Source organism: Hyla sarda, chromosome 1, assembly GCF_029499605.1.
Source record: "Hyla sarda isolate aHylSar1 chromosome 1, aHylSar1.hap1, whole genome shotgun sequence".
Lineage (NCBI taxonomy): Eukaryota > Metazoa > Chordata > Amphibia > Anura > Hylidae > Hyla > Hyla sarda.
Window position 1 is genome coordinate 305,006,249 of NC_079189.1, and position 144,179 is coordinate 305,150,427.

Here is a 144,179-nt window from a genome sequence, read left to right on the forward strand (position 1 = left end):
GAAATATTCTTCTGATGATTAGTCATTGTCACCGGACACTTCCCAGATATCCAGCCCCATTATCTGCCTTTATTAGATCATGCCTTCTTATCCTTGGAGCAGGCTATTATGAACCTCTTATCCCGCATAACTAGAGAAAGGCCTGAGCCTATTAAAATGTTGTGGGAAGAAATTGTATCAAAGCAGAACAATATTCTTACTAGATTCTTTACCTATATTTAGCATAATCAATCATAATTTTTTAAACCTCTTTATACAAACTAAGCTAAATCAATGTATGATAAAGTTCTGCAGCTTTATAATATACTCTTCATTTCTCAGCCATTTAAGCCCAGATTGCTGAATGGAATAGTTCTAGTTTACATATAAAAGATAAAAACTGTCCAGACCGAATACATTTCAACATAGTTCACTACAATTGTATTCTTTCTGAGGAAATCTATGAGCTAAACAACCAGGACTGCAGATAGATTTAACTTGCACAGAATATCTCAACTGGACACATTGGGGGACATGTATCAAAGATTTTACCCCTGTTTTGTGTGTAAATTTTGCGCAAGCCCCTTTTTTTGCGCAATTTTTTTGCGCACGATTTGGTAGAGCATGTCCTCCAGATGTGGCTGAATCAGGGTACCTTGGAGTGACATCTATAGTACACATGGATTTATTAACTGCGTTCTTTTCCTTTGCACCAAAAATTTTGCCGCAAGAGCTGTTTTTTTGCGCAAATATAAGCCATCTTGGACTTAACATAGCAAGATGCTCTAAATCATCGATTCTATTTTCCAAAGAGTGGATTGAGGAGATGACTATATTTACCTGCAATTTATGAAGCTCATTGCACTTGATTGATAAATTTAGCGCTTCTGCACATAATTTAGAATTTGGGAAAAGGCGTAAACTGCTTCTACCATACACAAATAATGATACATGTCCCCCATTTTGTACAAACACTAAACTGGGAAATGGATTTGCGCTATACTTTTTTAAAATTTAATTATTTTTTCATGTATGAAAATTAAGATCTTTGGTGCACTCGGGGCATTCCCAGCACCTTGGAGAACTGTTACTCTTTCCTGGGGGGTTCTGGATGCATATATATATATTTTCCCCTGTTCTTCACTGTGCTGCACATAGCCACTACATGCTGTGATGCATGCACGCTCAGATCTCCAGCATGGCCTGGACTATTGTGTGGGATCGTACAGCACTTAGCTGCTTTGTGCAGAAGTGGGAGAGACTAAATACTATAGGGATACTTCAGAGGAAAAAATAAGTTTTTCCCCTTTTAAGGGGTGTGCATCAGGGATCAGCCAGAAAGGAGTACCAGTGCACCAAGGGGCTGGAAATGCTCAGAGTGTACCAAAGATCCTAATTTACATTATCTTGGCAACAGTGCCATGTAGGAAAATAAAGTACAGCCAATGTGATCAGCATCAAGCAATACCAGCAGGTTAGTGTGGGTGATGCTGTTGTCCCTTTTCAGTGAAAATACTTAAAGCGTAGCTATGATCTCACTCAAAAAAAAATTCTATATATTACTCACTAGGTCAGGCAGATGCTTTGCATGTCATTTTTTAGTGTGTTCGGCTTCTGTATTTGTATACGGTATGAAGAGACAAAAAAAAAGAAAAAATGGTGCTCATCTAGGGAAGCCTGTACAGCTAGGGTATACACATGGAAAGATGGAGGTAGGCTGCTTGCCAAATGATGTTGCGCTGAGAACGCAACACCTGGACTAGCATGTATGGGTATCTTGTGGAAGTCAGCGGCCTTGTGCTTCCCCCGGTTCTAGAAAGGTGCAAGCCAGAACATTCTGGACCTCAACTTAGTGAGCAAGTTTCAATGGAAAAAAGGAACATCTGTAGAAGCGCTTCTCCTATAGCCAAAGACTTTTTGGCTTATGAATTGGAGAAGTGCTCCTACTGATGGTCCTTATTTTCAGTTGTGACTTGCTCACTAATTTGAGGTCTAGCTTCCATATTTGGCTCACAAATCCCACTGTTCTGCTGCCCACTCATTCTGTCAGCCACATCTCAGGAAGGGGTGTGTCCGAGATAAGTACTGAACCTGCCCACACCCACTATGTATTCAGTTCTGCCCTGAGTCTGCTTTGCTGTGTCTCTTTATCCAATCAATACAGGCTGCTCTGTAACTTCCTCCTTTCTGTTTTCAGACAGGAATCTGATAGACAGGACAGGAGTGAGCACAGAGGTGCGCTAGTCCCGCCTTCACTTTCTGGACTTTGTCCCAGCCTGTGCTTTAGCTGGGACAAAGATAATGCTGGATAGGACCATGTTCTGGATGGAAAATGCCCCCTTTTCTATGAAAAGGAAATAAATATGTATTTATTATATAGTATATTAAAAAGATTGTTTCACTAAGATCAACACTGATAAATGTAAGGTAATGCACATGGGGAAGAAAAATCCAAGCTTGGATTATGTATTAAATGGGAGAACACTTGGGACGACTGACGTGGAAAAGGACTTGGGAGGCAAATAAAATCCTGGGGTGCATCAATAGGGGCATAGATGCCCAAGACAAGGAAATAATTCTACCACTGTACAAATCACTAGTCAGACCACACATAGAATACTGTGTACAGTACTGGGCACCAGTGTACAAGAAATATATAATGGAGCTGGAGAGGGTTCAAAGACGGGCAACCAGGGTAATACGGGGAATGGGAGGACTACAGTACCCAGATGATCAGAATTGGGGTTATTTAGTTTAGAAAAAAGAAGGCTTAGGGGAGACCTAATAACTATGTATAAATATATCAGGGGACCGTACAGAGATTTCTCCCATGATCTATTTATACCCAGGACTGTATCTATAACAAGGGGGCATCCTCTATGTTTAGAGGAAAGAAGGTTTTCACACCAGCACAGACGGGTGTTCTTTACTGTAAGAGCAGTGAGACTGTGGAATTCTCTGCCTGAGGGGGTGGTCATGGGGAACTCTGTAAAAGAATTCAAAAGGGGTCTGGATGCATTTTCGGAGAATAATAACATCGCTGGTTATGTATACTAGATTTATAGGGACAGAACGTTGATCCAGAGATTTATTCTGACTGCCATATTTGGAGTCGGGAAGGATTTTTGCCTTCCTCTGGATCAATTCAGTAGGCACTTATTAGGGTTAAAAGTTTAACTTGGACTCTGGTCTTCAATTTTATGAACTATGTTACTATGTATGACATAAAAAAAAATTTTGATTCTGACAGTGCCCATTTAAAAAAATATTAGCACGTTGCATACCTTTTTCATTATATACTGGTTTAGCTTTACTAATTTTACCCTTAAGGCTTGGTTCACACTGCAAAATGTCTGCCAGAGATCCTGCAGGCTGCACTACAACCACACAGACTGCATTGCTGTCCCCATAGATGGCAATTCATTTCTAAGCGGATCCTGAGTGGATTTTGGTGGATCCGCTCAGAAATTCATTGCCGTCTATGAGGGCAACAAAGCAGTCCGTGTGGTCCTAGTAATGGGTGTTCCATTGCTCAATTGATCAATAATCTCTATGCGAGTATGCATCATATAATAGAATGGAGAGGTATGAATTTGGTTCAGGAGCTCCAAATAATCTACCGCCAACAAAAACCATATATATATTTTTATCTCTAGACTATTTTTTAGTACTAACTCTGGCTAAGATCATAGATTCAGCACAAATATAATAAGTGAAGTACTGTGGCATCCAACAATAATGCTAATGAAGCCACCCTGCAAGGTTAGGGGAGTCCCTGTAATTTTAAACAACAAGCTCAGGTGGCGCAGAATACATCAATCTTGCTGATGTCACATCAGCAAGGAGCTTTTCCATGCCTAAGGTTTTGGCAACCGTGAGAAAGTGGCAGCGTATATATATATTTTTCTTTTGATATGTGAAATGAACCCAGGAAGGATCGAAAGGAGGCAGCCCATGTGAGGTGAGAGTCTCAAATAAGATTTATTTTAGCTTCCATTGTCAACCCTGCCTCAGATGACACTAACTCCAACTATAAACATAAGGGGACAATGTTGAATTCTACAAATGGTTCTACTTTTCACAAGCTTTCTCGCCCAAACACTACGGAATTGCCAACCAGAATTCCGCTTCTGAATTTCAGTCAGAAATTCTGCTGCCTGAAGGTAAAATGCAGGTGAATGGGTTTTTCCGTTAACCCATTCACATTGCAGAATTTTCTGGGCAGAATTTCAGTCACAAAATTCCAATCTTAAATTTCTGCCATAACATTAAACTTGCTGAATATTCTGGCAGAATCCATGCTGCAGACATTGCCATGAAATCAAGTAGGTGCTGGCCACACTCAATCTCTGGCCGGAGTGTGATCCACATGTATAGAAATAGACATAACATTTTTTTAATTGATACAAAATTGTATAATACATATATAAGAAGGAACACAGACATCAACAAAAAGGTGACATCACCGGATCTGCATGTTAACATATAAAAAATAACGTCACAGTGGTAGGTTAAAATATAGCTGCTGCGGAGAATTTTGCATAAAAATAGAGCTCAGTAGCAGCACAGTAAAAAAAAAACACTGGGGCAAATGGAATATTAATGTCCACTTTAAGTATAAGCTCAGGGCAGAGCAAGGTTTAAAGTGCCATGTAACAAAAAATAATAATCAAGAAACCTTTGGTCAATCACAGTATACAGACCAAAGAGACCTCACAGGAACAGTAGTAGTGCAGAGCCTTGGAGTGGTGCTATCCAGGTCTCTGCACAACTACTGTACCTGTGATGTCTCTTTGGTCTGTATACTGTGATTGACCAAAGGTTTCTTGATTATTATTTTTTGTTACATGGCACTTTAAACCTTGCACTGCCCTGAGCTTCTACTTAGTGAACAACAAAAATAGAGAAACTGAAACATAGCCGCACATCCACCATTTGTAATTTGATCTACTTGCTTCTCAGCATAAATTCAAAAACTAAAAGGTTGTTGGTATACATTTTACAAGTACAAGCCCACTCTCTACATCAAGGCCACCTAGTCAGAGTAGGTCCCTTACCCAACACTGGTGTAGTGCCAGGTGGTGACCACTGCCTCCGAGACACCATGCCCACAGGGGAACGACCCAGTGGCCAGGCAGCCCCACTGCTGCCCAACCAAGCCCCTTTTTATGTTTTTTTTAAAATGTTTTAATATGTTTTGTTCATGTCAGTGTTTCTCCTTTTATATGTGTGTTTTTATCTCAATAATTGTGTGTATTTTACAATTATGTATCAATAAAGAATTGTCTTATGTCTATTTCTATACAAGTGACTCTCTGGTTCTTTATTCTTTGTTGTATACAACGGTAATTAGTCAAAGTGCTTGTGAAAGAAAAATAAATATGACAATTAACAAAATTGTCTTGCTGGATTTTTTTTTTTTTATAATTCATATGACAGGTCTGTACAGTCTGAGGTAGTCTTATTTTTTTTGGAGTTACCCACTGAATTTTGTCATTGTGGAAGTTAAAGGCATGTTATCTGCCTGTCTGGAAGAGGCGCAATTCTGTTTGGTTCCTGAGATGTCAGCCCGGCTGTTATTAGGGTCTGAGGCAGGAAAGGACTGGCAATAGCCTTCTGACCATCTAGCCAATGGGATTTAACAGCCAGTGCTGTCATCTGCAGGCAACAGCCGGCAGCCACCATTTACGTAGTGGGCTTTTGACTTGCTCCATACCCTGACCCAATATTTGGCATGTATGTACATCAAATGTCACTACAAAAATACATGAGATTAGATTGTGAATGACAAAAATACATGAGATTAGATTTTGAATGACTGACAGCATGTTTTATTGATTGCGGTTTTCCTATGGTGACATTAAAAAGCATTTACATGCAGGACTGTTATGCAGTTTTAACTGGAAAAGTAAGGGCAGGGCTACATGGTGATTTTTTGCCACAACAGGGCTTGCACGATTAGAGATTGCTGTAACTCATTGGCCGACATTTATCATTGTCTTTAGACAGTTTTTTATGTCTACAAAAGGCGCAAAAAGGCGCAAGCAGGGTTTATTTTCGCCTTTTTGTTTACACATTTCTGCTGATTTTGAGTTGCGATCCACTGATTTTGGCAATACACATTATATAGAAGGGATTTATGAACTGCGCCTTTTGTAAAAAGGCACAAAAAAGGCGCAAAGCCACTGAAAAGTGTCTAAAACTACACCATCCCAGACCTGGCATAGCTTTTTGGTGTATGTAAAGAGAGAAATTTTAGAAAATGTGACCTGCACAAAATGTATCAAATGCTCGGTGAACATTTAATAAATTTGATGCTCCTACACATTACCAGCACACACAAAAAAAGGTGTAGAAAAATGCTTCACTTACACCTAAAATCATAAATGTGGGCCATTGTACTTTGTGTAGGGGTTAAGGTCTTTGAATAGGGGTGTACAGCCATGCCCTGACAGTAGCGGGAAATACATATTGCATAGATAGCCTGGGACTGTTGGGTCGAAGCCACTTCTGCGTCACAACACTTCATTTGCTTTGCCACAATGTAGGCAATTTAGGTCCTGTGGCCCCAGTTGTGGCTAAATCATTGTGTAGCCCTAACCTTAGAGTTTAAAAAAAAAAAAAAAAAAAATATTATACATATACAAATATAAATAATAAAATATATATAAACAGGTGAAAGGAATAGGGTGGAAGATATAAAAAAAAAAAAAAAAAAACACAATCTATACTAACAATTCAGCAGCTCCCCATCACCTCCGCAGTTTGTCCCCATATATGAAATATGGAATGGTTTAGGTCACTTACTGACCTAGTCTTTCAAGTGCACTGGCGGACACCAGTGATTGCCTGCAATGTACCTTGCTCTGTGTATGGGGACTCCAAAGTATAGGTTTGGTTTATTTGTATTTTTTTTTACTATTATCTTCCATTCCATTTCTTGCATCTGTGTAAATTTTAAAAAGACCTCTTTAACCCCTAAAGGACCAGGCCAATTTTCACTGTGGTACCAGAGCGTTTTTTGCACATCTGACCACTTTCACTTTAAGCATGAATAACTCTGGGATGCTTTTACCTTTCATTCTGATTCTGAGATTGTTTTTTCATGACATATTCTACTTTATATTAGTGGTAACATTTTGTCAATACTTTTGTCAATTGCATCATTTCTTGGTTAAAAATTCCAAAATGTTATGAAAAAATTGAAAATGTTGCATTTTTCTAACTTTGAAGTTCTCTGCTTGTAAGGCAAATAGACATTCCAAATAAATAATATATATTGATTCACATTTACAATATGTTTAATTTATGTTGGAATCATAAAGTTGACATGTTTTTACTTTCGGAAGTCAGAGGGCTTCAAAGTTCACAGCAATTTTCCAATTTTTCACAAAATTTTCAAAATGAATTTTTCATGGGGCCAGTTCAGGTTTGAAGTGGATTTGAACGGCTTTCTCATTAGAAATACCCCACAAATGACCATTATAAAAACTGCACCCCCCAAAGTATTCAAAATGACATTCAGTAAGTGTGTTAACCCTTTAGATGTTTCACAGGAATAGCAGCAAAGTGAAGTAGAAAATTCAAAATCTTCATTTTTTTACACTCGCATGTTCTTGTAGACCCAGTTTTTGAATTTCTACAAGGGGTAAAAGGAGAAAAATCCTCTCTAAATTTGTAACCCAATTTCTCTCGAGTAAGGAAATACCTCATATGTGTAGGTCAAGTGTACGGCAGGCACAGTAGAGGGCTCAGAAAGGAAGGAGCGACAATGGGATTTTGGAGAGTGAGTTTTTCTGAAATTGTTTTTTGGGGGGGGGGGGGGGGGGGGGCATGTCACATTTAGGAAGCCCCAATGGTGCCAGAACAGCAGAAAAAAAAACACCACATGGCATACCATTTTGGAAACTACACCCCTCAAGGCACGTAACAAGGGGTCCAGTGAGCCTTAACACCCCACAGGTGTTTGACGACTTTTCGTTAAATTTGGATGTGTAAATGAAGAAAAAAAATGTCACTAAAGTGCAGTTTTTTCCCCCAAATTTACCATTTTTATAAAGGGTAATGGGAGAAAATGCCCTCCAAAATTTGTAACCTCATCTCTTCTGAGTATGGGAATACCCCATGTTACGACGTAAAATGCTCTGCCGGCGAACTACAATGCTCAGAAGAAAAGGAGTCACATTTGGCTTTTGGAAAGCAAATTTTACTGAAAGTTTCTGGGGGGCAGGTCGCATTTAGGAAGCCCCTATGGTGCCAGAACAGCAAAAAAAAAAACACATGGCATACTATTTTGAAAACTACACGCCTCAAGGAACGTAACAAGGGGTACAGTGAGCCTTAACACCTCACAGGTATTTCACGACTTTTTGTTAAAGTTGGATGTGTAAATGAAAAAAAAAAATTCACTAAAATGCATTTTTTCCCCAAAATTTTACATGGGATAATAGAAAATTACCCCCAAAATTTGGAACCCCATTTCTTCTGAGTATGGAAATATCCCATGTGTGGATGTCAAGTGCTCTGCTGGCGAACTACAATGCTGAGAAGAGGAGGAGTGCCATTGAAAAATTTGCTGCAGGAAACTTACTGTAAACTCACCCGTGTGAATGTACCCTGTATGTGTACATTCACATGGGGGGGGGGGGGGCAGGCAAACATCCAGCTGTTTCAAAACTACAACTCTCAGAATGGGTAAGTGGACTTCAGCGCCGGCCATCTGTCGGTTTCCCCCCTATTGTGGGTGGGCAGAACGGGGAAACCGAAAGTTAATCCCCCCGTCCCCGATCTCCTATTGGTCATCGCTTCTAGACAACCAATAGCAGGGATAGGAGGGGCGGCACCCCTGCCACCTCCTATCCCTTCAGGGGGATCGTGGGTGTCTTGGACAACCCCGATCCCCCTTATTTTCCGGGTCACCATAGACCCAGAATCTGCGCAAATCGCCGGTGTGAATTCACTGGCGATTTGCGTTGATCGCCGACATGGGGATATGGTTTGGGGGTGATGATTGGGGGCATTTGCGCGGGGTGACTGCTGATCGATATCAGCTGTCACGCCGGTTCGGTCCATGCCCGGTGCGGCAGGGACTGAAATTCCCACGTACGTCCTTATTCCTTAACTACCAGGGAGCTTAGACGTACGCGTACGTCCTTGTTCCTTAAGGGGTTAATTGAACATGTCTGAAGATGATTACTTAAAGCAGATCTCAGCCAGCAAAATCCTGAGAAAAATTGTCTACTTGCACCATTCCATTAATGTAAAGAACATAAAGACATTCTATTTTGATACATTATATAACTCGGTGTGAACTATTTTTTTTATTTTTATTAATTTACACAAAGTAAAAATGTTGCAGATGGGTCAAGAGGACCCAGTTTATTACAATAGCATGTTCAAAACCCAATAAAATCTGTCCTGGATAAAATAAAATTTAAAAAAAGCACTCAAAAAAAAAAATAAAAACAAACCCTATGTAAAAGAAAAACAGATTATAAAGCTTCTCGTTCAGTCCATCTTTCATTACAGTGGGTAACTGATGTGCCTGGTTCCAAGCAGGATAACTACATACAGGCCCACTCATCTTTTAGTATTGCTCTTGTCTCCACATGCTATAATTATTGTTGTCATGGCTTATAAAGTCCTCTTTTCCTTAAGGTTACTTTTGGCTATTTCACTGCAAATGCGCTGAAGATCACAAATGAGGTAGCCACTGAAAGGACTACATTTGGCAAGAGTCTTAGGATCCCCCAGTGATCTTTTTTTCACATTCATCTAAGAGGCTCCTAGGTACTGATGAAAGTACAGACCAAACAGGCTACTGACAATTTGGCACACTGAGACCCACCATGCCAAAAAGCCAAACAAGCCACGGAAGAAAATGGAAGAGAAGATATTTCGAAAAGCACCCAGTGCTCCTATTATCTGCTCAACAGCAATCTGAACATCCTCCGAGTCTTCCTCTTCTTCAGATGTAATGGGTGGTGCAGTAGAGGTCTCTACTACAGGGGTAAAACCAACAGTCTCTGGGTACAGACCCCAAGAATGATCACCTGGAAATAAACACATTATGCACATAAAATAAAGGTAAGAACACATTGCCTTATTCATCAGAACATGGAAATTTTACTGTGCATGAAGTAGGAACATCGGGAAAGATTTCTGAAAACCTGTCAAGGGGGAAAAAGTTGCTGAGTTGCCCATAGCAACCAATCAGATGGCTTCTTTCATTTTTGAAAAGGCCTCTGAAAAATGAAAGAAATGATCTGATTGGTTGCTATGGGCAACGCAGCAAATTTTCCATAAATTTCCCCCATCATTCATAACATTTTCTTGATATAAATAACTAATCATTGCTTTTATCAAACCTCATGAGCCATTCTGGTAAACCTGGTGGTTTTAAGAATTTCAAGTTTAAGCCTACACTTAATAGACAGTATAAGTTCGTTAATCTGCCCCATTATGTCAATGAAGGTGGTTTGAGGTTATGTATCAGAAGAAAATAAAGCTCCAACTGCTATAGTGCTATATCAGGCAAGTTTCTATATACTTAGTGGTTTTCCCTCTAAGTTGGTAAGAGAAGAAGTGTCCCCCATAGCCATCTCAAGTGTATGATGATATTTATGGTCAATACACATTACATAAGAAGTACACTGCACCGCACCATAGAAACGAGGGGAGTTTTATCAAAACCTGTGTAGAGGAAGAGTGGTGCAGTTGCACATAACAACCAGATTACTTTTTTTTTTTTTTTTTTTTTTTTTAAAAGCCAATGAAGAGTAAGTTTCGGCCATGTATTTCATTTTATGCATGCATTTTCGCAAAGAAAATGGTGGACACATTTTTAGTGATTCAGACTGAAGACTAAAGTGTGCAAGTCAAATACACTGCCATATTTTACACTGTGAACATAACCTAACACTGCACTATTATGCAGCACTAATTGGCTCTACTAGCCAATTAGATTGGTTCTACTAGCCCCATTGGGATATGCCAATTGGCTGGTAACAGTCAGGAATTTCCATGTTAAAAACCACATGCTAAGTGACTCCCTACAAACTGTATTGCAGAGTAAGGCAATGGGGGGGTATTTATCAAAGGATATATGTGTTTTTTTTCACGTAACTTTGGTGCAATACTTTGGCGCAGTTTTTTTTTGCGCCAAAGTTTTTGCGCATCTTCTCCACTGTCATTTTTACAACTTTCTCAAAATCACACGGTCCTGTGTGTGATTTTAACTTTAGTCAGTAATTCATCATTTGCGCCAATCGATCTTTGCGCCTTTAGGGTACGTTCCCACACGGCGTATTTTGCTGCGTATTTGCTGCGTATTTGGTGCTGCGTATTTTCCTACCCATTGACTTCAACAGAGAAAATAAAATACACAGCAGCAAATACGCCGTGTGGGAATGTACCCTTAGGGGTTTTGGCGCAAATCACCGGCAAGAAATTTTGCACATGGAAAACACACATAGCAATGTCAGAAAATGTAAAGGCGTCAAAATACATTAAAAAAAAAAATGTTTTGGGTGAAAGCAGCGACGCCTCCAGGGCTGCTCAATACAATCCTGCGACATAGTTGATCCAGCATTGGACACGGCCACATAGGTTCAGGAAAGGTAAGCAATAAAGCAGTGTCTCCAACCTGCGGACCTCCAGATGTTGCAAAACTACCACTCCCAGCATGCCCGGACAGCCAACGGCTGTCCAGGCATGCTGGGAATTGTAGTTTTGCAACATCTGGAGGTCCACAGGTTGAAGACCACTGCACTAAAGTAACCAAAAAAAATAATACTCAAGTTTAAAATAAAATCCATTTCACATGGTGGCTATAAACCCCACAAAAGAAAAGAACTCATGTCGCTTGCTGATATACTGCTGGAGGGACTCCGAAATGGCTGCTCTACAGGGTAAAATACGCGTCCTCTGTGATGGTAAGTTCTGTGTAAAAGGCGATGTGAACAGATTTCAACATTTGCGCCAAAATTACTAACAACTTGCACCAAATGATAAATTTGGTGCATGTCCACAAAAACCAAAGTGAAAAAAAAGGATAAAAAGAAACGGTCAACAGGCAAAATTGATAAATACCCCCATTGTCTTTGGCATTGTTTGTTGAACACGGTTTTCAGTTACAATGGCCCAGGAAGTTCATAGTAAAATAAAAAAAAATTATGCAACCTCAGAGGCCATTTTATATTAATGACTTCAAATTTTACCTACCCATAGTTTTCATTAAGAGAACACAGTGCAGGGTAAACGTAATTGGCGCCAAGTACTGCAGAGCCACCACAGTAAGGTAACAAAAGATTCGTGAAATCTGCACGAGAAAAATTGTTTTGTAAATAGTCACAAGTCATTAAAAACATTTTTCTATTTGAATTTGAAAAAAAAAAAACTTTCTAAATGCAAATTAGGCATAAAATAAATCATGTTAAAAAGAACAGTGGAAGGACAACCGAAAAGTAAATATATTCTTTAAAACAAAATTGTGGACTGTTAGTCCTATAGACTTTACCCCCTGACTACATTGTGATTCTGAAAATCATATCAAACAGATTTTGGAGCCATCTTTTTATACCATGAGAGAAGTGCTTTTACGAGGTCATTGCTTATGTATTATATATATTCTCTCTTTGTGTGTTAATTGATTGAGAAGTGACTGCAGTGCCTACTGTTAGGTCTGACCTCTGTTTTGTTATGTCCTTTGTGCTGAGGGTGGTTTGGGGGATTATGGGTTCATGGGTTTCTCTTATTTGTATAAAAATTTGTGAAAACGTTAATAAACACTACCTGAATAATGATTCTTAATCCCTTATGGACCAGAGCATTTTTTTGCACAACTAACCACTGTCACTTTAAGCATTAATAACTCTGGGATACTTTTCCTAATCATTCTGATTCCGAGAGTTTTTTCGTGACATATTCTACTTCATGTACGAGGTAAATTTTCGTCGATACTTGCATCACTTCTTGGTGAAAAATGTCAAAATTTCATGAAAAATGTTAAACTTTTGCATTTTTCTCACTTTGAAGCTCTCTGTTTGTAAGGAAAATGGATATTCCAAATAAATTATATATTGATTCACATATACAATATGCCTGCTTTATGTTTGCATCAGGAGGTTGAAATGTTTTTACTTTTGGAAGACATCAGAGGGCTTCAAAGTTCAGCAGCAATTTTCCAATTTTTCACAAAATTTTCAAAATCTGAATTTTTCAGGGACCAGTTCAGATTTGAAGTGGATTTGAGGGGCCTTCAAGTTTGTTAACCCTTTAGGTGTTTCACAGGAATAGCAGCAAAGTGAAGGAGAAAATTCAAAATCTCAATTTTTTACACTCGCATGATCTTGTAGACCCAGTTTTTGAATTTTTACAAGGGGGTAAAAGGAGAAAAAGCCCCCTAAAATTTGTAACCCAACTTCTCTTGAGTAAGGAAATACCTCAAATGTGAACGTAAAGTGCTCTGTGGGTGCACTACAAGGCTCAGAAGGGAAGGAGCGACAATGGGATTTTGGAGAGTAAATTTTGCTGAAATGGTTTTTAGGGGGCATGTCACATTTAGGAAGCCCCTATGGTTCCATAACAGCAAAAAAAAAAAAAAAAAAAAAAAAAACACATGGCATACTATTTTGAAACTACACACCTCAAGGAATGTAACAAGGGGTCCAGTGAGCATTAACACCCCACAGGTGTTTGATAAATGTTCATTAAAGTGATTGATTTTTTACACTAAAATGCTGGAGTTACCCCAAATTTTTCATTTTCACAAGTGGTAACGAGAAAATTTCCCCCACAATTTGTAAATGCATTTCTTTGCAGTGAGGACATACCTCATACTTGGATGTAAACTGCTCTGCGGTCTCAGAAGAGCAGGAGCACCATTCAGCTTTTGGAGAATTTTGCTGGAATCGGTCAGGGGCCTTGAACGTTTAGAGTTACCATGGTGCCAGTACAGTGCCATTATTTTGGAAACTACACCCCTCAAGGAACATAACAAGGGGTACAGTGAGTATTTACACCTCACAGGCGTTTTGAACAGTGGGCCATAAAATGACAAAATAGTTGTTTTTTTTTCACAAAAATGCCCCAAATTTTTCATTTGCACAAAAGGTAATACTAGAAAATACCTCCCAAATTTTGTAACCCCATTGCTTCTGAGTATGGATATACCCCATATGTGGATATAAAATGCTGTGCAAGTGCACTACATGGCTCAAGAGTCATAGAGCATTGTTTGCATTTGAGGCATATGGCATATCAGTAGCTGACGGTTACATACATTCAGCGGAAAATAAAGAGAAACACCCACATGTGACCCTGCATGTAACTTTTTTGTACCATACCAGTGTTTTCCGCATGGTGTTATATGGCTTGAGGATTTGATCAGAAAGATCAACTCCCACATATACCGATTGTAGTCCAGAATACAATCAGGCTTGAGGACCGGTGTTGTGGTACCTCGCACAGGGACAGGTGAGCTGCCGTTACCATGAATTGTGGACAGCATAAGGACATCCCTCTTATCCTTATACCTGACCAGCAACAGGTTTTCATGGGTAAGGGCACAGGACTTTGGGCATAGGTGTCTAGAGAAAATTTAGAGGGAGGCCTCTCTGGTTCTTCTGCGCAGTCTCACAAGCGGACATGGATCTGGCGGCAAGGGATGTGAACAGAGGGATGCTGGTATAAAAGTTATCCACGTACACATGGTAACCCTTATCCAGCAATGGGTGCACAAGGTCCCAAACGAGTTTCCCGCTAACACCCAGAGTGGGGGACATTCTGAGGGTTCAATACGGGAATCCTGTCCCTCATTTACTCTAAACTTGTAAGTGTACCTGGAGGTACTCTCACAAAGTTTATAGAGTTTCACGCCATACCGCGTCCGCTTGAAGGGAATATACTGGCGGAAGAGGAGTCTCCCCTTAAAACTGATGAGACTCATCTACAAAGAGCTCCCTTAGGGGTGCATAGGCCTCAAAATTTGGCCCCAAAGTGATCGACGAGTGTCCTCATTTTGTAAAGCCGGTCATAGGCAGGATTACTTTCGGCACTGCAGGCATTTCCGTATGGCCTCGAACCGTCCCTGTGTCATAGCCATACTGTAAAGCGGGGTCTGGTAGAGGACATCCCCATTCCAGTACTGCTTGACACTTTTTTTCTTGACTAGTCCCACATGCAGCACGAGGCCCCAAAATGTCCTCATTTCGGCTGCACTGACGGCGTACCATCCATTGGGCCTAGCCAAAAGTGAATGATGATACACCTCCTCTACATACACTACCAGAACAATCTGTTATCGTATAGTCACCCTGGCACTATACATATATATACTATCCCGGCTACCCACACCTATGCTAGTGGTTCACGTTACTCGCTAGATTCCAGCTGCCATATACTCACCCCCTTATATCCCTGTCACGTGTTATATAGGACCACGTAGTGCGTCAGCATCTTATCCATACTATCTTTAATAATAATTTGTGCAAACTTCTGTGACACCCATATAACTTGTTTAATATATTTTACCCCCTGTATCTTTATACAACACCTTCTACCTGATCCTGGGTTCCCTTTTCAGACTGCTATAATATTATATATTTATTTATTGTGACCTGTTGCCACTAATACCCATTTGAACTATCTGTCGCTCCACTTCCCCTGTGTGATAGTTGCACACTGTATGTTATCACTATACTGCCTATACATTCTTATTAATAACATACAACACAGTCATTGCTACTTGTATTATGTATACAAATCATCCTTATTGTACCCGGGCCTCTACGCCTATACATTCGAATATGCGCATCGCTAGCTTTCAAAAACAGCTTGCACTGACAAACCAGCACAGAGTTTGTTGTCAGCTGATTGGCTGAATGCCGATCACGTGGTCACCAAACATAGCAACGTGTCCTGGGCAACCAGCCCATCGTGGCACGCGCATACAGTGCTGTGTGCTCCACACATGGAGTGTTTGTTTACACTGTCCTTCCGACCCACTGAGGTTCTACAGCAGTTAAGAATTACACCTGTATATAAGGATTCTACACTGTTTTCCTACAAATTTAAAATATGTTTATGTATATGCATAACAGGTATAATGTAATTTTTATAGTTTTTTTTATACTGTGCCTGATTTTTACTTTTTACTGTACAGCCCTCCCTTTGTTTTTGGCGCACTATAAACTATATAAACCTGTTACTGTTGTTACTACTTCACCCTGATCTGAGGAAGGGAGGGATCCTCCTGAAACGCGTAATCCTGTCCATTTTTTTCTCTAATAAAATGTCCTGCTGAGGACTTTTCTCACTACCTCTGGCATTTGCCTCATCCTTCCGACAAGAGTCAGCAGCACCGACTTCAAGGGTTTTTTCCTACCTTGCTTCCACTAAGGCGTTGTCACAGGTTGCCTGCTGAACGATTTCAGCAGGCATCCCAGTCCGGTCCCCAAGTGGAAGGTACGCCCTGGGTCCTTAAAGCGTACCCGTCAGAGCCAACAAAAAACATATATTTTTTTTAAATATATCACTCAGTACCTAATCCATGTACATCTAATTTTTATGTGTCTAGCACCTTTATTTATTTTTTATTACACTTTTAATTTAGCTCGCTAGTCTGAATTCATCTCAAAGGGAGGGGGCGTGGCCTCACTGTGCAGGTCTCCGCCCCCTCCCTCAGTATACTGTCTGCTCACATCTCCCCTAGCATTAGCAAAACTACAACTCCCAGCTTGTCCTCACTGACAGTAACGGGACACAAGCTGACAGTGGGAGGATTTTTCCTCCAGTGTGAGCCCTGCACTCACAGCTGTCAATCAAGGAGATGTGTCCATGACATAGGTGATGACGCATGGACACAGCAGGACTAGTATGTGTCCAAGCAGGCAGGAGGACAGTTGTTTGACTGGCTTTTTCAGTATGAAATACTGAAAATTTTCTAATGAAAGCAATTGCAAAACCTATTGGTTATATATGCTTTACAACATATAAGTTTCTGTATCTTACAGTGCCCATTTAAGTTTCAGGGAGCCAGTGCATACCTTTACATCCTGTGTCCTAGACAGGTTAAAGGCCATGCAACCATTTTTTTTTATATGTTTTAGAAATTAGGCCAGACTGTTGTACAAACAGCTTATTCATAAAGGACTCCCAATATATATTGTGACAGCATACTGAGGTGTTCGCTTAGGTTTCCTTACAGCACTTTAAAAGAACCAACCCGCTGTTTTTAGTAAATCCTTGTATCTCCCCTGAAATCATTCTGGAACATCTTTTCTTATAGCTTTGTGTTGTATGTTTCATCTGGTATTCTTTATAGAAATAGGTGGCTAAATAGACAAGTGGGTGTAACAATTGGGGGGAGGGGGTTGTCCCTACAATGTCTGACACTGTCAGTATTGATTGGATACTATCAGACACACCCGCATCTTGTTAAACCCAGCTGGCCATTTAGAAGTACATTTCTAGAATTAGAACATGAATGACACACAACAGATGAAAAGATGTTCTAGAAATGTTATTTCAAGGGGAATATAAGAATTTACTATAACAGACAGCAGAAGCCACATGTCCTCTTTATTAATTATTTACTTTTTACTTGTCTTCTGTTGGTTACTTACTCTACGCTGAATCTCCAACATGGAAATCCGCCCGGCCTCTCTTTTCATTTGCTCAACCCAACTATGGGCTAACCCAAGGTACGCTTGTAAATGGAAGCGAGTCAAGGAGAGGCGGAGGAGGCACAAAATTACAATGACCCACAGGCGGAACGTGTTGTATGCAGAATCTGACATACTGAAAAGATAAAGATATTGTTTAGTTCTAACAAATCAGACATGTAACACTTTAGAACCAAAGTAAAAATTGAATATATGCGGGATTTGCTTTGGACTTGATAAAGGGAGGCATCCCGAAAGCTTGTCTCTACAAAATTCTGTTAGTCCAATAAAAAAAGTATTACAAGATACTGCAACATTTTTTGATTTGCAAAAAAAGAGAAAGATTTGCCCATACCATTGTATGAACAATAGCGTATATCTTAATAGCTGTTCTTATTCCATTTTGTTTACTTACAGCTGTACAGTCTCTTTACCCACTGGTGCATTTAAAAGAAAGTCCCTGGTGATTGGTCGGATCCACATTACCACCACAATGACCGGAGACAGAAAGCTGGCATGAAGTAGAAGCCTGCATAGAAGAGGTCATATCAGAAATCTCAATAGCCACAAGTTACTTACTTTATAACTTCATATCTTCACCATCCCTTGGGTCACAAACGTCCCCCGGGGATGGTGAGGATAATGATTTTAGCATATATAACGCATTGCCAAGCGTTATATATACTAAAATATGCTGATTGGTTCCCTTTAAACATTAAAACCTAAAGCTTAAATTGAGTTTGACTGCCTAATGCCACCAAAGCAGCTCCGAACTATAGAAACACTGACTCCACAAGGCCTATAAAAAGGTATCCTGTAATATCTGGCACTAAGTCTTTAGCAGACAATTTTAAGTTATGTAAGCTGTGAGGTGGAGCCTCCATTTGTTCTTCCAGCACATCCTAAAAATGGTCAATCAGATTGAGATCTGTGGAATATGGAGAAAAAGTCAACACCTTAAACTTTGTCATGTTCCTCAAACAATTCCTGAACAATTTTTGCCGGTCCTTTAAATCCGCTGACAGGGGCCAGCACCATTAGGGAATACAGTTTCCATGCAAGGGTCTACTTTGTCTCTAACAATGTTTAGGTAGGTGGTATGTGTCAGGGTAACAACCTCATCCCAGGATCCAAGGTTTCCCAGCAGAAAAATGCCCCTAAGCATCAAATTACCTCTGCTGGATTAGCTTCTTCCCATAGGACATCCTGGCCCCTAGGTAAGTGATGCAAACAGCCAGTTATCCACATGTTTCCTCAGACACCAGGCCACCTTCTTCCATTGCTCAATCTTCTAATTCTAATACTTGTATGTCCATTGTAGGCACATTTAATGGTGGAACAGGGGGCAGCATGTGCACTCTGACTGGTTTGCACGTACAGAGTAAGCTGTAATGCACAGTGTGTTCTATTACAGCTAGCGTTTGTTGTTTCCGCAATTTGTGCCATGGTAGCTTTCTGTAGGATTGGACCTAATGGACTAGTGTTCACTACCCAACTTCATAAATGAGCCTTGAGCACCCATGACTCTTTTGTTGGTTCACTGGTCATTCTTCCTAGAACCACGTTTGGTAGGTACTAACCACAGCATACTGGGAACACTCCAAAAGTTTTGGTGATTCTCTTTCTGTCATTCAGACACCACAATTTGGCCCCATTGGTCACTCAGATCTTTACATTTACAAATTTTTATATAAAGAACTGACTGTTCACTTTCTGCCTCATATATAACATCCTTTGACAGATACCACTGTAGCTAGAAAATCTGTCATTTTAATGTTTAAGAGGACCTGTGGCTAACTCAAAAAAGTTGATTATCACTTTGTAGCTTTTGCTCCGTAAATTAAACAGTGTTTTCATATTTGTCTAGCTGCCCCCATTCTCCTGACTATCACTGGCGGCCTCGGAAAACTGGCTGTTTCTTATCTTCCACTGCCCGCTTGTCAGTGACTTCACAACCTGGTATATGATGTTTGTGTGGGCAGCTTCTTTTTCTCTGCTAAGCCATCCATGCTCCCCGGATGAGGCTGCTATTCTTAAAGTGTGATCTTCTGAGGTGAGTCTCATAAGGTTACAATGAAAAGGCCTCTCCAATACTGTCAGTTCTCAAAAAAGGTAAGTAGAGAAACAAAACCATTTTCTAGCTAGTTACAGGTCACCTCCATGTTGGCTACCTCCATGTTGGTTCTTGCACCCCACCCACCTCTATCAGGTGTATATAAGGTGATTTGGATGTTCCAGATCTTGCAATGCCTGCTGATCTGTTCACACAGAGGCATATTCATAGTGTAGGGTCCATCCCAATGAGATCACCTTACCGTGGTGGGACGGTTCAAGCTATTTGGCCGCCAAATTGCAAGCTAAGTATCTCACTATTTCATTACTGCACCATAGCTGAATAGCTTCTCATGTTGTATCTATATACTCATGTTTTATCTATATCTTTGTGCTAGCAGCGTGCTGCTGTATTCTCCTGATGCTGTATATTTAGCCCAGCAGCCTGCACCTGTAAGCCAGGTCCGTATGATAGTTTGGAATCAATAGTGCTGGCCAACTTATTCTTTGTTTGTAGTTACAGGTCATGGTTAAGGCTGATTGGTATAGGTCCACCCTTGCATTAAGCTCACAGCCTCAGCTAATAGAAGGCAGTACCCCTTCATATCCTTAATACGGCACATGAAAAAGCTGTCCTAATGGGAAAAAAATACAACTTCAGAACGGTTTGACAATATACTTACTGGAGCATTGGTCTATCTGCTGCCATCTTAAGAGAATCCAGATGAGTCTGAGCCAAACGCAGGCCAGGAAAAGTCAGACAAGCACCAAGGAATGAGCATAGGGCAACTAATGCAATTTTGATACCCAATTTAATAAAAGGAACTCTGAAAAACAAACACACACCGTCTTATACACAAATTTTATTCTACAAAAGGGTGTTACTACAGCTTGGCATTTCCTATTTATTTACAGAAATAGATTATGCTGCTGTTCACTTACGTTTCATTATTGAAGGAAATGCCCACTTATTGAGGTAAGCGGGCATTTCTTGCACAAACAAAACATTACAGGAACCAGGAAGAAGCGGACCACACTGGGGACTGGGTGTTGTCAAATTACAGTGCCAGGGCGTCAAGGTAAGTGAGCATGCCTTTTTTTATTTTTACTGTATGCAAAGGCATTGAAAAAAAAAAAAAAAAAAAACCTTCCTGCCTTAAAAACACAGAGCAGTAAAAAAAAAAAAGTTAAACTTTCAAAACAAGAGACTTACGGTAACTGCCAGCCTTGCTGTTTTAGTAAGATTTCCAGATTGTGACAGATGCTATTAATTCCTGAAAAAAACAAAGAACAGACATTAAAAAAAAGGAATGGTGGACACAAATGTACTATGTATAGAACTACTCCAGTATTTGGTGCCAGAGCTTAACCATACAATATGGGAGCAGGGGGATTATTGTAACCTGCAGATTACCTGGTTCCAAACCAAATTCCAGATACTCTTCTCTTACAATCATCACTATCATTGCAATGAGAAGAAAGAAGAATGCAAAGGTCAAGCAGACTGAGCGCTCTCCTCCTTCCTCTGATCGGAAGTAGTGCTGCATCATGGTAAACAGGACTTTACTAGAGGTAAGGTTGGTTAAGGAAAGAAATCTCATAAGCAAATCACATTACATAAAGAACAAGGGCCCCCTGGGCTCTTCCAGCTTGGCTGCATCGGCAGAGATGCCAAAAACTGGTGAACAGGCCGATTTATGCAGTTTGCATAACTGCCACTGATTTTAAGAGTGCATCTCCAAGATTACATACATCAAGTATCTCAGGTAGCTAGGATGTTTACTAAACTCCTATTAAAGTCAATGACCGTTCTGCAAGCAAATAATTGCTTGCTCGGCTATTTTCAGCATCCCAGTCTCCACAACCAGACCAGAGGTCCATTAGGCTGCTTTATACTTACAGAATTTATAATCCATCCAGGCTTCAGGCTGACAATCAGGGAGGCGGAGCCCAAGGTCCACTCTGCTCCGGGCCCCATCGCCTCTTTTTGCCTACGTCACGCAGTTGATTGACAGGCAGGGCTCGCGGGCAGCAGAGCAACACAGGGCTACTGCAAGCAGGTGAGCCCTGCCTGACAACCATCTGCACGACGTAGGCATAAAGAGGCGATGTGGCCCGGAGCAGATTGGACCTTGAGCTCCGCCTCCCTGATTGTCAGCCTGACTCCTGAATGGATTATAAAGATTCTGTAAGTATAAAGCAGCCTAATGGACCTCTAAAGGTATGTGTCTAGAATATGCTTGTGAAGCCCTAGTGCACGGTTTCTGCAGCTTCACAAGCATATTCTTGGTGACAGTTGCGCTTTAAGACAGGTGCTGGTCCCTTAAATGGGAATACCTTTTTAAAAGCCAAGACCCTATTTCATGCACATTTCAAACCCTCAAAGGATACATAGAGAAGATGACAGTCATCAGACACCATACGACCCCAATGTTAATTTCATTCTGAGCATCCACAAGACAGTAGTATCCTTCAGTGAACAGGTAGATGATGGTAGAGTATAATGAGAAGTCTATAAACCACTGGTACTCCAGGAAATATCGAAGCACTACATATGGGGGAAATAAAAAAGCGCACAGAATTAGATGTCATTGTAAACATACTAGAATTATTATTAAATATCTGGAAGTGTTCTACTATCAGCAGTTAAGTCCAGTATGTAAGATGCTAGTTTCTGTGGCTAAGATTTCATTCTATCTTGAGTGACACCTTTATACTTTTTGCATAAATTCCCAACAAAGACAACTGTTTGAATGGGGTACTAAGAAATGGACTCGCCTTAGGGCTGAATTTAGACATCTAATCTGAATGTAAGGACAGCTCCACCAGAAAAGTAACACAGTACCCCATCTAACATGACACAGACAATCCTGGAAACATACAGATAAATGTCCACAGGGCAATAATAGATACAAAACTGCTTATACTGTCTCAGATATCTGGCAATGATATCTTTCAATGTATTGCATTCAATCTTTAAGAACCTAAGTGTCAGACAAGTGCTTGAGGGACCTCTCCAGCTCCTTTTTATTTAGAAAATAAATTGTTGGATGGTCACCGCCTTCTAACACAATTGGGTTTTTCACCAGTGTCAGTGATTCATCAGATTCAAATGATGCCAAGTATAAATAAAGCTAATTTGTTAGAATATACTCTTCGGGACCACAGAATATTTCTTCTACACCATGTTGCCAGAACCAATAGTTTTGTGGCTTTTGGGTGTTCCAAACCATTATCTCCAGGTACTGTCTCCTACCCAACTTCAGAAAAGCATTTCTCTGTGCCCTATCCTGATCTGAAGTGTAGGCTGACATTTGTATAGATTATCAATTTCACTAAAGCAAATCTTCCTTTGGAGAAGACCAATTGATGGAGTACAGAAAGGATCTCTTTAGCCTTTCGATAAACTGGCATACAAGAAAATCTCTTAATTTTAGAGGAATTGAGGACAATGTGAAACACTGTCAGCCAAAGAGACTGCAATTGTGTTTAAAACATAACATACTAATTCTGGAACACATATTGCATACTAACATACAGAGATCTCTAGGACAAATGGGTTAAAGCACTCAGTTAAGCGCTTCTCTCCCTGTCTCACTCCTAGTTCACAAGATGGGTTCCTAGAGCTGGGCGGTATGACCAAAAATGTGTATCACGGTATTTTTGTAACTTATGGCGGTTCCACAGTATTTCTCACCTATGTAACTGACCTTCCCCCGTTACTCCGGTAACAGCCTCACCTGCTTCTTGGGGACGGGAACGTCTGAGAGCCATCAGCCTATCACCGGCCGCAGTGATGTTCCGCCTTTGCCGGTGATAGGTTGAGCGCACTGTCATGTAAGAAGCCAGCTTCTTACATAACAGTGCGCTCAACCTATCACCGGCCGAGGCGGAACATCACTGCGGCCGGTGATAGGCTGATGGCTCTCCAACGTTCCTGTCCCCAGGAAGCAGGTAAGGCCAGTACCGAAGGTGAGATGACGTTTATTTTGTTTATCTTTTGCAGCCCGGGCATAGGGATACAGCGTACAGTACAGAGTTCTAGCGCCGGCAGCTTGCAACAAACAGGAGGACGAGGAGGGCAGCGCTTGCGGCTGAAATGTGATTAGTTCCACGATGGGGACCGCGCAGCACTGGGTTGATAATTCATTCATTCCCGAGGGGGAGGGGCCCATCCGGTATTGCGGTATGGGAAAAATTCATATCGTACAGCACAAAAATTCCGGTATTCGGTATGAACCGGTAGAATAAATTCACAAAGAAAGATACGGAAAAAACGGAGCTCACACCTGTAATATCCTGCTGCCATGGCTTTATTCAAAGTTCATGTGGAACATCGGTATGACCTCTCCCCCACAGACACGAGCAAGAGGTACGAGGCAGGAGCGTTCACCTGGATGACAGACGCTGTTTCATGCTGACTGGCATTTCCTCAGGTCCCGTCACTGGGACCTGAGGAAACGACAATCGGCGTGAAACAGCGTCTGTCGTCCAGGTGAACGCTCCTGCCTCGTACCTCTTGCTCGTGTCTGTGGGGAAGATGTCATGCCGATGTTCCACATGAACTTTGAATAAAGCCGTGGCAGCAGGATATTACAGGTGTGTGCTCAGTTTTTCCGTATCTTTCTTTGTGAATTTATTAAATACAAGTTTGTTTCCACAAAATGGCTAGTCAGAAGAAGTATATCAGAAGTACTCTGGCTGATGTGACAGGGCTTTCTGACCCTACACAACCAGATGTGTCTACTGGGTATTAACTGTGTGGAACAATATCCTGTGAGACTTTTTTATGACCATAAATAAATTCACTCAAAGACAATTTTGTTTACATACAGGGGTTGCCAATCCAAATTTAACTGTGGAGCTCATGACGCCCCTTTAAGCTTCACATTATACATACCATAAATATATTTCAACTCTACTGCAAACCTTACATTGCATGCTAAAAGGTAACATCTATTGTGTATTGTACTATGGATATATCATGACTGCTTACTACATCTCATATACAGCATCAGTGTACTGATTTCTTAAACATGTAGAAAAAAAAAATTTACTATAGTTTTATTTTAGCTACATCCATTAAAATGGGTTAATATAACATGTTACCGAGAGAATCAACAGCAGTGATTTGCGTCGCCTCTAAATGCAGGTCAATGTCTTTTGGGACTGTAAGGGGTTTTTCATCTGTAATCCCATTCATTCTTCTAGAAAATTAAAGGTTAGTTTAGGAAATGTTTGTTATAAGTCTTTTTTTTAAATGCCATGGAGCTTGCTGGATTTATTGAAGTAGTATTCTTTTAATAATACAATACATATGATTTATAAACTCTGATCTGGCAATTGTACTAAGGGTGCGTTCACACGGCCGTCTGTCCCCGTTTAGGTTCCATTGTTGCAGCTTGTAAACGGATTACAAAACAGTTGTAAAATAATCCCATGTCAATAGTATATATTTTTTTTTAATAACCCTTTCACATCCGTTTGCACCCGTCTGCGCTCATTTTCGTTTTTTTTTTCAAGGGAGAAGACTGTGCATGCAGTTTTTTTTCTCCCGTCACAAAAACGGAAGAAAAAACGTATACAGTAAATTTAACATTGAAGTCTATGGGAAATGGATGAGCCTTTAATGTCATCCGTTTGCATCCTTTTTTTCAGAAAAATCTCAGAACAAAAAAAAAATCGTTTGGGGAGTTTATTAACTGAACAATAACGGATCCAAACGGATACAAACAAATAACATCCGCTTGCATCCGTTATTGTCCATTTTTTATTTATGACGAGAGTCTAGATGGCCGTGTGAATGCAGCCTAAACTCACAGCTACACAATCCCACATGTGTACCATTTACCTGGATACTGACTGCCACTATTTGGGTACTGTGGGCCCAATGAATTTGCCAGCTATACTTGGGTACGGTGTCAGATCCCCCATAAAATTTTGTGTCCTGTGCATATCTGGACACAGCTAATGAAAAATTGTGCACTTTGTCTGGCTTTGAATGACAAACAGAGATCCAGAGAATTTCTGCACATACTGTTTCTCTGCCTAGCTCAATATCCAGGAGTGGACTGACAGCATAGTAAACTGTGGATTTTTTTTTTCAGTTTCCTTCCTACATTTTTGTACACTGGAGTACCCTATATGTTCATGTTCTCAGAAGACAGATCACTAAGTTTTAAGTTACCTAGCTATAAAGGCTTAACTGGGCACTGTCAGATACAGAAACTTTCTTGATATGTTGTACATCTTGGCAAAACATAAACCTTTCTAATATACTTCATAAAAAAATTGTATTTCCTTTTTATAGAAATCATGGCTTATAAAATCATAGCTTTGTCCAAGCTGAAGCACAGGCATGGACAAAGTCCAGTAAGTGAGGGCGGGCTAGCACTCCCCTGTGCTCTCTCCTGTCCAATAGCACTCCCCTGTGTTCTCTCCTGTCCGATAGCACTCCCCTGTGCTCTCTCCTGTCCCATAGCACTCCCCTGTGCTCTCTCCTGTCCCATAGCACTCCCCTGTGCTCTCTCCTGTCCCATAGCACTCCCCTGTGCTCTCTCCTGTCCCATAGCACTCCCCTGTGCTCTCTCCTGTCCCATAGCACTCCCCTGTGCTCTCTCCTGTCCCATAGCACTCCCCTGTGCTCTCTCCTGTCCCATAGCACTCCCCTGTGCTCTCTCCTGTCCCATAGCACTCCCCTGTGCTCTCTCCTGTCCCATAGCACTCCCCTGTGCTCTCTCCTGTCCCATAGCACTCCACTGTGCTCTCTCCTGTCCCATAGCACTCCCCTGTGCTCTCTCCTGTCCCATAGCACTCCCCTGTGCTCTCTCCTGTCCCATAGCACTCCCCTGTGCTCTCTCCTGTCCCATAGCACTCCACTGTGCTCTCTCCTGTCCCATAGCACTCCCCTGTGCTCTCTCCTGTCCTATAGCACTCCCCTGTGCTCTCTCCTGTCCTATCAGACAGTGCTAGCCCACCCTCATTTACTGGACTTTGTCCATGCTTGTGCTTCACCTAGGACAGAGCCATGATTTCTATAAAAAGGAAATACAATTTTCTTATGAAGTATATTAGGTTAATGTTTTGCCAAGATGTACAACATAACATTTTTTTGTATCCGACAGTGCCCATTTAAAGAGTCACTCCAATGATGCCGCCCCACTGTTTGGCTTGGAGAGATGCTTCTCACGTCAGGCAGCTGGGTGATTATTGACTGAAAAGGCCAATACCACTTTGTGTAATAGGCCCAGCAATCAGACAAAAAAAAGCAAATCCTTCTTCATTGGCCACTCATCTGCCAATGAATTAGGGAAATGTGCTGCCACCAATGAAAAGGGCCTCCCAAATGATCCAGCATGGGTTTATGCAGCCTTGCTCACAATAGAATAGAGTCATATATAAGTGCCGATCAACCTAATTAGTGATCCCATCAGCTATCAGACTGTCCGTGTTATAATAACCTTAATAACATCTCATTCTGTACTACCTATGCTTTATTAATATTTCCAAGTCTAACATACAAAAAGAATGTAAATACTAATATTACCATTGATGAACTTAAAATGCTTAGTAGAGTCAAATATAAAAAGAACAAATGCCTCGTAGACATCATTTCCTGGTCTTACCGCTCTTTCTTGGCTTTAGGTTTTGGCTTTCCAGAGAGTGCTCTTAATTCATCTTCTGTAGGATGTTTGAAGCGGAACAAGCTAGAGAAAAAAGAAAGACACATGAGGGTTAATACTGACAGTGGTTATGTAAGATACTGAAATGTTATGGTCTGTAAAAGCATTGCAGAGACTCAAACTATTCACATAGTCAAGCAGTCTTCTTCTAATGAAGTCAACAGGATGCAATGATAAGATGTCTAAGGGGAGGAGTACCCCTTTAAGGGAAGCTATATATATATATATACCCCTTGCAAGAATAATACCAGTTTTTTTTCTCATGTATGATAGGTCTGTGGGTGAGGTTTTGCTCAAAACATATGCCATGCATTTAAACCTGGATTATCCTGTGATTTAGGTACCCATTATAAGGAATGCACACATGGAATAGACATAGACAAGGATTTCACTCAGAATTTGGTCTAGACCCTAAATGTTGAGCTCAACACGTGGAAACGTTCAGAAGCCCCATAGAGAAGGAATGAAAGTACTGGCCATGAATGCCGCTCTAACTGTTCTGGGAACAATTGTCTTCCATTCTTTGGTTCAGTGTTGGTCCCAGTTGTCGGACCTCCCCCCATCATCTAGTTATCTATCTTATGGATAGATGAGAAGTCCTTTAAGTAAGCTTACCTTCCATTGCATAGAAGCCATCGTGCGAGAGAATAGTGAGGGGACACCTTCTGCATAATACTGGCCAGTAGTAGGGTGACTACCATCTGTACCCCCATGACTGCCTGTAAAGAATAAGAACAAGTGGAGTTGTTACTAGTGAAGTCACTATACATTACAAACACAGAAAACCTCACTAGCATCACAAGACTTTACCTTCATATTTGGACTGAACTATACATATCTTTGTAAGATAGAGGTTGCTCCTTACGAAACAAATGGCACGTCACACCTGTTTTCCCTACATCTTACTAAGGCAGTCTTCTTTACCCAGCTGCCACTGTCCCTCACCTTAGAAGCCATTTCAGAAAGGGAGAAAATAGCCATTTACTATAGACTGACCATACATCCAGTTAGGCCTTGTGCGCACTGAATAATTTCAGGCAGAATGATGGTTATTTTAAAGGCAGAGTCCATCTCAAAATCAGCATGGAGACGGAAATATCTGCCACAGATCAGAGTTTTGCAGGAAGAACTGACATGCCAATTCCTGAGGTGGAATCCACAAGTAAGATCCCATAAAGTCAATGGGATTTTGTATTTCTGCTTCAAATTCCGAGCACCAATAAGCACCAATTTCACTTCATTTTAGGACCGAAATTTTAGTGGGGAAGTTTTCCTTAGTGTGCACAAGGCCTTAGCAGCGGCTTGCACAAAATGGCTTATTGTGGAGTGAAGGCTTCATTTTATGTAATGACATGTAGATGCATCCATATCCACCAGAACATTTAACAAGTCATATTGGCTCTTGTCAAAGGGTGCGATATACTGTATTAGAGTACTTTCACTTGGGCGGGTTTACAACAAGTTTTCCGCTGTGAGTTTGATTTTCTGCAGCGGCAATTAAACTCTGTTGCCATCTATAGTAATGACTAGGGATGTCCCGATACTGGACATTTGCACGAGTACCGGCAGGTATGATGGAGGTTTCCTGTGTACGCTACCTGAACTATGCAGCGCACTGATCAGCTGAGCGTGCGTCATAGCTGCGACCCGCATTAACCCTTTAGATGTCAAAAGTCCTGCGATTAACGGCCCGATACATCAGGGATGCTAATTGGGATAACCGCAGTGAAATTGCGGTTTCCTGATTAGCTCAGAGTACTGCCGGAGGTCCCTTACCATGCTTTGTGCTGTCCAATTGCCGCTCCTATACCAGCAGTAAAGGAGCGCCGGTAACACTGATCAATGTTATGCTATGGCATAGCATTGATCAGTGTATGCAATCTAAGGATTGCATTTAATAGTCCCCTACCAGGGACTGAAAAAAGTGTAAAATAATAATACTCATACAGGCAAGAGAGTGCCCATCTAATGGAAAATGGGATTTTGTAAACCCTATTCAGAAGAGTCAAGTGAAGGCAGCCTAACACTGCATATCTGACATATAGAGGCAAAATGAATAAGAAAGAAACATCTAGAAGCAGAGGGGGAGATTTATCAAAACCAGTGTAGGGGAAGAATGGTGGAGTTGCCCAGAGCAACCAATAAGATCACTTCTTTCATTTTCAAAGAGGCCTGTGAAAAATGAAAGCAGCGATCTGATTGGTTGCTCTGGGCAACTCCACCACTCTTCCCCTACACTGGTTTTGATAAATCTCCCCCTCTGTCTATACTGCCTCTGGATACACTCACTGATCTCCAATCTGTAGCTGTCCAGCTGATGCTAAACTACAAATCCCAGCACGCCCTGACAGCTGGAGAGACACAGGTCAGGGATCAGTGCAGTAGACTAGTGTTTCCCAATCAGGGTGTCTCCAGCGGTTGCAAAACTACAAATCCCAGCACGCCCTGACAGCTGGAGAGACACAGGTCAGGGATCAGTGCAGTAGACTAGTGTTTCCCAATCAGGGTGTCTCCAGCGGTTGCAAAACTACAAATCCCAGCACGCCCTGACAGCTGGAGAGACACAGGTCAGGGATCAGTGCAGTAGACTAGTGTTTCCCAATCAGGGTGTCTCCAGCGGTTGCAAAACTACAAATCCCAGCACGCCCTGACAGCTGGAGAGACACAGGTCAGGGATCAGTGCAGTAGACAAGTGTTTCCCAATCAGGGTGTCTCCAGCGGTTGCAAAACTACAAATCCCAGCACGCCCTGACAGCTGGAGAGACACAGGTCAGGGATCAGTGCAGTAGATCAGTGTTTCTCAATCAGGGTGCCTCCAGCTGTTGAAAAACTACAACTCCCAGCAGGATAGGGCATGCTGAGAGTTGTAGTTTTGCAACAGATGATGGGCACCCGTGTTGGGAAACACTGCATGAGAAAAACAGAAATAGTAGAAAGGGGAGTAGTTGCTTATGGCAACCAGATCGTAGTAGAGTATATTAGGGAATTAAACCAGTGATCTGATTGGTTGGATTGAAGTTAGCAGCACATGAAGAGTTAAGAATGTGTTCACCATCCTTTGCTAGACTTGCGCTGCCTCCATAAGAAGTTATAGAACTACTAATACTGCCATCCATAACTCTATCCATAACTGCGTCATGAAGTAAACCCCACCCGCCCTCCAGAGCCCGCTCACCATGCTGAAATGCCTGCTCCAAGTGTGCCCCAAGAGTAATTCACATCTCCCTAGCCATGTGATGACAGAACAGCTGCAGGAAGGGCATTGCACTGTCCCTTTAAGGAAGTTATAAACGGCTGTAGCTTCTAAACCAATCAAAACACCAAGGCGCTTTGACGGACAGCGGAAAAACCAATAGGCTGCATTAACTCGTGCCGATGGGCGGGAACTCTGTTATTTATATGCTATCAATGTATCCGGGTACTAGAGGGTCATGAGTGGTGCATGCTGGGAGTTGTAGGAAAGGGGCCGGTAACGTTCTGTAACAAGGTTTCGGTACAATGAGCTTCTTATGGGAGTTCACGATAAGTGAGAGGTAGAGGTTGGGAGAAAACATCGCGAGAGAATACACATCTGGTTCCATCTAGAAACCTGTGTGTGTTTCATGAGGCACAGGAGGTACCATGAGAGAAATATTTTCTGTTGTACATTTCTCTCAAACCTTTTTTTAGACAGGAAAGGTATGTCACCTTAGGAAACAAATTATAAGTGGTGTCAAAAATTGTGCTCGAAAAAATAAACGCAATAAATACTCTTTGGCTTTGTTCACACAGCAGGATTTCCTCACTGAATTTCCTCTACTTCTCCATGCACAAACCAAGTAATCTGAGGCAAATTCAAGCAGAATTTCCATGTAAAAAGTCTGCCTGGAGTCAAAGCCCCATTGATGTCAATAGAATGTCCTGACAAGGAGTATTTCCCACTTTAGGGTAAGGCCACATGGCTGCTCTCGGCCTAGCTAAGGGAGCAGGGGGATCGGCCGCAATGTCTGTGAATTTGTGAATAAACTATGCGTGCGTGACTGGCATGTCCCTGTGTGTCTGCTCGTAGTGGTGGAGTGCTGCTATGAGCAGACAATGCAGGACACATGAGCACAGCAGGAGGCTCACCGTCATCAGCACATCCGCAGCATCAAATATGCTACAGATGCGCTACATATGACCCTACCCTCAAGAATTGACATGTCATTTCTGCTTCAGATTACTTGTGTGCCTGGCAGGAGGCTTCCCCAAAAATGCCGACAGTGCTGAAGCGCTTCACTGGTACTGGTGAAACAGAACTGCAGACTGCAGTATTAAAATCCAATAGGTATTTATTAGCTATGATAAAGGTAACAGAAAACAAAAAACGGGGGGGATAGCAATCTTGTACGGGCTACGCGTTTCAAAAGGTATCCCTTTCTTCCTCAGGGCTTCTGAAGACCTGAGGAAGAAAGGGATACCTTTCGAAACGCGTAGTCCATACAAGATTGCTATCCCCCCCCCCCTGTTTTTTGTTTTCTGTTAATTTTATCATAGAGAAGTAGAGGAAAGTCAGTGAGGAAACATAGTCTTAAAGGGGTATTCCCTCCGGCCCCAAGATATCTTATCCTCTATCCAAAGGATAGGGGATGAGATATCTGATCGCTGGGGTCCTGCCACTGGGGACCCCTGCAATCTAGCATGCAGCACCCACTTGTAAGCACTGCAGGAAGCGCTGGAGGTTCTCAGTGTTATGCCTACAGACCAGGGGGAAGGAGTATCGTGACGTCACAACTCCGCCCCCATGTGACATCACGCCCCGCCCCCTCAATGCAAGTGTTTTGGATAGAGGATAAGATGTATTGGGGCCAGAGTACCCCTTTAAGGATGCATTATGGCTATGTTCACACTATGGAAAATAGTTCTCAATGGGATTCTGCTACATCATGCTTAATTAGGGTATAGTCCACATGGACATTCTGCTGCAGCAGAGTCCCATTGATTTCACTGGGATTCTGCTTCACTGTGCACACAGTGGAATTTTCGCGGCAGATATTTTTGCTGTGGAAATCCTGATTCCGATGTCTGCAGAATCAATAGACATGTCTATTCCTTCTGCGGATTCCGCTCGTAAATGCGGCGCGCGTAATTTAAATATCCCCACCCCCTGCATCTCCCTTCTCATTGCAGGGCACGGCAGCTGAGTCCTCCTCTCTGAATGGCACTTGTATAGCTAAACAGAGAGGAGGAGACTGAGAGGCTGCCATCCCTGCCCTGTACTCTGCCTGTATGCGCCCTCCCGAGAGGGAGCGCAGCATACAGGAAGATGGGCGGAAACCGGCCCTGGCAGGCCTCAGATGATGTCACGCCTGCTGGGCCATGCCCACTTCCTGCCCTCACACACAGCTTAACACTGAGCTACCGAAGATGCTATTAAAAAGGTATTTAAATGTGGTTTGACATAAAAATAAATACAGGGATAGAGATAGTGTCAGGGACATATGGGGAGGGGGATTAGGGAAAGTTTAGTTCATAATAGCTACTCTTTAACCCCTTAAGGACCGGGGGTTTTTCCGTTTTTCCATTTTCGTTTTTTGCTCCTTGCCTTTAAAAAATCATAACTCTTTAAATTTTTCACCTAAAAATCCATATGATGGCTTATTTTTTGCGCCACCAATTCTACTTTGTAATGACGTCAGTCATTTTGCCCAAAAATCTACGGTGAAACGGAAAAAAAAATCATTGTGCGCCAAAATTGTAATTTTGGGGGCTTCCGTTTCTACGTAGTAAATTTTTCGGTAAAAATGACACCTTATCTTTATTCTGTTGGTCCATACGATTAAAATGATACCCTACTTATATAGGTTTGATTTTGTCGGACTTCTGGAAAAAATCATAACTACACGCAGGAAAATGAATACGTTTAAAATTGTCATCTTCTGACAATTGTCATCTTCCGTGTATGGGGCGGTATGAGGGCTAATTTTTTGCGCTGTGATCTGAAGTTTTTAACGGTACCATTTTTGCATTGATAGGACTTATTGATCGCTTTTTATTCATTTTTAAATGATATAAAAAGTGACCAAAAATGCACTATTTTGGACTTTGGAATTTTTTTGCGCGCACGCCATTGACCGAGCGCTTTAATTAATGATATATTTTTATAATTTGGACATTTCCGCACGCGGTGATACCATATATGTTTATTTTTATTTACACTGTGGTTTTTTTTAATGGGAAAATGGGGGTGATTCAAACTTTTAATAGGGGAGGGGTTAAATGATCTTTATTCACTTTTTTTTTCACTTTTTTTTTGCAGTGTTATAGGTCCCATAGGGACCTATAACACTGCACACACTGATCTTCATCATTGATCACTGGTTTCTCATAAGAAACCAGTGATTGATTATTCTGCCGCTTGACTGCTCATGCCTGGATCTCAGGCACTGAGCAGTCATTCGACGATCGGACAGCGAGGAGGCATTTTGCCATTTAATTTTGCATTCTAAATTAAAACATTGGAGTACGATAATGGTGATACCGAATTTTTATAGGTTGTTTTACTACACTGCCATAATAAAAACATAAAAAAATATATATGATTTAGTGTTGCTTAGCGGCTTCATTTTGAAACATGTATGACTTTTTGATTGTTTTCTTTTCTGTTTTTTGGGAGGTGGATTTACAAATTACCACAATCATAGGCCTTTGTATTTTTTTTTACAGTGTTCAATTTGCAGAATAAGTAATAAAATTATTTTATTGTGTGGGTCATTAGAGATGTAGCGATAACTTATCTGTGTATTTTTTTTTTTTTATGTTTTATGTATAAAAAGGGGTATAAAGGGAAAATATATGTATGTATGTATATATATATATATATATATATATATATATATATATATATATATCTTTTTAGGGATTATTTTATACCATATCTCTGGTATTATACACTGCACTACTTCTATAGTTCACTAGTTCACAGGCAATGTAACCTGCCATGCTGCATAGCAGGGCCGGGTACACAGACATCTATGACAAACCTGGGGGCCTTCCCAATACTGGAGGTAAGCTGCACTCTTCACATGCAGCAGTTATGATCTGACCGTGGCATGTGAAGGGTTAAGCTATTTGGAACAGATATTTCTCAGCTATATGCAGTTACAGCGGGAGCCCAGCTATCATACTGATCGCCAAGCAAAAACGATCCCTGCATGATCCCAGAGATGCACTGCCTTATTCTAGCACCACTGTGCTAGGTAAACGCCTTTAATGACCGCCATAAAAAGATGTATTGGTTGTCATTAACAGGTTAATGGAAGTTGTATAAACAGTGTTGCACCACAATCTACACTATTAACTTCCATTAAAGTAAATTGGAGTTATGTAAAATGCAAAAACATTTCCTTAAGACTCTTTCTGGCTTTCCAACCAACTCTGGCTGCAGCAAGCAGACTGTAGGGGACAGTGGCCCCCAATCTCAGGGTAGGTTTGGGACCCGCATATATCAGACATTTATTACACATACTGTAAATATGACATGTATGTCCCAGATGGGAATACACCTTTGAGGCTGGGTTCAGACAGAGATTTCAAGGGAGGCTGACACCGACTGAATCAGGCAGCACTAGGACCACAATCTATTCCATGCGGATTCCGCCTAAAGAATGAGCAAGATCAGTTTATCTGTGGCAGAATCTCAGCAGTGGAAGTAGTGTGCACTGCACAGAGTATCATTGACAACAATGGGCCTCTGCTGCACTGGAATTTCCAAGAAGAATTTAGTTGAAAAATTCTGTAGTGTGAACCTAGCCTAAGAGGTCATAAATAAATAAAATCCCATTCTCACACATAACCTGTGCCCCTCACTACAAGGTCCTTCAGTGCGATTACATCTAAAGCCATGTTCACATTCTGTGACAAAGTAGAGTTATAGGCCCAGATTTATCAATCTTTGTAAGAGAAAAACTGATTTTCCTAAAACAACCAATTACAGCTCAGCTTTCATATCTTAACGAGTTCTGGTAAAGTGAAAGCTGAGCCGTGACTGGTTGTTATGGGAAATTTCGCAGCATGCTATTCAGGAATGAGCTGCACAGTCTTGTAAAGCATGCAGCAGTATTTTGTAATGTCAGTATGAGTCATAGCATTTAAAGGGGTACTCTGGTGGAAAACATTTTTTAAATCAACTGGTGCCAGAAAGTTAAATAGATTTGTAAATGACTTCTATTAAAAAATCTTTATCCTTCCAGTACTTTTTAGCAGCTGTACGCAACAGAGGAAATTATTTTCTTTTTTAAATTCTTTTTTGTCTTGTCCACTGTGCTCTCTGCTGACACTTGATGCCCGTATCAGGAACTGTCCAGAGCAGGAGAAAATACCCATAGCAAATCTATGCTGCTCTGGACAGTTCTTGACACAGACTTTTAATAGAAGTCATTTACAAATCTGTTTAACTTTCTGGCACCAGTTGATTTAAAAAAAAAAAAAATTTCCACCGGAGTACCCCTTTAAGATGGGTTAACCATATTATTTGATCAGTGTTTCTAGCAAAAACCAGGAGTGGGGCCATAACATCAAAAAGGGTGAAAATCTTTTCATTTAACTTTTTTGTGTCAGTTCTACTAAAAAAATAATAATAAATAAATACTGACCAAAATGTTATGTGTGAACCAAGTTGACCCACAATTACGAGTTAACGCCTATCCTTAGATAACTATCTGATTACAAGGTTCTGGCCACTGAGGCCCCCCACAATCTTAAAGGAGAAGTATCACGCTAAAAAACGTATCCCCTATCCAAAAGATATGTTTTAGACGAAGCATCTGACTGCTGGGACCCCCGTGATCTCCTGTACGAGGCCCCGGCTCTCTCTGGAAACAGCGTGTCATGACCCCGGCACAAAACCCCCTCCATATATAGAGAGCCGAACGTCTCTCCCATAGAGATACTTGGAGGGGGCATGTCGGCCACTGCTTTGTGGGGGTTAGCACACTCCGCTCATGAGGAGAGCTGGGGCCCCGTACAGGAGATCTAAAACGTATCCCCTATCCTACGGATAGGGGATACGTTTTTTTTAGCGTGACATATCTCCTTTGAGAATGCGGATCCGTCAGTATGGAATGACCATTCATTCTCTATGGCTATCTTATCCATACTCAGCTATCTGAGGGGTCCCAGCAGTGAGACCCCTGCAATTAGATAAAATGGAAGTAGAGTAGGAAGCAGAATAGTTGGTTTCAGCCAGTTTCGTAGCAAGCCTTTCAGAGTAGCTAATAAAGTGACATGTATCCCCTTAGAAGCTATCAGGTTACCCCCAGAGTCACTACATGACAAATCAATATAATGGAAGAGGCAAGCTAAAGGTGGTTTTGGTATTTTAGAATTCTAAGACCTCATCTCAGGATCCCACTACTGACGGACGTGTCCAAAGGGCATAAAAGAGATCAGTCTTAGGTAGGGGGCATTTAGGACAATGTTGTAAATCAGAAGTTCATAAAATTTACCCAATATTTCCAACTGTTGGAAATTGTGTACTACTACAGTACTGTTTCCTACAGTGAACGCTATTTGGTGATATTGAAACAAATGTGAAGTCTGTAAGACAAACTTTGACTGTAATTGTTCCCAGGACAGTAGTTTTCCTTCTTTCATTTCGATTATAGCCCTAACTGTGCCAATCTGCTTATCTTTCTACTCTTTAAACAGTATGCTTTGTTGACATTGTAAGAAAGTAGAAGAGTGCAAGAAGGGCATATATTTAGAGAGGCAATATGCCATCTTATAAAGCTGTCCTACTGCCTTCAAAGCGGCTACAGTATCCCTCGACAACACACTACTTTTGGCCTCCAGGGGGAGGGCACTAAATTTGGAGTGGATCAAGTACATCCCACAGGGCTGCTAGATGAATCTCTAAAATTGTAGTGGAGAAATAAGATGTACCCAAACACTAATTCCAATCATGACGGAAAATTGTCACCAATTTGTATACACGAATATTAGGCAATTGAACACCACCTTCTAAATAAGAGAGACATAGTTTTTCATATGCCATCCGAGGATGTTTGCCCTGCCATAAAAGTTTCACAAAAGCTGATTGCAAATGGTGAATGTTACATGTTGGATAAGAAGTGGGATTGTCTGTAATGGAAAGAGAAGCTTAGAAAAGCTCATAATTTTAATATGGTGAACTTTCCTTATAAATGATAATGGCAATTTGTAGAAAACCAAAATATCCTCTGCAAAGCAGGTGATTTTGATTAGTATACCCCCAACATTAATCCCAGCATAAAGTGGAGAGGTTATAAAGTATCTTGCTAGGGATTCCAGTGCTCAGTTAAAAACTAGAGGTGAGAGTGGGCACCGTTGTCTGGTACCCTTCTGAAGGTATATGGGGACAAGAAGCGTGGAGTGTATATTTTCGCTTTAGGGTCGGAGTAAATGGCATTCACTTGTGCGGAAGAAACCGGTATTTCCTGCTTTGTCTAATACCAGACTCAACTAGTCCTAGTTGCCAGGAGAACTGGGACTATTCGGCCATAGGTACTTTTCTTCACCTAGTCTTATACCACCCAGTATCTTAAAGGGGTACTCCATTCCCTTGCTTTCGGAGCTCCGCTCCCCAGGGTCCGGAAGTTATTGTTCCGAATGATGTGTGTGCGGGCTTCCGTGTTCAGGGCCGCCCCTCGTGATGTTACACCCACCCGCACATGTACCGTACTGATGTTTAAATAAGGTCTTCTGCTATCAAGACCCCCGGGTGAGTGCATCCTTTCTCTTCTACCTGTCTGGTGTACACTCTATAAAATTTTGGTGTCCCAGTACAGGATGTTGTCCTGTGGGCTAAAGTTTGCCTCAGGCATCCCTGCTGCCACTGTGCTGGGCCCACTACTCCAGTGTGTTCCTGTGTTATTTTGTGATAAGGGAATGTGTTTTAAGGGAATGCTGCAGAGTAACCTAGGTGACCCTAATGCCCCAATGGGAGCCCCCCAACATTGTCCCTATATAGTGTAGAGGGGGGGATCAGTGTAGAGTAGTTATAGTATGGGCGTGGTCTCAGAGTACAGTGTTGACAAGTGTGTGAAGAAGTTAGAGGAGGCCTAAGGAGAAGAAGACTCAAATCTGCAGCTACGCCAATCTCAGGAAAACCCCATCGCTCAAGTGAAAGTCAAAGCCTGGCAGTAAGCACAAAGCTCCAGGGGAAAAGTAGTCTTTGGTCAGTCAGTCATTACAAAGTCTCTAAATTCAGTGTGGGCTGTCATTTATCTCAAATTTGCAGTCTCAGCAACTACAAGTCACTGTAAGGCTTCCCGGAATCATTCTGCACTTCCTTCTGCACAAATCTGTACTGTGAGGATTTTAACAACAATTCCTGCCTCAGTAAAGATAGTTATCTGTAACCTTGCATCAGTGTCATCATTGTCCCCGTGCTTGGCCCAGAAGAGCAATCTCAACCTCTGACCGTGTAGGTTAACGGTACCCTGGCATCACAAACCATACATTTTACCCACATTCCACCTGTGGCACCACAAAAGAAGACAAGAAATCTGATTGGTTGCTATGGGCAACTGGTCAACTTTTTCTCTGCACAGGTTTTGATAAATCTCCCTCAGTGTGTCTGATAAACATTTCCCTTTATCCATCTGTAATATATCTCGAAAATATAAAGATTGGTAGTATTCAAAAGATATCTTATTAACCCTAGCCAGTTCTGGATGCTTTTGTTATTCAATACGTTTTTAATATGCGTCCGATGTCATTGTCCCCTAGCCAAGTTAGCTTACATTTTACCAGCTTACATTTTACCAATTGTCAGTGAATTTTGTCTGATCCAGAACTTACTTAAATTTGTGCTTACACAACTTCCACAACTTTGGATTGTCAATCGTAAATTGACGTAGAAGCAAGATAAGTAGTTTAACAGGTTCTAAATTTCTAAGTGAATTTATCAAAATCAGCCAAGGCCTTGTGTTTCCTAGCTGTAAAGTAAGCAATAATGTTACCCCTAAAAAAACAAATTTGCTGTATCCCAAAATAGGAAAAGATCCTCCCTATGTGTGGCATTTGAAGAGGCAAAGTCATGGCAAAGGGTTTTTTGGATTTTTTGTCAAAAATTCTGGTGCACAACACATGTGACAAAATCTACTCAGAAAAGTCTTAAAGGGGTACTCCAGCAAAAAAATCTTATCCCCTATCCAAAGGAAAGGGGATAAGATGTCTGCTCGTGGGGGTCCCGTGGCTGAGGACCCCCGCAATCTCTGGGCCGGCAGCACCAGTGTTCGGAGCACCAGTGTTCGGAAGCATGGAGCTTCCCTGTTCGTGACCTCACGCCACTCCCCCTCCATTCATGGTTATGAGAGGGGGCGTGATGGCCAGTACGTAGCCAACACAACTCCTCCCATAGACATGAATGGAGAGGGCGTGGTGGCTGTAGTTGGCAGTCATCCGGCACGGAGCGGAGTTCGCTCTGTGCATAGATGACCGGGGTGCCGCGCTGGAGATCGCAGGGGTCCCCAGCGGTTGGATCCCCACGATCAGACATCTTATCCCCTATCCTTTGGAAAGGAGATAAGACATTTTTCGCCAGAGTACCTGTTTAATAAATGAGGCCCACTATGTCCGATCACTTAGGAAAATGGTCTTCTAAATGAAGATTAATAGACACATGATCAGACACTAGAATATCATCAATAAAAAGCAATTGGCGGGATAGAAGGAAGCAACTGGCGGGATAGAAGGAAGTTGTCAATTCTCAGGCATTTTGACAGTAGGAATAGTGCGTGTAGTAGTGTCTTGGGGATGCTCATGTCTCTATAAATCTATGAGACCTGAGACCCGCAAAAAAAACAAAAAAAAACAAAGAGCCCTCAGGAGTGGGTAAGGGAGGGACCTGAGTGTGTTTACGATCCTCCCTTATCAAGCATAAAGTATTAAGATCCTCAAAAGGTATCATATTGGATGTGGACTGGTGCATGAGTGTGTGTCCTAGTTGGTAAAGGTAAGCAGCTTGACCTTCTTTTGGGCCATAGATATTAACTTGGTTCAATTTCCCTGCTGGGGTCTCTCTTAACTTGGTTCAATTTCACTGCCGGGGTTTCTCTAAGAATCCTGATGATTCTGCCATCACTATCCATTACACTATCCAAAATGGTGTGCGGTACATTTTTATTACTAAGAATAAGAAACCTGCCCTTCTGAAAACTGCCGAAGAACCAAGTACTTTGTCTACCCATAATTTCTGCATGTGGAAAAAGTCTGGTTCTGTGAGGAGAATTTATTGAAGTAAGGCAACAGCCACCTTTAATTAATGGACATGACTAAGAACATGCATTCTTTTATTGGGGTAATGTTGCCCCTTAACATTCTATTAACATGGACTAATAAAGTGATGTAAAAAGGTGTGGGTATTGAGTGTGTACATCTTAGCAGAAGGGCGGTTGTTGGTCATATTTATATTAATAACAAAAAAGTTATATGTGAATATTATTTTATGACTATTATACAGAACCGTAGAAAGGAGAAGACTGTAGCACTCCAATAAGATGAAAAGTGAATGTGGCTTTATTCCAATTCAAACATCAAGGCAACGTTTCAGCTGCACGCAGGCAGCCTTTATCAAGCAGTTACATAGTGCACATGGTGCGGTATATATATGGTGGAAGGACATGACGTCACGATTACATCACATCATTAGCATATCAAAACAAACATTCAATATACGGTATATTACATCATAACCGTTATATATCAGGCAGTGGTAAACCACAAGTGCATATTCAAGTGTACAGTGGTAATATACGTAAAGAAAAGTGAAAAAACTCACAAGATCAACCTACAGAGGCGGAATCACTGGGCGGGTCCTGCGTGATGTGACAAGAGAACATCGGGCACTCCGTCACGTGGCGGTGTGGCGCACGATGTTCAATACAGCAAGGAAGTGCTTGGACCGCAACCGGAAGATGAGGTTGGAACGCAACCGGAAATGGTGCGATCGCACCAAATCACATGAGTGAGGGAGAACAGAGGAAACTCCAGTGCGGACATGGGGGGACGCCGCGCACGCGCGGTGGATAGATGTCACACGCGCATGCGCAGAGAACCCGCTGTCTGTCAGAGAGCTAAGAAGGGCAAAGAAGACATGTCTGGCCATTATTGTTGAGGGCAACTCAAAAGGCAAAATAAAAGAATGGCAGAGCAGCAGGGGCATATATGAGGGTGCACATTAAGATAGTTATACTGTGTAAGGGAGAAAAAAATCTTGTATATATCGCCTAGCACAGGCAGCAATAAGTGAACGGGGCCACACAAGCAGAACCATGCATACTGGACACTACACTCTGGACCCTCTCTAGGGAGTTGGGAGACCTACCGAAATGATCCCCAACATGCAGATGGAGGAAAGGGACTACCCCTATGTAGATAGGGGAGTCCTGCCCACCAAAACCTAGTCACTGAGGGTGGTCTTTATTTGATGCCCACGCCAGAAGTGTCCATCAAGTACTCGCACACGTCTCTGGCCCACCTGTAATGGAGGTGTAATGAGGCCACCCTCAGTGACTAGGTTTTGGTGGGCAGGACTCCCCTATCTACATAGGGGTAGTCCCTTTCCTCCATCTGCATGTTGGGGATCCTTTCGGTAGGTCTCCCAACTCCCTAGAGAGGGTCCAGAGTGTAGTGTCCAGTATGCATGGTTCTGCTTGTGTGGCCCCGTTCACTTATTGCTGCCTGTGCTAGGCGATATATACAAGATTTTTTTCGCCCTTGCACAGTATAACTATCTTAATGTGCACCCTCATATATGCCCCTGCTGCTCTGCCATTCTTTTATTTTGCCTTTTGAGTTGCCCTCAACAATAATGGCCAGACATGTCTTCTTTGCCCTTCTTAGCTCTCTGACAGACAGCGGGTTCTCTGCGCATGCGCGTGTGACATCTATCCACCGCGCGTGCGCGGCGTCCCCCCATGTCCGCACTGGAGTTTCCTCTGTTCTCCCTCACTCATGTGATTTGGTGCGATCGCACCATTTCCGGTTGCGTTCCAACCTCATCTTCCGGTTGCGGTCCAAGCACTTCCTTGCTGTATTGAACATCGTGCGCCACACCGCCACGTGACGGAGTGCCCGATGTTCTCTTGTCACATCACGCAGGACCCGCCCAGTGATTCCGCCTCTGTAGGTTGATCTTGTGAGTTTTTTCACTTTTCTTTACGTATATTACCACTGTACACTTGAATATGCACTTGTGGTTTACCACTGCCTGATATATAACGGTTATGATGTAATATACCGTATATTGAATGTTTGTTTTGATATGCTAATGATGTGATGTAATCGTGACGTCATGTCCTTCCACCATATATATACCGCACCATGTGCACTATGTAACTGCTTGATAAAGGCTGCCTGCGTGCAGCTGAAACGTTGCCTTGATGTTTGAATTGGAATAAAGCCACATTCACTTTTCATCTTATTGGAGTGCTACAGTCTTCTCCTTTCTACATTGTGAAGTGTCTCCCGTGACCTGGGATTCCGGCCGTGTGCACCCACCTTCGACCTATATCTCACAGAGTGCTGCTCCTTATCCCTTGTTTTATTATACAGAACCTCTATAAGGTGGAATCAAAGGATGTGGGTTACAGGTAAGGTAGAATGGGTAGGGCAACAGACAAACAGTGAAGGTGAAGGGTAGAAAACGAGATAGAGGAACTGTCAGACTGATGGTAGATAGCAGTCAGAGACAATCAAAGGAGAACTGTCAGACTATAGGTAAAACATAGCACTTAAACTGCAGGCATGGTGAAACCTACGTATAGAACCTCAAAGATACATCAACCGTTGATCTGAAGAGGGTGAAATCAATTCAGTAGGAAGTAGATAAACAGCAGGAAATCTTAAAGGGGTTATCCAGGAAAAAACTTTTTTTATATATATCAACTGGCTCCAGAAAGTTAAACAGATTTGTAAATTACTTCTATTAAAAAATCTTAATCCTTTCAGTACTTATGAGCTGCTGAAGTTGAGCTGTTTTTTTCTGTCTAAGTGCTCTCTGATGACACGTGTCTCGGGAACCGTCCAGTTTAGAAGCAAATCCCCATAGCAAACCTCTTCTACTCTGCTCTCTGCTGACATCTCTGCTTGTCTCGGGAACTGCACACTGTTGCCAGACAGAAAACAACAACTCAGCTTCAGCAGTTGATAATTATTGAAAGGATTAAGATTTTTTAGTAGAAGTAATTTACAAATCTGTTTAACTTTCTGGAGCCAGTTGATATATAAAAAATTGTTTTTTCATGGAATACCCCTTTAAACTTGGCTCTAGTTCAAGTGTCCATAGCATCTTGTGAGCTGCTAGGGCTGTTTATTCTACGTCGCTTGTTGGAGTCAGTGGGTGATGATGAAGACGCCTCTCCTTGAAGAAGAGACTCCAGAAACTTTTGGGCAGAAGTGGGCTTATGATAGATATCAGCAGAGGACTTCATGGAACTGAAGAGCAAATTCGATCTTTAATTGCACCAATTGATAGAAGAGAGATGAAAAGGCTTTCCGTGTTTTAGCTACATCAGACGAGTAATTGCTAAACAAGAGGATTTTATGGCACCTCAGAATGACATCTGTGTGAGTTTTCTTAAAAACAGGGAGAATGTTGGTTTTGTCCATGTAATTCAGGAAGTTAACTATAACCTGCCGAGGTCATAGGCAGAGGTGGGTATCCTCTACAGTTGAAGGATCAGGAGGTGGTGGCCCTAAGCAATGTGCCCTTCCCACCATGCATACACTTGTAATCCCCAGGACTTGGGCAGTTTTGTGATGCAGATTTGGACCAGCCATTTTAGCTAGCTGCATAGTATGAGTAGCCAGTTTTTATTTTCAGTTCATTACAATTCATGTTATTCTATGATCACATGATTCTAGGATTTCCATTGAAGAATTTGAAGAAACAAAACACCACAAATAAATATATACTCACACATTTACAGGTGCGTTTTTTTAAGTATTTTTTTTTATACTTATAGAGGCCTATTGGAGAAAAAAAACAATGGTTATCATGCTGCAAATGAATAAAAAACACCACTTAAAAATCGCTAGAAAAAAAAAATATAAAAACCATAGTAGGTATAGTGTTTTACAGTTTCCTTGTTGTCTTCCTGCTAGCATCTGGGCACTGAAAAAAAAAAAAAAAACATCATTCGTCCTTAGAAAAACGCCATGTGTTCAGAAGAACGCCATTTGTCCTAGTAAGAACGCAGTCAGGTTGTGGTTTTCACCCCAACTGTATTCAATAGGGAAATCCATGGACCATCATAACTGCATGTAAAAACTGTAATGGGTTTACAGATGCATTAAATGTAGAAAAATTACATGAGCACATTTCTAACAATTCTTAAAATTGTTGCATAAGTCTTTGTAATTTTGGTCGAGATTAATGGTTGGGAACTGATTGCTGGGCCATATTTATTTTCCTAAGTAGTTGTACCCCCCTCTAATGCTTGTGTCTCACACTACCGAAATGCTGCACATTTTCTGCAGTTAAGTGGATGAAATTTTTCAAAAAAATCTCAGCCACACAATATAATAAAATCCCCCATACTGCCCCCATATATAGTTGTAGGCCCGCATATACAGTTGGAGGCCCACATATACAGTTGGAGGCCCACATATACAGTTGGAGCCCCCCATAATGCCCCATATATAACTGTTGGCCCCCATATATAGTTGTATGCCCCTATAATGCCCAATATGGTTGTATATGAGGGCAGTATAGGGGCCTACAATCCTATATAAGGATGCAGTATGGGAGCATATAACTGTTGTAGCCCCCCATATATACTTAATTGTTCCCCCTGTGCTCTCATATAGCTGTAGACCCCTTCTCCTGTATATGTCCCATGTATAGTTATAGGTGTCTACATATATAGTTGTATGAGTATAGGGGCATACAACTATATATGGGGGCAGTAAGGGGGCCTACACTGTTGTAGGCCTCCAAACTGCCCCAAATATAGTTATTGGTCCTCTCTGTGCTTCCATATCCCAATACGCCATTTTTGTCGGAACATGATGAATTAGCACTGCAACACACACAGTATTTTTACAGCAGTAGCTAATTGTGGGGCCATATCACCAGCTGCCCAGCCAACCAGTCGTACTGCTGCTTCTGTGCGCAACCACGCAATGGAGGCGCAGTGGAGTTGTGAAGCTGACACCAACTATATTTATTTGCTGTCCTGGTGCTGGGTGCCTTTTCCTGCCTACTGTGTCCATGCCAGGGTTCAGGTTTGTTCTCTACAGTCCTGAAATCCCTTGGCATCCTGTTCCACTCCTCAGGATGTGATGACAGGGGGTCACAAGTTACAGGCAGCCACTGCTTACTGACTTAAAGTGTCCATGGCATCAGCTGCGACTTTAAGACCATGCAGTACGGGCCGTGGCTACTTTAAGAAAAGTACTGGAGCTGGATCCCTTACAGATCCATCTCTACCTCTTAAGAAGGCAGACACCTGGTTAAAGGGGTTGCCTAAAGCAGATAACCCTTTTTACCCTTCTTGAACCTTCAAAAAGGCTCAATGTTAGGGGAGAGTAAAGTTGTTAAGCTCAATGTCCTCAGGCGCATCCAAGATGGCATTGATCAGGGCAGAGTGTCCTTGTTTCATGGACTCTTCATTATGACATAAACGACTGTCCATACTGTTGGTATGGTTACTACAGTTGCCTATTACTGTTGCATTCCTCATTCGTAATAAAGATGTTACATGTACAGGCCTTTGTATTTGTGTGGTGTCCCAGTACCGCATTTCATACGGTACTTATCTATTTATGGGTCCCCATAGCCAGAGTCCCTAGGACGTAGGGATCCCTGTAATCTAGTCTACCCCTGGTTCTATGTTAACGTATAATTAGTTAGCGTATAATTAGTAATTTATGCTTAGATAATATAAATAGTATAGTATAAATGTAAATAAATGGTTTATTACTTGTTTCCATGGTGTCGCAGGGCCTTCGGGTCATGTGATGCGTTCCAAGCCTCACTCTGGAATGCGTTCCAGGCCTCACTTTGGTATCTCTAGCCTCGTTTTGGTTTTATAATGTATATAGATCCTGTGACGTAAGCAATCCCATCACACCATGTAAGGTGAATGGCAGATGTTTGGACCAATCAGATTTGCCACGCCCCCTGCCCATATAAGGGAGCGGCGGCCATGTTTATCTCTCTTACCTCGTGGGCTGTCAAGCAAGCAAGATCTGTACAGCAGTAATCGCAGTGAGTTAGGCCCGAGCCTTGCGGCAACGGCTGAACAATTATAATTATAGAGTGTATCACCTCCCAAACACTCTGCAGCATCTCCGGACCTAATACCTCCCCTAAATCCGGACGGATCTGCAAATCTCTTCCTAAATTACGAGACTTATTGTCTAGCTCAATGGTCCGCAACTACTGCCAGTCGCTAAGTAACCAAAGGACTGTTTGTACGAGACTGTTACTGTGCCGTGAATATTGCAAGCACTTCAGTAAACGATATTCAAGTTCAAATCTCCTTGTGGACCTTCAGTTATTTTATGCACCTATCGTTACTGGGAAGGGCAGCGATAGGCCGGAACACTGATTCAGCATACCAGCCCTCAGCCTGGCGTCACGAACTCTTCTAGGGTTAACATTAACCCCTTATATACCTATACCATACCACCACTACCATACACCCCCCAAGGGCTACCACATTTGCAATATGCATCTTTGGGGTCCAAAAATTGCCCAAAAATGTTATAAGGTATTGCATTGTGAGAAGTTTTCTAATATATATTTGTTTAAGTGGTATTCCTATCATATACAAGATATATGACAACTACACAAGCAATATATCATTTTACTTCAAAGAAGTTCATAGGAGACTTCCGGTTCCGGTGCAGGGGATGCAGGACGTGTAAGGGAAGCGCTCCCGTCCATCAGGCCTCGATCTGCATTGTACCGGCACATACCGGCAACTCAGAGGGCTCCGAAGCTCACTCCTCGCCTGCAGATTACACAGCGCATGGACCACGACCTCCAACGCGGTCCTCCGCCATCAGCCGAAAGACCCGCTCCCTATACAGCAAAAGCACGGCGCTCCCAAAATGGCTGCCGAGCCATCTTCCCCGTCACCTGCAGACTCACCTCAGCCTGACTGCGCAGAGAGGGACCTGGGCGCAGCAACAGATATCCAGACTCCGCTCTCCTCCTCCTGCACAAATGTCTCCTCCGGCCCACAGCGCTCCACGGACTTGCAGGTCAGTGACTACCACAACTATACTACAGACATTGATTATCAGCACCTGGCCGCTGAGATGTCTATACGCATGGCGGCCAGCATGAAACTTATAGTTGAGGAGGCTTTAAAAAGTGCACTCCAGCACCTTCAACTGGAGATCTCTGATCACACAGTCAGGATAGGTGAAGCGGAACAGAGAATTTCCTCTATAGAAGACAATGAAACCCGCACTTCCAATAAATTGCGTGCAGCTGAAGTGGAACTTGCTAGACTATCTGATAAAGTGGAGGACTTGGAAAATCGGTCCCGCCGTAACAACATGCGAATTGTGGAGGTTAAAGAATCCATATTGCCACAGGATCTACAACGTTTCTGTGAACGCGACCTGCCAAAGGCACTAGGCATGTCTCACCCCTGTAGGGTGGAACGTGCACACCGCATAGGTCCCGCTCCAATGTCCGTACAAAGGGACTCTGACCCGCTGGCACACCGCCCCGCCAAGTAATTCTCCGATTTTTAGACTTCAATGATAAGGTGGATCTGCTGAGAGCATATCGCAGACTATCCCAACCACTTGTTATACAAGGCATGCGCCTCCTCCTGTTTGAGGATTTTTCGGTGGAAGTGGCGAAAAAAAGGAGGGCATTCAGTACCATTTGTACGTCCCTGCATAAGCGCAACAGACGGTTCCAGCTACAGTACCCGGCCATACTGAGAATATTCCACGCGGACGGGACATCCTCGGTGTATAACACTCCAGAAGCGGCTGTGGCTGCGTTGAACCTATCACGCTCCCCCTCCAGGGGTCATACTTCCCTGCCCAGGAGATCTGGCAGCCGTTCCTGTTCACCTAGAGAATATAGACACCCCAGGTCAAGGGTTGGGGTATCACCTGGCCCACCGGGTCCGACGGACCGTAGAAAAAGACCCCGCTCACCTCGAAGACGTCGCAAGAGCGGTCGCCAGTCTTCACCAGACTGAGGACCTGGACATCCTGGATGTCACATTTTCCACAGATCCCTCCAGAACGCTGACTTGCGATTCATACTCTGCACTCACTCTACAATTGGGACTCCATGGCATTGTGATGCGCCAACTGTCCTCATCATCCTGATAAAAGGAGTGCTACAGTTGCTGACCCTTTTTTTTTCTCTCCTTCTTTCTCACTGCTTTCTTTAGTCCCCTCCCCCTTTTGCCATCCCTCTTACCTTCTCACCTTTTCCTCCCTCCCCCTACTTGCTTATGCCCCGCCGGGTTTTATTCTTTGTTGGTGACTGTTGAAATAAATTTCTTCTTGCCATAGGGAGAGGCCGAGGCACGGGGGTGAGGTGCTGTATTACTATGGGGTTGCATGTCAACTCGTCTGAGTTTTACACTGATCCTGTCTCACCTGAAAAAAGGAAGTCACTTAACCCAATTTATATTGCTTCCTGTGAGAGAGGGACATGTCTAGGGTACTTTGTAATTGCCTTATGTTGTTATACGAGGTTACGGGTTCTGTTTATTGAACACTTATTTTTGTTTTATTTCTATGTTCTAAGTTTAATGATGCCTGCTACATGGAGTGCCAGACCCACTGCTCCTGCTCCTGTGACACACACCATCCCTACCCCCCTATTCAAGACTACCAGCTCTATGACCTCTTCGAGTCAGGTACAATGTTAAGAATTTTATCCTGGAACATCAAGGGGCTGCGCGCACTGCAGAAGCGTGGACTTTTGTTACGTTATATAAAAAAACTGCGCCCTGATATAGTCCTGTTACAAGAGACCCATTTGTCTCAATCTGACTTTTTTAGGATGCAGCAGCAGTGGGTCGGTCATGTTTATGGGTCCTCTGCTGTTGATGGTAAAGCGGGGGTTCTGACATTGTTCCACAGATCATTTACACACACGGTACTTTCCCATACTGCAGACATGGATGGCAGATTGGCCCACCTTTTATTTGAACATAATGGGGAAGCCTATAGTCTATATAATATCTATGCTCCTAATGGGGAAAATAAGTCCTTTTTTGATGCCCTTCATGACCGGGTTCTAGCTGATGATAACGGACGGAAAATCCTGGGGGGAGACCTTAACACTTTATTAGATCCCTTGCTGGATAGGAAAAGTCGAATCCCATCCCAGTCTAACCCCCGCTCTCGTGATCGCATACTCCCGACATTTATGCAAACCTTAGCATTGGTGGATGCCGGGTGTCTTACTAACCCAGACGCAAAAGATTTTACTCACTTCTCTCACGCCCACCAATCTTGGTCTAGAATTGATTACATATTGACAGACCGACGACTCAGTGAACGTATAGAATCTGTGACCATAGGTGATCTCGCCATCTCTGACCATGCTCCAGTAATTCTCACCCTATATCCCACATATCCAAAAGGTACGGCCATCTTGTGGCGCTTCCCGTCCTTCCTGACTAAGGAGGAATCATTTGTTGAACTATTGAGGGTGTGGTGGTTAGAATTCACAAGTAACAACAGTGCACACCGTCCAGACACTACGCTTTATTGGGAATCGGGCAAGGCGGTATTACGAGGAAAATTGATTGCGCACTTATCAGCCCTGAAACGCAAAGCCCACATGCAATTTCAAAAGGCTAGTGACCGTTTACGATCGGTTTATGCAAGTTTTCTGCAATCCCCTAGCAATGCTAACAGAGAGGAATGGCATCAATCCCGTACTAGCTATGAATTATGGCTGGACAGAAAAGAAAGATTTCACCGCTCTCACCTTGAAGCCGACTTATTCCGCTATGGCAACAAAGCGGGTCGTCTCTAGTGTTGAGCGGCATAGGCCATATTCGAATTCGCGAATATTCGCGAATATATGGACGAATATTCGTCATATATTCGCGAATATTCGCATATTCGTTATATTCCCGTTTTATTTTCGCATATGCGAAAATTCGCGTATGCGAAAACTATCATATGTGCATATTAGCATATTCAAAATTAACATATGCGAAAATTAGCATATGCGAATTTTCGCACGCCAGTCTCACACAGTAGTATTAGAGCCTTCTTTACACCACACAAGCTGGAAGCAGAGAGGGGTGATCACTGTGATGTGTACTGTGAAAAAAAAAAAAAGAATATTCGTAATTACGAATATATAGCGCTATATTCGCGAAATTCGCGAATTCGCGAATATTTTCGATATTCGCAAATAATAGTCGAATTGCGAATATTCGTGAGCAACACTAGTCGTCTCATGGCTAGACTGGCGAAAGGTCACATTATCCCGTCCCATAGTACCACACTTAAAGACACCGCTGGCACACTACACCATAATCCCCACCAAATTAATAAACTCTTTGCAAGCTTTTATAAAAAAAACCTCTATGAAGACACCTCCTCTGATCCTTCATTGGGACGCTCCTTTCTCCAGAGCCTGGATTTACCTTGCCTGACGGAGGACCAGAGGGAATCCCTTAATGCCCCTATAACGGAGGAAGAAATCCAGTATACAGTAAAACGCTTACATAATGGAAAGGCTCCAGGTCCAGATGGCTACACAGGGGAATTTTTTAAAGCTCTATTACCCCAATTATCGCCAGTCCTCAAAGATTTATTTAACGGATACATGGATACGGGTCAGATCCCTAAAGAGGCAGCTATTGCACATATCAAGGTTCTGCCTAAACCTGGAAAAGACTTATCGGATCCGGAATCTTATCGGCCTATTTCTTTAATAAACCAAGATATTAAAGTTCTATCTAAGATCTTGGCGGATCGCTTGTCCAGGTTTATGCCGACATTAGTGGGAACTCACCAGGTAGGGTTCATTAGGAACCGCTCCGCTACCATGAATCTGAGGACAGTACTGGCGGTTCTGGATCGAGTCCGGCACCAGCCTCAGCCAGGGGAACAACCCGCTTTGCTTTCCTTAGATGCGGAAAAAGCTTTTGACCATGTGAGATGGGACTTGCTGTGGAGGGTGCTGGACAGGTTTGGAATAAGAGGAAGGTTTAAAGACTTTTTACTGGGAACCTACCGTTCACCAATGGCTAGGGTATATACCACGAGTATTCTTTCTGACCCTTTTCCCCTATATAGGGGCACTCGTCAAGGATGCCCTCTATCACCACTGCTTTTTGATCTAGCATTGGAACCACTGGCCAGACATTTACTTGATTCGGAGGTCTTTTCTGGAATAAAGGTTGGATCATCACAGTTTAAACTAACAATGTTTGCGGATGACGTCCTTCTGTTCCTTGATAAACCTTCCGATTCCCTCCCTAGGATTTTATCTTTCTTACAACATTTTGGCACTATGTCTGGTTATACTATTAATGTGGACAACTCTGAATTACTCCCCTTGGGTACTGCTCCACCTAGATGGTCTGCCCGAGAGTTAGATCTGGGGATACGGGTAGCATCCACATCAATAACATATTTGGGTATAAAAGTAGGTAAGACTATTGACACCCTATATCGCCTTAATTACCCCCCCTGATCTCAAAAATACTGACGGAACTTGGCAGGAAATGGGCAGGTATTCCACTCACTTTTATGGGGAGATGTCATCTCATTAAGATGGTGAGTTTTGCACGTCTTTTATACCCCCTAAAAACCCTTCCCTTACTGCTCCGCCACACTGATGTTCGTGTTCTCCAATAGGCCTTTACTAGGTTTATATGGTGTGGGAAGAGGCCAAGAATAGCCTTGCAGAAACTGACACTGTCTAAAAGAGAGGGTGGTCTTAATTTCCCCAATATCAGGGGATTTAACTTGGCATGCCTTTTTCGCTTTGTGGTTGATTGGCTGCACTGCTCCTCCTTCCATGTGAACTTTGGGTTGGAACGTGATTTAGCAGCTCCGTGGAACTTGGCTGCGTTGTTACATACTAGCTACTCCAAATTGCCTCCACTAATTAAACACTCTACTTTATTAAAGGATACCATTGTGACATGGAAGGAGGTCCGCAAATTACACCATCTGCCTTTCTTGGTCTCCAAACATCTCCCCCTCAATGGCCTACCGGAGCTACCAACAGGGATTTCCCGTCAAACGCTGTCGATTTGGGCAGATCATGGCATTCACATGGTTAGAAATCTTATAGATGTTGAGGGGCGTAGATGGCTTTCTCCGAGATCTTTGCTTGAAACTTATCACCTACCATCGTCTCATCTTCTCCCACTCAATCAAATATTCTCCTTCTTCAGGCATCGCTTAGGTGATCTGTCTAAAGAAGCGGATGACCACCCCCTAGATGATCTGTTAGGTTCCGGCCAGCGCAAATTGTCTATTTCAGAAATATACCCAACTCTTAGGCAAACTCTACTAAAATTTGACCCTTCCTCTCTGTTTGCTTCCTGGGCTAAATGGATACCGGAGGATGATATCTCGGATTGTATATTACAGGGATGGCAGAAGGTACTTACCCATGTAATCAACGAATGTTGGAGGGAAACTTACTTCAAATTTGCACACAGGGCCCTCTATGGATTTAACATATTGCCTTCCGCTGATTTCCCTGATAGAATAACGGCCTGCCCTAAATGTGCGACCCCCCCTAACTGATATGTGACATGGTGTCTGGACGTGTGCTTTCTCTCAGACTTATTGGAAAATGGTCCAAACCTATCTCAAGAATATTTGCCACATTTCACTGCCCCTGCGACCTAGGGTTTTTCTTTTCATCAACTGCGTCCGCCTGAACCAACCCGGGTAGGACTCCCCAAGGTACCCCCGCTAATTCACGTCATCTTATTGGTAGCGCTCCGTTGTATATTTGCCTCCTGGCTATCATCCTCAACACCCACACTTTCTGTTTTGATCCAACAACTAAAGCTCTTTTGCAAAGTGGACAAACTGGACACTGAATGCCTGTCACGATTCGGCTGGCTGGAGGTGGATCCTCTGTGCCAGAGAGGGATTGGCGTGGACCGTGTTGGTGGACCGGTTCTAAGTTGCTACTGGTATTCACCAGAGCCCGCCGCAAAGCGGGATGGTCTTGCAGCGGCGGTAGCAACCAGGTCGTATCCACCAGCAATGGCTCAACCTCTCTGACTGCTGAAGATAAGCGCGGTACAAGGGAGTAGACGAGAGCAAGGTCGGACGTAGCAGAAGGTCAGGGCAGGCAGCAAGGATCGTAGTCAGGGGCAACGGCAGGAGGTCTGGAACACAGGCTAGGAACACACAAGGAAACGCTTTCACTGGCACAATGGCAACAAGATCCGGCGAGGGAGTGCAGGGGAAGTGAGGTATAAGTAGGGAGTGCACAGGGGAACATACTGATTAAGCCTGCTGCGCCAATCAGTGGCGCAGTGGCCCTTTAAATTGCAGAGACCCGGCGCGCGCGCGCCCTAAGGAGCGGGGCCGCGCGCGCCGGGACAAGACAGACGGAGAACGGGTCAGGTACGGGAGCCGGGATGCGCATCGCGAGCGGGCGCCTCCCGCATCGCGAATCGCATCCCGGCTGGGAGTGATATTGCAGCGCACCCGGTCAGCAGGTCTGACCGGGGCGCTGCGAATGAGAGGATGCTGCGAGCGCTCCGGGGAGGAGCGGGGACCCGGAGCGCTCGGCGTAACAGTACCCCCCCCCCCCTTGGGTCTCCCCCTCTTCTTGGAGCCCGAGAACCTGAGGATAAGACTTTTGTCTAGGATGTTGTCCTCAGGTTCCCAGGATCTCTCCTCTGGGCCACAGTTTTCCCAATCCACCAAAAAAAATCTTTTCCCTCTGACAGTCTTGGAGGCCAGAATCTCCTTCACAGAGAAGACGTCAGATGAACTGGAAACAGGAGTGGGAGAAACAACTTTGGGAGAGAAGCGGTTAATGATGAGTGGTTTAAGGAGAGAGACATGGAAGGCATTGGGAATATGAAGAGAAGGAGGAAGAAGGAGTTTGTAAGAGACAGGGTTAATCTGGCACAAGACTTTGAAAGGGCCAAGATAGCGTGGTCCCAGTTTGTAACTGGGGACACGAAAGCGGACATATTTAGCGGAGAGCCATACCTTGTCTCCAGGAGCAAAAATGGGGGGAGTTCTTCTTTTCTTATCAGCAAATCTTTTCATCCGGGATGAAGCCTGTAAAAGAGAATTTTGTGTCTCTTTCCATATGGTGGAAAGATCACGAGTCACTTCATCCACAGCGGGCAAACCAGAGGGCAAGGGAGTAGGGAGGGGAGGAAGATGGTGACGGCCGTACACCACGAAAAATGGGGATTTAGCAGAAGATTCGGAGACTCTGAAGTTGTATGAGAATTCAGCCCATGGTAGAAGATCTGCCCAGTCATCCTGGCGGGAGGAAACAAAATGCCGTAAATAGTCACCCAGGACCTGATTAATTCTTTCTACTTGCCCATTGGATTGGGGATGGTAAGAAGAAGAGAAGTTTAATTTGATCTTGAGCTGTTTACAGAGGGCCCTCCAGAATTTAGACACGAATTGGACGCCTCTATCCGAGACGATATGCGTGGGCAAACCGTGAAGGCGAAAAATGTGTACAAAAAATAGCTTTGCCAACTGAGGCGCTGAAGGAAGACCAGGAAGAGGAATAAAATGTGCCATCTTGGAAAATCGATCAACGACCACCCAAACAACTGTGTTGCCACGGGATGAGGGCAAGTCCGTAATAAAGTCCATACCAATCTGTGACCAAGGCTGTTCAGGAACAGGCAGAGGATGAAGGAGACCAGCAGGCTTCTGGCGAGGAGTCTTATCCCGGGCACAGACAGTACAGGCCCGCACGAAATCAACAACACCAGTCTCCAGAGTCAGCCACCAATAAAATCGAGAGATGAGTTGCAAGGATTTTTTGATGCCCGCATGGACTGCGAGGTGGGAGGAGTGTCCCCATTTGAGAATCCCGAGACGCTGGCGTGGAGAAACGAAGGTCTTCCCTGGAGGAGTTTGCCTGATGGAGGCTGGAGAAGTGGAGATCAGACAGTCCGGAGGAATGATGTGTTGCGGAGAGACCTCTACTTCCGAGGCATCAGAAGAACGAGAGAGGGCATCGGCCCTAATGTTCTTGTCAGCAGGGCGAAAATGGATTTCAAAGTTAAAACGGGCAAAGAACAACGACCACCTAGCCTGGCGAGGGTTCAGTCGTTGGGCAGACTGGAGATAGGAGAGATTCTTGTGATCAGTGTATATGATAATGGGAAATTTTGATCCCTCCAGCAGGTGCCTCCATTCCTCAAGCGCCAATTTAATGGCCAGTAGTTCTCGATCACCAATGGAGTAGTTTCTCTCCGCCGGAGAGAAGGTCCTAGAAAAAAACCCACAAGTAACAGCATGCCCGGAAGAATTTTTTTGTAGAAGGACAGCTCCAGCTCCCACAGAGGAGGCATCTACCTCCAATAGAAAGGGTTTAGATGGGTCAGTGCTGGAGAGCACGAGAGCAGAAGAAAAGGCAGACTTGAGATGTTTAAATGCGTCTTCCGCTTGGGGAGACCAGGACTTAGGATTGGCATTTTTCTTGGTTAAAGCCACGATAGGGGCCACAATAGTGGAGAAGTGTGGAATGAATTGTCTGCAATAATTGGCGAACCCCAAAAAACGTTGGATAGCACGGAGTCTGGAGGGGCGTGGCCAATCTAAGACGGCAGAAAGTTTATCTGGGTCCATTTGTAGTCCCTGGCCAGAGACCAAGTATCCTAGGAAAGGAAGAGATTGACATTCAAAGAGACATTTCTCCATTTTGGCATAAAGTTGATTGTCCCGAAGTCTCTGAAGAACCATGTGGACATGCTGGCGGTGTTCTTCTAAGTTGGCAGAAAAAATCAGAATATCGTCCAGATAAACCACAACACAGGAATATAGGAGATCACGAAAAATTTCATTAACAAAGTCTTGGAAGACGGCAGGGGCGTTGCACAGGCCAAAGGGCATGACCAGATACTCAAAGTGTCCATCTCTGGTGTTAAATGCAGTCTTCCATTCGTCCCCCTCCCTGATGCGGATGAGATTATAAGCACCTCTTAAGTCCAGTTTGGTAAAGATGTGGGCGCCTTGTAGGCGATCAAAGAGTTCCGAGATAAGAGGTAAGGGGTAGCGCTTTTTTACCGTGATTTTATTAAGTCCGCGGTAATCAATGCAAGGGCGTAGGGAGCCATCTTTTTTGGACACAAAAAAAAATCCAGCTCCGGCAGGAGAGGAGGACTTGCGGATAAACCCCTTTTTTAAATTCTCCTGGATGTACTCCGACATGGCTAGAGTCTCTGGAGCAGACAGAGGATAGATTCTGCCCCGGGGTGGAGTAGTACCCGGGAGGAGGTCAATAGGACAGTCATAGGGCCTGTGAGGAGGTAAAGTCTCTGCTTGCTTTTTGCAAAAAACATCAGCATAGTCCATATAAGCCTTAGGAAGACCGGATACCGGGGGAACCACAGGGTCACGACAGGGAGTACAGGGAACCGGTTTAAGACAGTCCCTGAGACAAGAAGTTCTCCTGTGGACCAATCAAGGGTTGGGGAATGGCGTTGAAGCCATGGTAATCCAAGAAGAATTTCTGAAGTGCAGTTGGAGAGGACCAAAAATTCAATTTTTTCGTGATGGGGTCCGATGCACATTAGGAGAGGTTCCGTGCGGTAATGCACGGTACAGTCCAATCTTTCATTGTTAACAGAATTGATGTAGAGGGGTCTGGCGAGACTGGTCACCGGGATGTTGAACCTGTTGATGAGAGAGGCCAAAATAAAATTTCCTGCAGATCCGGAATCCAAGAAGGCCATAGCAGAGAAGGAGAAGGTAGAAGAAGATATCCGTACAGGCACAGTAAGGCGTGGAGAAGCAGAGTTCACATCAAGAACTGTCTCATCTTTGTGCGGAGTCAGCGTACGTCTTTCCAGGCGGGGAGGGCGGATAGGACAATCCTTCAAGAAGTGTTCGGTACCGGCACAGTACAGGCAAAGATTCTCCATGCGGCGTTGTGTCCTCTCTAGAGGTGTCAAGCGAGACCGGTCAACTTGCATAGCCTCCACGGCGGGAGGCACAGGAACGGATTGCAGAGGACCAGAGGAGAGAGGAGCCGGGGAGAGAAACCGCCTCGTGCGAACAAAGTCCATATCCTGGCGGAGCTCCTGACGCCTTTCGGAAAAACGCATGTCAATGCGGGTGGCAAGATGAATAAGTTCATGCAGGTTAGCAGGAATTTCTCGTGCGGCCAGCACATCTTTAATGTTGCTGGATAGGCCTTTTTTAAAGGTCGCGCAGAGGGCCTCATTATTCCAGGATAATTCGGAGGCAAGAGTACGGAATTGGATGGCGTACTCGCCAACAGAAGAATTACCCTGGACCAGGTTCAGCAGGGCAGTCTCAGCAGAAGAGGCTCGGGCAGGTTACTCAAAGACACTTCGAATCTCCGTGAAGAAGGAGTGTACAGAGGCAGTGACAGGGTCATTGCGGTCCCAGAGCGGTGTGGCCCATGACAGAGCTTTCCCAGACAGAAGGCTGACTACGAAAGCCACCTTAGACCTTTCAGTAGGAAACTGGTCCGACATCATCTCCAAGTGCAGGGAACATTGCGAAAGAAAGCCACGGCAAAACTTAGAGTCCCCATCAAATTTATCCGGCAAGGATAATCGTAGGCCGGAAGCGGCCACTCGCTGCGGAGGAGGTGCAGGAGCTGGCGGAGGAGATTGTTGCTGAAGCTGTGGTAATAGCTGCTGTAGTATCACGGTCAGTTGAGACAGCTGGTGGCCTTGTTGCGCTATCTGTTGCGACTGCTGGGCGACCACCGTGGTGAGGTCGGCGACAACTGGCAGTGGGACTTCAGCGGGATCCATGGCCGGATCTACTGTCACGATTCGGCTGGCTGGAGGTGGATCCTCTGTGCCAGAGAGGGATTGGCGTGGACCGTGTTGGTGGACCGGTTCTAAGTTGCTACTGGTATTCACCAGAGCCCGCCGCAAAGCGGGATGGTCTTGCAGCGGCGGTAGCAACCAGGTCGTATCCACCAGCATAGGCTCAACCTCTCTGACTGCTGAAGATAAGCGCGGTACAAGGGAGTAGACGAGAGCAAGGTCGGACGTAGCAGAAGGTCAGGGCAGGCAGCAAGGATCGTAGTCAGGGGCAACGGCAGGAGGTCTGGAACACAGGCTAGGAACACACAAGGAAATTCTTTCACTGGCACAATGGCAACAAGATCCGGCGAGGGAGTGCAGGGGAAGTGAGGTATAAGTAGGGAGTGCACAGGTGAACACACTGATTAAGCCTGCTGCACCAATCAGTGGCGCAGTGGCCCTTTAAATTGCAGAGACCCGGCGCGCGCGCGCCCTAAGGAGCGGGGCCGCGCGCCGGGACAAGACAGACGGAGAACGGGTCAGGTACGGGAGCCGGGATGCGCATCGCGAGCGGGCGCCTCCCGCATCGCGAATCGCATCCCAGCTGGGAGTGATATTGCAGCGCACCCGGTCAGCAGGTCTGACCGGGGCGCTGCGAATGAGAGGATGCTGCGAGCGCTCCGGGGAGGAGCGGGGACCCGGAGCGCTCGGCGTAAAAATGCCATAAGGACACTAAGACACAAATTTTTCGATAAGTGGCATGTGTTCATTGTCAATCATACGGCCTCGGAAATAGCTGATATTGTTCGTCCTTTCAGTCTCACAGAGTGGTATAGCCTGAGTTCTTTGGACAATACCTTGGGGGCCTTGAGACTCCCCCAGTCGTGATTAGATAACCCATCTTCTCTTTCCTCCACAGTCATTGCAGACTTTTCGTGGTTAAAGCACTCCATTATACTACCAATGTATTGTATCTTACCTTATGTGAATCTTGGTTCTGTTACTTTTTATTTGAAAATGTAATAAAATATGTTTGAAAAAAAAAAAAAAAAAGAAGTTCATAGTCTAGTATAAGCATTATGCTATATCCCTTTATACAAGGTCCCACGGGGGGATAAAACACCTTTGGGAATGATAGCCCTCTAGATGGAGACTCACTAAAACTTAACTTTTATTCTACTATTAAAATGATATGGGAATTTATAGAAAAAACCCACGTGAGGTTAAAACTATTAGTGCTGTTCCTTACTATGCGCTGGAGATATAATTATGTGGTTGTTTGTGGACATATATCTAGCGGGTATTGTTTGCCAATACAGGAGACCTCTCACGTCTATCCTGATAGATTTGTGTACTCTCCCACGTATTATCTCCCACTTTATAGGAGGTCTCTCACACCTTTCTTGTGAGATCTCCGACTTTACTGATGTTTGTGTGTGTGTACTCTGATACTTATCAGGTATCACCAGCTACATTTTCCTCTCATTGCATAGATTTTGGAAACAGCACTGTCTAAAACCCTACACCAGCCTCCCCTACATTTCACCAAACAATGGCTTTGTCAAGGGTTCATGAGGCTTGTTGCGGCTTGGACGCCCGTACGGCTTTTTATAATCTTTTAATCTTTTGTTTACTAGTCAAACCCTCCTGTCATGGGATCATCACATGACTCGTTCCATTCTGTGCGTGTTCTCGCGATCTTCCGCCTCGGTCTTACAATCTCGCGCAAACTCTTGCAACTCTGCGCATGACCGTTGACTTCTCCTCTATCCCGTTAGTTCGCTAGTGTGCATGCCCCCAGACTTAACCTAATTTCGCTCTGTTCTATCACCATTGCGCATGATCACTCATACATTTTATTCTCCTCCATATATGTGTTATAGTAGGCTTGGACCTCTGTTTATTGCATCAATTCGCCTGTTGTTGTTTTTCCTCCTCTTCATTTTTGTGTATCCTGCCCTATTGTCCTCTTGTTTATCTTATTCTGTATCATTTATAACCTTGCTTACAGTAATTATGCCACTCAGATATGCCACTATATATGTATACAGTCATTGCTGTTAATGTTGGCACCCCTGAAATTTTTCAAGAAAATTAAGTTTTTCTCACAGAAAAGGATTGCAGTAATACATGTTTTGCTATACAAATGTTTATTCCCTTTATGTGTATTTGAACTAAATCAAAAAAGGGAGGAAAAAAAGCTAATTGTACATAATGTCACACCAAACTCCAAAAATGGGCTGGACAAAATTATTGGCACCCTTTCAAAATTGTGGAAAAATAAGATTGTTTCAAGCATGTGATGCTCCTTTAAACTCACCTGGGGCAAGTAACAGATATGGGCAATATAAAAATCACACCTGAAAGCAGATAAAAAGGAGAGAAGTTCATGTAGTCTTTGCATTGTGTGTCTGTGTGTGCCACACTAAGCATGTACAACAGAAAGAGGACTTGAGAACCAAAATTGTGGAAAAATATCAACAATCTCAAGGTTACAAGTCTGTCTCCAGAGATCTAGATTTGCCTTGTCCACAGTACGCAACATTATCAAGAAGTTTGCAACCCATGGCACTGTAGCTAATCTCCCTTGGCGTGGACAGAAGAGAAAAATTGATGAAAGGTGTCAACGCAGGATAGTCCAGTTGGTGGATAAGCAGCCCCAAACAAGTTCCAAAGATATTCAAGCTGCCCTGCAGGCTCAGGGAGCATCAGTGTCAGCGCGAACTATCCATCAACATTTAAATGAAATGAAACGCTATGGCAGGAGATCCAGGAGCAACCCACTGCTGACACATAAAAAAGCAAGACTACATTTTGCCAAAATGAACTTGAGTAAGCCAAAATCCTTCTGAGAAAACGTCTTGTGGACAGATGAGACCAAAATAGAGCTTTTTGGTAAAGTACATCATTCTACTTTTTACCGAAAACAGAATGAGGCATACAAAGAAAAGAACGCAGTACCTACAGTGAAATATGGTAGAGGTTCAATTATGTTTTGGGGTTGTTTTACTGCCTCTGGCACTGGGTGCCTTGGGTCTTCCAGCAGGACAATGACCCTAAACATATGTCAAAAAGCACCAAGAAATGGATGGCAACAAAGTGCTGGAGATTTCTGAAGTGGCCAGCAATGACTCCAGATCTAAATCCCATTGAACACCTGTGGAGAGATCTTAAAATTGCTGTTGGGAAAAGGTGCCCTTCCAATAAGAGAGACCTGGAGCAGTTTGCAAAGGAAGAGTGGTCCAACATTCCGGCAGAGAGGTGTAAGAAGCTTATTGATGGTTATAGGAAGAGACTGATTTCAGTTATTATTTCCAAAGAGTGTGCAACCAAATATTAAGTTAAGGGTGGCAATCATTTTGTCCAGACCATTTTTGGTGTTTGGTGTGACATTATTAGTGTTGCTCGCGAATATTCGCAATTCGAATTTTATTCGCGAATATCGCATATTCGCGAATTCGCGAATATTCGCGAATATAGCACTATATATTCGTAATTACGAATATTCTTTATTTTTTTTTTTCACAGTACACATCACAGTGATCATCCCTCTCTGCTTCCAGCTTGTGTGGTGTAATTTTCGCTTATGCTAATTTTTGTATATGCTAATTTCCGCATATGTAAATTTTTGCATACGCGAAGTTTCGCATATGCGAAAATAAAACGAGAATATTACGAATATGCGAATATTCACGAATATATTACGAATATTCGTCCATATATTCTCGAATATTCGCGAATTCGAATATGGCCTATGCCGCTCAACACTAGACATTATGTCCAATTTGCTTTTTTTCCTCCCTTTTTTGGTTTAGTTCTGTTACGCTGAGCGCTCCGGGTCCCCCTCCTCCTCCGGTCAGCAGCGCTGACCGGAGACGCTGCTCTGTCGTGCCCGGCGGGGATGCGATCCGTCTAACGGGACGTGCCCGTCCACGGATCGCATCCCGTCCCACTCACCTGTCCCGATCTACTGCTGGGTCCCGGAGCGCGGCCCGCTCTTTAGATTTCAGATTAGGCTCTCAGATTTAAAGGGCCAGCGCACCGCTAATTGGTGCCTGGCCAAATCACCCTAATTAGCTTCCATCTGCTCCATGTGTATTAAAGTCTGCTTCCCCTTCTGTTCCCTGCCGGATCTTGTTGCCCTAGTGCCCTGAGAAAGCGTTTTGTGTATTCCAAGCCTGTGTATCCAGACCCTTGCCGTTGCCCCTCACTACGAACCATTGCTGCCTGCCCAGACCTTCTGCTACATCCGACCTTGCCCTTGCCTTGTCCCTGTGTACCGCGCCTGACTCAGCTGTCAGTGAGGTTGAGTCGCTATCGGGTGGAACGACCTGGGGATTATCTGCCGCTGCAAGTCCATCCCGCTTTGCGGCGGGCTCTGGTGAAAACCAGTAACCCCTTAGATTCCGTTCCCCTGGTACGGCCCACGCCATCACCTCACTGACACAGAGGATCCACCACCTGTGTCCTCTCCGCATACCAGTCCGGATCCTGACAGTAGATCCGGCCATGGATCCCGCTGAGGTCCCGCTGCCTAGTGTCGCTGACCTAACTACCATGGTCACCCAGCAATCACAGCAGATCGCGCAACAAGGACAGCAGCTGACTCAACTGACCTTTATGCTGCAACAGCTTCTGCCGCAACTACAGCAACCATCTCCTCCGCCAGCTCCTGCATCTCCTCCGCAGCGAGTGGCTGCTCCCAGTTTCCGCCTGTCTCTTCCAGACAAGTTTGATGGGGACTCTAAACTGTGCCCTGGATTCTTGTCCCAGTGTTCCCTACATCTGGAGATGATGTCGGACCAATTCCCTACTGAATGGTCTAAGGTGGCATTCGTGGTCAGTCTCCTGTCTGGAAAGGCTTTGTCATGGGCCACACCACTTTGGGACCGCAACGATTCCGCCACTGCTACTATCCAGTCCTTCTTCTCTGAAGTACGTAGTGTTTTTGAGGAGCCAGCCCGGGCTTCCTCAGCCGAGACTGCTTTGCTGAACCTTGTCCAAGGGAGTTCTTCTGTGGGCGAATACGCCATCCAGTTCCGCACCCTCGCCTCAGAGCTATCCTGGAATAATGAGGCCCTCTGCGCGACCTTCAAGAAAGGCTTATTCAGTAACATCAAAGATGTCCTGGCCGCATGAGAAATTCCTGCTAATCTGTCAGAACTATTTGGCCACCCGCATCGACATGCGTTTCTCGGAAAGACACCAGGAACTTCGTCAGGAAAAGGATCTTGTTCACTCCAGGCGGTTTTTCTCCCAGGTTCCTCTCTTCCAACGTCCTTTGCAATCTGTTCCTGTGCCTTCTGCCGAGGAGGCTATGCAAGTGGATCAATCTCGCCTGACCCTACAAGAGAGGACTCGCCGCCGAAACGAGAATTTGAGCCTGTACTGTGCAAGTACCGAACATTTCCTAAAAGACTGTCCTATCCGCCCTCCGCGTCAGGAGAAACGCACGCACCTAGTTCACGAGGGTGAAACGACACTTGGTGTGACTTCTGCCTCTCCACGTCTGACTGTACCTGTGCGGATTTCTCCTTCTGCCAACTCCTCCTTCTCAGCAGTGGCCTTCTTGGTTCTGCAGGAAACTTTATCTTGGCCTCTTTCGTTAATAGGTTCAGTATTCCAGTAACCCGTCTCGTCAGCCGCTCTTCATCTCTTCAGTAAACGGAGAGAAATTGGTCTGCACTGTGCGCTACCACACTGAACCCCTGCCCATGAGCATTGGACTTCACCATGAAAAAATAGAATTTTTTGTTCTGCCTAACTGCACTCCTGAAGTTCTTCTTGGCTTGCTGTGGCTCCAGCGTCATGCTCCTACCCTCGACTGGACCACCGGGGAGATCAAAAGTTGGGGTCCTTCTTGTCACAAGCGATGTCTCAAGTCTGCTTCCACTAGTCAAACCCCTGCGGCTTCTTCTTTTCCGGGACTTCCCAAGGCTTACCAGGACTATTCAGATGTATTCTGCAAAAAGCAAGCAGAGGTCTTACCTCCACATAGACCTTATGATTGCCCTATTGACCTTCTTCCTGGTACCACTCCGCCCCGTGGCAGGATTTACCCTCTTTCAACCCCGGAGACCCAAGCCATGTCGGAGTACATCCAGGAAAACTTAAAGAGGGGTTTTATTCGGAAATCTTCATCCCCTGCTGGAGCGGGGTTCTTCTTTGTTTCTAAAAAGGATGGATCCTTACGCCCATGTATTGACTACCGTGGTCTAAACAAGATCACCATCAAAAAACGCTATCCCCTGCCTTTAATCTCTGAACTCTTTGACCGTCTACGCGGAGCAAATATCTTCACCAAACTGGATCTAAGGGGCGCGTATAATCTTATTCTCATCCGCAAAGGTGATGAGTGGAAAACCGCTTTCAATACCAGAGATGGACATTTTGAATATCTAGTCATGCCCTTTGGGCTCTGCAACGCCCCTGCAGTCTTCCAGGACTTTGTTAATGAGATCTTTCGGGACTTATTGTATACCTGTGTTGTGGTCTACTTGGATGACATCTTGATTTTTTCCTCTAACTTAGAGGAACACCGTCGTCATGACCGTTAAGTGCTCCAAAGACTCAGTGAAAACCACCTATACGCTAAATTTAAAAAATTTCTCTTTGAATACAACAGTCTTCCTTTCCTAGGTTATCTAGTCTCTGGCCAAGGGCTTCAAATGGATCCTGATAAACTGTCTGCGGTTTTGGATTGGCCACACCCTTCTGGACTCCGTGCTATCCAACGCTTCCTGGGATTCGCCAACTATTATCGACAGTTTATTCCCCACTTCTCCACCATTGTGGCTCCTATTGTGGCTCTGACTAAGAAGAATGCTAATCCTAAATCTTGGCCTCCACAAGCGGATGAGGCCTTCAAACGTCTCAAAGCTGCCTTCGCCTCTGCACCAGTTTTGTCCAGACCTGATCCGTTGAAACCATTCTTCCTGGAAGTGGATGCTTCCTCAGTCGGAGCCGGAGTCATTCTTCTACAAAAAAAAAGCTACTGGATGGAACATTACTTGTGGTTTTTTCTCAAAGACTTTCTCTCTGGCAGAAAAGAACTACTCTATTGGAGATCGTGAACTCCTGGCCATCAAATTAGCACTCGAGGAGTGGAGACATCTTTTGGAGGGTTCCAAACGCCCCATTGTCATTTACACTGACCACAAGAATTTGTCTTACCTCCAGTCCGCTCTGCGTTTGAATCCTCGCCAGGCTAGATGGTCGTTGTTCTTTGCCCGCTTCAACTTCGAGATACACTTCCGTCCCGCTGACAAGAATGTCAGAGCCGATGCCCTATCCCGTGCTTCTGATGCCTCCGAGGCTGAAGCCCCTCTGCAGCATATTATACCACCTGAGTGCCTGGTCTCCTCTGCTCCAGCTTTACTGGGGCAAACCCCCCCTGGAAAGGCTTTTGTTCCTCCACGCCTTCGCCTCAGGATCCTCAAATGGGGCATTCTTCTCACCTGGCTGGTCATGCTGGCATTAAAAAGTCCATTCAGCTAATCTCCCATCTGTATTGGTGGCCAACACTGGAGAGTGATGTTACTGATTTTGTTCGGGCTTGTACTGTTTGCGCCCGGGATAAAACTCCTTGCCAGAAGCCTGCTGGACTCCTCCATCCCTTGCCCGTCCCTGAGCAACCATGGTCCCAAATTGCCATGGATTTCATTACAGATCTTTCTGATTCACATGGTAACACAGTCATTTGGATGGTCATTGATTGCTTCTCCAAGATGGCCCACTTTGTTCCTCTGCCAGGTCTTCCTTCCGCACCTCAGTTGGCTAAACATTTTTTCCTCCAAATTTTGCGCCTCCACGGACTTCCCACGCATATTGTTTCTGACAAAGGGCTCTCTGCACCCAGTTGAAGATTAAACAAAATTTTTCATCTGCCTACCATCCACAATCTAATGGACAAGTAGAAAGAGTGAACCAGGTTTTGGGCGGTTATCTTCGGCACTTTGTTTCTTCTCGCCAAGATGATTGGGTCGACCTCCTGCCCTGGGCCGAAGTTTCTTATAATTTTAAAAATTCTGAGTCCTCCGCTAAATCTCCGTTTTTTGTGGTGTACGGCCGTCACCCTCTTCCCCCCCTCCCGTTGCCCACTTCTTCTGGTGTTCCTGCTGTGGATGAGCTGACTCAGGATTTCCCCTCCATCTGGCGTGACACCCACGATTCTCTCCAATTGGCTTCCACCCGGATGAAGAAACATGCTGACAAGAGCAAAAGGGCTCCTCCCGTTTTTTCTCCGGGTGACAGAGTATGGCTCTCAAGCTACAAGTTGGGCCCGCAGTTCTTAGGCCCGTTCAAAGTCCTAAGACAGATTAACCCTGTGTCCTATCAGCTTCACCTTCCTCCCTCTCACCGCATTCCTAACTCTTTTCATGTCTCGTTACTTAAACCTGTTATCCTTAATCGTTTTTCTCCTAAGGTTCGTGTTCCTGTCCCTGTCTCCGGTTCCTCTGATGTCTTTTCTGTCAAACAGATCCTCGCCTCCAAGGTGGTCAGAGGTAAAAAAAATTTTTTGGGGTGGATTGGGAGAATTGCGGTCCTGAGGAGAGATCCTGGGAGCCTGAAGCCAACATCTTAGACAAGGACCTCATTGCCAGGTTTCTTGGCTCCAAAAAGAGGGGGAGACCAAAGGGGGGGGGTACTGTTACGCCGAGCGCTCCGGGTCCCCCTCCTCCTCCGGAGCGCTCGCGGCGTCTTCTGCCCTGCAGCGCTCCGGTCAGCAGCGCTGACCGGAGACACTGCTCTGTCGTGCCCAGCGGGGATGCGATCCGCCTAACGGGACGTGCCCGTCCGTGGATCGCATCCCGTCCCACTCACCTGTCACGATCTCCTGCTGGGTCCCGGTGTGCGTGGCCCCGCCCTCTAGGGCGCGCGCGCGCCGGGGCTCTCAGATTTAAAGGGCCAGCGCACCGCTAATTGGTGCCTGGTCCAATCACCCTAATTAGCTTCCATCTGCTCCATGTGTATTAAAGTCTGCTTCCCCTTCCGTTCCCTGCCGGATCTTGTTGCCCTAGTGCCCTGAGAAAGCGTTTTGTATTCAGACCCTTGCCGTTGCCCCTGACTACGAACCATTGCTGCCTGCCCAGACCTTCTGCTACGTCCGACCTTGCTCTTGCCTTGTCCCTGTGTACCGCGCCTGACTGTCAGCTGTCAGTGAGGTTGAGTCGGGTGGAACGACCTGGGGATTACCTGCCGCTGCAAGTCCATCCCGCTTTGCGGCGGGCTCTGGTAAAAATCAGTAACCCCTCAGATTCCGTTCCCCTGGTACGGCCCACGCCATCACCTCACTGACACAGAGGATCCACCACCTGTGTCCTCTCCGCATACCAGTCCGGATCCTGACAAGTTCCAATGCACACAAAGGGAATAAATATGTGTATAGCAAAACGTGTTACTGTGATCGTTTTCTGTGAGAAATACTTAATTTTCTAGAAAATTTCGGGGGTGCCAACATTTACGGCCATGACTACATACCTATGTCCTACATTGTGGCTATAGATCTTTATATATGTTTTTGGTATATAGCATCTTCCATACAAGGTATATGGGCAAGAATAGACATAATTAAAGGGGTACTCCGGTGGAAAACTTTTTTTTTTTTTTTTTTAAATCAACTGGTGCCAGAAAGTTAAACAGATTTGTAAATTACTTCTATTAAAAAATATTAATCCTTCCAGTACTTATTAGCTGCTGAATACTACAGAGGAAATTCTTTTCTTTTTGAAACACAGAGCTCTCTGCTGAATCACGAGCACAGTGCTTTCTGCTGACATCTCTGTCCATTTTAAGAACTGTCCAGAGTAGGAGAAAATCCCCATAGAAAACAGCTGCTCTGGACAGTTCCTAAAATGGGCAGAGATGTCAGCAGAGAGCACTGTGCTCATGATGTCAGCAGAGAGCACTGTGTTCCAAAAAGAAAACAATTTCCTGTGTAGTATTCAGCAGCTAATAAGTACTGAAAGGATTAAGATTTTTTAATAGAAGTAATTTACAAATCTGTTTAACTTTCTGGCACCAGTTGATTTAAAAAAAAATTAAAGTTTTCCACTGGAGTACCCTTTTAAATACTGGGTTCCTTCACATAGGGGGCTAATTATTAATTCTCAAGTTGTTATGTTTAGGGAATCTCCATCTCATTCTACCTCACATTATATTCCATATTTCTTTTTGTATTCCATAGATATACTTTTTTGCAGGAATGTTGTTGGTATTATAAGATCTTGCAAATGTTTTTATATACTCCCATATGATGTTTTAAGGGGCCTAAGGTCTTGCTTATTACTCACTCTCAAGGTTATACAGAGCAGTTGTTATGCAGTCTATCTTTTATGTCAATCATGTCGGAGACAATTTTATTAGAGCTGGTGTCTGGATAGGATATATGGTTCTTAACAAACTTCTTCTTAACTTTCACTATTGGTGATCATGTGGAATAGTATTTATCTGCTTAATTGTTACCTTAGCTTATTTTGTGTTGATTTGGGTGATTTTTGAAAATGTTCATTTTTTTTAATTTAATTTTTTTTATAGGAAACCACCGCAGTGTTCTCCTGTATCCAACATCCAAAGTCCTCCAGTCCCAATCAGGTAAATATCTGTTCCTTTCATATTTGCTATAGTGCTATTAATTTATTTCAGATTGATTTTTATTTGTGTCTCCTCATATTGTATTACAAGCATCCCTGTGGGTTTATTATTTTCTATTATTGTTGGTTCTTTGTTCGAGTTCTTTTATCTTAAGTCAGAGTATGAGAAGCCTTAATTTAACCCAAATGCTTGTTTACTGTTTAGTCTGAGAATCCATCTTGCTTCTTCCCGTACTAGGGCTTTATCTAAATCTCCTTTTTTCGGACCTGCTTTGAGTTGGCATAACCCCCAAAATGTCATTGCTTCTATGTTGCTATAGTGAAATGAGTTTGTATGCCTTGCTATTGGTGTATCTGCTCTTGTGCATATTGTACTAAGATGTTTATTGACTCTTTTCCTCAATTCTTGGGTAGTTTTCCCCACATATAGTTGGGGACAGGGACATTGTGCAATGTAAATCACATTCCGACTACTACAGTTTATGAATTGTCTTATTTCCATTTGTCCGCTGGATTTTGGAAGGTTTTCATTTTTGGTATCACCTTGTATGTGGAACAGTGACCACATAGGAATGATCCGGTTGGCGGTTTAGGTAGCCATGTGTCCACTTGTTCTTTATCCATCTTCTAATAACTATGTACCAGTAGGTCTCTGAAATTTGGCCCTCTTCTATATGTTATACTCGGTCTTTCTCCTAGTCCCAGATCTGGATCTAGTCTCAGTAAGTGCCAATGAGATTAGAGGATTCTCATTAATTGTGATGGTTCTTCTTTTGGTCTCGTGCTGTTATCTAGCAAGGTGGGTTGTTTGCTGTATTTTACTCTGTGGTAAGCCTTCTTCATCCAATTTTTTTGGGTACCCTCTTTGATGAAACCTCCTCAGTAGGTTATTGCTCTCTTTCATAAAGTTGTCTTCCTCTGAACAGCTCCTATCCCTCAAATTTTGTCCTATGGGGATACTGTGTTTGGGGTGTGGGGGGTAGGGTGCCAGCTCTTCCAATGCAGGAAGATGTTGGTCACTGTTGGCTTACGGTATATGTCAGTCTGTATATGATTGTCGTTATCAATATATATTGTTAGGTCCAGGAAATGTATTGCTCTTCCACCAATCTCCACTGTAAATTTCATTCCGATGCTATTGTTGTATAATGCATCTACAAACTCATGCTTCCCCCGTTCCAGAAAATTAAAATATCGTCTATGTATGTACCCCAGTATAGAATGTGCTGTGTACAGGGCTGGACTGGCCTAGCGGGATACCGGGAAAATTCCCGCTAGGCTGCGCGCCCTCTGGGCCGGCAGTGTCTGGAGGACAGGCTGCCTGAGTCCCGACAAATCAATGTATCAGTCTGTCAGGACCTGTGTGCTCGGCAGCTGCAGCATTACACACAGGTCCTGAGATGCCTGACAGGCTGATACAGTGAGCGGAGGTCCGGAGGACTGGGGGCTACAGAGTCTGTACTGGGAGCTGTACAGACAAGACACTCACCTCGGCCTCTACTCTCTGCCTTCTCACTGCTCCTGGTCCCTCCTCCTGCTCTTCCTGTCGGCACATTGACTGCAGCTGCTCGGGGGAAGATCTACTATGCAGGGTGAGAGGAAAGGGGACCTAATGCTATTACTATGTAAGTGAAAGGGGTGAGAGTCATGTTATGGAGTGTGTGATGTGTGGGGGGGGGGGGGCTGGAGAGGGGGGACCTGTAATGTGGGGGGCTGGAGAGGGGGGACATGTGATGTGGGGTGCTGGAGAGGAGGGACATGTGATGTGGGGGGGGGGACCTGTGATGTGGGGGGGGAGCTTGAGAGGGGGACCTGTGATGTGGGGGGGGGGGGGCTGGAGAGGGGGGGACCTGTCATGTGGGGGCTGTTATGTGGGGTGGGGGGTGGCCTCTAAGGAGAGAAGACCTGCTGTTACTACCTTGTAAGAGAGGGGCACTTTGGTTTTCTTTTATTGCAATTTAAGTTGTTAGTTAATGAAAAATAATAAATATTTTTTTATATTTAACTACAGTTAAGGGGAATGTTTTATCAGTTTTATGCTGCCTAAACAGTGGGCAGCATAAAACTGGTGCAGGCATCACGATCCCAGGACACTAGGAAAAACACTGAGACACTCGGTCAGTCAGAGTAATCTTAGTTTGAAAATCCTGCTGAAACCCCGGAAATTAGTCCCTGGGGCTGGTCCCAGCGGGGCAGGTGACGTATCGCTCCCTATGCCAATGGTCTCCAAACTGTGGACCTCCAGATGTTGCTTAACTAAAACTCCCAGCAAAACTACAATTCCCAGCATGCCCAGACCATTTTTGGAACAACTAGCAGTCCACAGTTTGGAGCCCTAGTCCCTATACAGTTAAATTCCTCACTTCTGCACTACTGCTGGAATTCTGTTCCTGGTATCTGGCACTTCCGGGTTAGGTGACGTGACGTTATACATTGCTTCGGCCCATAACTGAATGAGCAGCTGTGTAACGTCACCTAACCCAGAAGCGCTAGACACTGGGAACTGAATTTCGTGATTCTGGCGGTAGCGCAAGAGCAAGGAAGAAAGGTTTTTTTTTATACTGTCTTCTCCAAGTGGATTTTACATAGCGTTAATACCACATTTCTCTCTTGTATGTTAACTTCAGAGCGCAGCCACAACATAGCTCTCTTATGGAGGCCTGGCAAATCAAATGTCAAGCTTCCCTGTCCCTTCCCTGCAGCCGGCGGCTGCCACAATGACACAATGCTGTGGGGCTGGTATGATCATTTTTCCAGGGTTCGTTTTTAGCCCCAGTTTTGCCCTGGGTGGGGAGAGAGATATAGCTAGCTAAGGCTGCATTCACACCACAATTGTTACATACCGGATCTGGCTGGGAGATGTGAAAACCAGGCGATCCCGTATCTCAGCCGGGCCTGGCCCACATCTCATTTGAATGAGCCGACCGGAGTCAGATAATGACTCCAGTCGGCTCAGTTTTGCCCCGTATCCAGTTTTGTGACCGTACTTAAAACTGTAGTATACCGCGGTTTTAAGTCTGGTCACAAAACCGGATATGGGGCAAAAATAAGCCAACCAGAGTCACTTTTTGACTCCGGTCGGCTCATTCAAATGAATGAGATGGGGGCTGGGATGGGGGCTGAGATAAGGGAGTGCCTGGTTTTCACATGTCCCTATCGGATCCGGTCCCGTATGTAACAATCGTGGTGTGAATGCAGCCTAATGTGGAATGGAGGTAGAAGTGGGAAGAAGCCTGCCTACCTACCTAATATATTAAGGCTGAACATTTACTTAGCTAAGAAGGGGAGAGGGAAGGGGGCACCTTTGTAGTGTTGGTATCTATCTGTATATGATCACTGTATGAAGTTAACCTTGGTCTTTGCCTAGTGGATTTTTTTCAGTAGCAGTGTGGGGATATAAGTCATTCTGCGGTGATACTGGTCATGATGTGGCGGTATTACTTGTCCCTTGTATACTGATATTGATAATTTAAATCTGAGTTCACAGGATTTGGTCAGTAACAGTATGACGGTAATATGTATGGGCATAATATTCCTCCTTGTATACTGGTAATATTGGTCTCAGTATACAGGATTTGGCTAGTAAGAGTATGATGTTAATATGTATGGGGATAATATTCCTCCTTGTATACTTGTATTATTGGTAATATTACTCTCAACATACAGGATTTGGTCAGTAACAGTATCATGGTAATATGTATGGTGATAATTTTCCTCCTTGTATACTGGCATTATTGGTAATATTGCTCTCAATATACCGGATTTTCACATATAACCTTTTAAAAACATTGCTGCCATTTTTCATTATAAGCAGGGCCGGCGTTAGGGCGGGGCAAACCAGGCAATTGCCTAGGGCCCCCATCCCCCAGGGGGCTCCCTGCCGGCTGCTCAGTAGGGGGGGCAACTGTTTTAAAGTGGCCGCAGCATTGGCTTCTTGTTAAAGATTAGCAGTCCGGCCGTGGCCACTTTTAAACAGTGACCAGCTCTGGGCCCCGTGCCCGCAGGGGGCCCCTGTTACATTTGGGACATCCCTGTGTCCCGAAAAATCTTTTCAGGACACAAGGATGCCCCGTTTACCTCATAGCGGCCCCGCGTTACTTTAAAAACGCTGGGGCCGTTGGGAGGAAGCGCACGCAGTGACGTCACTGACGTCACGTGCGTGCGCCCATAGCAACAGTACAGCAGAGCGCAGCAGTGAGGAGGACGCGCGGGTATGGTAAGTGACCTGCGGTCATCTTCAGTGTTCCGACCGCCACTCCCAGGATGGCCCATAGGCCATAGCAGTAGATCGTGATCGGGATGGCCCATGGGCCATAGCAGTAGATCGTGACCCCGGAGCGGTGGTCGGAATACTCAAGTGGGGCAGTAAACAGGCATACAGCCTCCAGCCATACACTGTATATGGCTGAAGGCTGTATGTCTGTAGGGGAACATACTGCACCTAATGTGGTGGAATTATAGTGCACCTAATGTGGGGGAACTGTACTGCACCTAATGTGGGGGAACTATACTGCACCTAATGTGGGGAATTATACTGCACCTAATGTGAGGGAACTATACTGCACCTAATGTGGGGAACTATACTGCACCTAATGTGGGGGAACTACACTGCACCTAATGTGGGGGAACTACTGTATACTGCACCTGATGTGGGGAACTACTGTATACTGCACCTAATGTTGGGGAACTACTGTATACTGCACCTAATGTGGGAAACTACTGTATACTGCACCTAATGTGGGGAACTACTGTATACTGCACCTAATGTGGGGAATTATACTGCACCTAATGTGGGGGAACTAATGTATACTGCACCTAATGTGGGGGAACTACTGTATACTGCACCTAATGTGGGGAATTATACTGCACCTAATGTGGGGGAACTACTGTATACTGCACCTAATGTGGCGGAACTACTGTATACTGCACCTAATGTGAGGAACTACTGTATACTGCACCTAATGTGGGGAATTAAACTGCACTTAATGTGGGGGAACTACTGTATACTGCACCTAATGTGGGGAATTATACTGCACCTAATGTGGGGGAACTACTGTATACTGCACCTAATGTGGGGAACTACTGTATACTGCACCTAATGTGGGGGAACTACTGTATACTGCGCCTAATGTGGGGGAACTACTGTATACTGCACCTAATGTGGGGAACTACTGTATACTGCACCTAATGTGGGGGGACTACTGTATACTGCACCTAATGTGGGGGGGCTACTGTATAATGCAACTAATGTGGGGGGACTACTGTATACTGCACCTAATGTGGGGAACTACTGTATACTGCACCTAATGTGGGGGAACTACTATATACTGCACCTAATGTGGGGGGACTACTGTATACTGCACCTAATGTGGGGGGACTACTGTATACTGCACCTAATGTGGGGGGACTACTGTATACTGCACCTAATGTGGGGGGACTACTGTATACTGCACCTAATGTGGGGAACTAATGTATACTGCACCTAATGTGGGGAACTACTGTATACTGCACCTAATGTGGGGGGACTACTGTATACTGCACCTAATGTGGGGAACTACTGTATACTGCACCTAATGTGGGGCTACTGTATACTGCACCTAATGTGGGAGACTATACTGCACCTAATGTGGGGAACTATACTGCACCTAATGTGGGGAACTATACTGCCAACCTAATGTGGGGGAACTATAATGCACCTAATGTGGAGGAACTATACTGCACCTAATGTGGAGAACTATACTGCACCTAATGTGGAGAGCTATACTGCACCTAATGTGGGGAACCATACTGCACCTAATGTGGGAAACTATACTGCACCTAATGTGTGGGACTATACTGCACCTAATGTGGGGAACTATACTGCAGCTAATGTGGGGAACTATACTGCACCTAATGGGGGGGGACTATATACTGCACCTAATGTGGGGGAACTATACTGCCAACCTAATGTGGGGAGCTATACTGCACCTAATGTGGAGGGAACTGTACTGCACCTAATGTGGGGAACTATACTGCACCTAATGTGGGGGAACTATACTGCACCTAATGAGGGGGGGACTATATACTGCACCTAATGTGGGGGAACTATACTGCCAACCTAATGTGAGGAGCTATACTGCACCTAATGTGGAGGGAACTGTACTGCACCTAATGTGGAGAGCTATACTGCACCTAATGTGGAGAACTATACTGCACCTAATGTGGAGAACTATACTGCACCTAATGTGGGGAACTATACTGCACCTAATGTGGGGGACTATACTGCACCTAATGTGGGGAGAACTATACTGCACCTAATGTGGGGAGAACTATACTGCACCTAATGTGGGGAGAACTATACTGCACCTAATGTGTGGAGAACTATACTGCACCTAATGTGGGGGACTATACTGCACCTAATGTGGGGAGAACTATACTGCACCTAATGTGGGGGAACTATACTGCCAACCTAATGTGGGGAGCTATACTGCACCTAATGTGGAGGGAACTGTACTGCACCTAATGTGGGGAACTATACTGCACCTAATGTGGGGGAACTATACTGCACCTAATGAGGGGGGGACTATATACTGCACCTAATGTGGGGGAACTATACTGCCAACCTAATGTGAGGAGCTATACTGCACCTAATGTGGAGGGAACTGTACTGCACCTAATGTGGAGAGCTATACTGCACCTAATGTGGAGAACTATACTGCACCTAATGTGGAGAACTATACTGCACCTAATGTGGGGAACTATACTGCACCTAATGTGGGGGACTATACTGCACCTAATGTGGGGAGAACTATACTGCACCTAATGTGGGGAGAACTATACTGCACCTAATGTGGGGAGAACTATACTGCACCTAATGTGTGGAGAACTATACTGCACCTAATGTGGGGGACTATACTGCACCTAATGTGGGGAGAACTATACTGCAACTAATGTGGGGGAACTATACTGTACCTAATGTGGGGAGAACTATACTGCACCTAATGTGGGGGAACTATACTGCACCTAATGTGGGGGAGCTATACTGCACCTAATGTGGGGAGAACTATATTGCACCTAATGTGGGGGAACTATACAGCCAACCTAATGTGGAGGAACTATACTGCACCTAATGTGGGGGACTATACTGCACCTAATGTGGGGGACTGTACTGCACCTTATGTGGGGGAACTATACTGCGCCTAATGTGGGGGACTATACTGCACCTTATGTGGGGGAACTATACTGCACCTAATGTGGGAAACTATACTGCACCTAATGTGTGGGACTATACTGCACCTAATGTGGGGAATTATACTGCACCTAATGTGGGGAACTATACTGCACCTAATGTGGGGGAACTATACTGCACCTAATGAGGGGGGGGGGACTATATACTGCACCTAATGTGGGGGAACTATACTTCCAACCTAATGTGGGGAGCTATACTGCACCTAATGTGGAGGGAACTGTACTGCACCTAATGTGGAGAGCTATACTGTACCTAATGTGGGTAACTATACTGCACCTAATGTGGGGGAACTATACTGCACCTAATGAGGGGGGGGGGACTATATACTGCACCTAATGTGGGGAAACTATACTGCCAACCTAATGTGAGGAGCTATACTGCACCTAATGTGGAGAACTATACTGCACCTAATGTGGGGGACTATACTGCACCTAATGTGGGGAGAACTATACTGCACCTAATGTGGGGAGAACTATACTGCACCTAATGTGGGGGACTATACTGCACCTAATGTGGGGAGAACTATACTGCACCTAATGTGGGGGAACTATACTCTACCTAATGTGGGGAGAACTATACTGCACCTAATGTGGGGGAACTATACTGCACCTAATGTGGGGGAACTATACTGCACCTAATGTGGGGAGAACTATACTGCACCTAATGTGGGGGAACTATACAGCCAACCTAATGTGGGGGAACTATACTGCACCTAATGTGGGGAACTATACTGCCAACCTAATGTGAGGAGCTATACTGCACCTAATGTGGAGGGAACTGTACTGCACCTAATGTGGAGAGCTATACTGCACCTAATGTGGAGAACAATACTGCACCTAATGTGGAGAACTATACTGCACCTAATGTGGGGGACTATACTGCACCTAATGTGGGGAGAACTATACTGCACCTAATGTGGGGAGAACTATACTGCACCTAATGTGGGGAGAACTATACTGCACCTAATGTGGGGAGAACTATACTGCACCTAATGTGGGGAGAACTATACTGCACCTAATGTGGGGGAACTATACTGTACCTAATGTGGGGAGAACTATACTGCACCTAATGTGGGGGAACTATACTGCACCTAATGTGGGGAGAACTATACTGCACCTAATGTGGGGGAACTATACAGCCAACCTAATGTGGGGGAACTATACTGCACCTAATGTGGGGAGAACTATACTGCACCTAATGTGGGGGAACCATACAGCCAACCTAATGTGGGGGAGCAATACTGCACCTAATGAGGGGGGGGGGGGGCTATATACTGCACCTAATGTGGGGGAACTATACTGCCGACCTAATGTGAGGAGCTATACTGCACCTAATGTGGAGGGAACTGTACTGCACCTAATGTGGAGAGCTATACTGCACCTAATGTGGAGAACTATACTGCACCTAATGTGGAGAACTATACTGCACCTAATGTGGGGGACTATACTGCACCTAATGTGAGGAGAACTATACTGCACCTAATGTGGGGAGAACTATACTGCACCTAATGTGGGGAGAACTATACTGCACCTAATGTGGGGGACTATACTGCACCTTATGTGTGGAGAACTATACTGCACCATACTGTACCTAATGTGGGGAGAACTATACTGCACCTAATGTGGGGGAACTATACTGCACCTAATGTGGGGGAACTATACTGCACCCAATGTGGGGGAACTATACAGCCAACCTAATGTGGGGGAACTATACTGTACCTAATGTGGGGAGAACAATACTGCACCTAATGTGGGGGAACTATACTGCACCTAATGTGGGGGAACTATACTGCACCTAATGTGGGGAGAACTATACTGCACCTAATGTGGGGGAACTATACAGCCAACCTAATGTGGGGGAACTATACTGCACCTAATGTGGGGAGAACTATACTGCACCTAATGTGGGGGAACCATACAGCCAACCTAATGTGGGGGAACAATACTGCACCTAATGGGGGGGGGGCTATATACTGCACCTAATGTGGGGGAACTATACTGCCGACCTAATGTGAAGATCTATACTGTACCTAATGTGGAGGGAACTGTACTGCACATAATGTGGAGAGCTATACTGCACCTAATGTGGAGAACTATACTGCACCTAATGTGGAGAACTATACTGCACCTAATGTGGGGGACTATACTGCACCTAATGTGGGGAGAACTATACTGCACCTAATGTGGGGAGAACTATACTGCACCTAATGTGGGGAGAACTATACTGCACCTAATGTGGGGGACTATACTGCACCTAATGTGGGGAGAACTATACTGCACCTAATGTGGGGGAACTATACTGTACCTAATGTGGGGAGAACTATACTGCACCTAATGTGGGGGAACTATACTGCACCTAATGTGGGGGAACTATACTGCACCTAATGTGGGGGAACTATACAGCCAACCTAATGTGGGGGAACTATACTGCACCTAATGTGGGGAGAACTATACTGCACCTAATGTGGGGGAACTATACTGCACCTAATGTGGGGGAACTATACTGCACCTAATGTGGGGGAACTATACAGCCAACCTAATGTGGGGGAACTATACTGCACCTAATGTGGGGAGAACTATACTGCACCTAATGTGGGGGAACCATACAGCCAACCTAATGTGGGGGAACTATACTGCACCTAATGTGGGGGACTATACTACACCTAATGTGGGGAACTATACTGCACCTAATGTGGGGGACTATACTGCACCTTATGGGGGGGAACTATACTGCACCTAATGTGGGGGACTATACTCTTTACCTAATGTGGGGGGAACTATACAAAAATATAAAATTTTACTATTCTGATCCCTATAACTCTTTTATTTATTTTCTGTATATGGGGATGTATGAGGGTCATTTTTTGCGCTGTGATTTGTAGTGTTTATCAGTACCATTTTTGTTTTGATGGGACTTTTCAATAGCTTTTTAGATATTTTTTTAATAGTATTTGAAGTGACCAAAAATGTTCAAATCTGGTTAGTGCACTACTACGACTTTTGGGGCCCCACTTTTGATTTTGCCTAGGGCCACGCTAAGCCTAAAACCAGCCCTGATTATAAGGGAGTGTTGTGCCATTTTACTTTTTGAATTTGTGGTGGACTATGATCGGGTCTTGGACGCTGACACCACTTTATTGAAACATTTGGCAAAGTACTGGTGTATTCCTTCTGTGATATATATATATATATGTATAGCCACGCAAAGTGATACGCCTGTGCTCGGTGGCCGTTTGCCGGCACAATGACACAATGCTGTGGGGCTGGTATGCAGTAATTTCCAGGGCTGGTTTTCATCCCCAGTCCGTCCCTGGCTGTGTATAGTGGCAAAAATCATCACCAGAAACAATAGTGTTCTCCCACCACCCTAAAAACAGGTTCGCAAACGTAGGTACACATGCCGTCCCTATTGCTGTACCTTTTACCTGTCCATAAAAGGTACCACCAAAAAGAAAAAAGTTGTGAGTGAGTATATAGTTAAGTAGAGTGATCACAAAATTATTGTGCTCTAAAAAGTGTTTGATCCTGTCACGATGCCGGCTGGCAGGTAGTGGATCCTCTGTGCCAGAGAGGGATTGGCGTGGACCGTGCTAGTGGACCGGTTCTAAGCCACTACTGGTTTTCACCAGAGCCCGCCGCAAAGCGGGATGGTCTTGCTGCGGCGGTAGTGACCAGGTCGTATCCACTAGCAACGGCTCACCTCTCTGGCTGCTGAAGATAGGCGCGGTACAAGGGAGTAGGCAGAGGCAAGGTCGGACGTAGCAGAAGGTCGGGGCAGGCAGCAAGGATCGTAGTCAGGGGCAACGGCAGAAGGTCTGGAAACACAGGAAAGGAACACACAAGGAACGCTTTCACTGGCACTAAGGCAACAAGATCCGGCAAGGGAGTGCAAGGGAAGTGAGGTAATATAGGGAAGTGCACAGGTGATTACCCTAATTGGAACCACTGCGCCAATCAGCGGCGCAGTGGCCCTTTAAATCGCAGAGACCCGGCGCGCGCGCGCCCTAGGGAGCGGGGCCGCGCGCGCCGGGACAGAACAGACGGGGAGCGAGTCAGGTAGGGGAGCCGGGGTGCGCATCGCGAGCGGGCGCTACCCGCATCGCGAATCGCATCCCGGCTGGCAGCGGGATCGCAGCGCCCCGGGTCAGAGGACGTGACCGGAGCGCTGCAGCGGAGAGAGTGAAGCGAGCGCTCCGGGGAGGAGCGGGGACCCGGAGCGCTCGGCGTAACAGTACCCCCCCCCCTTGGGTCTCCCCCTCTTCTTGGAGCCTGAGAACCTGAGGAGCAGACTTTTGTCAAGGATATTGTCCTCAGGTTCCCAGGATCTCTCTTCAGGACCACAACCCTCCCAGTCTACTAAAAAAAAATTTTTCCCTCTGACCTTTTTGGCAGCCAAAATTTCCTTGACCGAGAAGACGTCCGAGGAGCCGGAAACAGGAGTGGGAGGAACAGATTTGGGAGAAAAACGGTTGAGGATGAGTGGTTTGAGAAGAGAGACGTGAAAGGCATTAGGGATACGAAGAGAAGGAGGAAGAAGAAGTTTATAAGAGACAGGATTAATTTGACACAAAATTTTGAAAGGACCAAGATAGCGTGGTCCCAACTTGTAGCTAGGGACACGGAAGCGGACATATTTAGCGGAGAGCCATACCTTGTCTCCAGGGGAAAAAACGGGGGGAGCTCTTCTTTTCTTATCCGCGAACCTCTTCATGCGTGAAGAAGCCTGTAAGAGAGAATTTTGGGTCTCTCTCCATATAATGGAAAGGTCACGAGAAATTTCATCCACAGCGGGCAGACCAGAGGGCAAGGGGGTAGGGAGGGGGGGAAGAGGGTGACGGCCGTACACCACGAAAAATGGGGATTTGGAGGAAGATTCAGAGACCCTGAAGTTATACGAGAATTCGGCCCATGGAAGGAGATCTGCCCAGTCATCCTGGCGGGAGGAAACAAAATGTCGCAAATAATCACCCAAGATCTGGTTAATTCTTTCTACTTGTCCATTGGACTGGGGATGATATGCAGAGGAAAAATTTAATTTAATCTTGAGTTGTTTACAGAGAGCCCTCCAGAATTTAGACACGAATTGGACACCTCTATCCGAGACAATCTGCGTAGGCAACCCGTGAAGACGAAAAATGTGTACAAAAAATTGTTTAGCCAACTGAGGCGCAGAAGGAAGACCAGGAAGAGGGATGAAATGTGCCATTTTGGAGAATCGATCAACGACCACCCAAATAACAGTGTTGCCACGGGAAGGGGGTAAATCAGTAATAAAATCCATACCAATCAGAGACCAAGGCTGTTCGGGGACAGGCAGAGGATGAAGAAAACCAGCGGGCTTCTGGCGAGGAGTCTTATCCCGGGCACAGATAGTGCAGGCTCGCACAAAGTCCCCAACATCCGTCTCCAGAGTCGGCCACCAATAGAAGCGGGAGATGAGTTGCACAGATTTCTTGATGCCCGCATGACCTGCGAGATGGGAGGAGTGACCCCATTTGAGGATTCCGAGGCGTTGGCGTGGAGAAACAAAGGTCTTTCCTGGAGGAGTCTGCCTGATGGAGGCAGGAGAAGTGGAGATCAGGCAGTCAGGTGGAATGATGTGTTGCGGAGGGAGATCAACTTCTGAGGCATCCGAGGAACGAGAGAGAGCATCGGCCCTAATGTTCTTATCGGCAGGACGAAAGTGAATCTCAAAATTAAATCGGGCAAAGAACAGAGACCACCGGGCCTGGCGAGGATTCAGCCGTTGGGCAGACTGGAGGTAGGAGAGGTTCTTGTGGTCGGTGTAGATAATAACAGGAAATCTTGATCCCTCCAGCAGATGCCTCCATTCCTCAAGTGCTAATTTAATGGCTAGAAGCTCTCGATCCCCGATGGAGTAGTTCCTCTCCGCTGGAGAGAAGGTCCTAGAGAAAAAACCACAAGTGACAGCATGCCCGGAAGAATTTTTTTGTAGAAGAACAGCTCCAGCTCCCACTGAGGAGGCATCAACCTCCAATAGGAAGGGTTTGGAAGGGTCAGGTCTGGAGAGCACGGGAGCCGAAGAAAAGGCAGACTTGAGTCGTTTAAAGGCGTCTTCTGCTTGAGGAGGCCAGGACTTGGGATCAGCATTTTTTTTGGTTAAAGCCACGATAGGAGCCACAATGGTAGAAAAATGTGGAATAAATTGCCTGTAATAATTGGCGAACCCCAAAAAGCGTTGGATAGCACGGAGTCCGGAGGGGCGTGGCCAATCTAAGACGGCAGAGAGTTTGTCTGGATCCATCTGTAGTCCCTGGCCAGAGACCAAATATCCTAGAAAAGGAAGAGATTGGCATTCAAACAGACATTTCTCAATTTTGGCATAGAGTTGGTTGTCACGAAGTCTCTGAAGAACCATACGGACATGCTGGCGGTGTTCTTCTAGATTGGCAGAAAAAATTAGGATATCGTCCAGATATACAACAACACAGGAGTATAACAGATCACGAAAAATTTCATTGACAAAGTCTTGGAAGACGGCAGGGGCATTGCACAGTCCAAAGGGCATGACCAGATACTCAAAGTGTCCATCTCTGGTGTTAAATGCCGTTTTCCACTCGTCCCCCTCTCTGATGCGGATGAGGTTATAGGCGCCTCTTAAGTCCAATTTAGTGAAGATGTGGGCACCTTGGAGGCGATCAAAGAGTTCAGAGATGAGGGGTAAGGGGTAGCGGTTCTTAACCGTGATTTTATTAAGACCGCGGTAGTCAATGCAAGGACGTAGGGAGCCATCTTTTTTGGACACAAAGAAAAATCCGGCTCCGGCAGGAGAGGAGGATTTACGGATAAAGCCCTTTTTTAGATTCTCCTGGACGTATTCGGACATGGCAAGAGTCTCTGGGGCAGAGAGAGGATAAATTCTGCCCCGGGGTGGAGTAGTGCCCGGGAGGAGGTCGATAGGGCAATCATAAGGCCTGTGAGGAGGTAGAGTCTCAGCTTGTTTTTTGCAGAAAACATCCGCGAAGTCCATATAGGCCTTAGGGAGACCGGTTACTGGAGGAACCACAGAGTTACGGCAAGGGTTACTGGGAACCGGTTTTAGACAGTTCTTGGAACAAGAGGACCCCCAACTCTTGATCTCCCCAGTGGACCAATCCAGGGTTGGGGAATGAAGTTGAAGCCAGGGAAGTCCAAGGAGAATTTCTGAGGTGCAATTGGGGAGGACCAAAAGTTCAATCCTCTCATGATGAGATCCGATGCTCATAAGAAGGGGCTCCGTGCGGAAACGTATGGTACAGTCCAATCTTTCATTATTTACACAATTGATGTAGAGGGGTCTGGCGAGACTGGTCACCGGGATGTTGAACCTGTTGACGAGAGAGGCCAAAATAAAATTTCCTGCAGATCCAGAGTCCAAGAAGGCCACAGCAGGGAAGGAGAAGGCAGAGGCAGACATCCGCACAGGCACTGTAAGACGTGGAGAAGCAGAGTAGACATCAAGGACTGTCTCACCTTTGTGCGGAGTCAGCGTACGTCTTTCCAGGCGGGGAGGACGGATAGGACAATCCCTCAGGAAGTGTTCGGTACTAGCACAGTACAGGCAGAGGTTCTCCATACGGCGTCGTGTCCTCTCTTGAGGTGTCAGGCGAGACCGGTCGACCTGCATAGCCTCCACGGCGGAAGGCACAAGAACAGATTGCAGGGGACCAGAGGAGAGAGGAGCCGAGGAGGAGAAACGCCTCGTGCGAACAGAGTCCATATCTTGGCGGAGTTCCTGACGCCTTTCGGAAAAACGCATGTCAATGCGAGTGGCTAGGTGAATAAGTTCATGTAGATTAGCAGGAATTTCTCGTGCGGCCAGAACATCTTTAATGTTGCTGGATAGGCCTTTTTTGAAGGTCGCGCAGAGGGCCTCATTATTCCAGGACAATTCTGAAGCAAGAGTACGGAATTGTACGGCATACTCGCCAACGGAAGAATTACCCTGGACCAGGTTCAACAGGGCAGTCTCAGCAGAAGAGGCTCGGGCAGGTTCCTCAAAGACACTTCGGATTTCCGAGAAGAAGGAGTGTACAGAGGCAGTGACGGGGTCATTGCGGTCCCAGAGCGGTGTGGCCCATGACAGGGCTTTTCCGGACAGAAGGCTGACTACGAAAGCCACCTTAGACCTTTCAGTGGGAAACAGGTCCGACATCATCTCCAGATGCAGGGAACATTGGGAAAGAAAGCCACGGCAAAACTTAGAGTCCCCATCAAATTTATCCGGCAAGGATAGGCGTAGACCAGGAGCGGCCACTCGCTGCGGAGGAGGTGCAGGAGCTGGCGGAGGAGATGACTGCTGAAGCTGTGGTAGTAACTGTTGTAGCATAACGGTCAGTTGAGACAGCTGTTGGCCTTGTTGCGCTATCTGTTGTGACTGCTGGGCGACCACCGTGGTGAGGTCAGCGACAACTGGCAGAGGAACTTCAGCGGGATCCATGGCCGGATCTACTGTCACGATGCCGGCTGGCAGGTAGTGGATCCTCTGTGCCAGAGAGGGATTGGCGTGGACCGTGCTAGTGGACCGGTTCTAAGCCACTACTGGTTTTCACCAGAGCCCGCCGCAAAGCGGGATGGTCTTGCTGCGGCGGTAGTGACCAGGTCGTATCCACTAGCAACGGCTCACCTCTCTGGCTGCTGAAGATAGGCGCGGTACAAGGGAGTAGGCAGAGGCAAGGTCGGACGTAGCAGAAGGTCGGGGCAGGCAGCAAGGATCGTAGTCAGGGGCAACGGCAGAAGGTCTGGAAACACAGGCAAGGAACACACAAGGAACGCTTTCACTGGCACTAAGGCAACAAGATCCGGCAAGGGAGTGCAAGGGAAGTGAGGTAATATAGGGAAGTGCACAGGTGATTACCCTAATTGGAACCACTGCGCCAATCAGCGGCGCAGTGGCCCTTTAAATCGCAGAGACCCGGCGCGCGCGCGCCCTAGGGAGCGGGGCCGCGCGCGCCGGGACAGAACAGACGGGGAGCGAGTCAGGTAGGGGAGCCGGGGTGCGCATCGCGAGCGGGCGCTACCCGCATCGCGAATCGCATCCCGGCTGGCAGCGGGATCGCAGCGCCCCGGGTCAGAGGACGTGACCGGAGCGCTGCAGCGGAGAGAGTGAAGCGAGCGCTCCGGGGAGGAGCGGGGACCCGGAGCGCTCGGCGTAACAGATCCGTGTCACCAGAAAGGTTCCTTTTGGTCTAGTGCCCAGTTCATGTGAAATGTTACTGTAAAAACATCTGAACTCATAAGTTGTGTCTCATCATTTACAATGGTCCCAAACAAGTTCCAAAGATATTCAAGCTGTCCTGCAGGCTCAGGGAGCATCAGTATCAGCACAAACTAACCGTTGACATTTAAGGCTGGGTTCACACTAAGATTTGTAACTACGGTTCCCGTATACGGCTGGGAGGAGGGGGCGGGGCTTAATCGCGGCACCCGCACTCAGCCGTATAGGGGAACCGTATTTAATGCATGTCTATGAGCCGACCGGAGTGAACCGCAGCCTCCGGCCGGCTGCTTTTTCGGCCATATGCGGTTTCCCGACCGCAGGCAAAAACGCGGCACAAAGACAGAGCCTGGAGGTGGCATCAGTATGAGGAGACCATATAGTTGCTGAATGACACAGAGTGGAGGTGTTGGCAGCATGAGGAGACCAAATAGTGGCTGAATGACACAGCGTGGAGGTGTTGGCAGCATGAAGAGACAATATAGTGGCTGAGTGACACAGCTTGAGGAGACCATATAGTGGCTGAATGACACAGTGTGGAGGTGTTGGCAGCAGGAGGAGACCATATAGTGGCTGAATGACACAGCGTGGAGGTGTTGGCAGCATGAGGAGACCATATAGTGGCTGAATGACTCAGTGTGGATGAGCCTGAAGCATGAGCAGACCATATAGTGGCTGAATGACACAGCGTGGAGGTGTTTGCAGCATGAGGAGACCATATAGTGGCTGAATGACACAGTGTGGAGGTGTTAGCAGCATGGGGAGACCATATAGTGGCTGAATGGCACAGCCAGGAGTTGGCAGCAGCATGAGTAGACACTAGGCCTTCACAATCCTTAAATTATAAAATGAATTCTGAAATTTAAACCGAAGATTTTATGTAGCTAGTGCTACCTTAAAAGCATCAGTAAACCATTTTTTGCCTGAATAACACAGCCTGGAGTTGGCAGAAGCATGAGGAGACCATATAGTGTCTGAATGGCACAGCTTGTAGTTGGCAGCAGCATGAGTACACACCAGGGCTTCACAATCCCTAAGAAAAAAAGACAAAGTTTGCAATTTAAACCAAAGATTTTGGGTAGTTAGTGCTACCATAACAAATTTTTTATTCCTAGACCCAGTCCTAGCAGCATCAGTAAACCATATATTTCCTGAATTACACAGCCTGGAGTTGGCAGCAGCATGAGTAGACACGAGGGCTTCACAATCCCTAAGAAGAAAAAAAACAGTCTGAAATTTAAACCGAAGATTTTGGGTAGCTAGTGCTACCATAACAATATTTTTATTCCCAGACCCAGGCCCAGCAGCATCAGTAAACCATATATTACCTGAATGGCACAGCCTGGAGTTGGCTGAAGCATGAGGAGACCATATAGGGTCTGAATGGCACGGCCAGGAGTTTGTCAGCAGCATGAGTAGACAATAGGCCTTCACAATCCCTAAGATTATAAAATGAATTCTGAAATTTAAAGCGAAGATTTTGGGTAGCTAGTGCTACCATAACATTTTTATTCCCAGACCTAGGCCCAGCAGCATCAGTAAACCATATATTGCCTGAATGACTCAACCTGGAGTGGGCAAAAGCATTAGGGGACCATTGAAATATAAGAATTTTAAATAGAAATATAAGATTTTGAAATAGAAATTGAGGATTTTGAAATGGAACTTTTAACTCCCAAATTTTAGTGTCCCGGGCCCCGGCGTGTGGGTACAAATGACCTAATTTAACAAGGAGTCACATGTCACATGGCAGCACAATGACAGAGCCTGGAGGTGGCATCAGTAGGAGGAGATCATATAGTGTCTGAATGGCACAGCCTTGAGTTGGCTGAAGCATGAGGAGACCCCAGGGCTTTTAAATTTAAACTGAAAATTTTGGGTAGCTAGTGCTACCATAACAAAAGTTTTTATTCTCAGGCCCAGCAGAATCAGTCAACCATATATTGGCTGAATGACACAGCCTGGAGTTGGCTGAAAAATGAGGAGAAAATATAGTGTCTGAATGGCACAGCCTGGATTTGGCAGCAGCATGAGGAGACCATTGAAATCTATGATTTTTTTAATTTAAATTAAAGTTTTAAATTAAAGTTTTGACATTGAAATTAAGGATTTTGAAAATTTTATTTCACTGCTCTGCCTGACATACTTATTGCGTATATGAGGGGAGTACAATACGCTTTGCTTAAAACAGTATTTGTCTAGAACAGCAGCAGGTGTGTACTATTGGCTGTCCTTTCACAGTATATAGACTTTTGACAGATTAACAGGTACAAAATAGTACACTACTTAGATGTACATATGCGGTATGCACTTATGAGGGCAGAAAAATGCGCTACAATGAGCCTAAAAACTGATTTTTTTTAACCACCAGCCGGTGATTACTTTTGGCTGTCCTTTCACAATATGTAGGCTCTTGACAGATTAACAGGTACAAAATAGTACACTACTTAGATATACATATGCGGTATGCACTGATGAGGGCAGAAAAATGTGCTACAGTACCCTTAAAAAATAAATATTTTTGCAAAACACCAACAGTAGACAACCATGCTGCAGCCAAAAAAATAGCTGTGTTCTAAACACAAAATTGCACTCTGTCACAGACTATTAGGAATGGACTGCTGTGTATTATACCGTCTACAGACTAGTATAACCAGTAGATGATTTTTTGTGGAACAAAGACACTGAATTGCGCTGAAAAATTCTTCCTGCCTCCTCTGCTAAGGTTTATGAAGTTGATGCAGCTTGTTGAAATGTATTAAGCAACACACAGCTATCTGCCCCTCTATGTAATACTATGCTGAAGAAAGTGACTGGGAGGTTAATGGCTGCAGTAAAAATCCTTTTCAGTGAAAAAAAACTATGCTCTCTGTCCACGAGAACGCTGATGTGACTAGGAGGATGTTAAACTCTGCGGTAACACACACAAGCTGTCTGTCCTATCTCTCTGCAGTGTAATGAATGAAGTGGCTGGCCGCAATATGGCTGCCGATGTACTGACATGTGGATCCGCCATTTTAAATGCCCTGGAGCCTAGAACACTGTAAAATGGAGTTTAATGAAGTGATTCGCGCTTTTACCTGTGACATATTCTACTTTATGTTAGTGGTAAAATTTTGTCGATACTTGCATCATTTCTTGGCGAAAAATTCCAAAATTTGATGAAAAAATTGAAAATTTTGCATTTTTTTTACTTTGAAGCTCTCTGCTTATAAGGAAAATTGATATTCCAAATAAATTATACATTGATTCACATATACAATATGTCTACTTTATGTTTGCATCATAAAGTTGACATGTTTTTACTTTTGGAAGACATCAGAGGGCTTCAAAGTTCAGCAGCAATTTTCCAATTTTTCACAAAATTTCCAATATCGGAATTTTTCAGGGACCAGTTCAGATTTGAAGTGGATTTGAAGGGCCTTCATATTAGAAATACCCCACAAATGACCCCATTATAAAAACTGCACCCCTCAAAGTATTCAAAATGACATTCAGTAAGTGTGTTAACCCTTTAGGTGTTTCACAGGAATAGCAGCAAAGTGAAGGAGAAAATTCAAAATCTTCATTTTTTACACTCGCATGTTCTTGTAGACCCAGTTTTTGAATTTTTACAAGTGGTAATAGGAGAAAAGCCCCCAAAATTTGTAACCCAATTTCTCTCGAGTAAGGAAATACCTCATATGTGTATGTCAAGTGTTCGGCGGGCGCAGTAGAGGGCACAGAAGGGAAGGAGCGACAATGGGATTTTGGAGAGTGAACTTTTCTGAAATGGTTTTTGGGGGGCATGTCACATTTAGAAAGCCCCTATGGTGCCAGAACAGCAGAAAACACCACATGGCATACCATTTTGGAAACTACACCCCTCAAGGCAAGTAACAAGGGGTCCACTTAGCCTTAACACCCCACAGGTGTTTGACAACTTTTCGTTAAAATCGGATGTGTAAATGGAAAAAAAAATTTCACACTAAAGAGCAGTTTTTCCCCAAAATTTACCATTTTTACAAAGGGTAATGGGAGAAAATGCCCCCCCAAATTTGTAACCCTATCTCTTCTGAGTATGGAAATACCCCATGTTAGGACGTAAAATGCTTTGCGGGCGAACTACAATGCTCAGAAGAGAAGGAGTCACATTTGGCTTTTTGAAAGCAACTTTTGCTGAAATCGTTTTTTGGGGGCATGTCGCATTTAGAAAGCCCCTGTGGTGCCAGAACAGCAAAAAATACCCACATGGCATACTATTTTGGAAACTACACCCCTCAAGGTAACAAGGGGTCCGCTGAGCCTTAACACCCCACAGGTGTTTGACGACTTTTCGTTAAAGTTGGATGTGTAAATGAAAAAAAAATTTTTTTCTACTAAAATGCAGTTTTTCCCCTAAATTTTACATTTTTACAAGGGGTAATAGGAGAGAATGACCCCCAAAATTTGTAACCCCATTTCTTATGGAAATACCCCATGTTAGGACGTAAAATTCTCTGCTGGCGAACTACAATGCTCAGAAGAGTAGGAGCGCCATTGAGCTTTTGTAAAGAGAATTAGTTTGGAATGGTAGTCAGGGGCCATGTGCGTTTACAAAGCCCCCCGTGGTGCCAGAACAGTGGACCCCCCACATGTGACCCCATTTTGGAAACTATACCCCTCACAGAATTTAATAAGGGGTGCAGTGAGTATTTACACCCCACAGATCTTTGGAACAGTGGGCTATGCAAATGAAAAATGTAATTTTTCATTTTTACGGACCACTGTTCCAAAAATCTGTCAGACACCTGTGGGGCGTAAATTCTCAATGTACCCCTTGTTACATAACGTGAGGGGTGTAGTTTCCAAAATGGGGTCACATGTTTCGGGGGGGTTCATTGTTCTGGCACTATGGGGGCTTTGTAAACACATGTGGCCTTCAATTCCGGACAAATTTTCTCTACAAAATCCCAATGGCGCTCCTTCTCTTCTGAGCATTGTAGTTCGCCTGCAGAGCACTTTAAATTCACATATGGGGTATGTTCTTACTCAGAAGAGATGGGGTTACAAATTTGGGGGGGCTTTTTTCCTATTTTCCCTTGTGAAAATGAAAAATTTAGGGTAACACCAACATTTTAGTGAAAAAATATAATTTTTTTCATTTTCCCATCCAACTTTAATGAAAATTCCTCAAACACCTGTGGGGTGTTCAGGCTCACTATACCCCTTGTCACGTTCGGAGAGGGGTGTAGTTTCCAAAATGGGGTCACATGTGGGTATGTATTTATTTTTGCGTTTGTCAGAACCGCTGTAAATTCAGCCACCCCTGTGCAAATCACCAATTTAGGCCTCAAATGTACATGGTGCGCTCTCACTCCTGAGCCTTGTTGTGTGCCCGCAGAGCATTTTACACCCACATCTGGGGAATTTCCATACTCAGGAGAAATTGTGTTACAAATTTTGGGTGTCTTTTTTCCCTTTTACCGCTTGTGGAAATAAAAAGTATGGGGCAACACCATCATGTTAGTGTAAAATGTTTTCTTTTTTTACACTAACAGGCTGGTGTAGCCCCTAACTTTACCTTTTCACAAGCGGTAAAACGAAAAAAAGACCCCCAAAATTTGTAGTGCATTTTCTCCCGAGTACGGCGATACCCCATATATGGCCCTAAACTGTTTCCTTGAAATACGACAGGGCTCCGAAGTGAGAGAGCGCCATGCACATTTGAGGACCAAATTAGGGATTGCATAGGGGTGGACATAGGGGTATTCTACACCAGTGATTCCCAAAGAGGGTGCCTCCAGCTGTTGCTAAACTCCTAGCATGCCTGGACAGTCAATGGCTGTCCAGAAATGCTAGGAGTTGTTGTTTTGCAACAGCTGGAGGCTCCGTTTTGGAATCCCTGCCGTACAAGACGTTTTTAATTTTTTATTGGGGGGGGGGGGGACAGTGTAAGGGGTGTATATGTAGTGTTTTACCCTTTATTATGTGTTAGTGTAGTGTAGTGTTTTTAGGGTACATTCACACTGGCGGGTTACGGTGAATTTCCCGTTAGGAGTTTGCGCTGCAGCGAAAAATTTGCCGCAGCCCAAACTTGAAGCAGGAAATTTACTGTAAACTTGCATGTGTGAATGTACCCTGTACATTCACATGGGGGGGCAAACCTCCAGCTGTTTCAAAACTACAACTCCCAGCAGCATGTACTGACAGACCGTGCATGCTGGGAGTTGTACTTTTGCAACAGCTGGAGGCACACTGGTTGGAAAACCTTCAGTTAGGTTCTGTTACCTAACTCAGTATTTTCCAACCAGTGTGCCTCCAGCTGTTGCAAAACTACAACTCCCAACATGTACTAATTACCGAAGGGCATGCTGGGAGATGTAGTTATGCAACAGCTGGAGGTACCCAACTACAACTCCCAGCATGCTGAGACAGCTGTTTGCTTTCTGGGCATGCTGGGAATTGCAGTTTTGCAACATCTGGAGAGCTACAGTTTTTAGACCACTGCACAGTGATCTCCAAACTGTGGACCTCCAGATGTTGCAAAACTACAACTCCCAGCATGCCCAGAAAACAAACAGCTATGTCGGCATGCTAGGAGTTGTAGTTTTGCAAGATCTGGAGGGATATAGTTTAGAGACCACTGTATAGTGGTCTCAAACTGCAGCCCTCCAGCTGTTGCAAAACTACAACTCCCAGCATGCACAAACAGCTGTCTGGGCATGCTGGGAGTTGTAGTTTTGCAACATCTGGAGGGCTACAGTTAGAGACCACAGTCTCAGACTGTAGCCCTCCAGATCAACTTACCGGCTTCCGTAAGATCGCGGGAGCCGTCCTCTTCTGACGCAGGTCACGCCGCCCGCCGATCAACGTCGCCGCAGCCTCTGGACGGATAAGTGGACGCCGACGCCCGGTCCCCTTCGGTTCCCCGTTCTGCCCCGCCTATTGTGGGTGAGCAGGACGGGGAAAACGAAAGTTAACCCCCCCGCCCCCGATCTGCTATTGGTCGTCGCCTCTGACGATCAATAGCAGACCAATAGCAGGGATAGGAGGGGTGGCAACCCTGCCACCTCACTCCTATGCTTACAGGGGGATCGTGGGTGTCTTAGACAACCGCGATCCCCCTTCTATTCCGAGTCACCGGGTCACAATAGACCCGTATGACCCGGAATCGGCGCAAATCGCAAGTGTGAATTCACTTGCGATTCGCGCCGATCGCCGACGGGGTGGTCTGAAGACCCCCCTGGGCATTTGCGCGGGGTGCCTGCTGATTGATATCAGCAGTCACCCCGGCCCAGTCCCCGCCCAGCGTGCGGCGGGGACCGAAATTCCCACGGGCATATTGAAAACGCCCTGGGTCCTTAAGTACCAGGACGTCAAGGCGTATCCATACGCCCTAGGTCCTTAAGTGGTTAAGAGCAACAGGAGATAATCAGCGCCTTAAGGACCAAGCCCATTATGACGTTAAGGACCAGAGCATTTTTTGCATATCTGATCACCGTCACTTTAAGCATTAATAACTTTGGGATGCTTTTACTTATTGATTTGATTCCGAGATTGTTTTTTCGGGACATATTCTACTTTATGTTAGTGGTAAATTTTCGTCGATACTTGCATAATTTCTTGGTGAAAAATTCCAAAATGTCATGAAACTTTTGGAAGACATTAGAGGGCTTCAAAGTTGACCCCCATTATAAAAATTGCACCCCTCAAAGTATACAAAATGACATTCAGAAATGACATTCAAAATAACTTGTATTTGTAGACACAGTTTTTGAATTTTTCAGTTTTTGAAGGGGTAAAAGGAGAAAAAGCCCCCAAAAGTTGTAACCCCATTTCTTCTGGGTATGGAAATATCCCATTTGTGGATGTAAAGTGCTCTGCGGCAGAACTACAATGCTCAGAAGAGAAGGAGGGCCATTTGGGCTTTTGGAGAGAGAATTTGTTTGGAATGGAAGTCGGGGGCCATGTGCGTTTACAAAGCCCCCATGCTAACAATAGACCTCCCCACATGGAAACTACACCCCTCACTGAATGTAATTAGGGGTGCAGTGAGCATTTACACCCCAATGGCGTTTGACAGACTTTTGAAATAGTGGGCTGTGTAAATGAAAAATTTTATTTTTCATTTTCATAGACCACTGTTCAAAAAATCTGTCAGACACCAGTGGGGTGTAAATACTCATTGCACCCCTTATTACATTACATGAGGGGTGTAGTTTCCAATATGGGGTCACATGTGGGGGGGGGGTCCACTGTTCTGGCACCATAGGGGCTTTGTAAACGCACATGGCCTTCAATTCCAGCCAAATTCTCCCCCCAAAAACCCAATGGCTCTACTTCTCTTCTGAGCCCTGTAGTGCGCCAGCAGAGCACTCTATGTCCACATATGGGGTATTTATATACCCAGAAGAAATGGGGTTGCACACTTTGGGGGGCTTTTTTTCCCCCCTTTTACCTCTTGTGAAAATGAAAAGTATGGGGCAACACCAGCATGTTAGTGAAATTTTTTTTCAAAGATTTGGCACTAAACTGTTGCCTTCAAATACGACAGGGCTCCGAAGTGAGAGAGCACCATGCACATTTGAGGCCTAAATTAGGGATTTGCATAGGGACGGACCCGGATGCAAGAATTACACTTGCCTCTGATACCAAAATTTCCCTACGGCAGTGTTTCCCAAACAGGGTGCCTCCAGCTGTTGCAAAACTCCCAGCATGCCTGGACAGTCAATGGCTGTCCAGCAATACTGAAAGTTGGTGTTTTGCAACAGCTTGAGTCTCTGTTTTGGAAACAGTGCTGTACCAGACGTCTCTCATTTGTATTGGGGGGGGGGGGGGGGGGGTAACTGTGTAGGTGTATATGTACTGTATTAACCTTTATTTTGTGTAGGTGTAGTGTAGTGTCACCCACGGAGGGGCTTACAGCGAGTTTCCCGCTGGGAGTTTGAGTTGCAGCGGAAAATTTGTTGCAAAACACTGAGAGTTTGTTACTTAACTCAGTGTTCCTGACTTCTTACATCCTGGGCAGCTGAGTTCACATGTATTGTGGTATACCACCTTTTGCTACTCTGAACACTGTTCGGCTGGCTGTAACTTTAACAGTTCTTTCTCTGTTTTATGTCTACCTTTTTAAGTGTATTACAATGCAAATATATTTTTCTGTGTCCTTATATATTGTCCACTTGCACTGAGCCTGACATAACTGTAAGGGTTATCCTTATCCACCCCAAAAGCCTTATCTACAATGTAAAAGTTCTGGTAATACGTCACAAGGAAGATCGAGCATCATTGTCTGAATTCTTCAGCTTCTTAGGGTGCAGTCACGCTATGAAATGTTTGCTCAGAAAAATTCTGGACGTGCACCTTCATTACTGACGGCAATGCATATCCAAGTGGATCCACCAAAATAATTAATATGCTCATTTTTTCAGAGGAGAACAGAATTTGAATTTCCATGGCAGAATTTTTCATCGTGAAAATTTTGCAGTGTGCACGGTGAATTTTCGAGCATAATTTCTAAGCAGAATTACACTTGGAAATTCCATACTATCAACGCGCCCTTAGCCCTGCTGCACCTGAATGACGGAATAGCCTGCATTTCACAAAACAAAATTGACTGGAATGTTTCTTGAGAAAGCTGTTCATTTTTGCTTTTGAACACAGTATAGAAATGAAAAAAATATTATTAAAGATTTCTTACTTATAAACCTATAAGGAACTATTCACGCAAGGTCTTCTCCCCACATTGTTTCTCTGTATGCCAAATGCGGAATTTTTCATCTACTACTGGGAAGACAGCTGCATTGTGAAGGGGACATGGCATTTTCTAGTGGGCAGCACCAGGGGGTTGATTAGCCACCTACTGCCCCTTTTGATTGGCTGTCCGGGAATGCTGAAAGTTTTAGTTTTGCAACAGCTTGAGACACATTGGTTGGGAAACACCAAGTTACATATTTCATAACTAGATTTTTAGTAAAAGTTTCTTGAGTTCAAATCACAACCTGCTTTACCCGATTTAATATAATAGGAATGAGCATGAGTCATGCAAACTGTAACAGCTCCTAAATGTGGTTTGAGGTAGGGTCACACGTGCCATATTTTGCTGCGTATTTGCTGCTGCATATTTACCTTCCATTGAAGTCAATGGGGGAGATTTGTCAAACCTGTCCAGAGTAAAAGTTGCCTATAGCAACCAATCAGCGCGCTTCTTTCATTTTTAACAAGGCCTCTGCAAAATGAAAGAAGCGATCTGATTGGTTGCTCTGGGTAACTGGGCAACTTTTACTTTGCACAGGTTTTGATAAATCTTCCCCCAATGAGTAGCAAAATTAGCTATGCATTTTGCTACCTATTGACTTGAATAGGTAGGAAAATACGCTTCAGCAAATACGAAGCATAATACGGCACGTGTGACCGTACCCTTTACGATATGTTTTTTATTGAAGCATTCTCTCAGCCACTGCCAGTATGATGTGCTTACACCATTTCACAGCCTTACATGAAGTGTTATTTGACACAGATGGCCACTAGGTGTCAGTCACTTACACTAATGTGTTCAGAAAAAAGCTAGGTTCAGTTCATGTTGGATTTCAATAAATTATTTTGCAAGTTTTTTTTTTATGTTTTTGTTTCTATTTTTAAGTTACAGATTATATAGATTACCAGCTCCCTTTATTTCTAATCAAGTCCTGCAGGGAAATAGTTAAAACTAAGGGTGTCACTTTAAGATTACAGCTTCCGTGAAATCTTTCAGACACTCTAATAATTTGCTTCTGGATTTTAGTTAACCCCTGTGCATCTATGATCTCTGATGACCCTTGTGGCATGACTGGTGGCATGTATAGATACGTGCATTTCACAGGAAAGTATGGACTCTGGTCCCCAAAACCAGAGCTAAGACTATGAAGGAGATTTATCATTCTTTTCAAACGTATGGCTTTTATATGAATTTTTTTTTACTTACTTTTGCTTACATACGATCTATTTATCAAATAGTCGCACGGCCTTGATAAATAAATCGCACGTAAGCAAAACCCGGGAAACCCGCTTCCAAAAGCAGTTTTTAAAGCAGAAAAGTTTTCCCTTATGTAAATTGCCGAAGTTCTTTATCTACCCTTTATTACCAGTAGCGTTGCTAGAGAGTGACGGGGAGGGGGAAGGGGGGCGTACCGCATAGGGTGACACACTGACTGGCCTGTCTGGCACTAAATAGCTTCACTCCAACTATCCCGCAAAAACCCATCCACCCTCCTCAGAAATTAAACAATATTAAAAACATACTATGCCGCACCATGAATATCCGTACTCTGGAGGCTTTTTTAATTTTGAGCCTGCATTTTGTGAAGTTGGTGGGCGGAGTCTCGCTGCGCTGAGGCCGTAGTTTACGTCAGGAAGGAAGACAGCGCAGCACCAACAGGCACATAAATAAGAGTGAAACCACAAAAACAAAAACGGCTTGGTACATAACCCACCCCAAAAATTTTAGTGCCACATATGGAGGTTATTTAAGTAGTCTGTAAAAATAATTCTTACACAATTATTTTGTGCCTTATTCTATTTTAACACAACATCAATTTTAAAATTTAGTGGGTACGCCAGTGTCCTAAAATTAACAAGGGGTGCAGTGTGTATTTTCAACCTTAAAATCAATAAAGTTATTAGTTCTATAATTAATTTTTTTCTATAATTAACATTAATGTAGTAGCTTTGTTTCATAATGCAGAATAGGAAGAGTTGTTATAGTGGGTGTTAATATCATTTTCTGCAGACGTATGCACTTTCTGTAAGCCAGGTTGGACCTGGAATACATATGCCACTTTTAAATGGAGATGCAACTTTTTTTCTTCATAAATAGTGACTACTGCATTTGATAAATATATAACCACTGCAAAGTAAAAACAAATGTGCTTTGGAATAAGCAAAAATCAAAAAGTCGCAGCATGTATAGAAAAGTCGCACAAGTATGTGCAACTTTTTTACGCAAAAAAAAAATCTACTACAGAGCCTAATAAATCTCCTTATATGGGGTTATAATTTAATAATACTACTGTTTGGTAAATAAAGAAAAAAGGAAACCATGCCAAACGATTACTTTAAGTTAGGTATATACCTTAGTATGAAGACTTGCATAATCTAATAAAGAAATTATTCATATATATATATATATATATATATATATATATATCATATCTATCTCAGTGTTTTCCAACCAGAGTACCTCCAGCTGTTGCAAAACTACAACTCTCAGCATGCTCGGACAGCCTTTGGCTGTCCGGGTATGCTGAGAGATGTAGTTTTACAACAGCTGGAGGCTTGCAACACTGATCTATCTATCCATTTATTTACCTGTCTATCTAATATCTATCTTTAAATCGGATGGTGTATTCAAAGCATAAACACGCATTAGTACAGACTGTTGGATGCAAAGACTAGCTAGAGTAGAGCTAGAGTATTTTCAGGGAAAATCTCTAGTGTACAATGGTGAATCTATACAAACCTCACCTTAATTCAAAATGAGATAATATGTATGACCTCCAGATTAGACTGCGATAACATACATATATAATAATGGATGCAGATTAAAGTACGAATATAAAAATATTGTAGAGTACAGAGGTTCGCAATATGTCTTAACATAGATTCAAGATGGCCACCAGTCTTTTCTTTTTTTCTTTTCTTCGCAGCAATACGCCTCAGCACATAGCACTGAGGATTCGCAGGCTTTGAATTATGAAGATATCCATCATAATTGTATCCCAGTCACCTGCCATATTTTTATTGCCTCTCTGTGGTCGTCCATATCTCGCCGTTCCCAGGGAATGTTTACCATAAGAGGGGTATGAGGTTAGATGACATCAAAGTCAATAGAAAGAGGGCACATGTGTTACCATCCATGAGCTTGCTGGGGGTTGGGTGGGAAATGACAACGAGAAGTATTACTGGCACACATTCCCTCATTGATATATGATTTTCTGTTCATCATTTACCCCCCCCCCTTTTGTAAATAAGTCATATCATGTATTATTGGATCATGGTTTTAATATTCAGTACAGAACCTCCCCTGTCCCCAACATGAAAGGAGTCTCAGACAGTGGGTGACAGCAGGCCTTTCCTTGGGGACGGTCCCTCTCTCTGGTGAGTCTGAGAGGTGCTGGGAGCTGAATGCCCTGCCTGTTCTCAGGCTCCTGGATGAGTGGAGGGCTGAGGGGAGGAAGGGCAGGTGCACAACAAGAGGCGTCTGCAAATGAGGGAGGCGGGGGGGAGAGATTAGAGCAGAGAAAGGGAAATGACAGAGGGTATGGAATAAATGCATAGAAGAGTGTGCTCAGCACAGAGGGAGAGAAATTGACTGGGAGACAGATAGTCGCAGGAAAAGACACAGAAAAATTGAGCCATGGAGAAATAGAGTGTCCAGTCAATATTACATCTTGAGGTTGTATGTCAAAACATTTCAGGAAGGAAGTACTAGAGATGTAAATAGCAGAATCCCCCCTTAATGGGTGGCAGTCTTTATAATTGCTTAGGCCGTGGCAGTCTTTATAATTGCTTAGGCCTCCATACTAGGCACCAAATCCTTCTTACTTGTACTGTTGTATAAAAACTTTATGTTATCTTGAAGTGTACCTCCAGTGTTTTATTAACTTTTATGAAATACAGTCATGGCTGTAAATGTTCGCACCCGGAAATTTTTCAAGAAAATAAAGTCTCACAGAAAAGGATGCAGTAACATGTTTTGCTATACACATGTTTATTCCCTTTGTGTGTAATGGAACTAAACCAAAAAAGGGAGGTAAAAAAGCAAATTGGACATAATGTCGCACCAAACTCCAAAAATGGTCTGGACAAAATTATTGGCACCCTTTCAAAATTGTTGAGAAATAAGATTGTTTCAAGAATGTGATGCTCCTTTAAACTCACCTGGGGCAAGTAACAAGTGTGGGCAATATAAAAATCCCACCTGAAAGCAGATAAAAAAGGAGAGAAGTGCACTTAGTCTTTGCATTGTGTGTCTGTGTGTGCCACACTAAGCATGGATAACAGAAAGAGGAGAAGAAAACTGTCTGAGCATTTGAGAACCAAAATTGGGGAAAATATTAACAATCTCAAGGTTATATGTCCATCTCCAGAGATCTAGATTTGCTTATGTCCACAGTGTGCAACATTATCAAGAAGTTTGCAACCCATGGCACTGTAGTTAATCTCCCTGGGCGTGGACGGAAGAAAATAATTGATGAAAGGTGTCAACGCAGGATAGTTCGGATGGTGGATAAGCAGCCCCAAACAAGTTCCAAAAATATTCAAGCTGTCCTGCCGGCTCAGGGAGCATCAGTGTCAGCGTGAACTATCTGTCGACATTTAAATGAAATGCTATGGCAGGAGACCCAGGAGGACCCCACTGCTGACACAGAGACATAAAAAAGCAAGACTACATTTTGCCAAAATGAACTTGAGTAAGCCAAAATCCTTCTGGGAAAACATCTTGTGGGCAGTTGAGACCAAGACAGAGCTTTTTGGTAAAGCACATCATTCTACTGTTTACCGAAAACAGAATGAGGCCTACAAAGAAAAGAACACAGTACCTACAGTGAAATATGGTGAAGGTTCAATTATGTTTTGGGGTTGCTTTGCTGCCTCTGGCACTGGGTGCCTTGAATGTGTGCAAGGCATCATGAAATCTGAGGATTACCAACGGATTTTGGGTCTCACTGTACAGCCCAATGTCAGAAAGCTGGGTTTGCGTCCGAGTTCTTGGGTCTTCCAGCAGGACAATGACCCCAAACATATGTCAAAAAGCACTCAGAAATGGATGGCAACAAAGTGCTGCAGAGTTCTGAAGTGGCCAACAATGAGTCCAGATCTAAATCCCATTGAACACCTGTGAAGAGATCTTAAAATTGTTGTTGGGAAAAGGCTCCTTCCAACAAGAGAGACCTGGAGCAGTTTGCAAAGGAAGAGTGGTCCAATATGAGAGGTGTAAGAAGCTTATTGATGGTTATAGGAAGCCACTGATTTCAGTTATTTTTTCCAAAGGGTGTGCAACCAAATATTAAGTTAAGGGTACCAATAATTTTGTCCAGTCCATTTTTGGAGTTTGGTGTGACATTATGTCCAATTTGCTTTTTTCCCTCTCTTTTTTGGTTTAGTTCCAATACACACTAAGGGGGAGATTTATCAAAACCTGTGCAGAGGAAAACTTAACCAGTTGCCCATAGCAACCAATCAGATCGCTGCTTTCATTTTAATGAAGGCCTGTGAAAAATGAAAGAAGTAATCTGATTGGTTGCTATGGGCAACTTGGCAAGTTTTCCTCTGCACAGGTTTTGATAAGTCTCCCCCTAAGGGAATAAACATGTGTGTAGCAAAACATGTGTTACTGCAATCCTTTTCTGTGAGAAATACTTCATTTTCAAGGGTGCCAAATTGCAAGGGTGCCAACATTTACGGCCATGACTGTATGACAACATTGCTGCACTTTGCGTCAAAGTTATTTTTCTAAACAACCTTTATTTTTTAATTTGGTGCTGGAATAATGTACCAAGCACCTGTTCTCCCCCTTCTCCTCCTGTGCATTTGGAGAGGGAGCTTCCCGCTATGGCTCTATAGCACCCATCTTCAGTGCAAGACCCAGCACCATAGTGTCATTTTACACTGGGTCTCACGGTGGAGATGGGTGCTATGGAGACAGGGCGGGAAGCTCCCTCTCATAATGCATAGAGATATAAAAATGACAATCATGCACAGTGCTGGAGGTACACTTTAAGGGTATGTTCACATGAGCGGATCCCCAGAGTATTTTATGCTGCGGATCTGCTGCTTGAAGGACTGCTGTATGCTGCCTTTACATGTGCCTGCTTGAAGCGGCAATACACCGCTTCAAGCAGACACACTGCGATGTGCGAGTCACAGCGGGCATGCGCAGTATACACACACATCGTGGCAGCTCTTGGCCTAGCTCATAGAGCAGGGGGAGCAGCCGCGGTGTGCGAGTACACCGTGCATGCGCGGCGACTCGCACATCGCTTCAGTGTGTCTGCTCGTAGCGGCGCATTGCCGCTCCGAGCAGGCACGTGTAAAGGCAGCATACAGCGGTCCTTCAGTGGCAGATCTGCAGCATAAAATACGCTGGGGATCCACTCGTGTGAAAGTACCCTTAATAATAAGTGGATAGAGCTCCTTCCCACGCAAATTTTTTGTTTAAAATCAAATGCCCTCATAACCACATAATATGATTGTTGGGACACTCAGTATACGGCCATTGGGGCTTTATTTTCAATAAACTTTGGGGCTTACTAGTTTGTGCTTGCAGGGAGCAAGAGCTGCTCACACTGTGCACTGATTTTGTTTACTGTCAACTGTTAGCCTGCCTCAGCCACTTGGAAGCATTGTGCAGGACAATCAATGTGACGTCACAGTCCCGCAAAGACATCTTCAGGCGGACCACAGCCATACTACGGGTGGGTGGAGCTACACCATCATGTTGGCGATGCTGAAACACTCTGCTGCACTCAGTGCAGAGCCTCTCATTAGAGGGTGTTTTCTAAATACAAAATTCCACCAAAATTCAAGACCAATTGACTTCAATGGGATTCCATTGCGGAATTCTGAAAAATAAAAGGTTGATCTTATATTTTTGCGGGATGCAGAAAACGAAATGCCTGCCGTGGAAATTCTGTTGTCTTATTGGGACTCCAGAATCCAATGGAAAACAACAGGCAGTAAATAACGGTGGAATTTTTGGGTGAGTTCTGCATGGAAATTCCACAAGGTGAACATACCTTTAGATGTGTCTTCCATAGAGCCATTACCCAAACAGAGCTATCTGATAAGATAAACTGTATATTTTAAGAAATTATACAGGTAATAAACTTATATGAGGTGAAACATGGATTTAAAAACTGAAGCTACACAAAATTTGCCTGTCGTGGTTAGATAAACACAATGTATTTAACACAATGGAATCCTGTAAAAAAAAAAAAGCCATCATCACTAGTGAACTCCGTACCCACTGGGCCAGTGCAGAGCGCTCCGACCAACTGAAGGGGTGGGGGACCAGTAACTAGTGATCTATTGCGACCCTGTGATTTCGCCACAGTGGTCCTGATCAGCCCATTGAGCTAACCCGCAACTGCATTTTAGCACTTTTAGATACTGCGATCATTTGACGGCTACTCTGGACAGTTCCTAAAATGGACAGAGATGTCAGCAGAGAGTACTGTGCTCGTGATGTCACCAGAGAGCACTGTGTTCCAAAAAGAAATTAATTTCATCTGTAGTATTCAGCAGCTGATAAGTGCTGGAAGGATTAAGATTTTTTAATGGAAATAATTTACAAATCTGTTAAACTTTCTGGCACCAGTTGATAAAAAAAAAAAATGAAGTTATCAACCGGAGTACCCCTTCTATGAAAAAGTGTGCATCCAGCTATTGCATAACTACAACTCCCAACATGCACAGAGTTGTAGTAGTGTGCCTCCAGCTGTTGCAAAACTACAACTCAGCATGCCCTTCGACTGTCAATGCATGCCGATTGTTGCAGTTTTGCAACAGCTGGAGACACATTGGTTGTGAAACCGAGTTTGTTATCTAACTCAGTGTTTCGCAACAAGTGTGCCTCCAGCTGTTGCAATAATACAACTCCCAGCATGCACTGAGAGACTGTACATGCTGGGAGTTGTAGTTTTGCAACAGCTGGAGGCACACTGGTTGCGAAACACTGAGTTAAGTAGCAAACTCTCAGTGTTTCGCAACCAATGTGCCTCCAGCTGTTGCATAACTACAACTCCCAGCATGTATGGTCTGTCAGTGCATGCTGGCAGTTGTAGTTTTGCAACAGCTGGAGGGTACATTCACACGAGCGGGTCTACAGTGAGTTTTCTGCTGCAAGTTTGAGATGCGGCACATTTTCCGCCGCAGCTCAAACTCCCAGCGAGAAACTCGCTGTAAACCCGCCCGTGTGAATGTACCCTAAAAACAGTACACTGCACCTACACAAAATAAAAAGCAAAACACTACATATACACATACCTCTACACAGTCGCCCCCTCCATAACAAAAATGTCTTGTACGGCACGGTTTTCAAAACGGAGCCTCCAGCTGTTGAAAAACAACAACTCCCAGTATTGCCGGACAGCCACTGACTGTCCAGGCATGCTGGGAGTTTGCAACAGCTGGAGACACTTTTGGGAAACACTGCCGTAGCATATTTTTGTGGCGGATTCAAATCCCCAATTCAGGCCTCAAATGCGCATGGCGCTCTCTCGCTTTGGAGCCCTGTCATATTTCAAGGAAACAGTTTAGGGCCACATATGGGGTATCTCCGTACTTGGGAGAAATTCCGTTACAAATTTTGGGGGACTTTTTCTTCTGTTACCCCTTATGAAAAGGTAAAGTTAGGGTCTACACCAGCATGTTACTGTAAAAAAAATTTTTACACTTACATGCTGGTGTTGCCCCATACTTCTAATTTTCACAAGCGGTAAAAGGGAAAAAAAGACCCCCAAGATTTCTAACGCAATTTTTCCTGAGTGCAGAACTACCCCACATGTGGGTGTAATGTGCTCTGCGGGCGCATAACATGGCTCAGAAGTGAGAGCGTGCCATATACATTTGAGGTCTAAATTATTGATTTGCACACGGGCGGCTGATTTTACAGCAGTTCTGACATAAACGCAAAACAGTAAATACCCAGATGTAACCCCATTTTGGAAACTACACCCCTCTCAGAATTTAACAAGGGGTATAGTGAGCCTTAATACCCCACAGGTGTTTGACGAATTTTCGTTAAAGTTGGATGTGAAAATGGAAAAAAAAAATTTCACTAAAATACTGGTGTTACCCTACATTTTTCATTTTCACAAGGGAGAATAGGAAAAAAGCCCCCCAAAATTTGTAGCCCCATTTCTTCTGAGTAAGGACATACCCCATATGTTGATATAAAGTGCTCTGCGGGTGCACTACATTGCTCAGAAGAGAAGGAGCGCCATTGGGCTTTAGCAGAGAGAATGTGTCTGGAATTGAAGGCCACGTGTGTTTACAAATCCCCATAGTGCCAGAACAGTGGACCCCCCCCCCACATGTGACCCCATCTTGGAAACTACACCCCTCACGGAATGTAATTAGGGGTACAGTGAGCATTTACACCCCACAGGTGTCTGACAGATTTTTGGAACAGTGGTCTGTGAAAATGAAAAATTTAATTTTTTATTTGCACAGCACACTGTTCCAAAGATCTGTCAAACGCCAGTGGGGTGTAAATGTAAATTCAGTGAGGGGTGTAATTTCCAAAATGGGGTCACATGTGGGGGGTCCACTGTTTTGGTACCACAGGGGGCTTTGTAAACGCACATGGCCTCCCACTTCTATTCCAACCAAATTATAATGGGGTCATTTATGGGGTATTTCTAATATGAAGACTCCTCAAATCCATTTCAAAACTGAGCTGGTGCCTGAAAAATTCCGATTTAGAAAATTTTGTGAAAAATTGGAAAATTGCTGCTGAACTTTGAAGCCCTTTGATGTCTTCCAAAAGTAAAAACATGTAAACTTTATATAAAGTAGACATATTGTATATGTGAATCAATATATCATTTATTTGAAATGTCCATTTTCCTTACAAGTAGAGAGTTTTAAAGTTAGAAAAATGCTAAATTTTCTAACTTTTTATGAATTTTGGGGATTTTTTTTTTTACTAAGAAAGGATGCAACTAACAACGAAAATTTTCCACTGTGTTAAAGTAGAATATATCACGAAAAAACTTTCTTGGAATCAGAATAATCGGTAAAAGCATCACAAAATTATTAAAGCAAAAAGTGACAGTGGTCAGAATTGCAAAAAAGGGCTCAGTCCTTAATGGGTTAAGGGGTTAAAGCTATGGTCACCTATTTTAATTCTAGCTGTGTACTTTTTTTGGTGCAATATGGTGCAGTATGGGTGTGTAATAAGTCAATATAGTCCAAACTCCAGAATCAGTCACTATGATCGCTGCCACACACAGGTGTCTATGGTTATCCTTCACAACAATAAACTAACACTATCTCTATCTTTTATATCTATGGTATTCATTTGCATTAAAAAAAAAACAAATCAGCAATAAAACAAAAAATCAGTGCAAGGATGTCCATAGCCTTTAAAATGTCATTCACTTTGAGAGGAAACATTTAGGGGCAAGACCATGTGAGGATAAAAATCAGGGCAAGTAAAAAACTAAACAAAACATGGACTTATAATCAGAGGACTGCATTAGGAGCGACGTTTAATATGTCAGAGGAAATGTCTGTCCTGAATCAGCTGACCTGTGAAGTACAGGAGGACATCATCACCTATCAGACGCTCCTGGCAACTCCCAGGCCCCTCCCCCCTCCACCTTTCAGTGCTTAACCCCTTAACGACGCAGGACGTATATTTACGTCCTGCGCCGGCTCCCGCGATATGAAGCGGGATCGCGCCGGGATCCTGCATCATATCGCGTCGGCCCCGATGCTCATCAACGGCCGGGACCCGCGGCTAATACCACACATCGCCGATCGCGGCGATGTGCGGTATTAACCCTTTAGAAGCGGCGGTCAAAGCTGACCGCCGCTTCTAAAGCGAAAGTGAAAGTGACCCGGCTGCTCAGTCGGGCTGTTCGGGACCGCCGTGGTGATATCGCGGCGTCCCGAACAGCTGACCGGACACCGGGAGGGCCCTTACCTGCCTCCTCGGTGTCCGATCGGCGAATGACTGCTCCGTGCCTGAGATCCAGGCAGGAGCAGTCAAGCGTCGATAACACTGATCACAGGCGTGTTAATACACGCCTGTGATCTGTGTAAAAGATCAGTGTGTGCAGTGTTATAGGTCCCTATGGGACCTATAACACTGCAAAAAAAATTTAAAAAAAAAGTGTTAATAAAGGTCATTTAACCCCTTCCCTAATAAAAGTTTGAATCACCCCCCTTTTCCCATAAAAAAATAAAACAGTGTAAAAAAAATTAAAAATAAACATATGTGGTATCGCCGCGTGCATAAATGTCCGAACTATAAAAATATATAATTAATTAAACCGCACGGTCAATGGCGTACACGCAAAAAAATTCCAAAGTCCAAAAAAGCGTATTTTGGTCACTTTTTATACCATTAAAAAATGAATAAAAAGTGATAAAAAAGTCCGATCAAAACAAAAATCATACCGATAAAAACTTCAGATCACGGCGCAAAAAATTAGTCCTCATACCGCCTGTATGTGGAAAAATAAAAAAGTTATAGGGGTCAGAAGATGACATTTTTAAACGTATAAATTTTCCTGCATGTAGTTATGATTTTTTCCAGAAGTGCGACAAAATTTTCGCCGTGCATTTTTGGGTAAAATGACTAATGTCACTGCAAAGTAGAATTGGCGACGCAAAAAATAAGCCATAATATGGATTTTTAGGTGGAAAATTTAAAGAGTTATGATTTTTAAAAGGTAAGGAGGAAAAAACGAAAGTGCAAAAACGGAAAAACCCTGAGTCCTTAAGGGGTTAAATGGGCACTATCAGATACATAAACTTATGATATGTTGTAAAGCAGGTATAACCAATAGGTCTTGCAATTGCTTTCATTAGAAAATGTTCAGTATTTCATAATGAAAAAGCCAGTCAAACAACTGCCCCCCGTCTGCCCAGACACATGCTAGTCCTGCTGTGTCCATGCATCATCACCTATGTCATGGACACACTTCCTTGATTGACAGCTGTGAGCGCAGGGCTCGCAGCTGGAGGAAAAATCCTCCCACTGTCAGCTTGTGTCCCACTACTGTCAGTAAGGACAAGCTGGGAGTTGTAGTTTTGCTAATGCTAGGGGAGATGTGAGGAGACAGCATACTGAGGGAGGGGGCGGAGACCTGCACAGTGAGGCCACGCCCCCTCCATTTGAGAGGAATTCAGACTAGTGAGCTAAACTAAAAGAGTAATAAAAAAATAAATGTGCTAGACACATAAAAAATAGATGTACATGGTCAGGATTAGGTACTGAGTAATATATTTAAAAAACATATTTTTTGTTGGACCTGACGGGTACGCTTTAATGTGTCAGAACAGGATGTCAGTTCTAGGTCAGCTGACTTCCTGTAAACGACAGGTTGATATCATAACCTACCATATCCCTCCTACCAGCTCTCAGATACCTCCCCTCCCAGCTTCATCTCTATGAAATCAGAATATTTAGTAGTTATACACCTCCTATGAGTTATTTATTGCTGTTAATTACCTTAAATTGACGCAAGAAATGTTGCTATTTTATCATAATTGGGCAAATGTGTAATTTTTTTCTGGGATTTTAGAAAACTGCAGCAAGAACAGCCTAAATACATGAAAAAACACGTGAAACATGCAGTAAAACTTGAAGACTGTGAAAACAGCCTAAATACTTCAAATCTTCATAAAACTCCCTAATTGTGATTATAGGTCAAATCAAAAGTCAAAATTTTTTAACCCACTTTGAATAAGAAAATGCATCAAACTGCATGTAGTGTGAACAAACACCAACCTACTTAAGAGTCTCCACAGTTTAGACTTCTGGTTACTGAAGTCTAACCAGGTAAATAAAGGGGTACTCCAGTGGAAAACATTTTTCTTTTTTTAAATCAACTGGTGCCTCAAAGTTAAACAGATTTGTAAATTACTTCATTTTAAAAATCTTAATCCTTCCAGTACTTATCAGCTGTTGTATACGCCACAGGAAGTTATATTTCTTTCTGGAGTTCTTTTCTGTCTGACCACAGTGCTCTCTGCTGCCCTCTGTCCACAGAGGTGTCAGCAGAGAGCACTGTGGTCAGACTGAAAAGAATTCCAGAAAGAAATACAACTTTCTCTGTAGCAATCAGCAGCTGATAACTACTAGAAGGATTAAGATTTTTAAATAGAAGTAATTTACAAATCTGTTTAACTTTCTGACACCGGTTGATTTAAAAAAAAAATAGTTTTCCATCGGAGTACCCCTTTAAGTTGGTGTCTTTAGGTGAATTGCACTGCCTCCTCTCTCTACAGAACCAGAGGATTCATGTGAAATTTAGGCAGCAAGAGAACATAATTTCTGTTCTGAAATAGGGATTAGTATGGCTGCCACATCAGTTAAAACAGGTAAGCACAAGGCATAAATAAGAACCTCTGCATTATTCTCTAATAATAGCTGCATTATATATGCAAAAAAGAGTACAGTGGTTCTTTAACTTTTAAAGCATTACTGTGATTTAAAAAAAAAAAAAAGGTTTCGATCTGTCAGGGTCTGGATGCTGAGATCAGTGATCACTAGAATAAACAAGGCGAAGCACACAGCTGAGCTCTTTCTTTTCCTTCTCTCCTTACTACATGAGACTGACTCATGGGGGGGGGGTTATCAAAAAGTTATCCAATCAGATTGCTTCTTAAAAATTTTTTTTAAAGGGCCTCTAATAAATAAAAGAAGCAATCTGATTGGTTGCTATGGGCAACTATTCCTCTACACGTTTAAAAAAAATCTTCCCATTAGACATACAGTGAGGAGACACTGTAAAGAACCTGCTCAGCTGAGCACTTCTCCCTGTTCTTTTTGAGCAGAACCCAGACCCCAACCCATCAAAAATTACAGTAATGCTTTAAGTATTTCTCACTCACTCCAAAAATGCGTAAAAATTATCAATTTTATTTTTCAATCTATATTTTAATACAGGTTTTTTATTGCTCCCCATGGCCTCTTTTTAACACTCTAACAGTCTTGCCTGTATTGTTGCTTCATTACATTGGGCTGCATAATACATTTCTAATTCTACGATCAAATAATATTCTATTCATGAACACAAAACCTTTCTACCTGCTCTGTTAATTTGATTGATAAATGAGTTGTGTACTATAGCAGGCAGCTTTAATGTGGAGTGGTGATGAGCTTCTTGAGCATTGTCTGTGTACAATGCTCCCCCTGCCACTAGAGCAGATGCTTCCCTGCAGATAATTAGCTGGTTAATTGGGGTTTTTATGTACTAACTACGAATGAGTTTATAGCCTCTTCCCGGTAGTTGATGAATGTTGCTTTCACATCGGGGCCATTAGCTGTGTAGCACTTTGTGTTAACATCTCTTACTGTCTAAAGGTCATTCTTCACATCCCTTTTTACAAGGGCCAGGGCATAATATGGGCTAAGAGTCCACCATATTGTAGCACTGAAAGATATTATACGTTCTCATTTGTGCTTGGCTGGTCATTACCGATTTCTCGACTCTTCTAAATTTCTGTTATTTGCTTTAGCCTGAAAAAGAGTTAAAATCAGCGTAAAACCTTTAATCCTTCTGGAGAGCAGGGCAGGAGTTTTATCCCTAGCTCAGACCCCTTCAAATCCTGAAATCACTTGTAAGCTGCAGCTCCTTTCAGTAGGATGTTGTATGGATGAGTGCTCACATGGTGGGAGGTCCAGGCTGGATTAACATGACAGGGTAAAGTCAGAAAACCTTTCAAGAAGTCAAGTTCCAGCTTTTTGGCTACTGAGAGTCTTCAAAAATGTACAGATAACAGTTCCCATATAAAGTCAAAGATTTTTTTCAATGCTTTAGTGTATCTTTATTAAAAGCCCAATGACCTTACCTTTATTCTCCCACCACTCTTGTTGCTCTATTCTATTACTTGACCAATTCCATACTCTGCCCTATGCCTTTGACTCCTGTTTACATGGCATACATCTCAGACCTGTGCAAAGACCAACTTTGTCTGCATAGTTGTGTGTTTTTAGGGTCTTTACTTGCTTTGCGAAAGGGAATAGCAATTCTGGTCTTGGAGAAGTACTTGACACCCTTTAAGTCAGCAAGGAATTTAAGAGTTTTATCTCCAAATATTAGCTTTAGGGCTAGCATTCCTCGAATGGAAAAAGGAACAAAAATTGGACCTACATTTGCATATTGATAATTTGTAACACAGATCTTTTTACTTTATTGTAGAAATCCTCTAAATAGTGAAAGGGTATGAATTGCCTCCTTTGTCTGGTTTTGACACTTGGATGGACAAATCCCCTAACCCCTTTTACAATAGATATTCAGTGATATCCTGAATTCACTATGAATTATTGAGCCTTTCATACACTTAGTCTTAGAATTCTATGACCGTTAAACTTAACTCTTATGCATATTGGAAATATCACGTGATACTTTTCCAAACATTTCACCCAACTCTTTGAAGATCTAACCTATATCCACTTCTCCTATACAATGTTGTAAATCCTCTTATCTAGTACAATAGCCTCTTCTAGTACCTAGTCCTTCCAATGGGATTTGAATATCTAAGTAAACCATTCCAGTTGTCTCATGCAGTATGGCTATACAGTTTCTTATGTCTGACATTGATTTCCATTGTGATTAGAAGATAAAAAAAAATGCATCATGCATGGTTGTATTGAAAAATGAAGATGATTAACCAATAGAACTTTAAAGACCCTATAACAATTTATGTATAGAACATTTTTCTAGCATATAAACCATTTAACTGCCCAAGTAAAATGTGAGGCTAACCCTAATTTGTTATAAAAATTTCTTGGGGACTGATTACTGGACACTCTCCTAGCACAGAATACATGAATAGGTAATGGGGTGCAATATAGGTGCTAAGCAGAGGGGCTTAGAGGATGGTGCCCATGTTACTAATAGTAGGAATATCACGGCACTCTTTAATGTATTCTCAATCGAAAGTTTATTTCATTGTATTTAATACACTAGCATGTCAAGTAGCAGGTAATGTGTAATGTAATGCTGGCGCATATAGTGCGGCCTGTATGATAGATATGAGACAACATGCCATTCACATGACATATTATTTTGTAAAGGTAATCAAGGCCTGGGAGAGCCAGAACATGCCTAAATGTCTCTGAATGTTGCTGATCAGTGGCAATTTTTGTCCAGTATCTCTCTCATTAGGCATCTGGCATGGTGCACAGGCGGAGCTCCAGGAGCACAATGATGTCACTGCTGCTGCTTTTCACAGTTGGGCCGAGTGAGGAAGCTGCAGCAGTGACATCAGCATGCTCCTGGAGCTCCTCCTCCCGTGCACAAAGCCTGCTGCCTGAATAAGGAAGAGAACGGGTAAATTGTACCACGGATTGGGGGTAGGTAAGTATTATCATCAGTGTCACCCGCATTACCAACAATAGGGTTTTAGGTTGAACTCGATGGACTCTTGTCTTTTTCAACCTTACAAATTATGGTAATATGTATGTTACTATGTTAAAAGCCTGTACCACTAATTACACATTCCCTTTAATATTACTAAAGTTATTGACTACTATCTAATAAACCTTGCATTAAGCATACATAGAATATTCTTCTAGTATAAAACAGATTGTCAAATTACCAAGTCCAGGTGTTCCGGGTCTGGAGGCTGGAAAGAATCTTCATACCAGCACCATCCTGGTGTGTTGTTCATTCTGTGGACAGGGCTGGTGCAAGGATTTTTGCCACCCTAGGCGAAAGCTAATTTTTCCGCCCATTGGCTCCGCCCTTTGGCACTCCCCACCTAACTACTGGGGTGACACACTGTAACAAACCTCCTCCTTATTAGGCGGATGTCTGGAGGTACGCTTAATGTCAGGATGCTGGACGGACCTGACATGCCTGTCTGGCCTCGGAGGTGGCACTGTGCTCCTCCAGCAGGCTTGAGAATGCAGATTATTATGATATCAGGAGGGACGGGGTGTCAAGTGGTGCTGGCTGGGCGGGTGCTTCCGATTAGCGGCAGGTGCTTTGGATGCTGGCTGGCTACTAACTTTCTTGCAGCGGGCAGAACGGCGCCCCCATCAAGAGGGCGCTCTAAGCGGCTGCCTATTTTGCATATAGGCAGAACCGGCCCTGTCTGTGGAATGCTGTATTTGCTTCACACCATGGTGGTTAATATAATATTAGCACATACATTACATTCAGATATTTTTCACCAATGTGTGGAGAAGGATTCCACTGTGTGCTTTGTCTTAGCTGAGGCCAGTTACTGGATTTTTTTCTGGGATGTCAATTGACATTCTGGATAAGTTGCTAGTGCACCCTTGGAGTAATTTTGGCAGACATCCTATTCTGTCAAGTTTTATGGTTGCTCCACATTTTGTCCATTTGGAGAGAATTTACTCCCATGCTTCTTTTGAGTAGCCTTTAAGGTAAGCTGTCATTAGTTTTATGCTGCCCAAACCACGAGTAGTATAAAGCTGGTGCAGGTAGCGCAATGCCAGGACACTATAAATTACTCTAATACGCTTGAGCATTTCAGAGTAATTCGAGTTTAAAAATGTAATATACAGCGCTGAGCACTTTATTTTTGTATATTCACTGATGATATGCGTGTCGATTCCATGATGATCTAATAACATATGGCCCAGACTAACTTATTAACTATTTGTGGCATGTTGGGAAACCAATAAAACACAGCTTTGATAATATTATGGGTCTCCTCGGGTGCTGTGACCTTGGATATTTCATTGTGTTGTGTGTTCCAGTGTGCTATCTGGATAGTCACTTGCACAGTGGATGGATCCCAGTGCTGTCTTGCATCTTTACAAAGATTGCAGGGTGGAGATAAGCTGTCGGGGCCAAATGAGTTTTTCTCAATTTCTGTAGCAGAATTTCTGCCGTGGAATTTCTGCAATCCAGATTCCACAAAAAGATGGTGCATTTCTGAGTGCCGCTTCTGCATAAAGAATTTCCTAGCTGAATTTTTAAGCTGGATTCTACTTGGAAATTCTGCTTTGTGAAAAGCTCCTAAGAGTTGTTTTCATAGGGCACAGCTACTTCTCATGCTTTGCATTTCAGGGGGCCGGGCCAGAGCTGGCATGTTTGCCAGCAATACTCACACATGGATTTTCTTTCCCTAACTTGTCTGACCAGTCACAGCACAGCACCGACTCCTCCCTGCCATGCCATAACATTGTGCTGATGAAAGTGCATTGGACTGAACAGGATGGCACTATGCTTTGGGATGATGGTATGTGGAGGGGAGAAGGGGGATACACTGATGGACTGGGCTTGCATGGTGCTATGTGACCAAAAAAGAAAGAAACAGCAGCAGATAAGCAAAAAGAGGTTACATTAAGTAATGAACTGCTACTGCTAATAATGATGACAAGCCTGTGGACTAAAGGAATATTACATATAATAGACAGCATTGTGTACATATTGGAGTAGAAACACAAGGGGCAGCTGCCCACAACTTTATTCAGACATAAAATAAAAGTCTTAATTAATCTTGGAAGATGTGGAGACAGGCTCAAAGATTGCAGGTACACAGCTCACTCTCTCTGTCTCTTCCCTTCTCCTGCACATAACAGTAGTTAAGCTCTGCCTCTTCTTCTGTTTTACCCTGGTATTTCTGATGCTAAAAAGTAAATCCCCCCTAAGGCTGGGTTCACACGGCAGAATCTCTGGGCAGAATTTCTCAAGCCGGCGGCACTAGGACTGCATGGACTGCATTGGTGTCCCCATAGACAGCAATGCATTTCTGGGTGGATCTTTTGGGAGATCTGCTCAGAAATGCATTGACATCTATGGGGACGGCATTGCCCAGAGATTCCATAGTGTGAACCCAGCCTAACAGGAAGCAGACAACAGATTGCAGGGAAGTGAGACACCTAGTGGCCAAGATTTTAGATATGTTTTTCTGGGGTAAGGAGTCATTATTGGTAAATGAAGTGATTCACAAATATGTTAGAAATCACATTGGCTATTAAATGGAGAGAAGTAGTTTGAAACGACAATGATCATGTAAAGATTACAAATTGTTTAATGATCAATATGTAATAAGAGATAGCTGAGAGATTATATTTAACATAACGCCAATTGTTTAAACAATAATTGCATAGTTACTGCCATCATAGCACAGCTTTGTCATGTAGCACATGTAGAGGAAAGTACAAGTGCTGCTCACATGCAGTGGATTTGTTGCAGACATGTCTGGCAATCTAAATGGTAAAATCCATGTACATGTTGAAGAAGCAGACCCATTCAGGTCTATGGAACATATCCGAGCGAATATGCCCTACATAAAGAAAAAATTATCTGTGCTTACATTTACTCAGATTTGGCTAGTAACTAGTTCAGTCTTAATATGGCTATGCCTAAATTCTGTGTGAGAAGTACCGTGAAGTTTTGCACAAACTGAACAAAGAAATGCAGAAACAGTATGAAATTTCCTTTGTCTTTCCATTTATATAGAAAAATGTGGACTGAGGATGAAAACAACAAAAACAGAAGTCTTAAGTGAGATACTCTGAACAATGAGATTCAATGGAGCGTTTAAAAAGAAGGCAGAGACAAGGAAATAAAGTCATGTCTGCATTATTTTTTAGAAGCAGACGTTTAATTTCATTCAGTCTAACAAAATATTGAGTTTGCTGTGGAAAGTGGATCATAGCAAAATCCCTTTAAGACACTAGAGTTCGTTTGACTACAAGGTATAATGGTACGTTCAGACGAGTGGATCCACAGCATATTTTACGCTTTTGCTTTTAGATGTGCCTGCAATACGCCGCTACGAGCAGACACACTGCGATGTGCGAGTCGCCGTGCCTATGTGCAGTGTACTCGCACATCGCAACTAACTCATGGAGTAGGGAGAGTGGCTGCGACGTGTGCAAGTACACCGTGCATGCGCGGCGAACTGCTCATCGCTTCAGTGTGTGTGCTTGTAGCGGTGTATTGCCGCTCTGAGCAGGCACATCTAAAGCCACCATATAGCGGTCCTTCAGCAGCGGATCCGCAGCGTAAAATATGCTGTAGATCCGCTCGTCTAAACGTACCCTAATAGTGCAAAGACTCATTTGTGAGACACTTTAATCACTCTCCTGAGAACTAGTCCTGTTTAAAGGAATATCACAAAATCCTTAGAATTAAATTGAAAATATAATTATATATTTCTGTATAAATTAGGGATTCCCAGCTAAATCATTTAAAACATTTTTTCAAAATAAGAAGTTTTCTACAACCATCAACACATCTAACTTTAATAAGTTTCAAACATGAATTGTTGAAGTTGAATTTTTTTATTGTACAAATTAAAACAAATTATTGTTTTACATATGAATATGTTTAAGTGTTAAATATTTATTAACCATTTCAAATTTTTTGGGTGTTTTTTCTGTGGTCTCCTTTGTTCATTTCCACCAGAATTACAGTTGTTCACGAATTCCACCTCTTTAGTGTAGGGATGCTTTCAACCTAGACAACAAACACAGAATGCAGTGTTAGTTTGTGTAGATATTTTTTTGACAATGATCGTACAAACAAACAGTAAACTCTATTGCATATGTATCCACTCTAAGGCCCCTTTATGGAAACTAACTTGCAGATATGAGAAAATCACATGTCCTAAACATTCTCCTGCAACTGAAAATGTTCACAAACACTTGTAAAACTTTACTGACACAAACTTACAGGGGTACTCCTGTTTCAATTAAAAAAAAAAAAACTATGAAAAAATTAAAAGCAACTCCTTGTTCCTTTTACGTTGCTGACTGACTATGAACAGCAAACAAACCTACGCGAAAACTATGAGAAATTTATCTATGCAAAATACCTTGTTTGTTGAAACAGGAATATCCCTTTTAATGTATGTGTTGCCCACAAGTTGATTAAAACATTGTAAAGAATTGGTGAGAAAAAGCCCTTTAATTTTTGTATGCACGTAATACATTTTGACATTTAACAGCTTATTTCTTCTTCTCCTAAGGACACAGTCATATTGGCCAAGATTTATCAATCTGTCTGATTTGCTCTTAGCAACCAATCACAGCTTAGCGTCCATGTCTCAAATTGCTCTGGTAAATGAAAGCAGAGCTGTGATTGGTTGCGATGGGTAAATAAGACATTTTTATCTTGTGCTGATTAATAAATCTGGGCCTATATGTTTTCTAAGGAGCATAAGAGGACTGCCTAATCCCCTAACGCCTGTCTATGCATCTGATTTCATACAAAGGCATACATAAGTAATACTTGCCTTTAGACTGTGTAGAGACATATTCTCCCTTAGAACCATGACTTTTAGGGAACAATATCTCAATAGACACATAGTTTAATGAGGCCTGTATGGCTGTGCACAGAGGCTTTACTGATATATAGTAAATAAGCTGCACAGTACAGATGTGTAGGAATAGGAAATGTATGTAATATATTAAATACTTTGTAGAGAGTTCACAGAAGAGCTACTAAACTAGAACATGGACTGCAGGATAAAATGTATCAGGAAAGGTTATAGGACCTTAACATATAAGACGAGACAGAGGGCTTATGATTGTATTCTTGTGGAGACCAATTTATGCAAAGATAGTTTATGAGCAATAACTGTGTTAAATTGATTTTTATTGGGTTTTTCCCAATTCAACACAGAAAAGGAAAAAAAGAGAATTTCCATGTATCAAATACAATTTTGGTTTAGCTATACACTCAGTTTTGGTGCATATCGCTGTAACAATTTAAATATGTCAACATTACTGGGATACAGTGAAATAAGGAAACTAAAAATTAAACATAGAACAAAAAGAGAACTATTAGTAAACTCGTGATGAAGGATTGCTTTCAATTGGGACTACTTTCGTAAGTAAAGAGAGCCTCGAACCAACGATTCTTACTTTGTATGTTTATAGAGTGAAATAGCACTAACTGTATTGGATTGGATGATACTGTCTGGAAGCTATTGCTTTCCTCTTAGTCTTTTTTATTGGGTACAATCTGATTGGTCTCCCTCAGCAATGGCATGCAGTAGTACAATCTGTAGCCAGATAAGTGCCCTTTATTCTTGTACTTCCACACCACTATTTATTGCATATCTTTTTATGACAGCACAAAATGCCACTTCAGTAGGTATTTTACCAAGTGGTACAGCACACCATCACAGACTGTCAGCTGGGATCAGAGTCAAAATATTTACCCCTCTAGAGGTGAAAGCCTCTCCCTTTTACAGCTGAGAACACCCAGCACCAAAAAGCCATTTAAAAAACAAGTGTACTTTTGAGCTTCAATATACATTCAAAATATACTGCATGAACAGAGCTTTAGTTTCAGCACGGCATATTGTATAGGGCAGCGCCACCATGGCAAAGTCCTCCAATAGTAGCCCACTAATTCCAAGAAAGTCTAGAGCGGGCCATTGATGGGCAACATCACCAATACATCAATAGGTAGGACCCAATCCTGGATTAGGACATGTTCCAGACACTCAAAGTCCTTACTGACCAAGTGAAATTTTCTGTGCTTTAACTTCAAACCATATTCTTCCAGTATCACCAGATCCATTCTCTTCATATGTTCAGAAAAGGTGCCGAAAATATGATGATGAGGTAAATCAACAAGTACTAGAAGTTCAGTTAGACTACACATAAACTGCATAAGCTATTGAAAAGTTGTGGAATGTTTGGTAAGGCTAAAAAGCATTTGTAAACACTCAAACGGTTCCATGGGGGCTATAGAGTTTTCTATTGATTCTCTTCAGGGATCAGCACCTGCCTGTACCCACTTTGTAACATTTGCAAAAAATGTAATCAGGGAACGTGGATCCTCTGGACAAACAGCAGCAGGGATGGCTCCAGATGAGACAGAGCTGGAGGGTTTGGAACAGGCAGGAACTTGGCCACTAGATGTGGCACAACAGGAACATCAAAAATGGCTCAGCAGGAACAGGAGATACCTGGGATGGCATAGTAAGATGCATGACACCGAACTTGGCAAAGCAAGGTTTAGGACACACCTGAGTTTGCACAGCAATATACCTTGGACTTGGCACAGCAGGACTGAAAACAGATCAGTATATATGTCTTGGCACACTAGTATTGACTAGATATGACACAGCAGACTTGATAAAGTCATGGACTGGAAGCAGGTCATGGTACTGGAATTGGCACAGCAGGTCTAGAAACAGATCAGAATACCAGACTTGACACGGCAGAACTGAAAACACAACCGAGAGCAAGGCATCAAAATCTAGGAACAGGTCAGATTAGAAGTGGAAGGCACCAGGACTAGAAATCAGGATACAGGAACTGGTCTTAGATACCAGTTTCAGGATCAGCAATATTTTGCATGCTTAGATGCACTGCCTTCATACAGGAGGGCAATAAATTATTTAAAAGGCTAAATGTTCCTTAGAGCTGACTTGTGACCTGGTGTCCACCAAGGCCACTTTATTGAACTTGACAAGACAATGTAGCATTCCCTAAATGTTTTGCTTCCAACAGGGGAACTTAGTGCGTTTCCCCCCACAGTTTGCCCTCTCAACCACAGGCATATTTAGTTTGAATTCTCACATCAGCTATAGACAGGCAAGAACATTATTGGGAAAAGTATCCTACTTGCATTCTAGTGTAATTATATGTATGTATAAACGCATGTATGTATGAATAACATTAATTAATAAATGAATTCATTAATTTATAAATAGACTTCTTGGTACTTCAGAAGTATAGAATTGTCCACAGAAGCCTCTAGAGTGTCAGACTCTTGCTCTCTTTGTCCTATTTAGTCATTTATTCATGTATACTATCGGCAGGTAGTCATTTCTACACTGAACACAAAACAATTATCACATTAAAAACCAGTACTGATCCATTTATTTGTTTTCCATGCAATTTCTATGGAGGTGTGAAATGAAATGATAAAGGTCTACCTGTGTATAAGGGAAAAGTCTCCCTTCTTACAATTGGGAACAAAGCCATGATAAACTAATACATTTATGTTTTCCCACAGAGGAAGTAAAGGAAAGTCAATCTTTACCCTGTCATTTCACCAGTTAGTTGTTGCTATTGTAAATATTTATCTAGAAATGTAGGTAACCACACAATCGGTGAGGTAGTATAAAAATGACACTTGCCTGGCACTTGCTGGTTGTGGGGTGAAATGGTACAGATGAGAAAAACTTCAAGGTAGTTGAAAACAGCAGCGTTTTATTTAATAAAAGGATGACAACGCGTTTCGAGGGGACCTGCTCCCCTCTTCCTCTGACCTGCATTGTCATCCTTTTATTAAATAAAATGCTGCTGTTTTCAACTACCTTGAAGTTTTTCTCATCTGTACCATTTCACCCCACAACCAGCAAGTGCCAGGCAAGTGTCATTTTTCTACTACCTCACCGATTGTGTGGTTATCTACATTTCTACATACCACCCCACCCTGGGTACGGACAGACACGGGCTGCTGCTGATTTGCCAATTTTTTGTTTCTGGGTCTTGGCCATAGTGGAGTTTGGATTGTGACTGTTTGAGGTTGAGGACAGGTGTCCTTTATACTGATAACAAGTTCAAACAGGTGCCATTAATACAGGTAACGAGTGGAGGACAGAGGAGACTCTTAAAGGGTTACTCCGCTCCCCAGCATCCGCAAAATTCCACCTCACACCGGAACATTGAGTTCCTGGATGCTGTGTGCGGGCTTCCGTGTTCAGGCCCGCCCCTCCTGACGTCACGGCCTGCCCCATCAATGAAAGTCTATGGGAAGGGAGCGCTTCGGCCGTCACACCCCTTCCCATAGATTTGCATTTAGGGGGCGGGACCTGACGTCACATGACAGGGCGTGACGTCACAAAGGGGCGGGCGTGAACACGGAAGCCCGCACACAGTGTTCAGGAACTCAATGTTCCGGACGCTGGGGAGTGGAGTAACCCTTTAATCCCTTAAGGACGCAGGACGTAAATGTACGTCCTGGTGCGGTGGTACTTAACGCACCAGGACTTACATTTACGTCCTGTGCATAACCGCGGGCATCGGAGTGATGCCCGTATCATGCGCGGCTGATCCCGGCTACTGATCGCAGCCAGGGACCTGCCGGCAATGGCCGACGCCCGTGATCTCGCGGGCGTCTGCCATTAACCCCTCAGGTGGCGGGATCAATACAGATCCCGGCATCTGCGGCAGTACGCGATTTCAATGAATGATCGGATCGCCCGCAGCGCTGCTGCGGGGATCCGATCATTCAGAACGCCGCACGGAGGTCCCCTCACCTTCCTCCTTCCGGCTCCCGCGGTCTCCTGCTCTGGTCTGAGATCGAGCAGACCAGAGCAGAAGATGACCGATAACACTGATCTGTTCTATGTCCTATACAGAGAACAGATCAGTATTAGCAATCATGGTATTGCTATGAATAGTCCCCTATGGGGACTATTCAAGTGTAAAAAAAATGTAAAAAAATGTCAAAGTAAAAAAAAAGTGAAAAATCCCCTCCCCCAATAAAAAAGTAAAACGTCAGTTTTTTCCTATTTTACCCCCAAAAAGCGTAAAAAATTAATTTAATAGACATATTTGGTATCGCCGCGTGCGTAAATTTCCGAACTATTAAAATAAAATGTTAATGATCCCGTACAGTGAACAGCGTGAACGTAAAAAAAAAAAAAGTCCAAAATTGCTACTTTAATACCTTTTATAAAAAAAAATTATAAAAAATGTATTAAAAGTTTTTTATATGCAAATATGGTATAAAAAAAGTACAGATCATGGCGCAAAAAATGAGCCCTCATACCGGTGCTTATATGGAAAAATAAAAAAGTTAGAGGTCATCAAAATAAAGGGATTATAAACGTACTAATTTGGTTAAAAAGTTTGTGATTTTTTTTAAGTACAACAATAATATAAAAGTACGTAATAATGGGTATCATTTTAATCGTATTGACCCTCAGAATAAATAACACACATCACATCACCGTAAATTGTACGGCGTGAAAACGAAACCTTCCAAAATTAGCAAAATTGCGTTTTTCTTTTTAATTTCCCCACAAAAATAGTGTTTTTTGGTTGCACCATACATTTTATGATATAATGAGTTATGTCATTACAAAGGACAACTGGTCGCGCAAAAAACAAGCCCTCATACTAGTCTGTGGATGAAAATATAAAAGAGTTATGATTTTTAGAAGGCGAGGAGGAAAAAATGAAAACGTAAAAATAAAATTGTCTTGAGTCCTTAAGGCCAAAATGGGCTGAGTCCTTACTTTAAATACTTTTTTGGCCCACTGTAGAATGTGTCGGCAGATAAGAACCATTCTGTTCCATGATGGGAGTAGTAGTACCTGTACTAATAGACATATCACCCCTGGTGTCACTCCTGATACCCGATGCGATCGTTCATAATATAGCAGAGATGTGGAGCGGCTCTATACAGCGCTCACATCTCTGCTCTGTACTCCAGCCAGCCAGTGAGGTGAATAGAAATTCTGCTCTCAGAGGAAAATATGAATCAGTGATGTTCTATTCATATCAGTGGCCGGCCAGAGTATAGTGCAGAAATGTGGAGCGCAGGATAAAGCCACCCCGCATCTCTGATATAGATAGGACGATCGCATCAGGTGTCAGGAGTGACATCCGCTGTGATCTGTCCTTAACTGCAGGTACTACTACACCAACATGGAGCACACTGTGCTCCATGCTGGGAGCTGTAGTACCTGCATTAATAGACAGATCGCAGCGAGTGTAACTTCTGACACCTGTTGTGATCTGTCTATTAATGCAGGACCTACAGCTCCCAGCATTGAGCAGAGTGTGCTCCATGTTGGGAGTAGTAGTACCTGCAGTTAAGGAAAGATCACAGCGGATGTCACTCCTGACACACGCTGTGATCCTCCTGTATAATGTATAGATGCGGGCGGCCACTCTTCTATGGTTCCCTGCACTGCTGCATATATACACCTATTGTGATTGGCTGGAACCATCTGGCTAATCGCAGCTCTCTGCGGGAAATATGAATAGGTGTATATATACGTCAGTGCAGGCGACCATAGAAGAGTGGCTGGCTGCCCGCATCTATACATTATACAGGAGCATCACAACGGACCCGAGGCGATCTGTTAATTAGTACAGGTACTACTACTCCCATCATGGAACAGTGTGTTCCATGCTGGGTGTAGTAGTACTACTTAAAAAATTTAAAAAATAAAGAAAATAAGTGAAAAACACACACACATTACATTTTTATTATTGTCGGCTACATTTTTAGTGCCCTGTTTAAAAATGTATACAAATTTTGTTATATAGAATTTTTTATTATTATTTTTTTAATGGTACCCTACGAAATGTCATTAAAAAAGGTATCTCCATCACTATTTTGGATCGCTAAAGTCCAAAAAAGAATAAAAAACGCCTGCAAAAACGCCAAAATTTAAAACCCACATGGCGTTTTTCTTGGCTTTTTTTGCTCCCATAGACTATTATGGGAGAAAAACGCCACGATTTCAGGGAACAGAACTCCATAGGCTCAACATGCTGAGACTTTGCAAAACCACCAAGGAGCTGAAAAACGCCAAAAAAGAGTGAAAAAATGCCAAAAGGCTAAAAAATACGCCAAACTGAAAAACGCAAAGTGGAAAAAGAATTTGGCATTTTTTCATTGATTTACAGCTAACATCTGGCAACAGCGTTTTTTCAATGAAAAGAACGCCACGGGAGCCGTTTTGCGTTTTTGTGGGCAAAACGCCAAAAAAGAAAAAATACTAAAAAAACAAGTGGAAACTTAGCCATACACCACCACTGTTCTGTTCACCACTTTATGTGCATGAAACAAATCATCAGGAATGTAGCCTTGTCTAACAATGTAGTTCTTACTTTTTTGCTGTGTTTCATAAATCACTATTTATAGTTAGAATAGCCAAGGATAATATAAAAGCATAATAGCTTTTAGTCCAATCCTTTTACTATACACAAAATTCACTGGTCACACCTTTAAAACTACCATGTCATTTGTCATACTAAAAATATTAAATAATTCATGTATAATAGCAATTCTGTATCTTAACCCAGGTGTACAAAAGTACTGATGCCCCTAAAATCGTTCTAAACAGAAATGTTCATAATTAGTAGAATACTCCTATACTAGTGCCACCCTGTACCTACATACTAGTGCCATGCAGTTGTAGTACAGACCAGTAAGTTGTCTTCTTACATTATTAACAGTTTCCTTGTGTTGCACAAACAGTAGTGAAAACCATACAAGCAGTGCCCAATACTTTAACCCGTCTAGGACGAAGGGCGTACAAGTAGCCCTTGCATCCTGGTACTTAAATGGGTACTCCGCCCCTAGACATCTTATCCCCTATCCAAATAAAATCTGCCAATGTCATAACAGAACCAGAATTCCATATATGTCTAGCCTTTTGGAGAGCCCATATAGTATTAGCCTTAGCGTCAAGACAGTTGTGCCCAAGCAAGCAGTAGTGACTGGTCTTGTAGCATCTAACAAACAGTTATAGCATTTTCATATGTGATAGTGATTATAAATTATTCTCTTAATATTAAATATATATCCACACAATATTTACTTGTTCTATAAATCTACTATAATAAGCACAGCTGAGTCTTTAACCTTCTTAGGCCCTTTCACACTGCTGGTATGCTCCGGCAAATTCAGCCACCAAACTATTTTTTTTTTTTTTTGCAGTATACCAGCCATAATAACGGGCTTCCCACTGCCGAAGACAACCGGCAGTGTGAATGTAGCCTAGATATACAATTCTTGGCAGCACTGTAAACCAGCTGTGAATAGGGTTATATACAAGCTATCAGAGTATGTTCAAATGTTTACTGAATACAATAAACATACAAGTCATATAAAAAGCCACCTATAATGTGCTAAATAAAACTTATATATGAAATCTACTGTAGCAAAAAATGAAAATACAGGAATGGGTATATTTGCCAATCCCCCATAATAATGCTATTACTACCATATAAGGTACCAAAGAGCTCAATCACACTTGGGTATGAGAATGGGGATGAAAAACATTTTTGGTTTTGCTTTGTAGCTTTGTTTTGTATGTTATTAGAAATTGTCTTTCATCCATATTTATTCATTTCTTTTCATTAAGCATTAACAAATTTTTTTTTGCTGATTTGTTAATGTTGCCGAAACACAGATGTAAAAAAATGGAATAAGTATGCACATGTGAACAATGCATGAACAGAACTTTATTTTTATTTATTTATTTAAACTATACATTTTTATGGGCTGAAGACAGTACCAAAAAGGATCCATCCTTTGTATTAGAAAAAAACACCATGTTTACAAAAAATTTCAAAACTATTTTAATGAAACCATTTCAATGTATTGGCACAGATCAACAATATAGAAGTGTGAATGAACACTTAGACCCTGCACATATATATCCGTCATTCCAAAGCCATCCATCTGATGCAGCATTGGATTAAATGTGGCACAGTTCTATGCCTATGGACTAGAGTTGCCTTTTGGTGTGGTTTGCACTAGATAAAAAATGCTATATGCAATTTTTTTTTGTTCTGGCCTAACAAACAACAGGTTAACAACTATGCTGGATTGTTGGTCAAAAGTGAATCCTCCTAACACAATTAAAGCAGGTTACATGATAGGTCAGGCTGTGCATAAACCACTGAATATTAGGGTATATCCACATAGGCATGTTTTCTGCTGCGGCAGAATGGCAGAATTTCCGACATAGAATTTACGCAGCGGAAAATCTGCAGCAGATCATATTGACCTCAATGGGATCTCCTGCAGATTTTCCAAACCTGCAGGGGGTAAAACGCGGGTAATCCGCCCGTGTGAATGTACCCTTAAAGGAGTAGTCTAGTGTAGACTATTCCAACTCCGTTGTGCCTGGGCTGAAAATAAAATGAAAATAAACTGTCACTCACCTTCCTGCGTCACCCCGAAGCGTCGCTACAGCTGATCAGTCCTCCGGTCCAGTCTTCTGCCTTCTTACTGTGCACGGATCATCACACTGTGCTCAGCCTATCACTGGCTGCCGCGATGTCCCACCTCGCCTGGTGATAGGCTGAGCACTGTGTGATGATCCGTGCACAAGAAGTTTGCAGTAGACTACTCCTTTAAAGTGAGTTAATCATACTCCATGGCAAAATATAGGACGAAATAGATATGCTGCTGGTTTTCATGCTCTCAACTTAGCAGTAGAAAAATAGCTACTTGTACAAGTTTAGGTTTGGATTTGTTGTTTCACATTTACATAGAAATTAAAATCATACCTTGTGTTTCTTACAAAATATGTCATAAAGTATACCAGTGTGGCTTTAGATCTCTTACCACATTTAAAAGTTTTTGAATCTGACAGTGCCCATTTAAAAGTACTGTAAACATTTTTTTTTACTCTTTTATGTGTCATTAGGAATTCTATGAGGTGTGTATTATGCAGTTATTACACTTTTCCTAGCCAGAAATGCTAAAACACAACACATGGACCACATGAGTTGCAATGATATATAACATCTGTAGAACACAAGGCTAGACACCTCAATACATTGAACTATATTTTGCAGCGTTCACTAGCTGCATTCCCCGCTGTTTGTTCTTATATATGAGCATGCTCAGGCTATTGCTGAGTTTAGCTCTCGCTTTATAGTAGCTACGGGGTATCCTAATCATGAAGGATTTGTTAAATAAAGCTCTACTTGTTCTGCTCTGTAAACAAATGTCTCTAAATCCTTCCTGCTCTGCTTAAAGGGTCATTCAGGGATTCTTTTAACTACATATTTATGTCATATTGAAAACTAGAGAGGACATACTGAACAGTGGTTACTCCTAGTCCACATATTTTAATTTTACTGAAAACAGCAAAATAATATCCAGAAGAAAATCCACCTTAGTATCAAGTAGGTGCTTTGGCTTACAAAATACCACATTAGCGATACCAACTTATTATTACCTTTTACGACAGAATTACACATTAATTGTTGTGGTAAATGTAATAACTTTATTGTCTTTATAGTATTTTTTTAAGATAAAAGATTACATTTAACTGTAAAATGATCCCAAAAGAGGTAAAGCAAAAACAAGCATTCATAGCACTCTTGTTTCACTGTATGTATGACACATATAGTAAGTGTGATATAAATGATGATATGTTTGGAACATGTGGTACTTGTCCTGACTGGATACCCTCAAAGAAAACAATTACTAAACACTTCTTTGAATACAGTGGCACAAAAATCTTGATTCGCAGGTGATGCAATAAAAGCTCAATGGTTACACTAGGTGGCTATGATGTCTGTTTCTAGAATATAACGTTTACAGCAGCATAAGAGTATTTACTAATATAGAACCTGTTTCGGGTGCCTATTCTCTTTACAGGAGCCCTGCCTGGGCTGTTGTTACTTTACACAGGTCTGTGTCAGCTTCACATTTCCCACCATCTATCTAGTTACAGTCTTCCACTCCCTTAGGCCCTGTGCCCATAGGCTCTGTTTTCAAGCCTATATTCTCCATGCCGTCTCCCACAACCAATAGGTTAAGTCTTATTTTTAGGACAACCTCTTACTGTCTACTACTCTGCTTAGCCCAGGCCTGACCCTACTAGGTCATACCTACTTCAAGTCTTATTTTCCAAGCCCCACCCCAGGCTTAATTATCAAGGACACACCACAATCCTGCAGAGCAATCCAGACTCATTATTAGCAGCTCATTAATGGCCTACTAGGGTGGGGATCTTCCTCAACCCCAAACAAAACCCAACTTCCACCTTCTGGGAGTTTGAACATGCTCCTAATGGCCCCCTATCAGTTCAGCATACTGGGCTGACTTTACCTCCACAGAGCTCACAGTTTCCTCAGAGCTCACCACTTCTAGGCTTAAAATACTCTTTTCCAATACTGCCTTAGAGACTGCTCACACAGGACACTATAAGCCACCCTCCTTCATAGCCAGACTCTCCAACCTCAAATTTACTAGTGGTTCACTCTCTACCCTGACACGGTTTTAAAGCCCTACTTATCAAAGCAGCCAAACCAGTTCCCCTTCAAATAATTTTTTTTACACTCAACAGATGACTCTTGTACAGCTATCCACAGATCCAGCACTAGGCTCTTCAATCACCTATGGTGAGAACTGACAGCCCAACAGTCTCTGATTGTGATCCGGGTTGGGTGAGATTGCACAAAAATGTTGCAGTTAATAAATCACTGAAAACAGCAAAAAGTCTAAATGAGTTGTGCAAAAAATGTGAGACCTTTATTTCTAAATTAAAGTGTTTGGGGGCACAGTGCAACATAACAATTATGGGGCAGCCACAGACACAGAATTAGGGGTATCAGCATGATGTAGGGTTGTATGGAAATTACATAAAAATCGTTATTATCTACATAAAACTTTGCATATTAATTCTCCCCATTAGTTTTACAAAAAAATGTTACTGACAAAATATTACACAATAATACAAGAAAGAAAATGTTAACGTCCCTCATTCCTTTCCGTTGTGCTTAATGGTACACCCAGACTATTTGTTCCATAATATAATAATAATTTGTCATTATAGTGTTCCCACTGTTGAAAATATTGTTTATGAGCACTGCCGTATTTTTATTCCCAATAGCCATTTAAACTCTTCAGTCTAACAATTTAGAACGTGAACCTGTCAACTCCAATGCAATACATTTCCATTGGTTGGATCTGATCATAATTATAATTAGGATACATTTACACTATTTTATTCATGTGAATTTCGGCATGTATTCTGCATTAAAATCTATGTGAAATATAACAACAATCAATGCAGTATTGAGCAGTGTAAGATGCGAAGAAAACTACTGGGATGAGATCAGTGGCATAGTGTGGGTTGTCAGCACCCGGGGCAAGGCAAGTAATTTGCGCCTCCTAACCCGTGGATTTTAGCACTCGAGTCTCTTCCACTAGATTAGTTAAAGAAACCCTTACCCCCTAAGCACATGTATTGGTTGTTATGAAAATACTGATGTAATTAAAGTAAAATGCATCTAAATACAAGTTTATTTTCAAACACTTTATTGAGTGCGAACATGCATTACACATTCTCCACATTTTCAGCAGGTCTATGAATACAAATCTACAAATGTAGTAACCTAGTATGGGCCAAGCTATTATATGTCGTCTCACAACCATCGTAAACGACAAAAAATATCAAGATCAAAAACTAAACATCAAAATGGAACCATACCCTGGAAATGATCCAAGGCACATGACTTTGGGTATTATAAGTAAGCGGCAAATGTCAGGGTGGCATTATATGTGCATTATATGGGCACATGACAGGGGGCCCCTGTCATGTGCCCCCACATATAATGCCCCCCTCTCTTGTGCCCCCACATATAATGCCCCCCTCTCTTGTGCCCCTCACATATAATGCCCCCCTGACATGTGCCCCTCACATATAATGCCCCCTGAGGGGGCAGGACAGGGGGCATTTTATGTGAAGGGCACATGTCAGGGGCACAGGACATGTGGTATTATATATGAGGGCCACATGACAGGGGGGGGGGTCCTGTCATGTGCCCCCACATATAATGCCCCCCTGACATGTGACCCTTACTCATCATTTGCCCCTCTCACTTATAATTTGCTCCCCCCTCCCCTTTCTCACACCCGTCACCTTTCTCCCACGCTGCGGCTTCTCCATTCCTGCAGTCAGTGAGAGCCGCGGGGAAGTGATCTCCGGGCGCCGGCACGATGATGTGATGTCATCGCGCCGGCCTGCCGTGAATGGCTCTCACTGACTGCAGGAATGGAGCAGCCGCGGCGTGTGATAGCAAGGTGACGGGCGTGAGAAAGGGGTGGTGGAGTGGGACAGCCGACAGCTCCCGCTCCACCATGCGATAGTTCAGGAAGAGGGGCAACAATCTCGGGGGGGGGGGGGGGGGGGGGGGTAATTGCCCCGTTTCCCCCCCCCCCCCCCCCCTGGATCCGCCACTGCCTCCACAGTGGGCGGCGACCCGGCGGCTCGGATCGGATTCGCACAGCCAGCACTGCAGAGAGAATGAGTGAGCCAGGCAGGGGCAGAGAGCTGCTATCACGCCCCCTCCCGTAGGCTTGCATTGCGGGACGGAGCGTGACGTCACACGCCGGCGCAGGCGTGACGTCACACTCCGCCCGCCCTGTAGTCGCCGGTAATCAGTCCCGGAGCGAACACGCTCCGTGGACTGATTACAAACGGGGTGCCGCGTGCATGATCCCGGGGGTCCCCAGCGGCAGGACTCCCGCGATCAGGCATCTTATCCCCTATCCTTTGGATAGGGGATAAGATGCTTAAGCACCGGAGAACCGCTTTAACCCTTTATATTCTGTAAATAGCGCACTTTAGAAAACTACAGCTACTCAAGCTAAATTCAGTGTAGCAACTGGTACTGCTGTGCTGGGCTACCATAGTAGGAGTTAAAGGGGTACTCCGGTGAAAAACTTTTTTATTTTATTTTATTTTTTTTAATCAACTGACGTCACACTCCGCCCGCCCTGTAGTCGCCGGTAATCAGTCCCGGAGCGAACACGCTCCGTGGACTGATTACAAACGGGGTGCCGCGTGCATGATCCCGGGGGTCCCCAGCGGCAGGACTCCCGCGATCAGGCATCTTATCCCCTATCCTTTGGATAGGGGATAAGATGCTTAAGCACCGGAGAACCGCTTTAACCCTTTATATTCTGTAAATAGCGCACTTTAGAAAACTACAGCTACTCAAGCTAAATTCAGTGTAGCAACTGGTACTGCTGTGCTGGGCTACCATAGTAGGAGTTAAAGGGGTACTCCGGTGAAAAACTTTTTTATTTTATTTTATTTTTTTTAATCAACTGACGTCACACTCCGCCCGCCCTGTAGTCGCCGGTAATCAGTCCCGGAGCGAACACGCTCCGTGGACTGATTACAAACGGGGTGCCGCGTGCATGATCCCGGGGGTCCCCAGCGGCAGGACTCCCGCGATCAGGCATCTTATCCCCTATCCTTTGGATAGGGGATAAGATGCTTAAGCACCGGAGAACCGCTTTAACCCTTTATATTCTGTAAATAGCGCACTTTAGAAAACTACAGCTACTCAAGCTAAATTCAGTGTAGCAACTGGTACTGCTGTGCTGGGCTACCATAGTAGGAGTTAAAGGGGTACTCCGGTGAAAAACTTTTTTATTTTATTTTATTTTTTTTAATCAACTGGCTCCAGAAAGTTAAACAGATTTGTAAATTACTTCTATTAAAAAATCTTAATCCTTCCTGTACTTATTAGCTGCTGAATGCTACAGCGGAAATTATTTTCTTTTTGAAACACAGAGCTCTTTGCTGACATCATGAGCACAGTGCTCTTTGCTGACATCTCTGTCCATTTTAGGAACTGTCCAGAACAGCATATGTTTGCTATGGGGATTTCCTTTTACTCTGGACAGTTCCTAAAATGGACAGAGATGTCAGCAGAGAGCACTGTGCTCATGATGTCAGCAGACAGCTCTGTGTTTCAAACGGAAAAGAATTTCCACTGTAGTATTCAGCAGCTAAAAAGTACAGGAAGGATTAAGATTTTATAATAGAAGTAATTTACAAATCGAGAGGGTTAAGTGCAAACCAGGAGTTAACTTGGATCGGTATTTGCTCCAGAGGGAGACTTACTGAATCATTCACACATCTGCGGCCGGCCCTCTTGGCTTAAATGAGAAGGTGGATTATGCGCCTTGCTTTTAAGATACATGTTTTAAAATACAAGATTTATGTTTATGCACAGTTTTCACAGTGTGAGATATATCGGGTCTTACGACGTGTATTAAGAATGGCGAGTTATAGCCAATGGTGAGAGACTAAACCAGTACCTCCCTACACGCCGTGGTATAGATGCGGTCCTGAGTGATTGGGACTGCCTACTTACCTGTATAAGAACCAGTATTCAGTCCTCACTGTCATGGCCAGATGAAGCTCGTTTAGCGGGCAAAACAGAATCTGTCGCCGGAGGTTTTTACCCCCCCTGTACATCGATCCCTCTCCCCCATTGTCTATTGTATATGTGAGTATTTTGCATTATAGGATTTACCTTGTTGGAGAAGACCGGTGAGTGCCGATTGGGTTTCCATACTTCTTTACCGTTTAATTTACAAATCTGTTTAACTTTCTGGCACCAGTTGATTTAAAAAAAAAAAAAAAGTTTTTCACCGGAGTATCCCTTTAAAACCATTAACTTACATTTGCTTACGTTCACATACACTTTCTGCTCTCTACTTCCATCTCTGGTGGAAGGTATTACTGTAGTTAACCTTCTGCAATTCACCAGAATGCCTTAGAATCTTCTAGTAAAGAGTTGGGGTTAATACAATTAGCCTCTATACAGTGGTCCCTCAAGTTACAATATTAATCGGTTCCAGGACGACCGTTGTATGTTGAAACCATTGTATGTTGAGACCAGAACTCTATGGAAACCTGGTAATTGGTTCTGAAGCCCCCAAAATGTCATCCAAAAATAGGAAAAAGTGAGGATTAAAGAAAAATAAGTAGATAACTAATATAGATAAAGCAAGTCCTTATATATAAAAGTAAGAAAGATCTGCTGGGAGCTGTAATCACTGTCTATGTAAGTGTTTCCCAACCAGGGTGCCTCCAGCTGTTGCAAAATTACAACTCTCAGCATGCCCAGACAGCCGTTGGCTGTCCGGGCATGCTGGGAGTTGTAGTTTTGCAACAGCTGGAGGCACCCTGGTTGGGAAACAATGGTTTATGTAGAGGACAGCTTCTTCAGGGTCCTATACAGTACACACAGTGTCCCAAACGGAGCCGCCCTTACTTGGTGTCCAAAGGAGCAACTAACCCTGGCACAGGTAAGTAGTACAGAACATGTAGTTCCTCCCTGTACTGTAGGGGGCGCTACCAGACATCAGTCAGTGCATGCACTTCAGTAATAGAAGTGATTTACCAGTAAAATGCCCATTCTGATCGGTCAGTTCCTCCAGTTGTGACACGTTTCACAGATCTGGACTGTCTGTAGCATTGTATGTTGAGTCTGGTTTCAAGTTACGATGGACCAGAAAAAGACATTGTATGTTGAAATTATTGTATGTTGAGGCCATTGTAAGTTGAGGGATCACTGTATAAGTTTCTGATCTTTGTCTGTAATATTGATTTATGCAAAGTGTGTGAAAAGGTTATTTTCTTAATGCTGACAGTTCCACAGTGTTTCTGTTCTTAGAGTAAAGAAAACCCTTCCACGCTGGTCATGTATTAAACTTTGGTATATTTATACATAATGGGGGAGATTTATCAAAACCTGTGCAAAGCAAAAGTTGTCCAGTTGCCCATAGCAACCAATCAGCTTACGTCTTTCATTTTTAACAAGGCCTCTGCAAAATAAAAGAAGGGATCTGATTGGTTGCTATGGGCAACTAGGCAACTTTTCCTTTGCACAGGTTTTGATAAATCTCCCCCAATGGCTGACATTTATCATTGTCTTTAGACAGTTTTTTGTGTCTAAAAAAGGGGCAAAAAAGGAGCAAGCAGGGTTTTTTGCGCCTTTTTTTGAGCCTTTTAGTTTACACATTTCTGCTGCAATCCACTGATTTTGACAATACACATGATATAGAAGGGATTTATCAACTGCGCCTTTTTGTGAAAAGGAGCAAAAAAGGTGCAAAGCCACTGAAAAGTCTCTAAAACTACAGCAGCCCAGACATGGTGTAGCTTTTTGGTGTATGTGAAGAGAGAAATTTCAGAAAATGTGACCTGCTCTGTGACCATTTAATAAATTTGGTGCTCCTACACATTATCAGCACACAAAAAAGGTGTAGAAAAATGCTTCACTTACACTACACATAATGTGGGCCAATGACTTGATCAGCCCTAAATGAATGCAAGTGGGGCTACCCCTTACAGAATCAAGCACATGGGTCCATTTGTGTAAGTGCATAGGGGATGTACATACATGGGTTTGTGTGGGTGAATGTATTGGTGAACATTAGAGATGAGTGAACTTCCAGTAATTCAATTTGTCACGAACTTCTCGGCTCAGTGGTTGCTGACTTTAGCCTGCATAAATGAGTTCAGCTTTCTGGTGCTCTGGTGGGCTGGAAAAGGCGAGTCTTCTTGGACTGTATCCACCTTTTCCAGCCCACCGGAGCACCTGAAAGCTGAACTCATTTATGCAGGAAAAGTCATCAACTGCCGAGCTGAGAAGTTTGTGACGAATCAAATTACTGGAAGTTTGCTCATCTCTAGTGAACATTATTCATGTTTGTGAGAAAGTGCATTCAAGATTGTTCATGTAAATATGCAAATTCCCATATCTGTAAGAACATATCATATCTATACTGACATTAATGGATAACTATGTTCACGAATGAGTGCATGGGTAAATGTCTGTGAGCAAGAATAGGTACAAAGATTAATATCAGTATGCATGAGTATGCACATGAGTGGATCTGTATTGACATAATGCACACAGATGCAGACACATTGCCGCGGCTGTTCTGATAAGTAAGCTTACACCTGACTATATTGCATTTGCTGCATTTTTAGACCTGCTGTTGGGATTAGCAAATGTAACGTGGCCCTGTTTGAACTTGACAAAGGTTTGGTCCTGAAATGCCGTGTTGGGTTTGTGTCTCTGTGTACCAAAGCCTGTGTGAAAAGCCTGAGTATGCTGATTTGTACTTTTATCTTTGTATATGCTGTTTAGATTGCATGTTCTCCATGCAATTGTTACTGCAATATGCACTATAACCCTGTGTACATTTTATATTGGGAGGCATTTTTCCAGAACACAGTGGGGGAGATTTAATAAAACCTGTCCAGAGGGAAAGTTGCTGAGTTGCCCATAACAACCAATCAGATTGCTTCTTTCATTTTTCAAAAGGCCTCTGAACAATGAAAGAAGTGATCTGATTGGTTGCTATGGGCAACTCAGCAACTTTCCCTCTGGACAGGTTTTGAGGAGTCTCTCCCAATGTGTCACCAGTTTTTTCTTCCCCACTTGGGTAAGATACCTCCTTCCTATTTTTATGTAATTCTTTGTGTGAGATAACTAATAAAACATTTAGCATTTTTCTAAAAACGTACAACATTTTTCTGGTGTTAGTATATTGTGTATTGGGAGTTTGTCGGGTAGCAACTGTATATATAGGGTATTTACTGTATACTGTATTTTTTGTAGGTTGTTTTATTTTAACCCCAAATTAGGTATATACCAAGGATATATATATTGTCCAGTATTTCTGGTTTGTTATTTTTGACAGTTTGATTGGTTTACAAATATGTCCATATAGGACCTTGCATACTGATTGGTGTTGAACTAATAGAAATATCCCCATGAGTCCCCTTTTAAGCCACGTCCTTTGACAAAGCAGATAGGCAGGTAGCAAAACATAAGCTGAGGTACATATGCACTGATTGTCTCAGTACTATACATGACTGGTATCCTGAGGCTATGTTCACATGTGCAATGTCCGCACAGAAAATTTCCATGCAGACATTGTGAAGAGCCGAACAGAAAGTGAAGAGCCGGCAAAAAGACCGCACGGAAATGTGCCATCTCATAGCTGGCAATGCATTTCTGTGTGGACTCCACAGAAAGACTAGACATGCCTATTCTTTCTGTGGACTCTGCAATTGATATCAATAGGACCTCTTTAGGCTTTTTGTTGAGTATATTTAGTTTGGCATGTATGTTTGCTGCAGTGTATTTTCGTGCTTTGTATATGCAGCTGATACCGCTTCTGTACTCTGCTTTATATAATCTTCTTTGCCATTGTTTTTTTCTGTGTCTTGACTCACACATTGTTATCTGCATATGTACCATGATGTCCATCTTACCATTCTCATGGATTGTTTAAATAAATAAATTAAATAAAGATTGTCCATTTGTACTTATGCTGTTGGTGCATGAGATGTATGGGTCCAGCAGCTATTTGCTTTGTACTGGTTGCCCATTAATGTAAGAACACTCCAGGAACCAACATAAACATTACATTTCATAGTTCTGAAGGTTTAAAATAGGCCAGTCATTAGAGGGTTAAATAGGCAGGATATGACTTATATCCAGTATATGAAAAATAAGTCCTAATGTCAAAGTTTAAGTTTATCCATATTTCTTTTTCCTAAATATCTGGTGATACAATGCATTTAATGTGACATATAAACACACAATGGCAGGGTATTCATGTTTTATGCAGCCTTTACACTGTATTATTCAGGGTTGGATAGTTTCTAGGTCAGTCGGGGGCTGGGGGCATTGAAGGGTCTTTGGTTCTATAGAGTATAAATCTTTTGCTTCTACCCCAGGGGAGGAGGTGGGGGAGACGCCACTTTATATCATGCTAGAAATTTACTCGGTTATGTCGAAAGGACCAGGAATTTTTATTATAGAATGAGTTCATTTCTTTCTTCTAGCAGATTTTTGAGGGGTGAAATAATGTCTAAAATGATCTAAATTCGTAAACATTGCCTGGGCCAACACATCCTAAATACATACAAGTAAATCCATTATATTGTGAAAGGTAAAGATAGCAAACCTATAGATAAACCGCTGTTGCTTAACCACATCTGTTATTATGTTCATCAAACCTATTTACAGTAATAGCTAATAGCATTTCCTTATCAGGTCATTACAATAGGTGTCAGCCCATGCACCCTAAACCCAAAATGTAATACTATTATGTCTAGATCTTTTTTCTGTGGGACACATAAAGGATAAAGGCTACAATTTTCTTTCCATGTATACAAAGGCATGTTTACATTATAACATTATAAAGTAACATTTTAGAAATCGTCAGTTTTACACCTAATGTCTTCTTTAGTATAATTGAGTCTTATTATATAAATAAACAAATGATAACATTTGTTTTTTAAATATTCCCATTGCCTCTCAGTACACTATGGGAAACAGGAAGTAGTCTATGATGCTCATCTGCCCAATCCCCCACCTCTGATAATTGCCCAATCTGACAATGCCCAGTCCCAGCTGATCACTTCCTGGTTAGATAACAACCAGAGCGTGTGATTGGCTAAGCAGGCATTTTTTATGTGTCAGAAGGAAGAACAGGAAGGGGACCAGCTCCTTTAGAAAAGCATCAGCAGGGGATTGGCAGCAGGTGAGTACATATGCTTTTTTTTTTTGCCACACTGAGGAATTTTAAACAAAAAAATAATTATCTTGAAAACTTTTTTGCATTGCCAGTCAACTTTAACCCCTTAAGGACCACGGGTTTTTCCGTTTCTGCACTTTCGTTTTTTCCTCCTCACCTTTTAAAAATCATAACCCTTTCAATTTTGCACCTAAAAATTCATATGATGGCTTATTTTTTGTGCCACCAATTCTACTTTGCAGTGACATCAGTCATTTTATCCAAAAATCTACGGCGAAACGGAAAAAAAAAATCATTGTGCGACGAAATTGAAGAAAAAACGCCATTTTGTAAATTTGGGGGCTTCCGTTTTTTAAATTTTTCGGTAACAATGACACCTTATCTTTATTCTGTAGGTCCATAGGATTAAAATGATACCCTACTTATATAGGTTTGATTTTGTTGTACTTCTGTAAAAAATCATAACTACATACGTACAAAATTTAAAATATATTTAAAATTGTCATCTTCTGATCCCTATGACTTAATTTTTTCGCATATGGGGCGGTATGAGGGCTCATTTTTTGCGCTGTGATCTGAAGTTTTCAGAGGTACCATTTTTGTATTGGTCAGACTTTTTGATCGCTTTTTATTCATTTTTTCATCATATAAAAAGCAGCCAAAAATACATTGTTTTGAACTTTGGATTTTTTTGCGCGTACGCCATTGACCGTGCGGTTTAATTAATTATATATTTTTATAGTTCGGACATTTATGCGATACCACATATGTTTATATTTATTTTTATTTACATGGTGTTTTTTTTTAATGGGAAAAGGGGGGTGATTTGAACTTTTATTAAGGAAAGGGTTAAATCACATTTATTAACTTTTTTTTTACACTTTTTTTTTTGCAGTGTTATAGCTCCCATAGGGACCTATAACACTGCACACACTGATTGCCAGCACTGTTCACTGCAAAGCCATAGCTTTGCAATGATCAGTGTTATCTGCGGTCGATTGCTCAAGCCTGAATCTCAGGCTTGGAGCAATCAATCGCTGAGGGGACACGCCGGAGGCAGGTAAGAGGACCTCCGCTCGTGTCCCAGCTGATCGGGACACCGCATTTTCACTGCGGTAGTCCCGATCAGCTCCGCTGAGCAGCCGGGCAGCTTTTACTTTCGGTTTAGACGCGGTGTTCAACTTTGAACGCCTCGTCTAAAGGGTTAATAGCGCACGGCACCGTGATCGCTGTCGCGCGCTATTAGCCCCGGGTCCCGGCATCAGATACATGCCGGGACCGACCCGATATGACGCGGGGTCACTGCGTTAAGGGGTTAATGAAACTTGTTGCAGAGCTCAACATTTTTCAGCCACTGTACAAATGAAAGCTTAACCACTTAAGGAGAGTAGAACAATGTCCAGCACAAAGCACGATGCAAGATGGAAATTTATTGTAGATACACACAGCAAACAGCAACACGGATCATAGAGTGAAGTGACGCGTTTCAGCAACCTTGGTCGCCTTAGTCACCATTGTATGACTAAGGCGACCAAGGTTGCTGAAACGCGTCACTTCACTCTATGATCCGTGTTGCTGTTTGCTGTGTGTATCTACAATAAATTTCCATCTTGCATCGTGCTTTGTGCTGGACATTGTTCTACTTTCCTATTGTTCGTCTTCGTGGTGTCCGCACGAGTCCGTGCACTGAGGCGGCGGTGGAGAGCTGGATGATCTTTCTATTCCTTAACCACTTAAGGACTCAGGGTTTTGGGGGTTTTCTGTTTTTGCACTTTTGTTTTTTCCTCCTCACCTTCTAGAAATCATAAAGCTTTCAGTTTTCCACTTACAGACCTATATTATGGCTTGTTTTATGTGCTACCAATTTTATTTTGTATTGACATAAGTAATTTCACCTCAAAATCTATGGTGAAACATAAAAAAAAATTTTTGTGGGACAAAATTGAAAAGAAAAACCCATTTAGTAATTTTTTTGCGGGTTCAGTTTCTACGCAGTGAACTTTTTGGTAAAATTGACACCTTATTTATATATATATATATATATATATATATATATATATTCTGTAAGTCCATACAATTACAAGGAAAAGCAATTTATGTAGGTTTTATTTTATTATACTACCGTAAAAAAATTGTAACTTCATGCACCAAAATTAGTATGTTTACAATTGTTATTTTTTATTTTTCCGCATACGAGGCTATATGAAGGCAAATTTTTTGCACCGTGGTCTTAGTTTTTATCGGTACCATTTTTGTTTTGATTGGACTTTTTGATTGCTTTTTATAATAAATATTTTAGGATATACAAAATGACCAAAATAAGCAATTTTGGACTTTGGAATTTTTTTTACGTATATGCCATTGACCATGGGGTTTAATTAACATTATATTTTTATAGCAAACTTCAGTTTCGCTCACTACACCGGTCTAATCCCCCACACCTGCGCACGGACACGCCGGTCCCGCCCTCGGCCCAAAGCAATGCAGAAGAAAGGGATTGTCCAGCGCAAGGCTTGCAGATAAAAGCTCGTTCTTTCTTGGAAAATTCACAGAGATCACTCGACAGAGGACAATGTCTGACGCGTTTCACACATAAGTGCTTAATCGTAGCACTCTGAATTTTCCAATAAAGAACAAGCTTTTATCCGCAAGCCTTGCGCTGGACAATCCCTTTCTTCTGCATTATATTTTTATAGTTCGAACATTTATGCAGGTGGCAATACCACATGTTTGTTTATTTTTGTTTACATATTTCTTATTCAACCCTTACAGGACGCAGCGTGTACCTTTACGCCCCACGCACGCTCCCCCGCTATGTTACGAGCTGACCCCGCATCATAGCGGGGCGGTCCCGGCGGCTATCAACAGCCGGGGCCCGTGTATAAAGCCGGACATCACCGATCGTCACGTCTACACCCTGTTCCCAATTATTCTATTCAAATTCTATTTGATTGTCAGAAAGAGAAAATATTTAGTTTTTCAGTTGAACTCATGGGTGGCATTGTGTCTCAGGGCTCTTTTGATCACTGAAAACAATCTCGGACACCTGTGATAATTAGATTGCCAGGTGAGTCCTATGTAAGGAAAAATTACTAAAGGGGGTGTTCAACATTATTAAACAGAGCACCATTTTCAAGCAATATGGGGAAGAAAAAGGATCTCTCTGCTGCAGAAAAGAGTGAAATAGTTTAATGCCTTGGACAAATTATGAAAAAATTAGATATTTCACGAAAACTTAAGCGTGATCATCGCACTATTATGAGATTTGTGGCTGATTTAGAGCACAGACGGGTTTGTGCAGATAAAGGCACATTGAGGAAGATATCTGCCAGATCCATGCATCGGATCAAGAGAGCAGCTGCTAAAATGCCATTACATAGCAGAAAACTGATATTTGAAGCTGCTGGTGCCTCTGGAGTCCCACGGTCATCAAGGTGTAGAGTCCTCCAGAGTCTTGCAGCTGTGCATACACCTTCTATTTGGCCACCACTAACCAATGCTCACTAGCAGAAACGGCTGCATTGGGCAGAAAAATACATGAAGACAAATTTTTCTGGTCCAGATGTATGGAGTAGTGGATGGTTGGTGGGTGGCCACCCTGTTCCAACAAGACTGCAACATCACCAAGGCGGTGGTGGAGTCATGTTTTGGTCCGGAATCATGGGAAGAGATCTGGTCAGACCCTTTAGGGTCCACTGCAAAGTATGTGGCGTTTCTGACTGACCACTTTCTTCCCTGGTACAGAAGGAAGAACTATGCTTTCCGTAATAAAATCATATTCATGCATGACAATGCACCATCTCATGCTGCAAAGAATTCATCTGCATCAATGGCTGCTATGAGGATAAAAGGAGAGAAAGTCATGGTGTGGCCTCCATCCTCCCCTGACCTCAATCCTATTAAGAACCTTTGGAGCATCATCAAGCAAAAAAATTCTGAGGGTGGGAGACAGTTTACATCCAAACAGCAGCTCTGGGAGGCTATTCTGACATCTTGCAAACAAATTCAAGCAGAAACTGCCCAAAACATGTTCAGTGGATGCAAGACTTGTGAAGCATCAAATAAGGGGTCCTATGTTAACATGTAACGTGACCTGTTAAAATGTTTTAAAAATTAAAATGTAAAAAATTTGATTGAAATAGCGTTTGATTTAATAAATATGCTGCAAACACAACAAATGACAATTTTCAGTTTTTTACAATCTATAAAGTGTTTTGAAACTTACTGGGGGAGATTTATGAAGTAATGTCTATTTTAGATAAAATTTCCACCTTTTTTTTTGTCTATACTTTGACTAGCGTGCGCCTTATTCATCAATAATGCGCAGCATAATGATGAATAAGGCGCAGCTCTCCTTTAGCGTGAAAAGTTGTCTAACGTACACCTTTTCTAAAAAAGAGTCAGACCAACAACCAGAGGCCTGCAAGGGGGGACGGGGTTGCTGTAATACTCTGCAGGGGTGGGGTTCTCTCTTGGTAGGTGTCTGCAAGAAGCATTACAGCACCCCCCCCCCCCGCAGAGCATTACAGCAACCCCCCCCCCCCCCGCAGAGCATTACAGCAACCCCCCTTTGCAAAGCATTACAGCAACCCCCCTTTGCAAAGCATTACAGCAACCCCCCTCTCCTGCAGAACATTACAGCAACCCCCCTCTCCTGCAGAGCATTACAGCAACCCCCCCCTCTCCTGCAGAGCATTACAGCAACACCATCCCCCCTCTCCTGCACAGCATTACAGCAACCCCATCCCCCATCTCCTGCAGAGCATTACAGCAACCCATCCCCCCTCTCCTGCAGAGCATTACAACAACCCCCCCTCTCCTGCAGAGCATTACAGCAACCCCATCCCCTCTCTCCTGCAGAGCATTACAGCAACCCCATCCCCCCTCTCCTGCAGAGCATTACAGCAACCCCATCCCCCCTCTCTTGCAGAGCATTACAGCAACAACTCATAAGACTCTGGGGATATCAACTGTGCTTCTTACAGACTTCAGACTGGCTCTATAGGCTCCTGCAGAGTATTACTTGTCCATACACCGACCAAGAGAAAACCTCACCTGCAACTAAAGGGCTTCTGCCCTTCTCTCACCGGCAAACTACTCATAAGCCCGCAAAATCATTTGTTCTTCTTGCAAACCCCAGACTGGCCTACTCGAGTCTAGTCACATGGCTCGTCACATGGGCATGACATCATCAGAGGTCCTTTAGCTGGCTACGAAATCCCATCTACCGTAAGCCCTCTGGACATATGAACAAAGAAGATGAAAAAAAAATCCTTATTATCGCATCTTGATGCGGTAAGGTATTGTGAAGGGGGGGCTGTGGGTAAACACTACATTAGAGCAACAGGGATTTTGTAAAGCTACCTTTAAAGACGCCGCTGTCAACTTTGACAGCGGCGATCTAAAGAGTTAATAGTTGGCTAAGGCGGGCGCAAAATGACGGTTATTATCGGAGGACAACAGATAATAATTAAAACTGGGGGGATTAGTTAATTGACACAACATAATAGATCCGTCATAGTTCGCAGAGAAGAGGGGCACAAAATTAGGAAAAGGCTCTGCCACTGTGAAGGTGCTACATGGATCCAATGGACCCAGTGGAACCTGTTATAAGTCCGGTATTCTACAGGTGTCGGTTGAAAGATTATTCCTGGCACAGCAAGTTGGTTAATAGGTTAAATAGTAATAATAATGTTTAATAGGTTAAAGGTCACAGTAGACGTGCGAGACGTAGAACTTTTTGTCATGTCTACTGTGAGGTGGTATAGCATAGCGACAAATAATTGTCATTTGCGTGAGCAATAGCGACTTTTCAGGAAAGTCGCAAATAATAAATACGTGACCACTGCATTGTCAAAAATAAAATGGTCTACATTTGGACAGAAAAGTAAAAAGTATCTTTATGTAAAGACGCATGAAAGTAGCTAGAGCCTGAACAGCGCCAAAACATAAACAATAAAAATGGTCTAAAGGCAATGATAAATCTCCCCCACTGTGCATAATAATTTGGAACAGTTTTTTATGTTTAAAAAAATACTGTTATCATTAGGAGGTTTGTTCAATAAATTTGAATTGTACTCTTAATAGTTGATAACATGAGAATTATGCTGACTGTTATTTTACAATTATTATCAATTATTGTCAAATTGTCAATTATTTAGGTAAATGAGAAAAATATAATTTGCATAATAATTTGGAACAGTGTGTAAAGTGAAAGTAAAACCATCCCGGCAGCTCAGTCTGGCTGTTCGGGACCACCACGGTGAAATTGCGATGTCCCGAACAGCTGAGAGGACGGGAGGAGGGTTCCGACCTGCCTTCTCGCTGTCCAATAGGTGATCTGTTGCTCTATGCCTGCTCAGCAGGCTGGAGCAGCAGAGCACTGATAACACTGAAAAATGCTATGCTATTGCCTAGCATTGAACAGTGTATGCAATCAGAAGATTGCATATAATAGTTCCCTATGGAGACTAAAAGATGGTGTAAAAAAAAAAAAAGTTAATAAATGGTATTTAATCCCTTGCATAATAAAAGTTTGAATCACCCCCCTTTGTTCATAAAACAAAAAATATATGTAAACAGAAATAAACATAAACATATATGGTATCGCCGCGTGTCTAAATGTCCGAACTATAAAATTATAACATTAATTAAACCGCACGGTCAATGGTGTATACATTACCCTAAAAAAAAATTTAAAAAGTGATAAAAAAAAGTCCCATCAAAACAAAAATGGTATCGATAAAAACTTCAGATCACAACGCAAAAAAATGTGCCCCGAATGCGGAAAAATGTGCCCCGAATGCGGAAAAATGTGCCCCGAATGCGGAAAAATAAAAAAATTATAGGGGTCAGAATATGACAATTTTAAACATACTAATTTAGGTGCATATAGTACAATAAAACCTGCATAAATTGGGTATCCAAACTTTTGTAAGGGAAGCGGTTCAATCACATTAACTTTTTCTTTTACTTTGTTTTACACCATTTTTTGTCCCATATTTTGTCCCAATCCTCTCATTGCATACTCTGTTCAAAGTTACGCCATAGCATAACACTGATAAGTGTAATCTGTGCTCAATTTCTTCAGCCTGCTGAGGCTGGCTGGGGTAACCTAGCAAAAATCAGACGGTGAGGAGGCGGGTAAGGGCCTTCCCCCCATCCTCTCAGCTGTTCGGGTTGCTGTGATTTCACTGCGGTGGTCCCGAACAGCACAACTGAGCTGCTGGGAAAATTTTTTTTTTCATTTTAGACACGGCGATCAACTTTGATCTAAGGGGTTAATGCCGGGCATCACTGCGATCGGGGATGTCCGGCATTAGACATGGGTCTTGGTGGCTGATAGCTGCCGGGACCACCCGGCTATGATGCGGGGTCAGTTTGTGAGCCTGCATCATAGTAGGGGAGCGGGCGCAGGAGGTACAGGTACGCCCTGCATCCTTAAGGAGTTAAAGGTAATTTATTCTCTCTATATCATGCTCAGAGCAGCAGACAAATGATACCTGGCTTTTGGCTAATGGCAAAGTTATAAAACCATGTTTTCCTTTTGACCACAAAAGTCAGTGCAGCCATGCTGAGCTGCAGCATGCATGCCTCCTCCCATTCTTGGTTTCCACCACTGAGCCCTGAACATCAGGGCAGGAAGGGATGGAGGAAGGAAGAGGAGGCATGTATGCTCAGCACCACCTCTACAACTCTTGAGCTTAGAAGAAACAAATAATGATATACCTCTGCCAACAGCCATCAGCTAAGAGCCAGGTATCATTTGTTTTATCTTTCTAGCTTTTTAACTGCCTTCTAGCAGACCAGAGAAGTAGATTGCCAATAATGATGATCAGTGTTATGTCCTATGCATAGCACTGAACAGTATTAGCAATCTAATGACTGCTTTAAAAAGTCCCCTATGGGGACACAGAAAATGTTAAAGTAATGTTAAAAAAAAGTTTAAAAAAAAACAGTGTTCCAGACACAGAAAGCTCCTTTAGAACCCCTAAAAAGTAAATATTGGTAAAATAGGTTGAACATTTTATGTGAATGGCTGCCTTCAGAGTATTACATAAGTGTGTTCCTTTCTCAGTGTGTACAGAATTAGGCACTGTAAAACATATGCAGATTGAATGCAAACAGGTTTTCTTA

The 144,179-nt window shown here is 43.2% G+C and overlaps 1 protein-coding gene and 1 long non-coding RNA gene across 2 annotated transcripts; one reads left to right on the top strand and one right to left on the bottom strand.

The window, feature by feature from the left end:
• Positions 1–9,415: 9,415 nt before the first annotated feature.
• Positions 9,416–30,765, bottom strand: TMEM161A (transmembrane protein 161A). Its single transcript, XM_056518194.1, has 12 exons — positions 30,552–30,765; positions 27,992–28,095; positions 27,320–27,400; positions 24,804–24,901; positions 22,086–22,242; positions 21,109–21,260; positions 20,908–20,968; positions 20,378–20,521; positions 18,058–18,171; positions 17,604–17,778; positions 12,202–12,298; positions 9,416–10,031 (listed from the first exon to the last, which is right to left on the bottom strand). The coding sequence occupies exons 1-12, from the start codon at positions 30,552–30,554 to the stop codon at positions 9,754–9,756; spliced, it is 1,464 nt and encodes a 487-aa protein (XP_056374169.1). The 5' UTR covers positions 30,555–30,765; the 3' UTR covers positions 9,416–9,753.
• LOC130270566 (uncharacterized) lies at positions 30,765–114,570 on the top strand. Its single transcript, XR_008843553.1, has 3 exons — positions 30,765–31,054; positions 68,839–68,895; positions 114,459–114,570. It is a non-coding gene; the product is annotated as an uncharacterized LOC130270566 (long non-coding RNA).
• The last annotated feature ends 29,609 nt before the right edge of the window (positions 114,571–144,179 follow it).

Excerpts from the sequence above, each read along its gene's own strand:
- TMEM161A (XM_056518194.1), bottom strand. Across the intron at positions 24,902-27,319 it reads CCTAAAGCCAAGAAAGAGCG|AAGAATGAATGGGATTACAG; the intron begins GTAAGACCAGGA and ends TTAATTTTCTAG. Across the intron at positions 12,299-17,603 it reads TGTTGGAGATTCAGCGTAGA|ATTTCACGAATCTTTTGTTA; the intron begins GTAAGTAACCAA and ends TTTCTCGTGCAG.